Here is a 144,179-nt window from a genome sequence, read left to right as displayed (position 1 = left end):
GCTCTAGCAAAGTTTCATTGAAAAATGAACTTTGAATTAGTTTAGGAAAAGTAGCTAATAAATACAAGAAAAGAATGCCTGTAAAATAATAAATTTTCAAAAGACCATTTTCAAAGTGAAACAAGAAGAGATTCACATGTAACAAGAAAACAAACCTAGAACATAAGGAAAGTGCTAGATCATATAACAACTGGAAGTGAGACACCATTGGAGGACAATTAATAGCTGCCCTACGTATTGCAGCTTCTTTTGCAAACCTCAACCATTCAGGAGTAGCAATATTAGCAGCCTCTCCACAATTAAATCCTAAAACAATAGATCATATAAACAAAATAGCACTTTATTTGTCAGATATTGATAATAAATAACTTGTGTAGATAGATCAATGTAAATATTGAAAGGAATAAGGCATTACAAGTGCCTTACCATGACTGAACCCCGAGTGATAAGCTCTTGGGAAAGTGACAACAAATTCCCCCGCATTTTGCACCAGCCTAAGTCAAGGAAAACATCGATTTAAGAGATTGACTACCATGCAACCAAATATTGAAAAACTAAAGATGCAAAAAACAACAAAATGGAAGAGATTCCTAAACAATATTAGCTACTCATAGCATCTAATTCTATCTATTGATTTTCAATGGATAAAACTATGTCTAGTTGCATGCTTAGTCCTCAAAGGTACATAAAAGATTCTGACTGTACTTATATACACTCTTCTAATGATGACATCTCTTTTGCAAGAAAAAAACCTTGCCGCTACTGCCTAACCCAATACCACCAAATTTTTACATCCAAATATGGACTTGAATTATGCTCCTTCAACCCTTGAAGAGCATAAAAAGATAGAAGTAACAGGAGGACCAACACACCTATCCCTTCAAAGGAGTAGCTAGCAACTACCAATGAACTAATGAATGAGGTTCTCCTTAAGAACCCAGCAATACAGTTCTGTGGGGCACAAATGATAAACAGGATATGATAGCAAATCAATAGTCACCTGCAGCATGGAACACCAGCACTAAGAAGCACTTCCGGGGACATCACTGTGGTCTTCTCACCAAGTGTAGCAAATGTAACTGAAACAAAATTAACTGATGAAGTTCATTGGAAAAGTTTAAATCAGAGGTGGAAGACAAAAAGAATCTGATTTTATTTTCAGCAGTTAGTTGACCATGATATCCAACCTCATACCCCCGGATAAAGCGCAATCATGGGCCAGGAAAGATAGTGGTGAAAAATTTATAATACTTGTCTATATGCAGCATGAAAGACTTCTATAACTCTTATACCCGAGCACAACTAGTACATTTCTTATTTGTTTCCTTTTAATTTTTACCCTTGGGGTGAGAAGGATCCATGCAAAGAAGCATCACTTCTATATACTGAACTTGCACCCTGTTGACATGGCAACCTAAAAGGAGTAATTCATAAAATTAAAGAGAACTATAATAATATAGATTTAAACATTGTTAGATAATTATTTTATCAGTTATATTGATAAAATAATATCAACGCCAGAATCTATCACCTCCCAACCAAAAAATGTAGTGGGATAAAGCAAAACATCTCTAAAGAAAAGGCTTTTACACAGAACAATTTTCAGATGGCCACCAAGAAATTTGAATTTTTTAATAAACCAAAAATAGAAAGAAAGAACTGTTGCAATTTATTTATAGTTGTAGCCTCTCAGACATGAGCATGTTTAATCAAAGATAATCAATTCTCAGATTAACGGGCAAAAATGTTTACATTAAAGACCAGATATAGAGCATAGAACGGCTGCTGATTTTTCATATATAAGAAGGGCAGAGAACAGAGGAGCCCAGCTATAGGAAAGTACTGTTGTTTCAGAAGGAGAATCTAGCTATAGAAAATTACTATTGCTTCAATAATGAAAGAATCCTAAACTTCACCCCGGGAGTTTGCAGATCGCCTGTTAGAGCTCGGGATAATGTTGCTCATTTGAAGTTTGGAGTGTGGCTCCTAAACCTAGAAACATGTATCCTTATTAATCAGTATCAGTTTTCTATTTTGAAGGATGATAATGATCCTTTTGGAGATGATAGAGTGGGATGTCATGTGCTGCATATCATAGAGGACAGAATAGTCTAGAGAAATTGCTCTCATTGTAAGCAACTATGAAATGATAGGTATTGTTAAGGCACACAAAATTGGGATTTCAAAATAATTTATGCTTCTTGCAAAGTGAAGCAAGACTAGAAGAATTTTGAGATATCTGTAGGTTTTGTAACAACTCGTATTAGCTTTTTTCACCCTTATCCTAGAGTTTTAGTTATGGTGCCAATATCCCTCCCAGATCAGTTTTTATTTGTAATAATGGGCAGGGGTCAAGGCCTGAAGCCATTGATAAGAGGGGGTAAGGGGGGACTGAAATCTCAAGCGAACACCTGATTAATTGTTTCAAAGTTTCAGATCCTTCAGCATGTTCAGAAAATATAAATGCACGTCACATTATTTTAGCAAGCAAATACAATATAGGTGTTTTGGTGTAGCTGATCATAAACAAATGTCGAGTAGCATAATCATTCATGATTTATGTTCTCATTTAGCTGCACAAGTCAATAATTACCAAATAAAACAATACTTGAGGAGACGCTCATCACTTTCAATCTTACCAAAATTGACTAAGCTTCATACACGAATATCACGAGTAGTATCTAACATCCGACAGCGACTGACTAGAGAAGCTTACTGATTTGTCCTAATAGTTGCACACCAAAAAACCCAGAGACTTAATTGCCTACACGTGTACATAAGTTCAACATTTTATATATCAACTGGCATATCATATTTTGAGAAGGGAATATTAAAAGCATATGCTGACAGTATGCATACTTTTGTAGGCAATTTCAACATATATCATTATTGTACTCGGAACACCAAAGCATCAATCATCCTCTAAACTGCTCCGTACTTTACGAATTAGAGATATGCACCAAATTACCCTACATTCAGCTCCAACTAACATACCGAATTCTACAGCACAACAGTGTAATTGGCATTTCAATTGTGATAAAAAGCATGCATCACATAAATGAGGCTAATATTTGCATATATCTCAACTTTAATATGGTAATTACTATCTTACCCAGAGGGTTTATCTCCCCACCATATCCATGCTCCCTGATCACTTCTTCAAAGGCAACAGCTGCCTCCCGCGGCACACCATACCATGTCTTCCCCGCACCCATATGCAAATAATTCAAGCTGTGCAAGTCGTGATCCTCAACATGCCAAGCAAACCAACTAAACATCATTGCAACATAAACCATTGGCGAAGTTACTCCTGGGATTTCCTCCTTCATGAACCTCAATAGCGACAAGTTCTCTCTTGACACTCTCCTCATATTCCACTCAGTCTCACCCACAGTAATTGTACTCTCATTCTTCTTCCCACAACCCTTCTGTGCCACAAAAGCCGATCCCGGCATGTCATTTGCATACTCCACCTGAAAGGGCTTATCAACCGTGGCATTCCAGTAAACAGTTTCCATTTCCAGAGCATTCAACCCCTTTTTGGCATACTTCTTGAGATAAATCTTCTCGAAATTCTTGGCCTTGACTTCAAATTCAGTAAGGGTGTACTTCTCCCCACTCTGCCACACGGGTTTCTGCACAGGGCGGTGCTTTCTCGGGCAAAAACCGATCTGCTGCTGCCGCGTGGTGAAAGTCGGACCTGATTCCGGGTCAGTGGACCGGGCCAAAAGGGACTTGTTCAAATTAGCAATAACAGTTTTCTTGGAAGCTGCAGGCACTGGGGGGACTATTTTGCAAATACCATACTTTGAGGCCTCCTTCTCAATCTTGAAAATGTAGGCAATTGGATCTTGAAACTCAGCCAAAGTAGGGTGATACTCTGGTGCCACTGGCATAGATTTCAGCCATGGAGAAACCTCAATATTCCCACCACCACTTACCTCTGCAGCCATTAACAAACCAAATAAACCCAACTAAGAAACCTCAGAAATCATACAAACTTATCCACACACAAACACAAACAAGCATCTACTGAACGTTTGTATATGCATGTATCTACATGTGAGATCTGAGGGGTTCATAAGGGAAGCATTGCAGACAGCAGAGAGAAGCAGAGAAGTCAAAGAATAGTTCTCGGCGAATCTCCCTTTGCTCTATTCTCTCATTTTCTGAAGTGGGTTCCTGTTATATTTTAGTAAGCACTCCTTTTCTCTCTCTCTCCCCCCTGCTTTTCTCGGTTTTCTTTCCTCTGTTTTTGGGTGAGAAGTGAACAGAGGAAAGGGGAAATGAAGGTGGGAGGGTGAAAACTTGTGAGTGTGGGTGGGGGGGGGTGAGGGGGGTTTTATGGGTGGGTTGGGGTGAAATGGTGGGAAGCGGACAGTGGTTTCGGGGGTCAAACGACTGTTTTACCAGTGGGGTTTTACTTTGTTTTGGATTTTTCTTGTTGTTCATTTCAAGGAACCAAAGAGTAAAGAGGGGGGGGTATCTTCTGTATTTTGCAAAAGTGCCCTTGGATTTTCTTTTGTTATCTTTTATGCCCCTAAGTTTGTTTTTATGATAATGGAGGAGTAGAGAAATTACGAATTAATTGAAATTTTCTGCTTTAAGTGCCGGTTTGGCTCTGTGGATGAATAGCTCGAATATGAGTTTTGGATGCAAATGCAATTTTTTGTTTTGTTTGGCCCACTTTTTAATAATCACACTCGGGATTGAATTTTATCAAAATTACATTTTGATAATTTTATTCCCACTGCAATTATTTTTTATCTAATTACTCATTCTGTCCATTAAGTAATTTTTTTAAGGATAAATTACAACAACTTCTTCTGAAATTTGACATAATTACAAATACCCCCTCATTGTTTGAAAAATTATCAATATCCCTCTGATTTTAATTATCGTCTAACAATTGACCCAATCCATTAAGTTTTCATCAATTTTTCATGGTGAATTGACTAAAATGCCCTTATAGATAAAAAAATAAAATTTTATTTATTTATTTTTTTTTTTTTTTCATGGACTAAGTTTTATAATTTTAAAATTTTGTCATCCATCCCATTTTTTATAAGTTTTTAATTTTTTTTTAAAAAAATAGAGAAATACAGTAAGGGCAAAGTTGATAATTTCATACCTCTATCCAAGGACTATATAATTTCATCAAACATCAAGCGGTATTTGTAATTTTTCAAACAACGAGAGGGTATTCGTAATTATGTCAAACCTCAGATGAGGTCGATGTAATTTATTCTTTTTTTAATTCTTTCGTTAACCGTTAGTTTAAGAATTTAACTATTATTTGCATTTGGATAATCAATTATGCAATTATGAATACAAACCTTAGAATATTTCTTTTTTAAGTCTTTTGTTCCAAAATTATTCTTTTGTAATCAATTATCTTAATTATGGAGGTGTTTGCAATAACTAAAAATAACATTTTATTAGCTTATTGTTGAAAGTAAATTAAAAAAAAAAAGGGAAAAATGGATTTTTTTTATTCCACACAATAGAAGGTGTTGTGCATTTGATTCCACAATTTACAGACTTATACATTTGGTCCTATAAGATAAAATTTTGTAGCATTTTTGGTACTATGGGATAAAAATTATGACATATTTAGTCCAATAGAAATCATATATTCTTATTAAAAAATAAAAACATAAAAAAAATATATGAGCAATGAGCTTAGCTCAGGTCTTGAGCTCGAGCTAAAGCCCTTTTCTAGCAAACTTATCAAGCTCAAGCACGAGCTCGAGCTTGAAATTTTGGCCAAGTTCGGGTCGAGCTCGACTCGTTTGCACCTTTATCTCTAACCAAGTGCACTGCTAATTTCCCTCAATGCTGACCGAAGTATGTAAATTATGATGGGCTCTCTGAGATTTGTCATAATAATAAGTATTTTTTTAAAGAATAAAAAATAATTACAAATACTCTGTTGAAATTATAAATATCCTCACGCGACAGCCCATTGCAGAGGTATTTGTTAGAATATTTATAATTTAAAAAAAATAAAAAAATATTTATAATTATAACAAAATTCAAAAAACTCATTATAATTTTTTCAGTAAAAACATAGATCACGTTACCCTCCCCCCTTGTTTTATGTTGCTCTCTTTTATATGAAGAAAAAGAAAAGCAAAATTCTTGTGAAAGTCTATATTTTCATCTTTCGAGTTGTATTTAGGCAAGATTTGACACTTGAAAATAGGGTTAAATACAACTTACCCTCTATATTATATGAAATAAGCAAATGACCCCTGTAAAAAAGGAATTAGCAAATTATTCCACTGCGTTTTAAAAATGAGGCAAATTAAACCTTATCAATGGTTTAGATAGGAGATATTTTGCTTCTTTTTTCAAAACATAGGGGGCAATTTGCTATTTTATTTTTTACAGGAATTTTTTTGCTCGTTTCCCATATTATAGGGGGGTAAATTGTATTTATCCCCTTGGAAATATATCGGCGTACCAATATATTTATTTATTTATATTTTTAGGTACAAAAATGATAAGACAACTATAGCATCCCGTAAGTATGGATTATACCTGCATCATGTATACGGATGTAAATGAGTTGGACGAGCTCAAATTTTTTAAAATTTAGTTAGATCTTAAACTTAACCTTGTTAAAAAGAATATTTTAGATTAATATATAAAATAATATTAAAATAATAACTATTTTTGAAATATTTATTAATTATATCAGATTGACAAAAGGTAAATAGTTATGGATCTACTAATAAAAATATACTCTTGATATTTTAAAACTAAATAGATGATTTAAAAATAATAATAATAATTAAATTATACAATACATTATAATAGTAATCATATAAATAAACATATGATATTTTCTAAAAATAAAATGAGTATGATTATAGAAATATATTTTTAAATATGATGACGGGATTTATATTTTGATATATCACTTATATAAAAATACTAGACGAAATTTTAACCGAGCACTAATCGATCTCATTATAAACATATATATAATAAAACACAAATGAAAATAAGTATAATTATCCAATCAGAATGCATTTTTTATTATCTTAAAAATTAATTCTTGAAAATTATCAATTTTAATGTAAGTTTATCAACAGTAGAATAGAAATACTGCATATAATGTTAGTACAAATATATACTTATAAACAAATATAAAAAATTTGTTAATTCACAAGTGGACGAGATTATGAATTGATATTAAAATACAACAATTATATGCATTACATTAAACTATTATTTATCTAAAGATTATCAAAATTATTGAATAAGCTTATATTTATATATATGTTAGATGTAATAAATGAAAATATCGTATTATAATATAAAATTAAAATATAAAATATTGATGAATATTATTTATAAAAACTTGATATAATATCAATTATGTAGTAAAATATATAAAAATACTAAAAATATTTTAACAAATAGAAAAAAAAAAAAAAAACTCTCAAACTTCTGGATACAACCATTTACGCTCAAGCTCAGCCTGTCAAGGAGCTCGAGCCGCCTTAAATCGAACTAAAAAATGTTCGAGCTTGAATTGAGCTTCGATCAAACAACTCACTCACATCCCTGGCCATTCGTGTTAGCCGGAGTTCTTATAATCGACTTACCACTACCAATAACCAAAGTTTAACCACATGAACTCAACATGCAAAACATATATTTAACCCCATTAAACAACTTCACAAGAATTCAAACCCACATTATGAGTTATATATTTATCATTTTCATTGTAAGTTTTTCTATTGCATGCACAATTTTTTTCCTAGTGATGATTTGTGTGTTTTTAGGCAATAATAACATTAGGAGATAAATGCATTTTTTGTCCTCGAACAGTTACTAATGCGATTTTAGTTCTCAAATAATTTAAAGTTGTAATTTTAGTTCTTAAACTTTAACTTTTTTTGCACTTTTGGTCATTTCGTTAACTTTTTCGTTAAACTTATCAAAAATTTCATTTAAAGTGAAAAACATGCTATTTTCCTTCATTTTGTGGTGTTTTTCGAGTTGTAATCCAATGGACCAATTTTTTTTTATTTTTTTCAAATTTTAAAAGAGAATAAACCAAAAAAATAAATTTAAACAACAAATTTTCTAAATAATCTTAACAAAAAATTATCAATAATTGGAAAATTGTCAATAAATTTTAGAAAAAATTGTTTATTCTCTTTCAAAGATTGAACAAAAATAGAAAAAATAGATGCGTCGAATTACAACTTGAAAAACACCACAAAATGAGAGAAAAATAGCAATTTTTCCACTTTAAATGAAATTTCCATTAAATTTAATGAAAAAATTAACAGAAGGACCAAAAGTGCCACAAAAATTAAAATTTGAAGATCAAAATTACAACCTTAAATTGTTTGAGGAGGAAAATCACATTAGTATCCATATTTGAGAACTAAAAACTCATTTATCCTAATATTTGTCATAGTTGCAATAGCATTGTTAGTGGGTCAAACATGTGAGACCTAGTACTTGGCTACACTTACAGGCTGACTTAAAAGATCTATAGTATACTCATTTTTAGAGCATATATAAAATATCAATTTTTTTTTTAAGAGTAAATTTTTGAAGTACTTCTATTAAATAAGACGTTGGAGTTTATAAAATACCAATATTAACAGTTTAGTAATTAATTTAAAGAAATCTGTTACAATTTTAAAAATAAGTTGGGCACTTCTTAGTTCTCTAGAAAAAGCTTATAAGCTTAGTAAATTTACCGACACTCTATCATATCTCATGAGCTCTCAAACATCTTATAACATGTACCTAAACGCCTTCTTACTTGTAAATAGAGTTTTCTGCATCCACAAAAATGTTGTACCCCTCGTAACGACACAAGCGTTCTCAAACATGGTTGACGGACGTCGAAACAAACAAGAATGGAACTCATTTCTCTTCACTACTAATAAAGCCTGTGGTTAGATGCAGTCAATAGAGGGTACAACCTGATTCAGTCACCTAAGATTCCAGTTAATCCATTCACATAAAGGAAGTCATGCTATCGGAGAGTGTTAATCAATCAGGAATAAAGGATAGTGTTTCTTTTGAGTGCATCATTAACAAAACTAGCTTCCACTGGAAATAGGATTCGCATAAGAGAGCTCAAGGGATACTGGGCAATGGTCGCTCCCGTAGAAACCTGCAACCAGTTCAAATCAAACGCTTGTACGAACTCAGATGCAGTATGGAAGTAAAATGATTGGATCAGCCCAGAGTTATTGGCAAGTTTTAATATTCAGTTCAGGTTATGAATTCAGATTCTTGTCGGGGATGGTATTCTCATTACCATCCAACAAGGAAGCACTGGCTGCTCAAGCCGACAATCGATTATGGATTTTAAAGGACGGGAATGCAAACTTGCTGTCCATTGCAGTAACAATGAATATCCAGCTAGAATGAACTTACTCGTCCTTGAGAGGTCATGCAATTTTCTTAGCTTAAGAGAGGCATCATTGTTTAGGAAGCTAGAAAATCCAGGACATGTTACCTTCTAACTCAATGCCCCTTCCATGCATTTCACAAGCAACAATTCTTTCCTTCAGTTTCTCTGAAACAATGAAATAATCGATTCTCATCCTTTTCCTACGATACCTGCAACAATCGTTAGTTGGCCCCTATGAGCTCCAATACAAACTGAAATTCTGATGAAGGAGATTCACCTTTTTCAAAATAATCAGGCTATCTGGCCAAGAAGATCCATCTTTCCATGTCAGTTAGAAAATACCACGTGCATTGCATGTGGATAAGCATGTGCTTAGAGAATGATGTTGCACTTGTGATCATAATTACGTTTATACGTTACATATTTCTATTATTTAGTCTAGTATTATGTATTCAGTTTAGCAGATTTAGGAATCTAATGATTTCCTTCTCAAACAGAAGTTTGTCCTTATTTAAGTAATCTTTATTTGCTATTAAGTGCGAACACTTCAATAAAAGTACCGATGTCTTTCAACAATAGAACAAACACTTGTAAAAGTCTAATTTTATGTTTGGTACATACTTTTTTAAAAGGATGTATAGTACATATTGGCAACAGTATTAACATTAAACGGGCAGGAACTTCTTACTTCCCAACAGGGTGTCCTGACCAGGAGAAACCACGCTCCATATCTTTATCCTTGTGGAGATACCTATACGCATCCACTAGCTTGCCCCTGAGTTAGACAGAAGTTGGAGCTTTGAGTTTCATATTTGAGAAAGTACGGATACTGAGCAAACAAATAGCACCTAATTATGCATCTGTGCAAGCTTCACTCTTTAAAGTACCAACACATGCAATACAAGTATGGTAAGCTTGCAAAACTCTTCAAGAGTAATTTATGATGGAACCAAATTCATTCCCCTGGATTTCTTTGAAGTTATAGCTTCCACGTTTGGATCAGATAATTGAGTGCAATCCATACTTCAATAATATGAATATGCATAACAAGATCAAATTTCCCAGAAATAATATCATGAAGAACTACATGTTCTGGCACTTCCTCATAAAAACATTTTTGAAGCATACAACAACCAATTTCCATTTGTTATCACGTTCAGAAAGAATCCTCCTATTTGAAAAGAAAAAAGAAAAATCATTGTTCAAGAACTATGTTCTTCATATTGGGCTCTGCATCCACCGTTGATCGCAAACTAAATGAACTTCGAGTCCAGAAAGACTATAACCACTTCAATGACAAAATTATACGGGTTATGATGGAAACCAAAAATTAGATAACTATCTTTATTTCCTGCAGAAAGCAACAAAGAATCTGTAATAGTACAGGTCAATGAATACGATTAATTTCCTATGTCACAAATGAATGCATTTCTAAAGAGTAACCATATAGTTCATGTGCAACACATTAATTTGTTTCCATGTAATGACTTCACCTAATTGATTACAGCAGATTAAAACAAGCATTTATGCCATCTCATTCAATTTTAGACCATAAATCATCTAAAAGTACTCCAAATTCTGATCTAATTGTTTGAATGGAAAAGAAATTGATTCTGCCAAAAGCACATGGTCCCAGAAGCCCACACAAGATTATACTTGCCATTCACTCTATATAATTATTAACAGCAAAATGTAGCATCATGTCATGATTACACCAAGGATCAAGCATTTAAGGCCAAGAGCCAGATGTTGGTATTTAGCACCCAGACTGTTTGTCTTTTCCCAGTTTGGCTAAGCCAAACATGTTAAACTTCTTCTCATTCTTATTTGTTTGACAGTATGAGAACTGGTAGCAAAGCAGATTTACTAGCAGTAAAGAGCAGTAGCAGCAATATTGCTGTCATTAATGGAAACAGAAATGATAAAAGAGGAAACAATACGAAAGTGACTTTATTGCTATAAGTATCTGACACTACAACATGTTCCCAGAAAAATAAATTAGGGATTAGCGTGACTGAAAGCGATGGAAACAAGTCTTTGGTGCAAAATATTCCAAGTTCAGATCCTACCAGAATTAGCGATAATGGGAAGAACTGTCAATTGGATGCTCAATACGTACTCTTTTAGAATGGAATCAAAACGCTTCCTCTCAGACACTGTAAATCCAGGTTGCCCACAATCCTGCGTCATTTCAGTTGGTTGACATCAGCAGCAGTTGGCATTAAAGAATGGATAACATATACAAAGATCTCTTTGGCAGGTCTTATTAAATTACATTTCATTTAGTGCTTTATATCTGTTTTTCTGCAATCCTTTTCTCATTTATAAGCATAAACAAGAACACACATACAAGTTGGTTGCGGAACAAGAACAAACAACAGGTAATCCTTGTATTACCCAACAAACAAAAATCAACTGCACATTACACTTCATCAGATGATAGACATTAAGCGCATGAAAAGGCTGATTCATATGTAAATACATGTAACAATACCCAATATGTAATAAGTGCTACTATGTATACAGCCACTGACACATAATCTTAAGCTCAATAAGATAGAAAAACAATTTAAGAATCTGACATTAAACTGTCCTCACAAATGCTCGTAGTCAATTACTCAATTATAGTTGGTGATTATGATTTTCCATCATAATAGCTGTTTATTTCATTTAAAATATCAGATTTCATCTTAAACATGGAAGTTCATACAGATTCAAGCAAGCTCTTCATACAATCACCTCTTTGTTGGGTGGAACATAACCATTGAGCTTTGCTGCGCTGAAAAATTCTGGATGACTTACATCAATGTCTTGATGGCTGCATAACAGAATGAAAATTAACAAGAGATACCAGTAAGATATGAAATCTACAAATGTATGACGTGAACATATAAGTGAAGCACTGCACATGCTTTGAGAACGGAGCATGTTTTGATAACAGCACACTCTCATGCCAGATAAATTGTTTTCCACATTTTTATGCAGAAATGTCACATTATGGTTCATGTGTAGAATATGCAGATTCGAACAGCTGGGATCATAAACAGTGTGCACTGACCTTGCAGGTCCTACATGCTTTTAAGAAGGAAAATCCATTTACTTATACAATCATGTCAGGTGAAAAAATTTCAGATATGCAAGATATACTAGTCCTTGAACAAAGGACATTACAAAAAAGTTACCTATTTGACTTAAACGGACCTTTGCTGGTAGCAATGTGCCTAGAGATATGTTTTATTAGATTTGTCAATGGGTAGGGTGTTACAATGTATGCCAAAAAGAGACCCATTCTATTAAATAATATCCACACCCTACCCAACCCCCTCAAGACCCAATGGGTCTCCGGCCATTGTTCTGGACCTGATTCATGGGGTCCAGGTAGGACCTAATTGCTTTCTTCCCCCCTTTTCCTTCTTAATGTTATTGGATAATATTTGACATGTTTATTGAAGACAAGGTAATTGAAGAAAGGCTAAATAAATTTTAAATTAAAGCAAAAAGGGTTAAGTATATTAAAAACATATTCAACACAAATTTACTTAGATCAAATAACAAATTGAGACAAGAAATAGATTAATTATTTGTATTTGAATATCGAAATAAATCATTATATAAATAGGAAGTTGTCTTTTGAATTAGCAATAATTTACTATATACATTAGGTTTATCAATATTTTTTTAATTTTTCTTTTTATGTTTCACTTTTACCCATAATCTATCAATAAATTCAGGATTATTGAGACCCAATTCACAAATAACTCTTTTTCCATGGAATTTTTTCAAAGAATATATCATTTATCACATTTTTTAAAAAATAATCTGATGAAAATATTAAATTTACATATTTAATAGCAAGAAAATTTAATACTACAGAACTTTAAGCTTTTATCACTTCAACCAACATTATTGCCTATCAAGATGTTGAAAAATATACCTAGCATAATTAACTAAACTAATTATTAAATTATTTATTAATTAAAAAATGTACATGGTTAAAGAATTAAAAATAATTACAAGATAAATAATTTTACGATGTCTTAAGTCTTTTAAATATGTTCACTTAAATTTAGATAGATGGATGAATAATAATCCAACTGAATTGCGGAAAAAAGTATACATTTTTTTGGAGTTCAAATTGGATACATATGCCCATGAGTATCAATGGGTACAGACTCACCCAAACCAATCTATATCTTTTTAATGGGTCTAGGCTTGGGCCCAGTTTTAATAATATTCACTGGGCCTGGGTAGGGCGCTACCCTACCCATTGATACCCCTACTTTTGATGTCATAGAAGTATACTACGAAGTCCGAAGTCACCATATTATTAATAGAGTTCACCTCAAAGCAATCTTGTTTCACAATAATCCAGCTAAAATAAATATTCAACTAGAAAGATCAATTTCAACTGCATTCTCCAGATTTATAAACTAGAACAATTCCATATTTGTACGACACACTCACACACGAAAATGTCGGAGTTACGACTAAAGGAAAATGATTTAAATCATTAGGCATATAGTTATATTCCTAACTTATATTAAGAAGAAAAGAGTACAGGAAGTAGTTTCCCAACTACAGGCAGAGTTAAGACAGTGAAACAATTTTAATGGAAGGAGTACTATCAGCAGTGGTATCAGCATGATTATTTAGCTGAATTCAGACATATTATATCAATGAAAGAGACACAAGTAAAAATGGTTGTCATTTGGAAAATTTGAGCAAACATTATTTACCCAAAATGAGTAGTCCAGATAACACCTGCCAAAACCTCAAAGCCCCAACAAGAACCAACTTTTATCCAGAAACTACCAGAAGGGAACTTGAAATAACAATAAAACGGAAGACAAAGGGAAGTGGAATATGGAGATGACAGGGGTCAGGCAGATCTGAATCTGCAAAGGAAAAGTACCTTACATTAAGATCTCCACACCAGATAAGGGGCTTGTCAGAAGTTTTGAGCACAAATTCTAAAATCCTCTTATCCCACTTTCTTCTCCTCTGAAATGCGGATTCCTCATCTTTCCATCCATTGTTTGGAACATAAGTATTCAATAGACGGAATGATTCAAATTCAGCAAAAATAACCCGGCCATCTGGTTCATGCTTTGAACCTAAAAGGAAGACAGTTGATGAATTGACTACTCTTCTTGTGTCCGAATCTCGAACCAAGAAACTTTAACAGCCAAATAATTCAAACGCAGAGCTATCAATTTCTATTGGAAATGTCATGCTAAATAACTATTGCAGCTTACTTCCCATGACAGGTTTAAGTCATTGAAAATTTCAAATTCAGCTTGACATCATAAAATCTCATTTCTATTCTCCTAGTCAGAAAGCCAAATATATCAATATAGACTAGCACAACTATTTGGCAACTACATAGGCTAATGCTTCTTCACAAGAAGATAGGCGTGTTCTCCATGTATGGTAATTGGACAAATTACTGCTGGATTTAAACTATTAATATAACCAATTCCTCAAGGACTCAAAGAAAGTTGTAGGTTGCTTTGGCCTCTTTAAGATAGAAAAGCGATAGGCACTTCTTAGCCTTTCAGTCTCCTTATAGTAAGTAATTGAGTCAACTAACATCATATGCTAAATATTTGAAAGCTACAGTCTTTTTCATCCAGCTAATTGTGTGATTCATGGGTTGCATCTAAAGTTACTTTCATCTTCCTTCTTGATTAGAAAATCACTTTACAACTTCTGTAGTCACAACAGAAAATAGATTTTTTCCACTACATATTTCATCTAACCACATTTTTTAATGTCTTTTTCTCTTTCTTGATATTATGCTATACCTCCAAAGTCTTGACGTTAGAGGTAACACGAAAGTTGAATTTTGAAAAGAAGGAATTTTCATCACCAAAGTTTTAATGTCATAAACAACTGATGACAAGACTTATGTCAAGTATTATACTCCAAGCTGTAGGCAACATTTATATGATCACGCAAATCCTGCAATACCTACAACACAGTCTACATAAAACTAGTTGCATTCCGATCTTTTTTGGTAGCATTCGCTGCACATTCATCTCTCACAAAAGATGCAACTTTTATGTACTCATATAAGGTAAACAGAGTGTCACATGAAGGCCCAAGACAGCCAATATTTCTACAGACCAAGACATTAATAGGCACGTCTTGGCAAATAAGTATAAGCCTTATTTTCATTATATAGATAAGTTCGTAAACATAAATTCTATATTAATTCCTTATCTTCATAAATATATTTATATATCTAAGTATATTTTAACATATATTTATATCTATATTTACATAAAAATATATAGTTACATGTATATATATATTACATTTTTTTTTATATAAACTATCTTTATATATTACCTTCTATAAGTTCCTATTTGTATATAGATATATATCATTTGTCTATTTATATATATATATTTAATGTCTATTTATACAAACAAATATATATGTATTTTCTACTACTTATATATATGTATGCATAAATATATATTTATTAATTTCTATCTATTAACAATTATATAAAAGTTTTCCTGTCTATGCATATGCGTGCAGGAACTAATACATATGCATGTTATATGTTCCCTATAATATATGTATGTAAGAAGTTTAATCTTAAGCAATTAGACAAATAATGCATGGTTTTTCTTTATTCAGAAAACATATATGCTTGCATATACATCTGTATATAAGTTTACCATGTATTACTATATAACAATTATATAAAAAATGTTTTAAGTATAATCATCTAGTCATTACAAAATTACATCATCCGCTCATTATGTATATTATCTATCATCCAATAATTACATTTAAAAACTATATATTCTTATATTACATATAAAATATTCAAAGTGCATATGTGATATCCTCCAGTAACTTTTGTCTCCTTTCAGAAATGAAATCAAACATATTTTGATCAATATTATCCATCCCTAGCTAATACCCAAAAATACATATTTCAATCTGTCCATAACAAACCCACTTATGTCCAACATTCACTCTCATTTTTCATGAAGAAAGAAAATCAGACAAAATGAACCAAATAAAGTACCTATCTAGTAGTTTTTGGAGTCAGTATATAGATCTATAGATCTTTCTTTCCCATTTGCAGGAATACAAGTGCAGTCCAAAGTTATACTTCCTCTGTAGTTATGCCTCCTTCACATGTCCACAGGAGGAATGCCTTTTTCTCTTTCCTCTATTAAACATGATAAAGGAAATCAAACTTCTTTCAGGAATCCAATAAATTTATTCTCTCCTAATGGTTTACATCTAGTATAATAGAGGAATCCCTGCAAAATTTTACATAAGAAGGATCTAACTAAATATGAATAACAATGAAAGTGACAAAACCCAAGCCTAGACTGGATAATTGTTATTATGGTGTAGACTGAGATGCTTCTTCTTCAAACTGGACCTGCAAGAATTGGCGACACACAGGAAACCCGAAGTACATAGCCCTAGACAGAAGAACTTAGTCGTTTCTTAAAATTTCCCCAAACTACAAATATCAGTATATTCATTATCTCAAACTACAAACATCAGTATATTCTAAGATCATGAAGTTAACATCCAGTCCTGGAATCAGATTTTTATGCTTGTAATCAATTAATTCATTTTACAAATCAAGAAAAGAAGATCCTTCAGAATACTAATACATACAAATCCAATAGAATTACAACAGCAAAAAAACTCTTGCGTTGGAAGTACAAATGTGCTTTATTGTCTATTATCTAGAATGGTAGATTATAACACAAGTTTGTAGTGTCTCTTTTTTATTGCAAAATAATTCATTAGATATCAAAACATATACCCATACTTCTAAGAGATAAAGTCAAAGATTGTGACTACGGAATATTATAATCTACAAGTATTTCAGAAAGATATTATATCCTAATGTGAGTTTTATCCAGGAAATGCAGACTATACTCGAACAATTCATCGCTTGAAGCTTGCAGGAAACACTAAATACACTACTCGCCAACCTTAATTTACCTGGATAGTTTAGCAGCACAACATGGAGACTACTAGCACATGATTTGAAGGCACTTCTTCTTATCTTGATTAACTTGAAGTCTACACTTTGGTTATTTCAGGTCATGGTATTCGAGGTAGTAGTTTGTCCATTTTCTTCTATTTGATATGCTTAGTTAGCAAGAATATTCACTAGTAATCCTTAGTTCTCTTACTGGCAACAGTATCCAGCTATAAATGCAGCAACCTTAAAGTAAGTTGATTTATAGTAAGATCAACACTTTTGAAAAGTTTCAACACAATACAAAAAACAACTCCTGGAGAAAGAAAATTCTCATAGTACTCAACAACCAACCTGTTTGATCCAGTGAGAAAGAAACCTTTTTGGGCTGGAAACAGTTTTTTATAAGCAATGCAGTTCCAGCATATTTTGAATCTGATAAAGACCACCATACATTGTAATTTTTAAACGGTGCAGTTGATAAAGCACGCATTACAACCTGCATGGTGAAATAAAATAGAATCAATCTAGAAACTTAATAAGCCGAGACTATTAGTGTAGCACTCTAGCATCCATGTATTTACTGAATTCTAGCTGGCTTACATTTTAAATATCAAACAGCTTATCATGGGAAGGAAATTTCTTTGGTCAGAATAATAAAATATATTCAAACTATGCTAGCTGAAAAAACCAAAGATAACAAGTTACCTGCTTCTCCTCACGTGAAGAGCTAGTATCATCTTTTAACTCTCTTGGGTTTTTGGATGCTCCCTTAGAACCGGCAGCTGGCATCCTAACTTCCTACCACCATTTTACAGTCAGATAAACTCTTAACAATGGTTCCAAACAAGAAAATCAAGACACCATGTCCATTTCAAGAGAACCAAAAAACACAACAAGAAGAAATCTCCACGGCTTCAAAGTAAGAAAAATAGGATCAATGGCAGAAGAACAGCTACAAGATCTGAATGTATTTGTTGCAGAAATCTTGCCTAAGCATCTAAAAGTGTAATTAAAAAAGCAGGGCTAATGCTGTTTCAATCTGCTTACTTGCACACCATCCAGACTAAATTTATCTAGCCAATAGCGCAAAAAATAATAGGGAAGACAATGTCAATACCCCACCAGAAAGAATCTTAAACCCCAGAACCCTCACTGCTGAACAGGCATTTTCTTGATTCTTGAAGCGAAAAATCAGTTGCATCAACCTCCAAAATCCCTCAATATAAAAACCAATTTTCCCCTAAAAATCCCAACGACACTACAAAAATGAACAAGCCACCGGACGAAAACCCCCCAAAAACCACACTACAACAAAGCACAGAGTAAACAGTTGCATGGTAGCAATCACCTGTATTGCAATGACATCAGGGTCAAGACTCTCAACAAACTTGGAGAACTCGGTCCAGTTGTTCTTGATTCTTAGCAGAAAACTATTGGCATTCCATGTCAAGAATTTTAAAGGCTCTTTCTTTGCGGTGTCGATGTTCTCTTCATTTCCAGCATCAGAAGCATTTTCTGTGGGCTTTTCAGAGTCTTTCACTGGTGAAGAGGAAGAGGACAGTGTTGGTTTCTTGAAAGAGCCATCTTTTTCTACAGGCTTGAAAAATCTCTTCATTTTTGTTCTCTGCTTGCTCTTCCTGAGTAGAGATTCTACAAATTGTGATTTCAGTTCTCTGCACCTTTCAAATGGAAAATCTTTTACTATTTACACCCTAAACCAAATCTTGCTGAGAATCTCACTCGAAAATTTGTAGAGCCTGAAGGCTTTTCTTGTCTCTTCAACAAAAATATACTGATGGAATTGGTAATTTATGTCCGAAGGTGCACAGTGAAAACATATGGACTATTGGTTTGCTCAAATGAATTTCAGCATTCGGCCTCGTTTGGTGCGATATTTTTGAAAATTGAATTGGTGATTCAAGTGGATGAATTATTGGGTCAAGTCGATTTATCATATCCAATTAAAAAAATAAATAAAATTTATAAAATGGTATAATTTCGAAATAAAAATAATTTATAACAATTTAATAATAAAAAATCAACAAATCTCTTTAAATTTAAAAACGCATACATAGTGTCTGAATTTGTGTTTTGAGTGTATTGCTTTGGTGTTTTGGCGATACAAAAAGAAGAATAAAAATAAATAAGTATGTGTTTGACATAGATAGTATGTTCAGATTTGTGTTTGTATAATATAAAATAGTTTAAAATAAGAAGTGTATATTTGATGTTGGAATTTGGGAGACAAATGTTACTGTTGATTGTTAAATCATGTCTTTTTTATATATATTTGTTAATATAAGTGTGTATGTATATAGTATTTTATTTGTTAGTGAAATATAGTATATATATTTATGTTAAGTAATTTTAATTGATAAGGAATATTTACATTTTAAATAATAATTATAAATTTAATGAATAATTAAATGCATGTAGTATTGTCTCCGAAATAATTTTGTTATACTTTATATTTGGACTGAAAAATATAATATATAAAATTCGAATAATAAATATTTTTAATTAAGTATGTATTATTGGTATTTTGTCCTCAATTTTCAAATTTCTCAAATATTTTATTGAAGTAGAAAAAATTTTGAGTACAAAATATTTAAATAGTGTAAGTTGGAAAAAATTGTAATTAATAGTAAATTGCAGTGTAGTAATATGTTGAAAACACATTCATTAGACTTTATATTTGGATTGACGAATTTTAATAGATAAATTGAAGTAATAAAAATACGAATTTTATATATAGTACTGGTATATTATCCTCAGTATACAAAACTGCTAAAGTATTTTATTAAGGTAGAAATTTTTTAATTATTTTTACTCAGTAGTATTGATGGTAAATAACTTTAATATCAATGGTTTCATAAGTTAAAAATAATTTTTTTATATATAATTATTGATTAGTTTAACATGTAATATATATTATACAGATAATTTAAAAATAAATAAATATATCTCATTTGCTTTGGTGTGGAGTTTATTTATTTATATTAAATAATAATTATAAATTCAATAAATAATTACATACACTACAGTATTGTGTTGAAAATGATTTCGTTGGCCCTTATATTCGCGGCGAAAATATTTAATTGATAAATGGAACAATAAACACTTTGCATTACGCATGCAGTGATGATATATTGTCCAAAATTTTCAAAATGTTCCAAATATTTTGTTCAAGTAGAAAATTATATTGAGTCCAAAATATTTAATACTTAAAGTTGAATCAATTAGTATTAATTAGTTAAAAACATAACAGAGTGAATATTTTTACTCGTACCATATAAAGCTGTCAAATTTTAGGGAATTGTCCAATTCTAATTACACATTTGCACAACATATTAGAAATGAATGCATTTGATATTTACAAAATGCTCGAACAGTTGTTCCCTTTTTACTGATTAAATCAAAATTTACTTGGAATTTTCATATTCTGGCATTGTATGTCTAAGGACCGTCACGCCACCGTGGTAGGAGTCCTTGTGGTTGTCGTGAGCGCGTTGTGTTGTCTCCCTCACTATACGTATGGGCACCCCAATCAGATTGCACACTAAATCAACGAATGTAGTCAGTCCATGATCCAATCCCCCCACTTCCGATCCCATGTCGAGATTGCGTCGTGCCACTAATGAGGTTCTGTGTGCCAACAGTGGGCCACCATCGCCATGCGCTATATGTTCCACTACATCCCAAGTGGTGATGTGCGTATGCGTCTGTAATGATGGGGCAGTAGAATTCGATATGACAATGGGTGCATCCTCGCCTCCTCTCACCGGATTACGCACGGTGTTACTACTCTCGTCGTTTCGTGCATTGCTCTAAGCCTCAACAGGAACATTGGACAACCTGATGGGGCCCCACACCTCTAGCATGCTGGGATAATGTGGCTTTGGGTACTTATAGTATCGTCTAGCCAATAGAAAATGCTGCAACAGGGTCCAATTTATAATTTGATGGTGTTGTAAATTAATATAGTAATTTTAAATGGTAATTGTTAAGTAGATGTTATCACATTGGAAATAACATGACATACCCGTGAGGCACGTGATCATAACTCTAGGTAAAACACAATAACAAATATTTCAATATCATAATGAATCATTGGTATTTGAGTGATGGCGTGGAATTGGCAAAATCGACTTTTAACTCGTAGAATTTATTATGGACCTAGTCTCAAGTGTAAGGATATCTAAAATGTCTTCGTAATCCACGCGCCCAATGACCCATCTGTGTCTCTGCACTTGCATCGTCTCTCATGGGCGCCCGAGTGTTGTCGTCCAGTATCATCCACATGAAGCGCTGCTCAATATTTAAAATCCAATGGTCCTCCTATTTAAAATAATTGACTTTCCTATACATCTATATGGTTTTTTAGAATTGAAAAGATGAGTATTTGCAAGGGTTTTTAAAAAGCATTTTTTAGTTTGTGGCTCCAAAAAATACTTTTCATGTGTTTGGATTGTCAACTTTTGCTTCTAAAACTGCTAAAAGAAGTACTTTAAGCCAAAAGTCAGACTACTTTGATTTTTTCGTAAATAAATTCAATTTCAATTGGCCTACTTTATCCTCATTATAATAATTTTTATATAAATTCTTTTTTGTTTATTTTTAAAATTGAACGTCTAAAGTCGATATTAGAGTTTTCAAATAATTTGAATAATTTGATGCTAAATAAAATATATGCTTTTCATATATTTAATATTTTAAATTTTTTATATATTATATGTTATATCTGAAATATAAATTAAATCCCTTAGATTTATTGATTAAAAATATGTTTTTTTGTTTATCGAATACAAAAGAAATGAAAATATTAGGCAACAATATTATATTTTTAACACGTAGGGACAAAAATAGTTTTTAATAAGTCACTTATTTTAGAAGTATCCTCCCCCTTCCCCCCTCCCAAATACTACATAATTTACATTTTATCTATTTTTAACAAAAATCACTTCTCAAAAAGCAGAAATATTTTCAAATACCACCTTAGTGATATTCTCTGTTAATTTTTCCTATAACAAATTGACACATGTATCCTTATTTCACTTCCCCTATTCTTTCTTCTATTTCTACCATTTTCTTGTTTTTGTTTTTTTTCTACTTTTTCTCTTTTATTTAAGTTAAACTATATATAATACAGTGACACATAATATATAATCAAATATATTCAACATAGATTTTAAAAATAAAAATCAAAAGTTGATGTTTACGATGTCACAATCTGCTACTTGTGAATAATAATTGACTTCTCTTTCCATAACTGTCAAGTAGTCTGCTCAAGATGTACGGTGGACCGGACCGATACGGAACCAGCACAGATCAATCCAAAGAAGTCCAGCCCAAGACCTATCTACTATTGTTTATTGCCAATCCTGGACTCCTAGGGTGTCTTAAATATTTAATTAAGCGCTAATTATATTTATTTGTAAATTCAGGTCCAGCCAATGAAACCAACCCGGTTGAGGCCCAGATTATACTTGGATTAGGCATAGATGTGCTTTTTTTAAAAACAAAAAAAAAATTGAGATTTTCTTTTAAATAATTACTTAAGTTTATAATTGTATTATGAAATAAATAAATAATAAATTCAATCGCAAAAAAACTTAACCAAAAAGAATAATTATTAAGACAATATAATGAGCTTAAATAATAATTTAACTAACAAGCTTACAATAATAACTTTAAATGATAATAAATTTAAAAATAACTTAAAATAAACATTAAAAAAAATAAAAATATTAATGACTAAAAACTTAGAAGTAAAATAATAAAGATAAAAATTTTAAAGTTTCAAAAGTATGAAAAACTATTAGATTAGTGAATTTAGAATAATAAAATAAAAACGATATCGCACGTATCATTATAAGAAAACAATAGCCTAGCAAGCCAACCCATGACTCTGCGGTCCTAGGCCACTGGCCTAAACTGACCCATGTATCAATACTTAGGATCGGCCCGCAAACCCATTTTGGGTTTATAGCAGGGCTAATTTATTCAAATTTTTAAAATTTTATATTAATTGATACTTGAGTTGGACCCATAAAAGAAAAGAAAATTAATTTATCAATTAATGCATCAATACTTGAGTTGGACCCACGTATTAAAAAATTGAATGTACAAAAAAATTGGTGCAACAACGTCATTAATCATCATTTGTGGGTGTGAAAACCTTTATATATATATATATATATTAGTATAAATTATTATATATTATAAATAAAAATAAGATATATGCACCAACAGATCAAGTTTTACAAAAGAAAAATCATCAAAGGAAACAAAAGTAACCTAGGAGTATTATTGACACAAGAAAAAAATTAATATGTGTTACAAATCGCTTTTTGTGAGTGAAAAAGAGCTTTTGTTATTTTTTTATACTAGCTATTATGGGGCCAATTATGATTTTGGTCCTTATACTTAACCACTTATTCAGTTTTAGTTCCAAAACTTTTGAATTTGACAATATTAGTTCTCAAACTTACACTTTTTTAATAGTTTTGGTCCCTATCGTTAGATTTGATGGAGAATGTCATGTGATGTGCACGTGAGAAAAAAATGATAGAGAAAAATATGAAAAATTATGATGTTGGTCCCTAAACTTAACTATTTATTCAGTTTTGGTCCTCAAACTATTGAACTTGACAATATTAGTCCTCCATCTAACCATCTTTTTAACAACTTGTGTTTCATTCTCTCATTTTTTTCCAACTCCAATCCTTTTCCAAAGGAACCCTAACTCGATTTTCACTCAATTTTATCGAATTCACTAATAATTTTCCGTTATTCACTACATTAAACCAATTTTCCTTGTTTTTCTTCAAATCCATTTGAAAATTTTGAGTTATTAGACCCAAATCCCAAAAGTGTAGAACTCTCAACTCTTAATCATGATTTGGGCAAGCATGATTTTTTCCACCCCGATTGCAAGGAATCCATGATATTAAGCTCAAAAGTTTGAGAACCAAAACTGCATAAGTGGTTACGTAATTCTCCTAGCTATTATGACACGTCTTTTCTATGTGTATATAATTAATAAATTTTTACATGTTAAAATATATTATAAATAAGATTAAAATATACAAAACGATATTACATTAAAAAGAATAAAAGAAAGAAAAGAAAACTAATTTTTTAATTAATATAAAATTTGAAAAATTGAATAAATTAATTATTTTATTAAAGGTCATTTTTGGATTTATAAATAATTAATGCAATGGTATCGTTAACCACCGTTTGTGAGTGTCAATTCTTTTTTTTATTAGTATAAATTAGTTTAAATATAAATTTATCATTTTGTATATATTTTACTAAATAATTGAAATTGTATTGATATTTTTTTTAAAACAACATTAAGAATCTAAGATGTTCCATAAATTACTGATTTTTATAATTGAAAATTTACATCTCTAAAAATTACAATTGTTTCTTAAATTTCGAATTAATTGCGCACACCACACACTCTAGCAATTGGATTAAAACCCATGTAACATTTTCTTAAAAATAAAACCAAACATGGAATAACACTGACGCAAAACCACATCAAATTCGCGTGCTGTTTTGGATTCTTCTCTGTGAATAAACCGTTTTCTGAACCACAATTCAGCCGGAAAAGGTACAGATAAAGAATCAGACATATCGATTATAAGCCATGCATCGGACTCTTACCATCCGAACAGAATGTAACAGTACAGACAAAAATCAGTAAGCCACAGAGAAAACGAACCCAGACAAAGGGGGGGAAAAGGAGATACACTGAAGTCGCAAAATCCACCATGCTTCCTCTTGATTTGAAAGAATTCCAAGAAAAGGTTTCTACGCACTTGAGACCCTGGCAACGATCATTCCAGTTCTGGGTTCGCGCTGTTGATATCTATACCGGTTACAAGGTATTTTGTCGTGTGTTTTGTGGGAATTTGGTGTTTAATTGCAGAAAGATGTAATATGTGATTATGTTTTAGGTTTTTCAAGTCCGAGTGAATTTTGAGAAAGATGCGCAGAAGAGGGAGGCAATGTGGGAGAAGCAGCACGAGGTTGCTGCTGATAAGATATACAACATGTGTTCTGACCTCGGGGGCTTTTTTCTCAAGGTGTAGCATTTTATTCTTCTGTTTCACTTGTTTTGTATTCTGGGTTTTGTATATTTCAACTGCTCAGCATCATTTCATGTGCTTTTAAGCTTCATTCCCTGATGGCTTCATGGTTTTAACCTTTTCTTTTGGTTGGTTTCCTGACGAGCTTCTTGTATCCCTTGTATTTTATGTTTTTGTTATGTTGATATGCATAGGTTTGTGTATTTTCAGAATTTCAATGTTTGCTTTGGTGGGATTTCATTAATTATGCAGTTTAAAATTTTGTCTGTTGATTTTTGTATTGGTATAGGTCGCTCAAATTATTGGGAAGCCGGACTTGGCGCCAGCTGCGTGGGTGAGAAGGCTAGTCACGCTGTGCGATCAGGCCCCTGCTACCCCATACAATGCAATCAAGGTTGTGCTTGAGAAGGAGTTGGGTCAAAGTGTGGATGAGCTATTTGATAGATTTGATACTAATCCTCTTGGTTCGGCTTCAATTGCTCAGGTACTTCTGTGTGTAGCTCTAGGGTAAAGCACAAATTCTTACTGTGTTGCTTTGGTTTGGACAATATGGAGCTTGGAATATTAATTCTGACAGAAAGATCTCATTGTTTTTGCCTCCTAATTCCATACAAAAGAAAAAAGCTTTGAGCTATGTCTGATTTCTCCTTTGATTGTGTGAAGGCTAATCTAGTTATAGATTGATAACGTCATGAAGATGAAAAGATAGCTTTTTCAGTAAAAAGGTTATAAGAAGTTATTTCCAATGCTCCCTTCTTCAAACTCTGCTTTTCAGGCTTAGGCATGATTAACTTTAGTTTTATGCCTGTAATTAATGCTGATGCTACTTTTATAATAGCTCATATGCGAAAAGCGGTGTCTTAGCACTTAGGATTTAGATTCAGCTTCATTCTGTTTCAAAAGCACCAATTGATTTCATTCCCTTTGGAGAATCTTTCTTCTTTAGCTATTTAGATCTCACCTAAGTTCATTGATTCTGTTTGTGCTCACAATTATGTTGTGTTGCTTGTGTATCATCAGGTTCATCGAGCTCGACTCAAAGGTGATAAAATCGATGTTGTTGTGAAGGTAAGAGAACTCAGTGTGCGCATCCGGTCCTGACTTGTGTTCTAGGCTTAACTGTCTTATCATTGTAGATTCAGCATCCTGGTGTCCAGGATTTGATGATGACTGATATCCGCAATTTGCAAGCTTTTGCGTTATACATGCAAAAGACAGATATAAAGTTCGATCTATATTCTGTGACCAAGGAAATGGAGAAACAGGTAATTTTGGTGCTTGACTCATTCTTCTACTAACAATCCAATTCTGTGATTGTAGCTATATGAAATTTCAAATGATATGCTATTTTCGAAAATCTTTTTGACTTTTCATTTGTGTAAATCAAACATTGTTTTCATTTTTTCCCCACTCCATTCTAGTGTTTTGGTTGGACTCCTTTTGATATAATATACTGGAAATGGAACAAGAGAAGGGAAGGAGATGAATATCAATCTGTTTTTTCTTTTTTCCTTTCTATTATTCTTCCCTTTCACATTTCTCATGGGTGCTTAATGTATATGGCGTATACCAATAGTTTTTAACACTTGATTGCCTGTGCAATCATGAAATTAAGTTGAATAGTCTAGAAGTTGTTGCTCATTGAACTTTATGGTCATCTACTTGGTATGAAGTAAACTACAAAAGATCTCAAAACCATTATTGTCTATAATCTATCTTATGTCCTTTCTAAAATTGTTGGATTAGTTGATTGTTTTCCTGTTAAGTACTTGCTTGGTCTTTTTTACAACTTATTCTGAGTGTTTGATATTTTAACAAAGATGTTTGTGCAACGTTTTGATATACTAGACATTTGAATGATTGAGCCTTAATTTACTTAGCGCTAAATGTCGGAGCAACATCATTCATTTGATTATCGCATAATTGAAGCTTGTATACTTAGCAAATTCAGACAATGCACATGTGTTGCATGTCAAGGTTTCTCTAGATGTTCTTCTTCTCACTCTGTAAGGATTGCATGTCAAGGCTTCTTCTCACGTCATTTGAAATTTAATGTCCTTTTCCTTATATAAGGATTTTTTCTTCCTTGGGACGAGTTTTTCTGTTTCCCTTCACCACGCTCCTGAACAACAAGTACAATTAGAAATGTTATTGCGAATCTCAGTCAAAAAGTAGTTCTGCTCATTGCTTATCTAGATTTCTTTATTTGCTCCCCAGTTATGGCTTTATGGTCACTATCATATTGGAAAGTGAGATCTCCTTTTTTAACATGTGTAGCAATTTACTGTTAGGTCTTTTTTTCATATGAGATGAAAGAATTATCTCTACTTTTCTTTCTATTTTATTTTATAATTCTGGAAGTTTTTTATTGGATTGCTAAGTGACATTTGGTTTATTTATTTTGTATCCTAAGATTGGATATGAATTCAATTTTTCGAGGGAAGCTGATGCTATGGAGAATATTCGACGTTTCTTGTATGAAAATAACAAAAAGACCCCAGTTTTAGTGCCACGCGTCATCCGGAATATGTACACAAGGTATCATACCAGCTCATCTTCTTTGGCTAATGTTGCAGATTTAGATATCAATCATATCATTCAAGACTCTTAGATCGTTTGAAACTTTTTGAAATTTTAAATTCTAGAAATTATGCATGTCCATGAATGATGGATTCTGGACCATTCAAAGTTCATTTATAGAGGATAATTCTCATGTTGGAGATTATCCAATCCTATTGATAGGAGGGTTCTAGTGATGGAATATATTGATGGCATCCCGATTCTGAAGCTTGGAGATGAGATGGCAAAAAGAGGCATAAATCCAGGTGGTAAGGTAGCAGCGGCAGCAAAGCAGTAAGCCCCTAGATCATTCCAGAGAGTATGGAATCTTCTTATTTGATTTTGTTCTTATTCTACAGTATACAATCTGCTTGCATCTCTTTGCCTTTTGAACTGTCAAGGGATTCTTGCCCTCTTTGTGGCTGTCAGTCTGTTTTATTAGTGACATGTCCTTAATTATTCTTAGACAATTTTCATTCTTCGGCCCTTGGGTTTGTTGTTGTGATTGTCAAAATACTTTCTTAGATATATCACATTCAATATTCGGTCGAAGTATGATTCTGCTGGAACAAGCATTGCCAAGGAAGGCTGTAGTAATTTGCAATCCTGCTATATCTAAACTAATTATGTGGGCTGCCAAATGGGTTAAGTGCTGAAAGGTCTCGAATTTCTAACGATAGAGTATATCGAAAGGATGGGTTTCCTGGTCGATCAGTTACACAATATAATAATTAGAGAATTAAGATAAAATCCATTTTGGAACACAAGGGACTGTTAACATGGTCAACTTCTATGTTTCAGTAACATTTGCACCCCCCAACTCCAAGTTTCACTTTCTGATTCAACTATTTGGAATTTCTTTTGATATGCTGTAACATGGAAATTCCTGAAGTCCTTGAATTTCTTTATGTTTCTTTCTTTTTCTTTGTCTTGGTGACAGTTTTTGCATTCCATATCAGAAGTTTTATGATCTCATCCATGTTTTAAAAATATAGGAACATCCTTAAAAGTTTGACACTAGCTTATGGACAAATGATACTGAGGAGTGGTTTCTTTCACGCGGATCCTCATCCTGGAAATATTTTGATTTGCAGAGGTTCAGAAGTAAGCCCACATGCCATATCTTCTACCTTAATGTGCCTCATTTTCTTGATCACACCTGTCAGAAATAGGTTCCCCATTTATTGCTGTTAAGCTCTCAATAAGATATAGTTCTTTTTCACTAATTAGGTTGCATTGCTCGATTACGGACAAGTGAAGGATCTCCCGGAGCAACTAAGGATGGGATATGCTAGTCTTGTCCTTGCTATTGCAGATAATGATCCTATAAAGGCATCAGAGAGCTACAGGTTTTACAGCTTGTCTGCTATCTCATTTCGCGTTTAGAAGACATTGTTGTCTACTTAACTAATTAATATATTACTGATCAGATTCAAGTAAACTGATGCTGACTTATGCATTTATGTGATGCCATAAATCATGCACCACTGACTGCTAATTAGATGATTTAATGAGATATGAAAACCAAACAAATTGTGGTAATTCCTATTCAATTGATAAAGATGACCTCCCATGGTTCGGAAGTTGGCAACTTTGAAGTCCCCAATACCATATGTTGAGTTTTCCGTTGAGGTGTATAACAATGATATTCCTTGACTGTCATTAATAGTAAAGTAGTAAAACTTAGAGAAAGACATGGTTGAAGTTGAGAAAAATTTTCAACTGTGTACAAGAAAGGTCTATTATGGATGTAACAGTCAAGTTATGCAGTGATTAGAGGAAAGTGTGGTGAAGATTTACAAGAATTTATATGAGATTTGAGTTCTGTATCTGCTCCTGTTATATCGCCTGCCTTTGAATAATATATTAATTTCTTTATTAACCTTAAAATGAGGTTAGTTTTAGAATTTAGCTACAATTTGTATTTGCATAATCAATTATGAAATTGTGAATCCAAACATGTTAATCACTTTTCATAAAACCAATTATTCCAAAATCAATTCATGTCGTAATCAAATATCTAATAATCAATTATGGTCAAACCGGACCTTATTATAAGTATTCCGTTCCTTCCCCACTAAATATAAGAGTCTCATTGTAGCATTATGCTTTTGCATTAATTGTTTGGGTAAATTATAACAACCTCCCATGAGGTTTGGCATAATTACGAATACTCCCTCGTTGTTTGGAAAATTACAAGTACCCCCTTGATGTTTGATGAAATTATGTAATCCTTGGATGGAGGTATGAAATTGTCAACTTTGCCCTTACTGTCTTTTTTTTTTTTTTGTTTTTTTTAAATTAAAAAATTATAAAAAATTGAACGAGATGGATGGAAAAATTATAAAAAAGTTATCCACTTAGTCCATAAAAAATAAAAAATATAAAAAAATAAATAAAATTATAATTCTTAATCCTTAAGGGTATTTTGGTTAGTTCACCATTAAAAATGGATGTAAACCTAACAAATTGGGTTAATTGTTAAACGACCGTTAAAATCAGGTGGGTATTGGTAGTTTTTCAAACAACGAGGAGGTATTTGTAATTATGTCAAATCTCATGGGAGGTCGTTGTAATTTGCCCTTAATTTTTAGATAAGAAAACAAACAATTGTTACCTCGTTCTCGAGGAAATTTAACATCCCATAAGATCTTAGAACATTATGTGAAGTTAAGAAATATGATTAGGTAGGGAAAGGAATCCCACCAATGCTACTATGTATCATGTAAACGCATATCCTAAAGTATAGTTGCTCTACAAATGCTCATGTAATATGTTCAATTGACACAAGACTTCACAATGTTCATGATGCATTTGCAGATGAGAGAGAGGGAATCAATGCACTAATTGAAGAAAATATAACAAAAATAACCGGATCGAGAAAGTCGATTACCAAATTGATTGCTTGACTATCAATCAATGTTTCATACTTTTATTTGGGTATTTAACATGCCTTTCCCGAAAAATTAGGGAACTAGGTATAGACACCTTAAGCAAATGCGAGGACGAGCAGAAGGAGATGCTTAGATTGGCACAGACGATGTTTGATACAAAGCTACCACCTGGTGTAACAATGCTGCAACCCTTTTCAGAAGAATCTTCAATCAAAAAAATTGCTGTGCAGGTATATTCATCGCTTAACTAGTTTTCACGCCCAATGTCCTCTCGCCTTCTGCCATTCTGGTTGTAAGTGGAAAGATTTGGAGGACTGATTTCTTATGATTCTTGCATCACTTAAATGGAATGGAATCTTTTGCAAATTTTTATATATGCATACTCTTAGTCTACTACATGTACCTTTTGTGTCCCTTATTTAATTCTATATATATAAACTACCTACAGTGTATGCTCAATCATGAGGATCTGTAACTGGTAAAGAGAATATCAAGATGTTGTGATAAGTGTTTGGCAGCTGTCAATCAATAGTTGAATTGTTGTGAGAAATCAGTGCTTGAGTATTGACTGAATTTTGTGTTACTTTACTACGCTGTCCTGATGTTAGGCTTTCCCAGAAGAACTGTTCTCTGTTCTCCGCACCGTGCATTTACTGAGAGGACTTAGTGTCGGGCTAGGAATCAACTATTCATGTGCTGAGCAGTGGAGACCCATTGCTGAAGAAGCTCTTTATCTTGCAGGGAGGCTAAAAGGTGACATTATAATATACTTATATGGTGTTTGCAGTATTTAGATTAAGCACTTATAAGAGCATGTTTATTCACAATTTATATTTTTGAACCGCTTAATTTAAGCTCATTTAGGCCAAAAGTTATAAGCTTGTCCCCTACCAACATTTGCAGCATATTGGTAAAATTGTAGTAGTAAGCTTTCGTTTTTATCTGCTTTTCACTTTTTTTTTTCAAACGCTCCCAACTCATACTACAACTAAAACTGCAATGTTCTCATACTACAACTAAAACTGCAATGTTATCTACAATTTTGCGCAAAAAAAGCAGAAGTTCCCTACTCAACAATTAGTTACCTTCATGCACCCATGTCCTAATTTGCGTCATCTTTCTGGCATGTATTCTTGTTGATTTAAACCAATCGTACAAAAACACTTTTAGTTATCAACTTAAATTATGGTTTTGAGCCGATTATTGTTTCTCATATTTTGTGTCAGATAAGGATCTCAAACGAGCACGTCGACGTGGTATTTTCCAACGACTATTTGGGAGGTAGCCAGTGATGTGTGGCCCTCGGATCCATCCTTTTAACATACTTTCTCCGAGTTTAAGTTTATTTATTGCTCACCAATCATTTTTTAGTGGCCATGCAAATACTCTCTAAAAGCGCATGGACATTGCATGTTAATTTGAGTTGGTGTAGGTGATTGAGACTGCTAAAGGTCACCAGAAACTGAGATACAATTCTCTGATATTTCTCTTTATCTACAGAAATTCCCAATTTTTTTGCACTTTGTCAAGAATCAGGGTAGATTGTCTATGGTTTTGGTCTCACTATTTACGGGAATCTTAAAATTAGTCGCATGTTTAAAAAAAGTTGCGACTTTACGTCCTTTTTCCAACTCCCTTTAGGAATTTAATGGTAAAACACACGCGCAAAGCACGTGGACATTAAGTCCAATTAGCTAATCTTTCTCGAACTCTGTGTACATGGTATTCGTGTAATCTTACTAGCTTCGAGTTGGGCTACCTTGACTAGAAAAAAAATCTACATCGACTTCATTTATTCGGTAACAAAGCATATCCAAACATTATGTTTTGTTAATGATAATTAACACTAATAAACCAAGTTATCAATTTGTCCTGTAAGTTGTATAAAAAATCACCAAGTCCTCAAAACAATCATGATCAAGTCTTAATTGATTACCTGTTGGCCATCTTGATCTCTTGATTGAATTGAATGTCAAAGTAATAGATGGGTCCGTGTTTGCTTTATTTTTGAAATGCCTAACCATATATATATATAGCATCGCCAGGTTCAATCAATGAGGTTTCAACCTGTTTATGAAATTATAGCAATTATTTTTTGAGAACCCGACATTTTGAACACCATTAATTCTTACAACACATAGTTAAAGTAATCAATTGAATGTAATCCAACCTTTTTCATTGGCTCAATAATAATCTTGCAGACCTTAAAAAATGCTTACTACTGCTTGACGGAACAAATTCATGGTTGTGTTCCTTCACAAATTTTGCAACTCTCCATAGCCCATCCTTATAAACATTAAACACCATCATTACTTTGCATCCAACACTAAAACCAATCAAATTATCATACTCTAAATACAATTCATGCGCCTCATTCTGAATCTGCACAACTTGTATTGATAGTCTTTTTTCAGCTTCTGTAATATAAGCATCCATTGATGACTTATTCCCATGAGATTCTTCAACAAGTGAAGGCAACCATTATCTTCACCATCACTATCTTGACATACTATTGTAAAAATTGTTGGCCCGTGACCCATTTTTGGTAGGCCCAAGTCCAATAAAAGGCTCGAACCCATTTCCCTACTGGATGGCTCTCAACCCAGCCCACCTGCTGGCCCATTACTTGACCCACCACTCGGCCTAAGTTCTAACCTATATCTAATAACCCTAACTCTAATTCACTCTATTCTCCTGCCTGTGCTCTCTCTTCTCTCTTATCTCTGTCGCCTAATTTTCTCTCTCGTTTCTTTTTCCGATGGCCTTGAAACCATCCATCTACCTCTTCTTCTTCTTTGCTTCTTTAATGTTGAGGCCCTATATATGGCGGTCTTGGCCTTTGGCCACAAATAACGGTTGACGGTCTTCTTCTCCCTTCTTCTTCCTTCTTCTTCTATATTATTACTGTAAAGTTCTTATAGTGAACTCGTGATAGTGGTGGGTCTTAGTGATTGAATCTTGTGGTGGTTGGCTGTCTTTATGAAGCAACCGTGGGATTTTTGGGTGCGGTGCTGTGTGATTGTTTATCTCTTTATTGGATCTGGCTCTCTGAGCCTTGTGCAAAATTTTCTATTTTGTGATTATATTATTTATAATCTGTAATTATTTTGCATATCTAGATCTGTAATTACAAGGGTTGTGTACCCTCAGTTGTCGTAGTAGTTGTTAAGGTTTTTCCTGGAGAAACCCCTTGAGGTATTTCCACCTTACAGTGGTACCAGAGCCTTGGGCTCTGCCTCGAAGAACCTACGGTAACATCTCTCCCATTCTGCTTCATGTATTATTCTGCTATGTGCTATTATTACTGCTCTTTGCTGCTATTCTGCTTCGCACAAACTTTCTACCTCAAGCTATTTTTCTTGACAAATATTGCCTCTATAACTGTTGAGTTAATTTTGCTAGCATTGCTGATATTATTCTGTTAAAATTGTTATTCCACTGTTAATATTTTTTTTAAAAAACCGCGGCGTTTTCTCCCCCATAATCCCTCACCTGGCCGGACCCTTGAGGTCGTCGGATATCTGTTTGAGATTTAGGCTGGGAAGCCTCGATTTCATTACTGTGAGATTGTGATATTCTTAACTGTTGTTATTTTTGAACATTCTGTTATTACAACTTTGATAACTGTTGTTTTTCTCTGAATGTCATTGATTTTCTGCTGCATACATCTGTATTATAATGACTGGGTATAATCTTCAACCTTTTGATGGAAAAATCTGATTTTAATATTTGGCAACAAAAAATGAAAGACATTCTTATTCAACAAAAAGTCTTTAAGGCTATAGACGGCAAATATACAGAAAATATTTTTGATCAAAAGAAACTGAAAAATGATGAGTATGCATATTCTTCTATTATTTTGAACTTGTGTGATACTGTTTTAAGAAAAGTGGGTAAACAAAATTATGCAAAAGAACTTTGGGAAAAACTAGAAGAATTGTACACTAAAATATCCTTGCCCAATTTATTAGAAAATTTTTTCAGATATAAACTTGATTTATCTAAGAATATTGATGAAAATCTAGATGATTTCACTAAATTAATTTAAGATATGAAACTCAATGGTGATAAAAACATTGATGAATACGCTTCTATTATTTTGTTAAATGCTATACCTGAAGCCCACTGTGATGTTAAAGCTGTAATAAAATATGGTAGGGATAATGTTAATTTAGAACATGTAGTAAGTGCTCTTAAAAGTAAAGAAATAGTATCCGTCTTTGAAAGCGTGCTATCTTGTAGTCAAAATGAATATTGGCGGAGCTCTATTCAAATATGACAATCAAAATTACAAGTAATTTATTCAGAGTTAAAATTATGACAAATGTAATTAATAATGGATTCGGTAATCATTTGTAATATAGAGAATGATCAACTTTTTTAATGAATTTTGAATTTGGAAAACTTTGTTCACTGTACTTACATTTTCAAAGTAGTTAAGAGGTAAAAACTTACCAAAAATGGGTTGAAAAGAAACTTAAACTATGATTTCTATACCAAAATTTTGAACAAGCAAATGGACATGTAACTGCAGAACACAAACCCTAAGTAGGAACAAGCTCTAATGCTCTCAAAAGAGTTCTCTTAAACCTACCTAAATCAATATTTATATCTTGATGATCCAGATACACAGAACGAAATTCTTCAAATCCTTTCTTGGCTGTTTTGTCAAGTGAATAGTTTCCAAACAAAGAGCTTTCATTTAGGGTTACCTTGTAGTCTAAATACCTCAAGTTCATGCTCTCTGCAGACATTTGGAAGCAAGTTCTTGCAATGTAATCCAACCCCAGTGGTACGATTTGGACAACAACTGCATTCTCAGGAAGGAAAACCATATTGGTAAGACCGGCACCGTGCACTCCGACCATCACGTCGAAAGAGTTCACGAGCTGTGCAACTAACGACACATTCCACACCATTTGTTTCAATACAACGTCAAATCCCAATGTTCTTGCCAAGCTAACAATCGCGTGTTTGTTCAACAAACGACGAGACTTTCTTCTGCAAATGATGAGCATTCGAGGCCGTCCAATTTTGCACGTCCGACAACGATTCGCGGACTGTCTCCCCAATGAATACACACTTCTCAGGTACTCTGTGAAATTCCTGATTGAATGATGTCCTAAATCCCACGGATCAGCGATAACGTTCTTGTGGGCTTTGAGGCCTACAATCACTCTTGAAAAGCACAGCACTTTGCTTTCCTTGTCGATGTCATAAACATCGTATTTGGACAGTTTATCGAGTATACGTTTATACTTTGAAGTCCAGTCGGAAGACTTGTCCGTTATAACAAAGACAACTGTTTGGTTGAATCGTTGAGACGTCGAGAAAAGCCTACTGAGCACGTCGGTGAACGCATGGTAGTGGTTTCCGACATATCCTCCGATGGAGAAAACGATCGCCGGAATTGTGAAATTTTGGTCACAAGGAGGGATTGTGTCAATTGCTTGATATTTGATCTTTAACTCCTTGATCCTTTCCATAGCCAGTGAATCCCCTTTTCTTGCATAAGGCTTTGCAGTCCAAGAACTGGAGTTCCCTTCTTGGCTTGAAGCAATGAAAATGGTGGACGAGATACCATGGATTCTTACATCGCCATTTATTTCATATACATCTGACCATGAACTGCTGAGGTTGTAAATAATTGGCTTCACAGTGTCTGAATGGGAGTCCGAAAACAGAAGAAAGTTTTATTTATATACAGGTTGGAAGCGAACCCATCTCATGATGATATAACAACTAGAGACATTATTAATTTCATCAATCTGTGGTTTGAGACATGTTAAATTTAAGTCATCTTTTTTAAATATGTGAAATCATACATTATCCCTTTACACTTTCGAGAATTATTGACATTAACATAAATTTTTAAATTTATCACTTATTTAGAATTATGTAAAATAATTTATTGACATAGATACTTTTATAATATTTTTGTCTTTGTAAAGGATTAAATATAATTGCAATAAAATATTTGTTTGAATTATTGTTATTTACTAAAAGTAGCCGCTGATAAGTGAAAAAAATAAGTCAGATTATCAATAACTTATATTGTGTGTGTGTGTGTGTGTTTTTAAAGGCCATTATTTTCTTTTCTAAACCCTATAACGGAAGAGGTGGAATTGTAAATAAAAAATTATAAAAAATGATGTACGTGTAATTTTATTTTTTTAAAAAAAATATAATTTTATATTTTTAGAAGAAATTTAAAATTAATATTAAAAACTATAATTAAATTATAAAATGACTGCGTAAAATGAATATATAATATCAACGTGTGACTTGAGATCTTACATGGCTGTCGTGATTCACTCATTTCTTTGGTGCTCATCAGCATTTTTATACCCCAAGCCATGGACGGCTGCCAGTGTACTGTAAAATAGGGAATTACATGGAAGGCCCGTGAAGTAAATTAGGTTAAATTACACAAATATTTTTTATTTTTTGAAAAATTATAATTACATCTATGAGATTATATAGTTATAATTATAATTACACCCTCTATTTATAAGCAAAGTTTACACAAATACCCTATAAAAAATATTACACTAAATTCTTTAGAAGATGTAACTGTAATTTTACAGAAAACAGGGAGTATTTATGTAATTTGACTTAATTATAAAGAATGTCAATATAATTTATCCTATAAAAATAAGTACAAAAGTTATTTTTGTTCCACTCCAAAAAAAAAAAAAAAGATATATTAACATTAAAAAATTATGCCTATAAAGACAATATTAACTCATCCACTAATAGCCCATGAAAATTATGCATAATGAAGCAGTAGACTTTTCAAGTTATATAGAAAATGTTATAAGATACATATATTTATGACTAGTCATTGTGTTACCTGTCCAATGTGCACATAATAAATTATTTTTTATAAATATATTATAAATTAAAATATATATTAATACAACAATTTTTTTTTAAAAAAGAAAAAAAAATCAACTTAAAGATATTATCCATTGAAAACAATGAACAATATAATGTTTTGAAATCACATGAATCATAATTTGATAAACCAAAATTTTAGTTTCATTGTAGAGTCATAAGCCTAAAACAATCAAGTTTAAATTCCAAATTAATTTAAACTTTATGTAAAAAGATAAATACTAAAACATTCATCCTAACAGCCGCTACTGCGGACGGGTAGACGACGGCTACATGCATATAGGGTTTCCACTATTTCACTCTAATCTTCAATAATACTTCAAACACCAACTAAACGGGCTTACTATGCATTAAGAGGTTATTTTTTCATAAAACTTTTAATACGAGACATGTCAAGAGTTTACACGTAACTCTTACCACCCCATTTCATTATATTCTTACGAAGCTCATCTCAATCCCTTCATTTTTCAGTGTAGGATACCATCATACGTTTCTTCCTTTACAATCTAATTATGGACGAACTTTTTAATTAGCGTCCGACTTATTAGATTAAATTGTTGTTCCAAATCAATATATATCAAATGTCAATTACACCATTATCACACAATAAAAAAATTGATATAGTAGTGTCAGAAACCACCATATATGCATGAAAAATATATATGTTTCCTTTTTTATATTATTACAAATTAACGTGATACTAAAAAATGCTTTATATTTTATAAAATTACAATTACACCCTTAAAAGAGTGTCAGTAATTTACCTCAAATGTTTGTACTTGTAAGTCTTCGCCTCCAAGGGATGCTAATGTAAATGACATTTCAACTTCAGGACTATATTTATAGTTTTACAAAGAACGAAAGTATATTTATATATTTAAATTTAATTTTAATAAATATCTATATAATTTATTCTAAAAAAAAATGAGCAGGAAAGTCATAAAGGCTGAAGTAAGCTTACAAAGTGGTAGTGGAGCAAGATATGGGTTGAAAATAGTGGCAAGGGTAACAGCCATGATGAAGCAAGCAGCAAATGCTCCACATGCCAACTTTTTTAACTCCTGCTGACTTAGACTTCTAACACTCATTGCTCTGCCTACTACACACATACATACATTAAAAATTCAATCAGCTTTCAATTTGAATATATTAAATAATATAATAAATTACATATTATTGAAATAAAATTGTTATAGTACTTATTAATTGATATTATTTTTACAAGCATCTTTTTAGATTTATTCATTTTCAAATTAAGGGCTTAGATATAATTTTGATCTTGTAATTTTGGCATTTTAGGGTTGCAAAAAAATTCTATAAATTTTCAGTACTCAACTTTGAAAAAGTTGTCAGAATAAATTATGTGTCTCTCGCGATTTTGATATTTTTATCCTTTATCTTTATAGGGGTTGTAAAAGAGTCTTGTGACTTTTTGATATTTTGCAATATTGGTTCTTCGCATGCTGGATTTTCCAAAAATTGTCTGGATAAATCATTTGCCACTTATTTTTCTATTTTCCGTCCACGTTGGTAAAAGTGAATAAATCAGAACAAAAGCCCCCATTTAAACATACAACGTGAGACACACATGATTTATTAAAGCAAATTTTGCAGAATCCCGCATCAGAAGATCTAAAATTGCAAAATGTTAAAAAGTTGCAGGATTCTTTTGTAATTCTAAAAAAATAAAGGATAAAAATGCTAATGTGCCAAAATTACAGGGTCAAAATATATTTAAGCTTTTTTAAAGTGTCCCACAATCGTATACATACATTAAAGTGTCTATGTAATTTACCGTAAACTAAAATATACAGATATTATTAAGAAAAAAATAAAATAAAAAAGGGCTCTAAGCAAGGATTTACCTCAACATAATACAAGAATTTCTTTAGAAAAATATCAAAAAACTTGAATTATGTTGATTGCAAACTAATCCACAAACCAACTTATCATCCCACATTTACCTGTATATATGCTCACTTTTCACTTGTCTCATCAATGATCATAAGCGTGTTTCAAAAATATTGATTGACAACTATAAATATATATAACATCACCAACCATAAGAAAGTGGCACTTTTTGGAACGTGCATTCATATCAGGAGGTAAGATTGGAAGCTTGAAAGTTTAGCAAAAGTGCAAATTCAATAATTTGGTATAACTTCAAAATATTTTGCTTGCCTATGGAGTAAGATTGTTAGCAAATATGCATGATACTTTGTCTTTAAAGGAAGTCGCTAACACCTTTTTGGCGTAAGCGTGTTTCACGTGTCTCAACTTTGCTTGATTGCTATCAAACTTGTAGAAACTAAAATAATTATGAAGTTAGGAGGAAAATGGCTGGAATGGTAATCAATCCATTTAAGCATAAAAGGTTAACAATATTGGAAAAAATTGCAATGAGGGCGACAATTTGGATTTTTTTTTAAATTAATTTTCGTAATTTTATCTTATAACTAATTAGTGATAATATTAAAACTGTGACGTATTTATTTTTTTTAATTTTGTCGATGATCTTTTCTTCTTTAATTTAGTGTTGAAGTGCTTGTGGTAAATTATTTTTACAAATTTATTTTATAGTCAATTATACTTAAATCCTTTTTTAAAAAGCGAAATTACAATTCCTCTAAAGAAGTTTTGGACGAAAAATACTACTGTCACAAAAGAAAAATTTTATAAATTTTTAATTTTGCTCTTCATTTAATATTTTTTTTGTACCTGTAAGGAATAAATGTAATATATAGATATATATTGGTGTGATATTAACATAATTATTTTTTTTTCTCTTATAAGTACAAAATAACTACAGGAGAATATTAAATAAGGGGTAAAATTATAAATTCATATAATTTTTTTTTGTTAACGTCAATATTTTTCATCCAAATCCTAACGAAGGACGGTTAGGTGTAAACGATGAATTTTTGGAGGAGGTGTAAGTATAATTGTGAATCTTTTTTAGATAAAAGTGTAATTTCGTATTTTTAAAGGGGAACTAAGTGTAATTACCTCTTTATTTTATCATCATTAACTTGATCTTGGTCCATTTTACATAATTAGAAACTAACTGAATCCTATTATATATATATATATATATAAATAAATAACATACTAGAGAAGTTAATTTTCGATTATGAGTATTGTGATCTTAACAACAATTTAAAAGTATTTATGTACTTTCCATGTGAATATTGTGAAAATCAGAAGGTATTAAAACAGAATGGCTTCTCATTCCAAAAATGTCATGTAACGCTCAGACCTCTATATGATCATGGCTTATTACCTGAAATATTCAATGATGCACATTAATTAGGATTTATGAAAACAAAATGATCAAGAAATATGATCCATTAGTTTTGTAAATTTCATGATTTGATGAAACACTTTGTCAAAAATTTAAAATTTGGCTGAAAAACGATAGCCGTCACATGTCTTACACATGCTAATTTTTGGCAAATTTCAAAATTTTCCAACAAAATGTGTTCTCAAATTGTGAAATTTACCGGCCAATAAAGTTTAAGTCAGTTGGCGAAGTTGAGGCCCCATGACTTTAGAGTTTATGGGCTTAAACTCCACTGTATGTGTGGGATAGTGGATGTTATTTATATTCCATTTATCTGATAATTGAGTTATTGCAACTAATAATAGTTCATCGCTTCAAATAAAAAAGAATTACAAAATTTACAAAACTAATGGACCAAATCGCAACTTACTTTTTCTTAAAGGCCCAAAAGGCAAAACACTGCACATAAATAACCAATTCATAAGTGAAAGTTCATAGTGTATAGGATTCATGTTTTCCTAAAATAGAATTGGCAGACTGCACCTATTTCAGTTCTCTCCTGTGATTTTCACATTCGTTTTGATTAGGAAGCAGAGAGGTAAATTATGGTATATGAGTCAATATTCTCCAGAAGCTTTCGGAAGAAGGAGTTGAGGAAGGTGGGATGTGGTGCATTTGTTATTTTCTGTCTCATGGGATTCAGCTTTCGCACGATTTCCGACCAACCCTTCTGTAAGTTCATCCTTCTTATACGGATTTTTTTTCTTTTTCCTTCATTTTTAACGTCGTTTCTTGAAAATTTTGTGATGTAATTGGTATATCACAAATGGTTGTTTAGTTTAATCCTTAAATTAAATATGGGTTTTTTAGTATGAGTTGCATCGACAACATTTCCTGGCCTATGCAGACCATTAGTACTTACTGTCTAATCAAGGACATGTTCATGACCAGTTTTTTCACATGTTATAACACATAATTTGTCTCGATTAAGTCAAGCAACACAGAATTCAAATGAATTATATAATTATTTCAGCGAGGCTTACATATATTTTTAATCATGTAATTTGGACATTTTAATGTTTTTATGTTTTATATCTCTAAAGTTGCAAAAAGATTCTATAATTTTGGACATTTTACGATTTTGATCCTTCTAATGTCAAATTTTGCAATAAAATTAACCCTTTAACCCCATAAGCATAATGACCATAACTCTTTTGGGCAGATTCGAATATTGAAATTGCAAAGTCAATTTATAATTTAAGCAATTCAAAATCAGACGTGTTTGAGATTACCGGCCACATAAGAATCCACGGAAACTCATCCACAATTTTCATCGCATCACGGCCGGAAGGCGAACTGAATTCCTGGACTACAAAACCCTATGCCCGGAAAGGAGATAACTACGGCATGGAGTATGTGAGGACATGGAAAATCAACAACGTGGCTCAGAATTTACCTGATTGCAGTCGGCATTCCAGCGTCCCAGCCATCGTATTCTCGACAGGAGGATACTGTGGGAATCACTTCCACGACTTCACTGATATGCTGATTCCACTCTTCTTGACTGCCCGACAGTTCCAGGGAACAGTGCTCTTTCTAGTAGCCGACAAGCGTTCTTCATGGATCGCCAAGTACAGACCGGTGCTGGAGAAACTCTCCAAGTACGATATCATAGACATTGAGAAGGACAATCAAGTGTTGTGCTTTGTAAGAGTGATTGTTGGCCTCAAAGCCCACAAAGAGTTGGGCATTGATCCTTCAGAGTCCCCACACTATTCCATGGCGGAGTTCAGACAGTTCCTAAGAAGCACGTATTCGTTGGGGAGAGATTCGGTCATCCACTGTCGGCCAAGGTGCAGGACTAGGCCTCGGATGCTCATCATTTCAAGAAAACAAAACCGGTTCATAACGAACGAAAACCAAGTGGCCAACCTGGCTCGAAACATGGGGTTCGACGTTGTGGTGGAAGAAACGGGGCCGAACGTGTCGGTAGTTGGGAAACTAGTGAACTCGTTCGATGTGCTGATGGGAGTGCATGGAGCAGGGCTTACCAACATGGTTTTTCTACCAGAAAATGCAGTTGTGATACAAATCATACCCTTTGGTGCAGAATTGTGGGCTAAACCCTATTTTCGGTGGCCTGCGAAAGATATGAATTTGAGGTACTTAGAATACAAGGTGAGTTTGAATGAGAGCTCTTTGTTAGGGAAATATCCAGTTGATAGTGAAGTCTATAGAGACCCTCATGCAATCTACAAGAAGGGGTTTATTGGTTTCCATGCTGTGTATTTGAGTAACCAAAATGTGACTCTCAATTTTTCTAGGTTTAGGAAGACGGTGTTAGAAGCTATGGAGATTATTCAACATTAATTAAGGTTTGTGTTGTAATATCATTAGTATGTTAAGAAAATATTCAAGTTCATTTTTCAAATACACTTATATATATCTTTGGATTTAATAGAATTTACCTCCCTATGATATTGTAAATGAGCAAATTATCCTCACATGAAAAAATAACAGCAATTTCCCCGGCCCTCTGTATTTTTTAAATAAACCAATTTACCTCTCAGTCTAAGGAGGTAAATTGCTTCATTTTGAATACATCCTTTATTGTTTCCGCATCTATACTACCACTTGACATAGCTACCAGAATCAAAAGGGAATTAGGAGTAGGGAAACCTTACATAGGAAGAATGGAAGCGGAGATGCTTTCGCTGACAAACACTAAAACCTCGAAAACAAAGGAGAGACAAAATTCTCAAGAAAAACTTTAGTGTGCTTGAAAATTTTTTCTCAAGGAAAGTTGCCATAAATACCCGATAGTTGAATAGTCCTAGCCATGCTAGACTTGGTGCTATTGCAAGGCTAGTAAAGTCCTTCGATCCTTGTGGTGCTGTTGAAATTCGATGCATATTATTTCCTAAAATAAGAATTAATTTAGCCAGAATCGTTCTTTTGTTAAAATTATATATAAAAAAAATCTACGAGAGAACCACATTTGGCGAAATAGTGAACATAGCGCAAGCGATCCGAGTACTTGCAGCAAAAATTATAGAGGTGAATTTGTGGGAATTTTGTTTAAATTATTGAATGAATTATTTATATCATATTAAAATATATGTAATTTTTTGTTGTCAAAATATTTGTACTATTTAATTTTTAGACATTTTTCAATTTTTAAAATAATTTGTCATTTTTTTTGGCTATTCTTAAGTGCTTTTTCCTATATAATAGGGTGAAACAAAAATAGCATAAAAAATTCAAAATTCACATTAAAAATATTGTACATTTGTTTCTTTAATTATTAGTGGAAATAATATTTATTCTTTGGTTCAAATTTTTAGTTTACGATAGAAATAATTTGGCGTTCGACTTGTCGTTTTTGACTTGAGAATAAAGTGCAATTTGTATCATTATAAAATATTTTTTAAAAAAAATTATAAAGAAAGTTTATAATTTTTACTATTTATAACTTTTATTATGTAAAATAATTCTAAATAATTGGAACAAAATGCAATTCTTTATCATTATAACATAATTTCAATAAAAACAATTTATCAGTATATAAAATAATTTTTTAAGACATTATTAATAATTTTAAAAGTGCAATTTGTACGTTTCGACTTTACGTGTCATGTATTTGAACAGAGCGCGCTTTATCCGTGCGAGATATTGACAACGAATAAATGGCAAAGCCACGAGATAATGGAACTAGCCGTTGCACGTTCATCGTTCAAAATCCAAATCTTTTATCAGTAAACAGTGGCCACCCCCACGAGAAATTGAAACTAGCCGTTGCACCTCCATATTTCAAAGTCCAAATCCTGTAATGCTCTCACGCAAACAACTCAGAAACCCTCTTATAATTGCTCTTTACTCTTTCTCTCTCTCTCTGTGATTTCTATTTGCTTCTGCTTGAAATTAACCTCCGAATTTCATGTAAAAATTGCTTGAACATCTAAATTTCCTTTTTGTGGAGTTGAGCATTTTTTTGTTGATATTCACTGCCATTTTGGTATGAATAGTTAGTGTAAACGTGCTCTCCCTGAATCTTCCCCCCTATCTGATTTGATCTCGATTTGTTTGACGTATATTCACTCTCGATTTTGAGGTAAATTGCATAAATTAGTCATAATTTCCTTTTTTAACCGTTTATGTTCCATGAGCGAAGTGCAGCAGCTCGTGCACAATCTATGTCGACTTGGATATCTGGGCATCTTGTGAATTTCCTTATTTAGAGGAGAATCGAAAGCCAGATATCTCTGTACTTGTCTCAGGTCTCTGGAGCATAAATAGTGTCCTAAATTACATTCAGGGCGGTTAGTTGTTTGTTAATATTGCGGCAAGTTAGGCTTCTCAATGGAAGCAAGTGTTAATGGTCTGTGAAGATATGTTGAATAGTGTGATTCATTGTTTGATGTGTTTCTTTGGTTCACTGTTCATTGTTTTGCAAGATAGCTGTCGCTTGAATTCTGAATCTTTAGAGTATAAGGATAATAGTTCTTAGTTCAGCCATCTTACTTGTTCTTCAGAGTATATTTTCTTAGAATTTTGTTGTTGGAGTTGCTATCATGAGTCCCTTAATATAATTCAGTTGTCCCATTTGTGTAGTAGCATCATAACTTTCAGATTGTTTTCTACAGATTTTCTGGATCAAGGGCTGTCAGAAATCAGAATTGAAGATTAGTTGAAATCTTGAGCACAACAAACTTCATCTGATTAAGAGGCCTTAGGCTGTGCTTCGGCTGGTGTTCCATCACAGTAGCCTCAACTTTTATTTGAACAAGATGACGGTTAGAACGCCGAGCACGCCAGCCTCGAAAATGGACAGGACACCAGTAGCCACTCCAGGTGGGCACAGAGCAAAGGAGGAGAAAATTGTTGTAACAGTACGGTTAAGGCCTCTGAACAAGAGAGAGCACTTATCTAAAGATCAGATAGCCTGGGAATGCACCGATGATAATACCATCGTGTACAAGCCTAATCCCCAAGAACGTGCAGCTCTACCAGCATCATTCACCTTTGGTAATTTGATTCTAGTAACTATTCTTTTTATACTAAAATTTAGATGCTGTGTTAGTTGGGAGAAACTCAGCAGCAAAGGAACCTTATTTTTCAGATAAAGTATTTGGCCCTGATTGTTCAACTGAAATTGTATATGAGGACGGAGTAAAGACTGTGGCGTTATCTGCTCTGATGGGAATCAATGGTAATTCTTATCCATATCAGCTATTACAAAATGGAATTAATTTTCACCTTTACCTAGGATTCTAAGAATAGCTTTGCCTTGACATTTTGTTGCAGCAACCATATTTGCCTATGGACAAACTAGCAGTGGGAAGACTTACACAATGAGGGGAATTACTGAGAAAGCCGTTAATGATATATACATGCATATAATGAATGTAAGCTTCAGCAAAATTTGCTTTGGTTGCTATTGCGTTACTGGTCAGATTTTATTTACTTGCAAATTGAACTAGACAATAGTAATTGGTTTGGGAGTAAAAAGTATGTCCATAGGTAGCATATGGCAACATGATTTGAGATTAATATATATTTCACCAAAGAACAACCTTTTTTTCCCCTTATTGGGGTAAGATAATTTTGAAGTTTGTGGGCATACAAGAGCATATGGGAGAATCTGTAATAGAACATATATCTTTTACTATAGTTTCTAATGTATTTTCATGTTTGTGTTTTCTTGGAATTCTGTATGCTTGTGGGGTTGGAAGTTCTTGTATTTCATATCTTATATTGATTGAATAGTTTAATAAGTAGCAAAACTGCAAACAAGGGTATAGATATGCATTCAGTGGAGAGTTGTTACTTCTGATTCTTGTTCCTTTTTGTCCATGGGCTAATTGTTCTAATTGGAATCTGTCTTCTTGTAATTCTGACTACCTCACAGACTCCGGAACGAGACTTCAAAATAAAGATATCTGGCCTAGAAATATATAATGAGAATGTCCGAGATCTACTGAATTCAGAATCCGGACGCAATCTTAAACTTCTCGATGATCCAGAGGTGAGAAACTCTTGGCTACTCCTACCTACTTGAGTTAGAACTAGAAAGGCGCTTCATTGTTGTCTTTGATGTCAACCGTTTTGCAGAAAGGCACTGTGGTTGAGAAACTGGTGGAAGAGACAGCAAATGATGACCAACACTTGAGACATTTAATCCAGATATGTGATGGTAAGCATTCAATGCTTCAGCATGATGTGGTTATTGTATATATAATTCTACATGGATTTGATGAATTCTCAATTCCTTGCAGCTCAAAGACAAGTAGGTGAAACTGCACTTAATGATACTAGCTCCAGATCGCATCAAATAATAAGGCTGGTACGTTTACTTTTAACAAATGCTGTTTGATTAGTCAAGACCAAATATTTTTAAATTCACTATTTTATTGACCAGAATTCTTTTTTGTTTACCCAGACAATCGAAAGTACTCTCCGTGAAAACTCGGATTGTGTGAGATCATATGTTGCCAGCTTGGTAAAATAAAACATCTGCTCTCTTTAGCTTTTAATTCTAGCATTAAGTAGAAGTGTTTAATTTACTTTGTCTCATATTTATTCTATGCAGAACTTCGTAGATTTAGCTGGAAGTGAAAGAGCCTCACAGACAAATGCAGAAGGTGCTAGGCTTCGAGAAGGATGTCATATTAACCTAAGCTTGATGACTCTTACAACAGTAATTAGAAAGCTGAGGTCAGTATTACCATCCATTTAGACATGAAACAGTAGCATGAATATGCTTGTGAAGAGATGATGATTTTCTTGAAGAACTTTTTTACGCGACATTCTCCTAGTGTTATGCTTGTTGATGTCTTACCCATAACAATGTAACAGTTCCCTCTCTGTCTCTCAACCATCTTGTTTCAACATTCCTGCTTTTATCTTATTTGACAAAGTGTAAGTATATTGCATCTCCTTTTTTCCTTTTTCCAAAAGAGTTTCTGTAGTTCTTGCTGCTGAAGTATGTGAGAGTGGAGGTCACCTGGTTGTGAATTAAAGCTCATAGAACTGCATGTTTCTATAAACTATCGAACCTTACATCAATGTTGACATCTGGAAGAATGTCCCAACAACCCACTTTAAATGTACTGCAAGGATGTCTGTCTCAAGCCATATTGTTATAAATAGTTCCTGAAGTGTTCTTGATTGTTTGCTTCTAGTGTTGGAAAAAGAAGTGGTCACGTACCCTATCGAGATTCAAAGCTCACACGCATACTGCAGCATTCACTGGGAGGAAATGCGCGTACTGCCATCATATGTACATTGAGTCCGGCATCAAGCCATGTTGAGCAATCTCGTAACACTCTTTTCTTTGCTACCAGAGCAAAGGAAGTGACAAATACCGCTCGAGTTAACATGGTATGTACAACTAATTACATGCTAGTTATACTCGTGACATAGTTGGGTTGGTGACATTTCAGAAACCTGATTAAGTTTTCTCTTATTTGAATGCTTCCATCAGGTAGTTTCAGATAAACAGCTTGTGAAGCATTTGCAAAAGGAAGTAGCACGACTTGAAGCAGAACTACGCACACCAGACCCCTCCAATGAGAAAGACATCAAAATCCTGCAGGTTAGCTAACATTATTTGCAGCATCGTTCTTCTTTATAGTAATGGATTGAATCTCTAGGAGGAATTTACATACTCAAGAAAATTCTCTACACTTAGATGGAAAGGGAAATGGAAGAATTGAGGCGTCAAAGAGATCTAGCACAGTCTCAGGTGGATGAGTTGCGTAGAAAACTTGAAGAGGGACAGGTATCATTTTTTTCTCCATCTTTTCTTCTCACAATATCTGTCAATGAAAAGAGTGGAATGTGTTAAGCCATCTGATCACTGGTAAAAAACAGTGTCTAAAGCTATTTTATCTGCGTATTTTAGGGATTAAAACCATGTGATTCACCCAGTCCTCTTGTCAAGAAGTGTCTCTCCTTTTCTGGAACTTTATTACCAAAATTAGATGGAAGGGAGCTAGGTCGTTGCGACAGAACAAGAAATACTCTGGGAAGGCAGACAATGAGGCAATCATCAACTGCTCCTTTTACATTGATGCATGAAATTCGGAAACTTGAACATCTTCAGGAGCAGTTAGGTGAAGAGGCCAGCCGAGCCCTTGATGTATTACAGAAGGAGGTTGCTTGTCATAAACAAGGAAATCAAGATGCAGCCGAGACTGTAGCTAAGCTTCAAGCTGAGATAAGGGAAATGCGTACAATGCAGCCTGCTCCTAAAGTAGTTGAAGTTGGAAGTGTAGTCTCAGTCAACAAGAGTGTTAGTGCAAACTTGAAAGACGAGATAACCAGACTTCATTCGCAAGGAAGCACCATTGCTGATCTTGAAGAGAAACTAGAAAATGTTCAGAAGTCAATAGACAAGTTAGTGATGTCTCTACCAACTAACAGAGATCAACCATCTTGTGATACAACTCCAAAGACCAAGAATCCAGAAAAGAAGAAGAAATTGCTTCCATTAGCTTCAAATAATACTCTCAATATGCCAAACTTTATAAAGTCTCCGTGTTCGCCTATATCTGCTTCTCGGCAAGTATTAAACTCTGAGATCGAAAATAGAGCTCCAGTTTTTGATGATGCTGTGTTCAGTGAAACTCAGTCAGTTTCTGAAAAGGATACTCCCACAAAGAGTGAAGGTGGAGATGTTTCATCAAAAGAAAATACTCCTTATCGACGTTCAAGTTCTGTCAATATGAGGAAGATGCAGAGAATGTTCCAAAACGCAGCAGAAGAGAATGTCAGAAGCATAAAAGCATATGTCACCGAACTTAAAGAACGTGTTGCCAAGCTGCAGTACCAGAAACAGCTTCTAGTCTGCCAGGTAAGATACCATTTTCCTTTTCTATTTTCAATACCAACCCTGAACAGCATTTTTGCTGTCCTTCAATTTTCTTCTGACAACATGTTGGAAACTTGATTTTTCAGGTGCTTGAACTTGAAGCAAATGAAGAAGCTGGATATGATTTGGAGGACGCTGAGAATGCTGCTGGAGCACAAGAGGAGTCACCAGCTTCATGGCATGTGACTTTTAGGGACCAAAGACAACAACTCATCGAGTTATGGGATATTTGCCATGTTTCCATCATTCACAGGACACAATTCTATCTGCTATTCAAGGGGGACCCTGCTGATCAGATATATGTCGAAGTTGAGCTCAGACGCTTGACATGGCTGCAGCAGCACCTAACGGAGATGGGAAACGCAAGCCCAGCTCCCGGGGGAAATGAGCCGGCAATCTCTTTATCGTCAAGGTAACTACAACAAGTTTATCTCAACAAAATTTAACTTTAACCAAGTTTCTTTTTCAGACAGCTGACTTCTACTTGTAATAATCTGTGGTTCAGTGTCAGAGCATTGAAGCGGGAACGAGAGTTTCTTGCAAAACGACTGTCCTCACGTCTGACACCAGAGGAAAGAGATGCATTGTACATAAAATGGGAAGTACCGTTGGATGGAAAACAAAGGAGGATCCAGTTTGTGAACAAGCTCTGGACCAATCCCCATGATGAGAAGCATATACAAGAGAGCGCTGAGATAGTGGCGAAGCTTGTAGGTTTCTGTGAAGGAGGAAATATGTCAAAAGAGATGTTTGAGCTTAATTTTGTACTTCCATCTGATAGAAGGCACTGGTTTGTGGGCTGGAACCAGATATCAGACCTTCTTCATTTGTGAGAATTCATATTCTTTATGTAAGTACTATCTAATTATGATTCCTTTGCATACGAGTCCTGGAGGCTCTGATCAATATTACATTTTAGGCCAACCTTAGTTGTGTTGGAAAGGTGTGTGGTGTATGGCTGATTGTTGTGCTCATTATTTGCAGTTACTGAAACTGCATGCAGAGTTTAACTCTATGTTCAGAAGCTATGAATAGTTTTATTTTTAAAAAAAAAAAGAAAAAGAAAGCATTTCTTTCAAGATCTAAATCTCAAGTAGCTTCCAATTTATTATCAGCTGTTTATTCTGTATAAATTTGTAATTGCATTGTAAAAATCATGAACCTCTGAAGATATTTGCTGGGCTTTCTTTACAATCTTCAAATCAGAAATAACAACGTGATGAAGCCTCTAAAAGTGTAAAACTATATTTTCCACTGAAGAAGTTTTAAAATTACACTTGCATCTCTTTTGAAACTCACCATTTATACAACCTTTTTCATTAGAGTTTAGATGAAAAAAGCCGACATTAGCATAAAACGATATATAAACTTTCAATTTTATCTTTTATGAATCAAGATGGCCAGATCGAGGATACAACTCCAAAAGAGTCTCCAGGCATAAATAATATGTCAGTTCGAGAAGAAATTGAGGTACCTAAAATTCATGAAAATGAAGAGATCTCTATAAATTATGTCCTTAATGGAATATGTTGGGACCGAAATGAAATTATCAATGACAATATTTTTGCATATATGTAGCGAACATGTAATACATGATAATAAGGATCATGAACTAAAGTCTATTTAGGAATGTAGATAAAGAAATGATGGCCAAAATGGAAAGATGCGATTGAGGCAGAATTAAACTCGCTTACACAACAAAAGGTTTTTAGACGTGTAGCCCATACACCTGAAGATGTAAAACCAGTAGGATACAAATGGGTATTTGTGCGAAAACGAAATGAGCAGGGTGAAATTGTTAGATCTAAGGCAAGACGTGTTGCTCAAGGATTTTCACACAAGACCCGATATTGACTATGAAGAGACTTACTCTCCCGTAGTGGATGCAACTACTTTTCCAGTACTTAATTAGTCTGGGAGTAAAAGAAGAATTAGATTTGCGTCTACTAGATGTCATTATAGCCTATCTGTATGGCTCACTTGATAATTATATCTATATGAAACTCCTTGAAGCATTTCATTTGCTCGAAGCATACAAATCTGGTTCTCGAGAACATTATTCTATTATAATCAATAAATCTATGTATGGGTTGAAGCAATCAGGACAAATGTGGTATAATCATCTTAGTGATTATCTGCTGAAATAAGGATATAAAAATACTCATTTGTCCATGCATCTTCATGAGAAGATTAGGAAATGAATTCATTATAATTGCAGTTTTTGAATTAAACATTATTGGAACTCCAGAAGAGCTTCCAATGGTTATAAACTGCTCAAAGAAAGAATTTGATATGAAAGATTTAGGAAGAACAAAATATTGCCTTGGATTGCAAGTTGAACATTTCAAAAAATGAAATCCTTGTGCACCAAGAAGCTTATATCGCAAAGGTGTTAAAGCGATCCAATATGGACAAATCACATCCATTGAGCATCTCAATGGTCGTACGATCATTAGATATGCAAAAGGACCCTTTTAACTACTTGGTCCAGAAGTACCATACCTTAGTGTAATTGAAGCACTAATGTATCTTGCTAACCATACAAGACCTAATATAACATTTATTGTTAATTTATTAGCAAGATATAGTTCATCACCCACGATAAGGCATTGAAATGGAATTAAGCATATACTTCACTATCTTAGAGGTATAATGGATATGGGGTTATTCTATTTAAAAGTATCCAATTCTGATCTAATTGGTTATGTCAATGCTGGCTATTTGTCTGATCCTCACAGTTGTAGATTGCAAACTGGCTATTTATTTCTTTGTGGTACTACAGCAATTTCATTACAACCACATCATCAAATCATGTAGAAATTATAGCACTACATGAGGCAAGTCGAGAATGTGTTTCGTTGAGGTCCATGATTCACCACATTCGAGGGACTTGTGGTGCATGGAAAGATTATCCCAACGATTCTATATGAAGATAATGCAGCATGCATTGCTCAACTGAAAGAAGGGTGATAGAACGAAGCACATTTCACCAAAATTCTTTTTCACTCATGATCTTCAACGAATGGTGACATTTGATGTTCAACAAGTCCATTTAATGAAAATCTAGTAGATTTGTTCACAAGGCACTTCCTACTGCAATATTCAAGAAGTTAGTCCATAATATTGGTGTTCGTCGCCTCAAAGATCTCGACTGATGTTTTAATGAGGGGCAGTGAAAATGCACTGCACTCTTTTTTCCTTGACCATAGTTTTTACCATTAGGTTTTCCTGGTAAGATTTTTAATGAGGTAGTATATATTCACGTATTGAAGAATAATAATGAGGCATATTCTTGATTAATAAACATGCAAGGGGGAGTGTTAAGAAATTTAAGATATTCAAAAGTTGTGAGTGTTCATCTTCATGTCCATAAATTGTCAATTCTTTGATTCATCTCCCTTCATAAAAAATGAGACTTTTGGTTGTAATTTTGGATCCTATAAATAGGCCATTTTGTTTTGTATGATGATATAGTGAAATGATATAAGGATACTCTCTTCTAATTCTCGTATTGTTACAATATTATATAAGTTTTATTATATATATATATATATATGTGTGTGTGTAGCTATATACTTATCAGCAAAGACAAAAAAATGTAAAGATAAACAAAGAAAAGGGAAAAGGAAGAGAAAACTTATCCATTGTTGAGTCAAGAAAACCCATAAACATTATTTTGACACCCCCCACCTTTTGATAATTATAAAACACATTTGAGGGCATTTCTGTTATTGAAAATTAAGTTAAAGTTTGTCCAACGAAACAAGGGTATTTTGGGGTTTTAAATGCTGTCAATAATGGATTTCATAACTTTTAAAAAACAGGAGTGGTTTGTGTAAAAATACAATAGATAAAGGGATGTAAATATAATTATCTCAAAATATTACATGAGAATATTAAATAGGGAATAAAATTGAAAACATATGTAATTTTTTAGCTAACATCAACATTTTTTGTCCAAATTCCAACAGAATTGGGTCAGATGTAAACGAAGAGTTTTGAAGGAGAGTGTAGTAGTAATTTTAAAAAAACTTAGAAAAAAATATAATTTCGCATTTTTAAATAGGATCTAAGTGTAATTAGCCCTAAAATAAATAATTTATTTTTCCAACAATCTTATGCTTATAACAAATTACAGGGCTGTAGCCACACATTCCAACACAATCTTCTCACAATCAAAAGAAACGCCATGACTGATATAGACTCTTGTGAGGCTCAGGCACCAATTCGAATTTTGAAGTCACAAACAACTTTCATCATCATCCCATTACATGATTTTGTCAATCATTTCAGAAACTCAATGAACTAACACATTGGAATCATGCCAGACGGAGAAGAACTCAGTGCAGTAGAAGAATCTGAACAACAGTTACTTGCCAAAGTACAATTGCTAATAAGATTAATCAGTCACATCAAACACAAGTATTGCAGATACCATGTAACATGATCCATAAAAACCTGTCCATCCCATTACCAATCTGTTCAGGGGCCATTACATCTTCAAATGCTATTAAAATAAAAACATACTTTTTCAAAACCTTGCAACAAAATTCATTCATCCAAGTTAAAACTAGGCAGGTAGGGCTGTAGCCCTTTAGCAGAAAAGAGTGAGCATCTCCAACTTAGTTATCTGAAAAAAACCAACACAAACAACACAGAGACCGTTACTTATACAAGCACAAGAATTTTGCAAGTTTTAGGTGAAAGACCAAATGCATCTGGAAATGTCGTCCCAAGTCAACATAGAACAGGCATTTTCTTGTTAAGCATGCCCGACAAATGTATTTATACATAAAAGTTGTCAGGAAATATGCACAGCTATAATAGAAGTCGCCATTGTTATATATATAGGCAGGTGCTAAGAACAAAGCAAGTCACTTGCATAAGAACTGGATTAAGCTAGATAACTTTGTTCAACAACGAGATTTATGTCCAAGATTTCCAGTCTTGGATAACTTAATGCCCAGTGTCATTACAAATACTATGGCTTCCAAAAGAACTGGTTCATAAAAGTTGTATACAACTTATGCAAGAACCCGACCGTGACGGACATCTCCACATGGTGTTTTTCTATCAATTCCTTGCTTATGTCCTTCATGTTCCTTACTCAGCCACTCTGCAGTCTCTTCATAAACCTAGGTACAATATGCAAGACTCTGAATGAAGGAAATAAAAAAAGTAATCAATTCATTGTCACATGAATCAGTAATACACTATCTTCAATTTCTATCCAAGAACAAAATGGACTTCAGAGAAAGAAATTCAATGCTGATATTCAGTAGATAACAAGAACATGTCTAGAGCAAGCGATAGAGGAACAGAATTAAAGGAGTGGAGAGAAGTTAGATGAAGAACTACCAGTATACCTGAATTTCCTGGGTGCAAATTGGAAAGTTAAAGGGGTCGAATTTGATACAACAGAACAATTAAGCAAGCTATGAAAGTAAGTTAAAACTTTCAACAGAGCATTTAGCGACATGAAAGCAATTGACAACTGGTTGCCAGATTCAGAAATGTGTTTTTCCAGAAAAAGAATTAAATATGTTTATTTTAAAGAGGATTCGAGCAGGGTTTCACAGATATAGAAAAGCTGAGGTATAACATATGTAACAGATCTGCGAACCAAATGCAGGATAAACTAGCAGCAAACTGATAAAATATTGCTTTCAATTATTAAATATATGAAATAGATCTAATCTGAACAGTAAATTGATACAAACAGATGACCACAATTCATCATATACATAAATTATCACCATACTGCTCGCTCAAAAGTCTACGCGAGAACTAGTGAGAATGTGACAATTAGTGAATTAGAAAGTGCGAGATCAAGCATGTTATAGCAAATCAGACGTCTCCCAAGCAACAGCAAATGACAGGATACAAGGGTCCGAGACTGCTTCTCTTACAGAGTTAAAAATGATGAAATTTGCTCTCTTTCTCTGAAGAAGTCCTCCTCGCATATTCAGTGAGTGCTTTTAGGGAAACTAAATATAATCTGTCTCATTATAGTAAAAGATACATAGAGAATCAAGGATAACTGTATATCACGGTCAATGAGATATTATTATAACGCAGGATTGATATCTCTATGGTGATCTAGTTAGTGCTTCATTTGTCAACCATGCATGTTTACCTAGTGAATTTTATCTGCTTTCAAGCCCCCATCAAACAGCAGCAGGTTGAACTACATAAGCGACTTTTTGGTCCAGAGAATACAAGCTAGAACCTTCATCATGATACAGTCTCTTGATACTCTCAAAAACAAAGCAACGCTCAGTTCTAGGGTCTTTCCCTCCTCTCTGAGTCACGGCAATCTCATCCAAGTGAAAATTTGGATTTGCAAGAAGAGACCACCAAAGGTAACCACCAAGTGAAGGTTCTGCAAAAGAACAGTTCTATTTGGGATCACTGGAAAGGAAAGTAAATTAGGTTGCTCTGTGTGTGTGAGTAGAGTGTAAAATACACTCCTCCAGCTGCTGCTGCTGCTTTCTTTCTTCTTGTTGGCAAATTATAACATATTAAACATCAAACAAATTGACGTAGCAGCAAAATACCAACTTTGTGGATCTTGTACGACTTGATATAGGGATGGACTGATCTTTGATATGCCTCGTTCCACGAACAGATCTAATCTCTCTCCTTTCAGTTCCAATAATACTTCCTTCCTCAAGAGAAGGCAGCCAATATCTTGTCCATTATCCACACTTTAAATCTCCGAAATGTTTTGGTGGTTCTCCTCAAGGTAGCTTTTGAGATGTATGATATTTTGTGTTCGCGATTTGACCGAGAGAACATATGAAAATAATGTGTTTGTTGAGTTGGTAGATTCCATATTTATATATGGAGTTATAGAGCCTTGTAACACAGTTCAAACTCTCTTTAGGATATATCCATCTTATCAAGTAATGGCAAGATACTTCAGTCACTATCCATATCCATGTTATCAACTGATGACAAGATGGACTCAACCACATTCTTATCTAAAAATGTGGATAAATAATCAACACTTCTATTTAATATTGTTCACTCTTCATTTGTCAGGTAAATACAATCTCACCCACCGTCTCTTCTTTTCTTCAGTCAATATGATGGAATTGCATATGGTTCAACATGAACAAATTAACCACCAGAATCACCTGTCTCACAAGGATATGCATTTGTCTCGATACACGTGCAAAACATATTATATCATATACTTAGATCTTGACCTACTTAAGATAAAAATTCTTGCACTATAATGGTCCCTACAACCATATTAATCACACTTCTATCATGTTCCCTACAGTTCTTACACTATGAAATCAAAATACATTAGTTTTAAAAGCATCACACAGTTTATAAGGCAAGAGTAGTAACCATTAAAAGAAAATTGGAATATGTGGGCTATGGCATAAAATCCAATCACAAGGAGAGCCTCACAGCTGCAACTCCATTGGATGATAATGTATTGTTGATTTGGAGAAGTATTCTAATCAAATCTATTTGATACTCTCCCCACTCAGAAGTTCCACTTTCGAGCTGGATCAAAGTTTTAGGCGGGAGTTGACAACACCTTTACATTATTGTTAATAGTGATTGAGAGATAGTGATGTCACAACCTTATTTTAACTAAAAGAGTAGGTTTAAGAAGAAGTATTTGATTTTAGGAGCTTAGTCTGTATGTCCCCAGGAGAGAAAGCGAAGTTTTACCTGGGACAGAATAAGTATATATTAAAATTAACGACAATTGTAAATAGCTTTTGTGACTATAAATACATATATATATATAGATGCTTTATTTTTCAAAATTATATACAGAAACATCTTTAAATTGCAGAAAGAATAGGATACTTTGACCAAATTCCTTTCTAGTTCTTGTTAACTACTCTTTTTCATGCTGAAACTGTGAAACAAAAGAATACTGCCACAAAATAGCTCCCGTTCCACATTGACACTGTCTGTTGATGAATCATAAAAAATGTTCTTAAAATATGTGAGCTGAACAACTAACAATTATTTATCTTTTAATGTAGATCTTCAAAGCCCCAAAGACTCACTCGATACATTGGACATTGCATGGGCTTAATTATCACCTTTGTAGATAACGGATAAGAACACCAACCAACTCCCTTACCATGTAAGAGTATCCCAAGCATACAAAGTATATATTAGGTATAATGAACCTATAGTATTTATTTCCTAGAAGTATGAATCATGAATATCTTCGAGCAAGAAGCATAAAAGTTAATCAGAGTAAAATTATGCAAATGAATGTAAGGTTTGTCAACTGAAGTTTGCTGAAAGATAGAGGCCTATGTCATAATATAGCAAAAAAATGAGCTCCTCTTAATTTAGGATGATACTCTGCGCTGAGGGAATATCAAAGACAATAGGGATTAAAGTTCAGCCAGGTGTTAGTGTAATGAAGAGCTGGATAATGCAGTCACCTGTTCAAGATAATTGCAGAAAAACTAATTATGATAAACAAAGGTCACCATGAAAGTAATGAAAATAGAATTATTGTCAAAACTAGAGGATGATACCAAGCCAAAATCAAGGGTGGTAACTGAAGAGAATCTAAACCTTCAGGGGATGTTTATTCAGGTGGATGGGATAAATGAGTGATAAAATGGTTGATGGATTAGATTATCCCATCCAATATTTTGTTTGCATGTGTTGATTAAACTTTCCAAAAAAATATAATATCATGTTTGCTTGGATAAAAAGTATGACAAATTTTCATTTTCCAGCCCTGCCTTACACCAAACCATCACAAAATTAACATGTGCAGTCCTCAAAACAAGAAAAAATGGTGTTACCATCCTAAAGCCATCATCGGCCACAAGAATCCAACAGTCGATTTCACATGTTGGACAACACAAACAACCGCTGCTAAGTTTTGTTGAGTTCAAATTAAATTCATTCTAGTATGACGCTGGCTTTCACCATAGTTGGGAAGAATGGAAACAGCTGGCAATTGCTGCAGTAGATCAAATGGAATTTCCTTTGAGGTAATAAATTCCTCTTTTTCCTTTCTTTCTTTTTTTTTTTTTTTTTTTTTTGAGGTAGATCAAATGGAATTAGTCCAGCATAATAGAAAAAACCTAGCATAGCGCTAGATGAGGAACCTGAAGCATCAACTAACCTACATGGGCAAATCAGTACCTCAACTTCGAGTTTGTTAGGATGATGCTAAGTTAGCAAGAGAACACCAGACCCTAAAAGTTGCTCTAATAGTTGCTGGCTTGATCAAAATATTTATGACATTCACAACGTAGTATGTCAATTAAGCCTCAATGCAACTGTTAGAGAATAAAAGTACAGAATAAAGGCAAAATGATTAATAACTAAAATAGGAGCTCCAAGTAACCATTGGAGAACTACTAAAGATCTCAGTTATGTTATTTGTCTGCATGCCTTACATCCCTAAACATCAAACAAATGATGCATGTATTAAAGCATGATGAATAAAAGTTGAGCATCGAATTAGTACTTACCATGCGATATCGTCCCAATGTAGAAAACCACCATGACCTCTAGCGTTTGAAAACTTGTAAAGTGGACCAGAAACTAAGCACAGAGAATCATTTGAGTTATTAAGCAGCTAAATATAATATGTTTGCACTAACTGGTGATGCAGAGTTCCAAAAAATAAGGTGGAAACTCTGAAAGAGATCAAAATGTACCTTCATAACCTTCAAGAACTGGATCCTCAGCCAGTAAAATGGGAGTATCTAGATCAATGAATCTGCAGATGAATCATCTGTCAGCTATTATACGAAAGCTGATTACCAATTAACAATGCAAGCATATCGATAAGAATATCCACTGTAATAAGCAACTGAATCATGCCACTTATAAAGAAAATCACATCACACACAACATTCCCAAACTCTGGACCAACTGCTGATAGGTTGAGAATCCAATCATAATAAGTCGGTAGGTGTTGTCCATGGAAACAAATCCGTAAATGAAAAAATGGAACTGAAGTAAAGCGACCACTGGAGACATGGGATTGCAGATAATGCTGCACATAATATCACTACAATCTTTATGCCACATTTATTTTTATCCTCTTTTAATCTTATTGCAGTTATGGATGCTCACAGATATAGTTAAAGATTAGTTATACAGATAACAGGCCTTGATCGTAGTCATCCACCATGATTTAAGGAAATTTAGTTTCTTGGTAAAATAAATTGAGAATTCTAGTTAAAATTGGTTAAATTTGGGTTTTCTGAAATGGAATTCAATGAAACAGGTCAATATTATGAATGTGAAGGTACTGCATAAAATTTTGCTTAAATGAATAAATTATGCTCACTTGAAACACCCGATGCCAGCTGCCAAATTACCAGCAAAGCCCATAGCAAGTCTGGTTTCAACCATACCACCAATCATTAAATCTAATCCTGATGCCTTTGCTAAATCAATAATTTCAAGGGCCCCAAGCACTCCAACTTTGGCAAGCTTAATGTTGATTACATGTGCAAGATTTTCCTTCACTATTTTCTTTACATCTGCTAAACCCCGACAGCTTTCATCAGCAGCAACAGATACCCCATATTTGTTTCTTGCGACATCACTAACATAACCAAGACCTTTCCAATCATTTCTGTGAACTGGTTGTTCGAAAAGAATAGGCGTTACCTCCATTTCTGCAAAAGGATACAAACTGAAAACGTTATAATTGCAAACATACAACTTATGTACAATAAGCACAACTTGCATTTATTTTCGCAAGCAACCACAGACACAGAGCTTTATTTTTAGTTCTCACACAAGTTTCTTCAGGTCATAAATCCAACGCATGATGAACGCTCAAAATGACTTACCATGTAGTTTTTCCAGAACATGAATGGCTTCTTCGGAGCTATAACCTTCATTAGCATCTAAAATAAACGAGCAATCAGGATGGACTGTGCGTATGGCTTGAAGCACTTGGATATCAGCATTCAGATTCTTCCCTACTTTGAGCTTCAAAGTCTTGAAACCTTGAACACAATACTTTGAAGCCAACTCAGCTGCTTCAGTTGGGGAAACTATTGGAATCTGACATACAACTGTTGTAATTAGTCAACGAGGGCAAAGAATACTTCTCAGACCTTCTTAAGTTCGTTTCTCTTTCTTCCTTTTTTTGGTTTCTTTCTTTCTCTTTTCCTTTTTACTTGTCTTCTTACTGATAGAGAGATTCAAGATTACCATCACATGAATATGGGCTACTTCTAAGTTGTGAATGGTTTATTCAAATAACGTTACCACATCTCAAATAAAAAGAGTTTAATAGGAAAGGTAACTGACTGTTATATCAGTTGTTATTGCATTTGAAAATCCACCAAACAGTCTCCACAGAGGTACTCCAATGCTGTGTGCAACTGCATCAATCAGTGCCATCTCAATTCCTGCTCTGACCTTCATCAGCAGATACACTTCAATGAGCCTCAGAAATTTCACTATTTTCTTAATTGATTTGCCTCAAGTATAATCTTAAAATTGCAATTTTTAAAGCGCACTGAGAAACTCAAGAGTTCCAGACTGCAATTATGAGTTCATTCAAAGTAAATCAGACAAAGCTGCAACTATTTCTGGTACTCTGAGTAATGAGCTGCTAATAATTTGATATTGGTTATGATCCTACCATGTATCTCATGGTAAGAGTTGTTAAATTCCTCCTAAAACCAGTCTACTTAGTGTATGGAACTTTGGATTTACACTAAACCTCTGACAGAGTTTGTTTACGCAACCTTACAAGTACGAGTGTCATTGGATGCAACTTGAAAGAGAAGAGAGGATAAAAGAACAAAGAAAACAAATTAACCTTGCAGAAGTCACTAGGAAGAGCTCCAGCAAAACCTGCATACATGGTAACAACAATTTCTGTCCACTCAACCCTGTCTACATAAGCCCACCACTCTGTGGCCACTTCTACCACACCGTCTGGAACCAACCCAAACAACTTTTTTTACCCACAACAATTCTCTGTCCGTAGGGACATGCCCTAGAAAAGACTAAATTAAACACTTATTAACCTTGAAAAGGATGTGAAACAATGAAAGGGCCCAGCATATGGATCCTAATGGCTGTGCTTCCTTTCCCACTTCCAAATGAAGATTCTGGTTGCCACTTACAGACAGCTTCAGAGTCCGAATGATAATAGAGACACAATAATTAAAGTGGGGAAAGACATCTAGAGAAGTTGATCTCCAAAAACAGCGACTTCATTGATATGAAGTCCAGACTGGTATTTATCTATAGTCTGGTTGGCATTTAGTAAAATTATATGTCCATTTACATCCTACATTTGCCATCTTCGTTTTATTTCAGATAGGTGGCATATTCTGCTTGTCTCCATAAAATTGGCACAAGAATATCAACAACCCTCTATAATTTGATTTATTTAGAACCTACAACAGTATTCAAAAGTGACAATATAATAGCCATCACAATTATGTTTCTCATGTGGCTCAGAAAGACCATTTGACAGATACAGAACAAAGTTGCAGTTTGCAGTGGCAAAAGGACTACATAGATTCACAAAATCAACTAGTGAAAACTTGCTAGTCACAGGAATAGAAGAGTGACATGCATATATGCACCCAAAGTTGAACCAACCTGAACATGCATGCACAGACAAGATATGCAACCACATACATGGCCATTCTGAATTCTCAAAGCTGAATGCTAGTGCACAACGGACAAGATCCTCAAAATTCCAACTGACTTATTACTGGAGTCTTTGATTTGTTAGTCATTCAGAGGAGACCAAGTAACTATATGTGGCTATGTAACATTTTTAACCAGTTCAGCTACATTAGCGGAGGAATATATTTCAAAGGTGATACAATACTATTTATCCTATATAATCGAGGATGCAACAGAAGAAAAAAATAAGTATATCAATCTTTGAGTAAATGAGATTATGTAATGAAGGTTACAACTTGGAATGTTAATGCACCCACTCACTGTAACGCAAAGTGGAGTTTCAATGAGAACTAGAGTCTTTATTCATGTCTATAAGTAGCAGTATTAATCTTAGTCCTAAATTTGTGTTTACACTCTTAACAATTTCATTTAGTTGATCACAATCATGATACAGGACAAAAGACTATTTGAATCCACAAATGCAGAAAAGCCAAGAAATAGGGTTGGTGATTAAACAAGGACCAGGGCCATAGACAAAATCGAACCATGATCTACATTGAGAAACACCAATGAGGGATTGTTCATGAGAGCTTAACTTACGCACTTTTCAACTTTTTGCTTCAAAAAAGTACTTTTTGAGCATTTAGGAGCAACGCTTTCTCCTTCTAAACTCAAAAAAGAAGGCACTCCTAAGCAGAAGCTCATGGCTTCTATCTCCTTTCATGTTTTATAGATCAACTTCAATTTGGACACTGTACCCTCATTATAATAATTTTAATCCAAATTTACTCTTTTTAATTATTCTTCAAATTTGAACATCTACAATTAATATTGGGTTTTTTAAATAATTTGGATGAGTTAACACCATTGGAATTTACAGTTTCACAATTTTATTATTTTATAATTTTTATACATTATTTGCTACATTATTTTATATATTCCCATAATAAGATGCTATGATTAATTAATGGGAAAAGAACATTTCTTGTAGTCATGCAAATTTACTTATTGTGCATCAATTAACAATGACTTAACCATTAACCTTTTTATTAGTATTCAGTATTTTAATGATATAAATTATAACTTGTAAAAAGTTGAATAGGAAATATACCAATAGAAAATTTTATTATTTTTCAGAAAAATAATTATATTGGCAAATGATACCTGCAAATATTGAATGAAAATAGTCTCCTCTTTTTGACACATGAGGCCAAAATATTTTTAATCAACTAAGCTTTTTTTAGAAGTGTTCTTTCAATCCTAATTTAACATCTAGCTACTTCTACTTATTTTTTCAAATACTCCCAACTTTCAGTTTTGCTACAAATTTCAATATTCCCTCAAATTGGCACTTCTCTAATGGCAGAAGCTCTAACAAACTCTCCCTAGATCCAATTCAATCAAAACACAGGTCTTGGGAAGTCTAATTTGTGATCGACATTGATTTGAAAAAGTTAAATGTTCAACCTACTACGAACAAAACTCAGATACACGAAAACAGACGCACAGAACCCAAAAATTCGGAGAAACAAAGGTTACTCAGCCAAACACAACAGAGTCAACAAGGTAGTCAGGCACCGAATAGAACTAGCTTCAAACCAAAAGCTGAAAAAAGGGATCCAAACTGAAACTCACTGAAGCAAACGAATGGCCAGGAAGGATCCGATTAATATCATTCAGAACGAGGCCCAAAGTCTTGCCTGAACTCTGCTTCAGAAACAGACAGGTTTCCGCAGCTTTAGCCAAAGCAGTGGGTTGATCCTCCGCGGTCACATGTGGAAGAATAGGAGACTCTCCCCATCCCACACACCCATTAGTTAGTTCAACTCGAATAGCCACATTCTCCACTCTGTCCAGCCTCGACGACGCAATGGTGAAGGGCGCGATCAGAGGCACGTTCAATGGCCTACCTTCTGCTCTCTGGACATCAACCCTAAACGTTTCCATCAAATTCTTGAACCCAAGACATGTAGACGGTGGGGCGGCCGGTGGGGCGTCAGCCATGCAGGCGACGACGAGTTTCTTACACTTTGGTGGGAGGTTTACAGTGGTTGGGGCAATAGAGAATTTAGAGACACCCGAGGAGAAACAGAGCGGCGTTGATTGCAAGGAAACCAAAGAAGAAGGACCCATTTCAATAGAGCGAAGTGGGAATCTGTCAAACACTTTCAACTTTCAAGGGGACTTGATTGGAAGAAGGGAGAGAGTGATGTGAATCCTTTGCTTCCATTTGTAGCTACTGATGAGTCAGTCAGAAAACAACAAAAGAAAAACCTTCTTTCCTTTATTTAATTAAATAATTGTAAAGGACTGTTTGTGAAGTTGATTATATTACTGTGTTGCGTGTGTGTTGGCCCTTTGCCCAGAGCAAGAGCCCTCTTCCATTAAATTACTGCTTTTACCACCCAAACAATACTTATGAATGCTAACCAATGATGTTTTAAGTTAAGGTTTCATAAATAAATTTAAAACTATAGATTTCAGTCCCATTAAATGAATTATTATTACTTTAAAAAAATATGTTAATCTGTACTAATTAGTAATCTTTTTAGGGTTCGTTCGATTCAAGTTAGAGGAAAAAAGAAGTGAAGGGGGGAGGGGTGGGGAAAGAACAATAGTTTTCTTCAGTTTATTTAGTTTGATTAAAAATGGAGTAAATCTCAAGTACTTTTCCTTATTTGATACGAGAAAATAGATTGACAAGAAAATACTAATTTTTTAATTTTACTAATAACTAATTTAAGTAAAATAAAAATTACTATCAATGCTTTCAAATAAAGAAATTAAAATCAAACACCAGCACTTTTGTCGGTTTTATTAGCACGAACGATAACAAAATTAGAGAAAAATATGTATACAGGTAATAGAGTAAATAAAAATAAAAAATATATTTTTATTATTTTTTTGGCCTTATACGTTCACTTTTCCACCTAATTTTGAATGGAAATAAATTTGGACTCCAAATGAATTTCATGTACATTGACTTTTACTTACCCTCTATCTCTTCCCCCTAACCATATACCAAACTATCTCTAATACATTCTTTTTTACTTCCATTTTTCTTATACTTTCACTTTTCACCCCAACCAAACATACTTTTAGTCTAATGATAAGGTTGATGTCCCATGAATAAATTTCAAATAATGGGTTTGAATCCCACCAAACGTATGATTTTTTGTCTTACTTTTACGTTAGTTTACTGTAATTTATGTAATTGTTCTTATTTATATTTTATTATTAAGTGAAAGCACCACTTCGATAGAAAATCTTTTCTGCCATTCTTTTGAATTTTTTAATTACTGAGAAAAAGTTTTATTGGTTAGAAAATCTCATTTATTTTAAATTAATAATTAATTCGTATTTATTTGTAAAATCAGCTATATAATATTTTAATTATTAAGAAAAAATCTTATTGGTTAGAATCGTCATCTATTTTGAATATATACAATATTTATCTTGTATTTATTCGTAATCATATTTTCAATATTATATTTTTTAAATTATTTAATTATCTAGAAACAAATTTATTGCTTAGAGACATCATCTATTTTAAATATTAACTATCTATTTTGTATTTATCCAAAATCTTATCTCTGATACTATAACTAATTTCATTGTATTTATCTTAAAAAATTACTTAATAATATTTTAAATATATTAAATATTTACTTTGTATATATTTGAAATTGATCTTATACAAATATAATAACTACTTTAATTATATTTATCCTACCTAATGATCATGGCCTCCACAAACATGATCTATTTTAAATATATTACACATTTATTTTGTATTTATAAAAAATTTCATTTTCAAGATTATAATTGAATTATTTAATTGTAAAACAAAAGCCTTATGATTAGAAACATCATCTATTTTAAATATATTAAATATTTATTATTCATTTATTTGAAATCTTATTTCCAAAACTATGATACTAACTTAATTTGAATTTATCTTAAAAACTATCTAATGATCATGCTCTCGATCAAATATTTAAATAGAACGAAAACTATCTTTTGATAATTACAGAAACACCCTAAGTGCATTTTTGTCCTTAAAAAATTATTTTATAGGTTGACTAGTCAACAGGGGCATTTTTGAGTTCTAAAGGCTGTCAGGGGTGGTTTCTGTAATTTTTCAAAATATAAGGATGGTTAGTATAAAAAGATAATAGATGGGGATGTAAATGTAATTATCCCTAATTTAAATCTTAAATAATTATAATTACAACCTAAATTAATAAATATAATAACTCCATACTTATTTCATTAATAAAAATTATATAGTAATTAAGATACCGTGAAGCATACTTATTTTCATGCAAAATTATTATTTTTTAAATGTTTCTATCAATAGTATTAATAAGGGTAAATTACAACGACATGTTCCGAAAGTTGGCATAATTATAAATACTCTATTATTGTTTGAAAAATTATTAATTCCCTTCTGATGTTTGTAATCATTTGAGGACGGCTTTAAATTGCCAATGTTGCCTTTGTTATATTTCTTATTTTTAAGAAAAATAGAACGAGGTGGATGAAAAATTTTGAAAAATTAAAAAAAAAATTGATCAATTAGTCCATACTTTTTTTAAAAAAAATAAGTGAAATTAAATTTATAATTTATAAGGGCATTTTGGATTAAATTATCGAACCATTTGATGGAGGCTTGAAATTGCTAAGTTTGCCTTTGTTGTATTCTTTTTAAATATACATATATATTAAAAATATAAAAAATCAGACGAGGTGGATGAAATTTTTTTTAAAAATTATAAAAAAAAATTGTTCTTATTAGTCCATAATTTTTTTAAAAAAAATAAGTATAATTAAATTTGTAATCCACGTAGGCATTTTGTCAGTTTATTATAAAAAATGGATGAAGAACTAATGAGACTAATGGATCGGGTTAGTTGTTAGATGACCGTTAAAATTAGTGGGGTATTTTTAATTTTTAAAATAATAAGAAGGCATTCATAATTATATCAAACTTGAAGGAAAGTGTCGTAATTTACCCTTAAAATGATTAAAAAAAAATGTTTATGAGAAGTTCTGATCAGTTCTTTATTTTATTTTTGTTCTTTTTGTATATAACAGATTACAATCATCAATATCAAATATTCATATATAACAACAACGGACAATTATAACAACTACGTACTATCATCAATATGATAACTATGTCTAATCAACACCTACTATTAAAGTATAACAATACCTACTACTAAAAGTAGAAAAACATCAGACACATTAGAAGAGTTCGAATCCACGATCTTAAAGTCAGACAAAATAAAAGCTTTTGAATTCGAATCTTATTACCAGTCCATTAATAAAAAAAAATGTGGGGCATGCTAAGAAATCAAACAATTTTTTTTTTTTTTGAAATAAAATCAATGAACTATTATTTATTGCATAAATCAATTACAATCATTAATATCAAATATTTACATCTAACAATAACTGACACCTACAATCATATAATAATCATCGAATCAGATAATCATATTCAATCAACACATACTATTAAAGTAGAATAACATCACACACATTAATGGAGTTTAAACCTACGAACTTAAAGTTACGGGACCTCAACTTAATTAATTAAACCAGATTTCATCGACCAAAATGATCGTCTAATAATTCAAATTTTTAGACAATGTGATCGATTAATATATAAACTCTGTGTGCAATTGTTAGATAGTTTTACCACAAAAAATAATCAGACTGTATTTTGCATTGGAACAGAAAATGTCGGGTGAGGAACTGAAAGTTGAAACGTAAAACTTTTCATAATGATTTAATTTGTACTTTGAGTGTTTTGTTTTGTATTTTGGAGATAGAGAAAGAAAATAGAGATAAATAAGTGTGTGTTGAAGATAGATGGTATGTTTGGATTTTTGTATTTTGAGGTAATTTAAAATATTTTAAAATAAATGGTGTAGGTTTGATGTTGGGATTTGGAAGACAAAAATCGTTGTTCATTGTCAAATCATATCTTTTCTATATATATGTTTATATATAAATATGTATGTTTAATGTTGTATCTTTTAGAGACAAAAAAAAAAAACTGTTTATTATCAAATTATGTTTCTTTTATATTATATATATAATATAAAAAAAAATACACAGATAAAATATAAAAATATAAAAATAAATATTGAATGTATTTTATTTTGTGTCGAAAAATACAAAAATATGAAACCAAACATAGTATTTGTGTCTGGAAACAGTAAATTGTCTCTTGGATGGATGTTTGGGTTGGGACAAATTCCCTGTGACCCTCTCAGCCTACTAAAGGAATCTCGTTTTCGAATCATTGGCATCCACTTGCTTTTACTTAATTACTCTTACAATTGTCTACTTTCTTTTTTTTAATATTTTAATGTTATGGTGACTTTGATTCCAATTTTCAACATGGAATTAAGTTAATTGGTCATTTTATTTCATTATGACCCCTTAACTTCACTATTCATTATAATTTAATTAATAATTATATTATTTAATTAATTATACTTAAATTAATTCTTAATTTAAGAATACCCGTTGTTCGTTATAGTCATCTAACAATGACCCTTGCCCTATAAGATTCGAAGAACCAATTGTATTAATCTATTTGATCATAATGGATCTGATTCGAAGAATAATTTCATCAAGACAAAAAACGAAATTCATTCACAACATGTTAAGAATAACTAGTACTATAGGCATGCAAAATTTATGCTAAAATGTGCAATATATTTTACCATCAATTTTATATTTTTTATATGAAATGTAAATTGATGGATAAAACGAATATTGTAATGTATGGAATCGAATTATTTAAGGGACAACGGAATTAAATACCAATAATTTGGGAATTCTAGATCATATCTTCTGATTAAGAAAATAAATGCTATATGAATCATGAAGGGCCAATCAAATCGCGCTATCTCATTAAGTGAATATGCGCAAAGTCTTTCACTCGAGTGTTTGCAAAAACTTATGCATTTTAGAGAAGTGATGTTGTAGAAAAAGTTGGAAGTTGTAGCAAAATCAAAAGTGGGTAGTGTTTGTAAGAAAAAGTGAAAAGCAGAAAAAGTCAAAATTGATAGTGTTGTAAGAAAAATTACTTTTAAAATAAACTTAATTGATGAAAGACTGTTTTGTCCTTATATTAAAAATATACAATTTTTTTGCTTATTATTTACTTCTTGTTTGTCACTAATAATTATTTTTCACAAAAGATTATAAATTTTATTTTGATTACCATTTCATATTTATTTTTTAAAATATTAAAAAAATATATTTAATTTAATAATCCTCCCACTAAGTAATATAATTGTTGATTTAATTAATCAAATAATAATATTTGAACAAAATAATATCATTAGATAATATAGCACATAAAATATAAAAAAATCAAAATATTAAATATGTGAAACTGTAAATTTAAATTATTTAAAAATTTCGATATCAACTTTAAATATATAATTTTAAAAATATATAAAAACCGATAAAGTTGAATTAAGATTGCTATAATAAGCTAAAGTAGTCAAAAATAAAGTTGAATTTATTTATAAAGAAACCAAAGCAGCTTAAAGCACTCCCAAGGTGCTTTTAATTTTTTGTCTAAAAGCGCGTTTTTTTAGCTGTTTTATAAGTAGAAGCTGACATTCCAAACACTTCAAAAGTAGTTTTGTAGCGCCAGAAGCTGAAAATCAACACAAGACAAAAGACAAGAAAACACAACTCAAGATCCAAGTAAGATACAAGTCAAGAGACAAGAAGACACAAATCAAGACGCAAGTGAAGGCACAAGCCAAGAGACAAGAAACACAACTCAAGACACAATTGAAGACACAAGAGAGCGTTCAGAAACTCACAAAATCCTCTCTAGCCAAATCAAGGAAGATCCACTACATTCAAAACAAAAATCAAGCCGTTTGTCTCGGAGATTAAGAAATGTTAAAAGACCTACAAATTAACATTATTAAAGCACAAATTTACCTTGACGGAAGATCAAAGCTCCGATTCCACCAGTAAACATCCAAGTTCAACCCAAAATAGTCAAGTTTATAGTGTTTAATTCCGAAATAAGTTAAAAGACCCTTGAATTAAAGTTATTCAAGACCCAAGTCAAACATCAAAGGAAATCAAAGTCAAGTTCCACCTCCTAAGTTATCAAAATCAAAGATTGCGTATTTGAAGTGAGGATCAAAGATTTCAAGTAAGGATTTTCAAACTCGTAGAATAAACAATTAAATTCAAAAATCTATTTGTAATCTTATCTTGTTTTGTTAAAGTTAGAAACACGAAATTTACGTTATAAATACCGTATTGGAGGAATGAATAACTAATCCCTTACCTAAGCGAATAAGAATTCCCAGGAGACGAGTATTCCTTCCTAAATTATACCAATACTATATGTAAAAATGTACTTGAATATGCCAATCCAATCCAATTTCTACTCCATTCCTATATACCAATTACTTTGCAAATGCTAACCATGAACAGAAACATAGTCATTCCACTAACAAAGCTATATATAAACTCTTATTTGAATTCATATGAACAAAAGGCAAGCTCCATCCATATTTTACATATGGTTTAGAAATTGAATAAAGTTCATAGGTTATACATAACTACATCGCATGACCATCCATATGTTTGATTACAATGAAGTATATATGGATATATGACTTTGACCTTCAATATTTCAATAAGTCAAGAATTATTAATATGCCACGTTAATGATTTCGTGAAGTCCGTCGAATATACCTATAACGCATGATCAAGTATATGATAATGATCATAAAATATACGTTTATATTCTTAGTCTTAAACGTTCCAAGTTACAGATTATTGAGGAGGGACATAAGTGGTCCCGTGAAACCTTGCACAAGCAACACATGCTTTAAAGGAGGATTTCTTGTTGCGGACAAGTGAGCTGAGCAACTCCGCAAGAAATTCTCTATTTGAGTGATGACGTGAAACTGAAAATTTCTTGACACGATAGTGCATGATAGCTTACTAATTGTTCACCTCAGATTATCCTACAACAAAGTAAACACCTACTAAATAATCTTGAATTTTTTAATCATTCATTTAATTAAAAATAATCCTATCACGAACTTAAATAAATTACTCGAAGTAAATGGGCCCTTAAGGAAGAATAACTCAAACCATATTACATCAACTGTCATATTTTTTTTCTTACCTAACACATTACGACATTGCATCAACTACTATCATTACATTTTTATTTCACCACCAATCACATACCTAAAGAAAGAAAGAATTCCATCTCAACCAAACTCATTTCAACTCATTTTTTCTCCTTGAGATTAAACAAGATGAGTGAGATGCCAAACAACCATGCCAAAAACTCTTCCTCTAAGCACAATAACAATGAGCACTATTTGCTAGCTCTCCACAACAGTTATGTTTGGGTGTACAACTGACTCCACATCATCAGCAATGGTCTCCGCCTTAATAGAGTGACTGTGCAGATCCCTGGTAAAGCTCGTTGTGGTGTCCAAGAAATAGAGAACTAACGACATCGTGAAGCAACATACGAACATGGGTATTGGCCCAAACACCCAAAGGAAGAGAGGGAAGGACAAGTAAAATGCGCGCAGTCCGAGTGACCAAAAGAAGCTTCCTCTGTTCAAGTTTCTGGCTACATATTCAATTACATCTTTTCTGTCTTGGAATGTCGGCACAGTGACAAGAAAGCTAACATGGGCATAGTACCTAATAGACTGCACATTGCAAAGAAAGGCGACCAGAAAGCAAAGCAAGATAGTAAAGAACTTCACAGAAGCCATGATCGAAGTTCTATTTCCATACACCAAAGCCAATGATGGAGAGCTCGATTTATTGCTGACATATACACTTATCAGTGAGCTTAGAGTGATAGCAGTGGTCGCCAAAAGTGTAGATGCCATTATATTGTTGCGTATCGTTTGCACTGCTAAAACACCGTTTTTCAATGGATCCTGCAAAATGCAACCAGTATTTAACTCTGGTTTCCTGGCTTATCAGTATAAAAAATGATATTATATGTATAATGACCCCCCTGGAATTGCATTTTACCCCTCTTGTGAAAATACTAATAGACCAAAACCCCCTTAAACCAAAAAAGAAAGAAGAAAAAACAACTCCTCCCCCTCCCCGAAAAAGAAGCTCACTGTCTTGCAACAAGGGGTCACGTTAGCCTGTGTCTTTCGACAAGGGGTCACGTTACCCCTTTTTTAAAAGTTCAAGGAGTCCCATAGCCCATCTTTTTCTTTCTCTGATGTATTTTTTACCTATTAGTGTTTTAACAGGGTCAGGCTTTTCACTAATCAAATGGTTTAGCAAAAGGCAAATAGAGATATTTCAGGAACAACTTTTCCATTCCAAACTTAACATTTTCATTCTTTAATAGACCATCAATCTTAAATTTTTACCAAACCATCTTTGGTTACACCGTTAGTACTATTCGACGAGTTCTGTTCCTCCTGTAAATACAATGAAGAATTTCTAGACAGATATGAATAATTTTCTACCGGTGCAGATGGAACAGTGTAAGTTTAAAATTAACCTCGTAAGATCATTTTGTTCCAGTTCTGATTTAAAATTAGTTACTGCATTCGCACAACATGCCAAGTATACCTCTTACTATTACTCCAGAAAATTCACAAAGTCCATAGTTTGTTATTGGAAGTTCCAGGAGTTTCAACAGAGTGTCCATGAACCAGATCTGAGCTCCTTGCTTACCAATCATCACGAACAAGTGAACAGAAAGAAGTTTTAAGATACTTGAACATCAACATCACTACTAGGGAAGATGTACTTGTAACTTAATACAAGCAGAAACGTTTTCGGCATAATAGGGAAACAAGATTCTGTTAGTAACACCTCCTTCCTAGAAAAGTCCAAAGTTGGCTTAGATACTGGATTGCGATTAAACTAGGACCGGTCGTCACAGGAGTTTATGATCAGGGTTGTCAAAGAGGACTCTCTTACAAAGCTCCAAAACAATGTTAAACTTTAGTGGTGTCAGTTATATTTCCACATCATATTACATAGCTTCACATGAACTTACTGTAATCCTAATATAAATCAACTGGCTGGCAAAACTAAATAAATTAACAGGTAGATAACTCCTACCTCTCTAGGATCAGGTGAAAGCATGCTTGCCCAAGCTAAGATCACCCATATAAAATTCCCAGCGAGAGAACATCATGCAGTACCAGTCATGAGAAGACATTTTCAATGGCCAACCAACTAAATAACGTCTAACAGACAACTAATTCTATCTAGAAAACACCAATACAGGAGTCCTTCCTTTTCTAATAGTACACTAGATTTACTATTCATGATATTGTTTTCCATGCTCCACAAGAAGAAAATATGTACATATGAATGTTTAAGAAAAGACAAAAAGCTAGTGAGCTGGCAAAGAAAAATATTTGAGCTGGCGAACGAGTAGGCTCGGCTCAACCTCGAAGACCTCGAGCTCGAGTCGAGTTTCAAAAACAAGCCAACTCGTGAAGCTCGTGAGCCGGCTTGACTCGACTGCCATCCCTATATGTAACATACATAGATCAAATGGACAACACAATGGAAGAAGTCTCATAAGTACAATATCAGATTTTGAGGCCAAGCCGCCCAAGGAGCGGCATATATACGCGTGTATATATATATATATATATGATTGGTGAGTATATATATGCATACACGTATGAATAGTACTTTGGAGCACACAAAAGGGGCTGGATTGTTTTCTAATTACACACACATCAGCGTGTTTTCAACGATTTCAAAATATTCATAACTACAGATATACTGGGATGAAATAAAAGATACCAAACTTAGAGCATTATGTCCATCAAAAAGATTCAAATTGTTATGAGAAACTGAGTAATGATCACTATTTCATATTATCAATCAAAACCTACTCAACGTGCATGCATGATTTAAATGTTATTATATTTATATAATTCAAAACGAAATTGAAATTAGAATGAACCATTTGTCAAAACTGATACACTGAATTACCATTAAACATACATGGCTAAAAAATTATTCACATAAGTAATTTGTTAAAGAGAAGAACATCTTGTGAATAAAATATAGGGACAAGTAAATTCACACCTCTCACCTATTGCCTTTTTACACAAACCACCCCTGCCTTTTGAAAAATTACAGAAACCACTCCTGACGGTCTTTAAAACCCAAAATGCCTCTGTTGACTAGATTAACCTTTAAAATAATTTTTCAAGGACAGAAATGCCCTTAGGGTGTTTTGTAATTATCAAAAGGTAGGGAGAGGTGAAGTAATATTTATGAACATAAGTAATATGTATTTTTTTTATTATTTATACCAATTTTGAACTTAAATTTAAATTATTTTATTAACTATTTTCTATTAAATCTCTATATAAAATTGCACCTTTTAATAACTAAAATATTCAATTAATCAATTATTAAAAAGATATTTCAATAAAATGGGGGCTAGGGTGGCATGGCCGTGTAGGTGGAGAAGAAGGGATAATTTTTTAAAAATAAATAATTTAATAATTTAAAATATCTTTTCAATAAATAAATTATTTAATTAATTCTGATATGATTTATATAAAATACATAAATTATTTTTAATTTTAATTTTAGTAAAGTTTAGTTATAAATAAAAATAGAGGATAAATAATCTTTTAATTTTAATAATTTTTCTAAGGAATAATTTATATATTAATTAAGTAATTTAATATTTTAATTATTAAAAGGTGCAATTTTTATATAGAGATTCAAAAAAAAAAGTTAATATAATAATTTATATTTAAATTAAAAATTAGTATAAATAATAAAAAAATATATATGGTCATATTACTCATCTTAAAAAAATTTACTTTGACACCCTTCTATCTTTTGATGATTACAGTAACACCCCTAAGGACATTTCTGTCCTTGAAATATTATTTTAAAGGTTGGCCTAGTCAACAGGAATATTTTTGGGTTTTAAAGGTTGTCAGGGGTGGTTTTGTAATTTTTTAAAAGTATGGGTGGTTTGTGTAAAAAAACAATAGATGAAGAGGTGTAAATATAATTATCCCTAAAATATACAAAATTAAAGGTACTTTAATCAATAAATAGTATACCAACACAATTTCTTTTAAGGTATCACCCTTATAAATAGCATAAATATATAAGGGTTAGCTACACTTAAACCTCCTCTGAAAATGTTAAATTACACTTTCCCCAAAAGAAAATTTGAAATTACACTTACACCCCCTTTAAAAATTTTCGGTTTACACCTAACCCCTTCCATTATGGTTTGACGAAAAATGCTGACGTAAGTAAAAAAAAATTACATAATTTCTCAATTTTGCCCCTCATTTAATATTGTCATATTTATTTTTGTACTTATAAAAGAATGAATGTAATATATATATATATATATATGGAGTGATGTTAACATCATTATATTTTTTCTTCACAAATACAAAATTGTTACATGAAAATGATAAATGAACGGTAAAATTGAAAATTCATGCAACTTTTTTTTCCAAGCGTCAGCTTTTTTTGCCCAAGTCGTAACAAAAATAGTTCAGGTATAAACAGTGAATTTTTGAATAAGTATAACTGCAATTTCAAAACTTTAGTGGGGAAGAGTATAATTTCATATTTTCCAGAGGGTGTCTAAACGTAATTAACCCAATATATAAAAAATGTAAGAAATTCACGATTTTGGCATCATTTACACGGCTAAGGGTGCTTCTCATAGGGTGAATAACAATTTACCCTAACATGATATTGAAAATGAGTAAATTTTTTCTACAAAAACAATAAATAGCAATTTACCCTATGTATTTTAAAAAATAAAACAATTTACCTAAAGTAGATTGCAATTTACGGGTTTCTTATACCCCTTTAAGTACCATAAACAGGGGTTTAGCTATTTTTTCCCAGGATGATACGATGCTAATTCCCAAAAATCGCAAGTAACCCTATGTCATTTTCAATATGATTCAGAAACTTCATCGTCGATCACATTCAAATCGTAGAAGATCCATAAACTATAAAAGAAAAGCGGAAGTAAAAAATACTTACAGCCATCAAGCAGAACACCCATTTGTGGCGGCTCTCAGCATTCAGACCAATTACAGTTTTCCTGGGGTTGTTTACTATGGTGAAGAGAAGCCAAACATGATAAGCCAGCAACACCCCCATGCCCAGCGGCACCAGCACGAAGTCCAACTGCTTTTCCTCCATTAACAAATCCACTGATTTCTGCAACTATGTGCTTGTGCTGGGGAATTGTAGGAGTCGGTGAAACTCAACTAGTCTAAACCTAATCATTTCAATACTTCAAACCCGGATAGGTCCGCAATTAACAAACCCGCATAAACGCATGAACAGTGAAAGGAATATGTCCAGATTAACTCGAAGGAGAAGACATCGTCGACGTGGGGAGCACTAAATCGACCCCTTTGCTTATTCTTTTGTGGACAGGGAAAAAGCAACGGTATAACGAAAATGAAAGAGATGATGGGACAAGATAATCAGCTCATCAGTATTAGTTTGTGCTTTTCAGAAGTGGGGATAATGCTTTGTTTTTCTCTATCGAAAATTGATTCAAACTGCAAAGTAGGAAAATTTTAATTCGGACCCTCTTCCATCAAATTTGCTTCAATCATACAATAAATATAATGTATTTGTTATGTAATTGATGCATAGTTCAAGAAAAGTGATCAATCACATTATAAGTATAATATACATATTTTATTATTGATTTTTTATTCGATCAAACTCAATTTGAATAAGAATTCTCTCTAAAAAGCATTACGTGAAATGCAAGCACAACAATTTGCAATGGCTTTTGTAGAGATTTTGGGATGGATTATGTCATCATGTGATTCCGGACTAGATGAGATTTTCGGACAACAACATGATAGAGTTGAGGCTGCATGGCATGAAGAGTCATGATTGTCATATATTAGATAAGATGATCCCAATTATCTTTCGTGAGATACCTTTAAGCACGTGTGGAATGTATTGACGTAGGTTAGCCATCTATTCTAGGTCCTATACTCGATCATGTCATCATGTACAACCTTGAGAAAATATTTCTTCCAACTTTTCTCGACTTGATGGAGCACTTATTGTTCACCAGCTAGGGAGCACATACAGTATAAGTGGATGTACCCATTTGAGATGTAACCATTATTAACTCATATAATTTGTGTTTGATTTGTATAGTTCAATATATTACGAGTATAACTATTTGTATATGTTCCTACATTATTTGAAGAAAAATATAAAGAATAATAGCTTTGATTGTTGAAGAGTCCAAGGGCGGAGCATGTCGCTCAAGTACAATAAAACAAAAAACATTTCATTAATGGTTTTTTTTTCTTACTAATTCAATTTTTCTTTTTTCAGTATATCTTTCAAAAATTGTTAGAAGACCAAGCCACCTAGGTATTTGTCTATGGGCAAGATCCAACTTCTTCAATAGTCTCCAAAGCCCAAAGGGAGGAGCAACTGTGGGTCACTGTAGTCGGCAGCCCGAACAGAGGTCACATATTCTATTTGGGCCCAAAAGCCCCCACGTCGATTGTAGGACTATTACAGAGGACTGCATATCTTCTTCAAATTTGGAAGGAGGTCTTACGATAGGGTTCCTTGCGCATTTGATTGGGATGCAATGTTCGGTGAAGATACCGGATGTGCGGGAGGTGTCATTGAAGGCCGCCATCTGACGGTCGCTACGATCATTGCTAGAGCCTATCCAGCAGTATGAGTAGCAACCTCCTAGAGAAGGTGTTGGAAAAAGAACTAATGCGGAGGGATTGACAAGATCAACGAGATTGTGTTCTGTTCGCCCCATGCGAGGTGGATGTGACTGAGGTATCCTATTGATCACTTAGAGGGCATGCTCATCTCCAACTTATTGGTTGATTCTTTCCTGACTTTCAGTCCAACCGTTGGAAACATATATGATGCTCACATCCCGAATTTGTATTTTCCATAGACGACGCCAATCGATTTGAGCAAAAAATGCTTGTTTCGGGCAATCCAACTTTAGGTTTTTGGTGGATGTCGAGACCATCAAAAATAATAATTCCTACAATACTTAGTGGGAGAGGGTCGATAATTCCTACAACACTTACTCGGAGAGGGTGAATAATTCCTACAACATTTAGTGGGAGAGGATCGATTCCACAGGGACTGGTATAAGTTGATTTCTTTAAGAAAAAAAAAAATGATAGTGGGAGATATTTGACGATAGAGAAGAGTAATTACATACTAAAATAAACTAGAAAACAGTTAAAATTTACCTCGTGAGAATGTAAGACAAAGCTTTTTCGGTTAAGATCGGGATCATGTTTGATTCTTATGAGTTGATCATTGATACAAAAATAACACTTGTATAAACAAATAAATTAGTTATTGTTGTTGCTACGACTTAATAACCTTACCTTTCCTTACCTTTTCGTCAGCCAAGGTACGATGGAATAAAGGCACTCTACGTAAAGAGGGTCACTGGCAACTACCAAAAAGGTTGGGGAAGGGAAGACCTATACTATAGGTATTATTATTATCCCCTAACAAAGCCTATTCTTGTATTCTGCCATCTACAATATCAGGTAAGAAAAGAAATGGCGAAAGAAGGACTGATTGAACTGGCTTACACCCCTAGACCCCGTAACACGTAACTGGCTGCAAGGGATAAACAATAGCTGGCAGAGAAAAGGGGTTACGAAAGGGCAAAGCTTACAACTCCCCCTGGAACTGGATCACACCGGATCTCAAATCGCAAAAGAAAAGGAAACTCGATAAAAACAGTAAATATCCTAAAAATAGGTACTGATAGACGAAAGATTATCCTGGGTCTGCAACTGGCACTGCAATTCTAGGTGAAAGGTATTCCTTGGCTGGATCGACAGCAAATGAAAGCGCTTTGACTCTTTGACCGCCGTTCTAAAGTTCGAATTTAGTGCTGCCTAAAGCTCTTCCGAGTCCTTTCTCTCATTGGTGGGTCCCAGTCCTGATGGTTCTATGTTCTGTCTGATCTTTCTTGGTGTTTTCGTTCCTGATCGATGGTGAGACCTATGGATAGAAAGAAAGATGCAGGAAAGGAAAATGAAATATGAAAGAAAAATATGCTTTGGGAGTGTGAGATAGGCAGACGGGGAGTACGCAGCCGAACAACCGCAGGGGCTTCCAGCAGTGATAGCTGAACTAACCAGATGGCCGCCCAAAAAAACCTGGAGCTGACATAACAATTGAAATCTCCAATCAACGTCAGGTCCCGGCTATCCGAAAAAGGCAGACTGAAGCGGAGGATCACAAAATGCAAGACAACAAGGGGCGAACCAAGCGCTTGCGCGAAGAAAAAAGCTAATCAATCAGAATTGAGACAGGGGCAAAAGAGAGATTTTCGAGCCTGCAAGCAACAACGGCTGAAAAGCCGTTGCGCGCTAGCTTGTAGTTTAAGGGTATAGTAGGGGTGCCCCTTTCTAAAACTTTTCTAATAAGGTAAGCTGAACCCTCTTCTCTGGTAACCCACCGCCGCATATGTAGAAAAAGAGGGAGCGGAGAAGGAAGGGAGCTAACTATCTAAAGGCCAGGGCTATTCCCCTTACTTTCCTATTTTATATTTGCTTTCCTGCTAGCATATTTTATTCCAAGGGCAAAGGCGAGCCATCCATTTGGAGTGCCTTTACCTGGAGTTGGATAGTGTGTAATAATTTTCATCGATGTCGTTGGCTAGATCCCTAATTAACAGACCACCCTAGAAATGTCCACAAGATTTAATCTATTAACAACATTAAGAATTAGAAAGGCCTGATTGTAATTAATAAATTTCGACGAGGATAATTCGTTTAAACTAGATCATGCATTCCCCATAACATAACTAACTACTTCGACATAATTAATTATGCTACGTTGCTACTAAGCATTGAACTAAATAAATAATTACATGGATTTGTAAAGTTCAATTAGCTAAGCAAACCTTCTTAATAATGAACAATTGGTCACATTATTCATAAATCAGATGTTCGTAATAAATCCACAGAGAATAGCATAAATATTTATTTAACGAATGTAAAAAGAGCAAATTAGATCTCATAACGAGTTACAAATCAAGCAAAATGAATGTTCAACATAGAAGATAGTGCTGAGAATATTGATGAGGGATCATACATAAGCATTACAGGATGTCTGATATAATTGACTGCAACAAGACCAGATATTATATTTTCTATAAGTTTGTTATCCAGATATATTCATTGTACTAGGGAGTTGCACTACAAAGCTGCAAAGAGGGTTCTCAGATATATCAAGAGGGACTTTACTTACTGGAATTTGAAAAGAAAGAAGTTGTTTCTACATGATTTTGTTGATAGTGATTGGGGCAAGAAAATTCGATTATATGAGAAGTACAATCGGTTACTTGTTTAACCTTCGATCAAGTTGTTTTAGTTGGAGCTCAACAGTTGAAGCTGTATATGTTGTCGCCGCTACAACAATTAATCAAGCTTTATGATTGATAAAGTTGATGACGGATTTACATACAGCTCGAGAGGATGAAACAACAACATATATTGATAATCAAGTTGTCATAGCAACCTCTAAGAATCCAATTTTTCAAGACAGAACTAAACATTTTAGAAGTCAAAATTCAGTTCAAAAGACCAGTAAAGTTAATTGGTTCACTACAATACAATTGTCCAACTAGTAGATATTCTAGCAAAGGGACTGTCAAAGTCAAGATTGAAGCACTGAGAAGGAAAATTGGAGTTGCAGCAAAAATAGCAAGGTGGAATGATAAACATTATGTTATATTTGCTACAAGTTTGTTGGTAGAAGATTAGATTGTTAATTAAAATCTCATCAAGTTTTGCAGAATTCTATGTGTTTTTGTTTGAATTAATCAGTTAGTTTGATGAGATTTTTTTGGATTTGTGATAGTTATCTCCCTGTAACTCATCACTATAAACAGGCCAATAGTAAAATGAATTTCATCATCTTCTTTTCATCAGAAACTTTGAGTGCCATAGCATTCTTCTTTGCCAATAGAATTTCAAACCAATTCTTACAATAGACAACATCACAATCAAAGTCAAGAAAACCAACAAATTGACTTGAATAGTAGTTCCCTTCAAACAAAAAACTAAAACCCAAATCAGTAAACTCAGTTCGTCACAAACGGCACAAAAAATTACCAGCAAAATGAGTGTAAAAAATGTGTTTGGAAGCGGAAGGTGTGATGGATGGAGAAGAACATACAAATAACTATCAATAACGGGCGTTTTAATTTTCTCGCATGAACAATATCAAGAGAAAATGTGCACTGTGTGTAAGCGTGAGACTACGAGGAAGATAACATACACATATTTAGCCAAACAATAGAAACACCCAGCAGATTAACACTCTAAGATAAAATCTCCAGAGGAGCTGCAGCTGACCAGGGAGAAGATGCGATGGGATGAATTTTTTGGTTATTTAAATGAGAAAACATAGCCCCACCACCAAACACATGATCAACCTAATCAGAGGAGCTGAAATGGAATAAACTCCACAAGCAAGCACGCCCTCAATTTTCTTTCGCAGATTTGGTTCGTGGAGTAAACATTTTATTTAAATCTTGTACTTCTTTATCTTTGGGATGTATTGTTTGGTTTCTAATGTTGGAAAATACATTTGTTTCTTTGTTGCCGAATAGACCAATAACTGCACGTCGTCAATTACTCTTCAAAATTTCAATTTTCAGGTAACAGCAAACTTTCAAGTTCGAACAGGATAAGGATTGTATACGAATATTATACCTTTTCGTTTGTATCAAGACCCTGTAACTGCATTAATGCTTTGATACCTCAACAGTAGAACAAAGCTTATCATAAATACACTTGAAATTGTCTGTAAGGCCCTTCCACCAACCCAGAAACAATAACGGTGGCACAAAATTGAAAAGACACTGCTCCTGTATACGCCACCAATTTCTCAAATATAAATAACAAAATGAATTTTCACAGGAAAAGTGCAGCTCATGCCAACACAAGCAGTGTAAACATTGGAACCAAAGGGATCAGACTATATTACACATCTCCCTCAATTCTGCACTGTTTATAAGTATATACAAAAGGAAGAAAGTAACCCCATCAGAATACAGTAGTCGAGCAAGCGATCTCTTGCTTCTGTTAGTTGGGTCAAAGCTAACTCGCTATTGCTAGACTTTTTTGGAGAAAGACTACGTTACTTCATCTGTATAGGTTTCTACTCTCAAACAATAAAGTCCAGAAGGCAAGGCGAGCAATCTACAAGGGCTATACATCATATACAGGTAACCGCTCTTCAATAGACACTCGACAAATCGGGCATTTCTTACATTTATCAGAGCAGGAGCTGTACCACATAAAGGAATATTTTAGCATGTGATAAAGAAAGAAATCAAGGATGAGCTTTCATGGTCAAAGAAGAACCAATATTGTGTTACCTGCATAGAATGCGATGCCTACAAGGAAGAAGTACAATGGTTATCTCCCCCTCAAAGCAGACTCTACAAAGAACTTTTTCCTGGGAAACATGTCGACAAGTAACTCAGGCTGCTGCAAAAATCAACTTCAAAGCCAAGCATATATAATCTATAGGACACCGAGGCATTAATTGTAATCCAAGAGGAAAAGAGAAGCAAAAATCATTGGTCAATAATTGTATTCTCTCCTATCATGTGTAGCATGTAAAATGCGTCTTTCAGATGGCTTTACAGACCCAAACAAATTATATGCTCCCAATTGCAAATGATGTAAATGGCCTTCTACCATCAAATCCTTAGGCCATGCTTACTTCATGGTATTAGGTGGGAAATATTTTTTACCACACCTAATACCATGATTACTTAGCATGAACAGGGGCCTGATAGGAAACTCCAGCCTAGCATGTAATATGACTTTTTGGGAATGTTGCATCCCTCATTTCTGTCGAGGATCAAATAATTAAACTCAGGGGCTGACCCTTACGCTGGGCACAGAAGTCCACTTTTCACTTTTTTCCCAAAAGATGATGAGAGTTTTACTCCGACACCTTCATCCTCTCAAACCAACAACTGGGACTTTTACCAACTATTTTGTCATTCATGGAACTTTTTACTTTCCCTTTTGCTGTTTAGGTGGTAACTGACTTCCACTGGGAGACATATAGAAGCATTATTCTCTCATCATTTCTGTTCCATCTGTGCTCCACAGGAGGATGTCAGCAGGCCAACAAGTGGTGTTGGTTGGATGGTGATGGCTGTTTGGTGGCCGACGCTGGTGAGGTGAGGTGCAAAAGGAAACAAATCGTACGAGAGAAAAATAAAAGAAAGCAAGAAAATGAAAGAGCCGAAAAAAGGAGCAAAGAAAGGGAAAAGATAAAAAGCAAAAGGAGAGTAGAGGGGAACAAAAGAGTAGAACTAGTCACTCCAAATGAAATATGAAAACGAAGAAGAAATAGAATGACAAAAAAGAAAAAGAAGGGAAAAGGAAAACGGGATAAGGAAATGCGTTGTAGAACAAACAAACGAGTAGAATTTGGCATATGAGATAAGAAAAAGATACCAGATAATGAGAAAAGAAATGATAAAAAATATGGCCTAGGATATTTTGGCAAAACTTTTAATCAGATAATATTATTCCCATCAATACGAAAAGATTATCTAATGTCCTTCATTTAATCCATCAAAAAATAATCACTCTATCATTTATCTTAATCAACCATTTCATTTATCACTCATCGACCCATCTGTTAAAGGAAATAGAGCCTGACAGTTATTATTGGAACAATAATAATTAAGGGTAAATTACATTGGCACACCGTGCACTTGGGGGTCCAAATACACAAATACCCCCTACCCTTTGCAAAAAAGCACACAAGTACACTCCTTGTAGTTATAATCACAAGTACACCCTCTATGCAATGGCAATAGTGTACACACAAACACCCTTGGAGGTACATTACACTAACACCACCTCAGGGTACCTGTAGTTTTGTTGAAGATAGGGGTATTTGTACCTGACCTAAAGGAGTGTCAATGTAATTCACCCCGATAACTAAATGACTGCATATCAGACAAATTGAGTTGCCAAAACATACAAACCATACATCCGTACATAATGCTCATCCCAGGAAGTTTTGGCATTAAATATTCAGAAAAGCACCAGAGATACGCACAGACAAAGATACACATATATATACGAAAAGACTAGGAGTGTTACATGTTGAAGTCTCTCATACTCCTGCTGGCTAAATTTCGTAATTTCTGTTTGCTCACCAAGTGCTGCTTGAAGTCTCCAAACCTAAAAACAAGAACGCACAAAGTAAGGGTTGAACTCGTCATTGAGGCAATGTTAGGTATTAATTAAAAATAGAACCAAGAATGTAACTAAAGACGACAATTACCTCCTCAGCAAGATCCTTCTTTGGCATTTTCTTCACTATCTCAGGTGGATAACCAGAGAAGGTATTATAACTGAATCATTAGTTACAGCAATCAGCTTGTCATATCATCTCATAGAACCATTCCTAAACTTCCATATACTAATCTGATTCTAGATGCAACATTACTGTGGTAACTTATATTAGGAATGTTAAACAGATCATAAGTTCATAACTCAGCTCAAATATCTTACAATGAGAGAAGGAAATGAAAATGTGTGTAAATATTCTCAAATAACGTCATCATGAAAACCTCCGCATCAGATGTAGAGAAACCAGAGCCATTGACATATTCCAATTTCTTAAACTGGGTGGCTATGCAAATACCTCTATGTTCATTTACAGCTATTTTATCACAAGCATGTGTAACCATGCATGAAAAATAAGTTACCTATTGCTCTTTTATTTTCCTCCTAATATAAAAGAAGAAATCGATCTTCAGTTGGTTACGAATATCCCGCTTTGTCAGTGATAAATTTTGCAGAGTCACTTTCATTAAAAATTCAGTCCAGTAATCAAAGATGTTTGTATTTTGCTGCCTTTCTGTTTTGCTAATTGTATTTTAAGGATGTCTCCCTCCCACAAATTACTATATCCTGGAAACAAATGACAGAATACCAGACAATTATCAGTTTCTGAAGATGTTAATGCCAGATAGAAACTTATAAAGGATGCTTAAACAATTGATCTTTTGTTAGCCACCATAGCAGATGTGTATTACTCATTTATATTTCAAATGATCATGTAAGGGGAACAAAGAAGTTTTACCCTGAGGCCCCATCATGGAACAGGCGTGCCTGCTCTTCTCTGCTTGTTTCATCAATTGACCACCAGCCAAGCAGCCTAACGAGTATAAGTCACAAAAAAGTATGTATGTTAGTACAAGAAACAAGTCTATGCAACTTGTTTATATTTCGATGCAAAAACCTAATATATAATATAATATCTTTAAACATTACCTGGAACCATGGTGCAGGAAATCAAAGCAGTCACGAATCCTTGAGGAGTACACAAAGTATATTCCCTCGCTAGCTTCACTTCTTAGTAAAAGAACAATTTTCTCAATCAATCTGGATGTAGCAAATAAGACCCCAGCTCCTTGCAATAGAAAAATAGGAGAGAAGAGGACCGGAAGAGGAATGTGTCTAGCACTTATTGGTGTTCCCTAATTCAATACCTAGCCAATTAGTGGATGAAAAACCCGAAACTTGCAAATATGACCAGCATTTCAGTCACCTTTCTACAAGAATAATAATGGATACCTCGAGCCTCATACAGAGGAGGATCTGGAAACCAATAATTGGGATTTTCATGATGTGACCGCCAATATCTTGTAGGCCACACATCCTATCCTGTGAATGATCCTCAGAAGATACCACTAAACCACTGTTCCAGTCCAGATATCTAATAGCAGTAGACGATGAACTTTCTTCTCTTGTTCGAGAATTTCTATGAATTACTGGGTTAGACCATTTTGTGCAAACAAGAAACGCAAAACACTCTGCAATCCTATAGAAACATGAAACGAGCCAATTTCAAACATGTAAAACACCAAGACACAAAGATGAAGGTAAAAGATGGTTTTAAAAGGAAACAATACCCATAATTTATGAACAAGTCCCACCAACCAAGAGCACCAACATCTCCTGGAATGCCAAAATTAAGAACATCGAAAATCATAACCAGAAATAATATTTAGAGAAGACCTTCGCATTTATGCAGTGTGAAAGCAAGTTTAATAGAATTAAATACTAATTCAAATGCAAAACAATATCCACTAGCAAGCCTCATCAGAAACCAGAGACCAAGTTTACTGAAGTCTTATTGAAGAACGCTTGCCCATGTCAGCAGAGTCAAACCAAATCCCTTGAAGCATCAGTTCTATGAAGATTAAGATGTTTTCTTGGGAAAGTAAGTACCATTAAAACACCTATAATATTTGATTCATGTGTGCATGTATATATATTAGCTGCGCTCTTTATTGCTGCTGAGGTGGCCATTAGTTCCATATTACAAGAGTTACCATCCAAGAAAGTGTCCTCCACATTCATTAAAAGTCTAGTCCTTGCAAGAGTTAAAACATTTCCATCTTTTTAAGCATCCAAGACTCACTGTCACCAATTCCATCGGCCTTTACATTTCTAACCAAAAGATTAGCCAATAGTGCCTCAGATTTGAGTTCTTCATCTTTCAATGCTAATCTAAACAACACATTCCAAACCAAATTTCTTGGCTTCAGAACATCACCAACGCAGGACAAACATGATTTTGGGGGGATCAAATCATATACCATAAAAATGACAAAATTTCCTCGCAAACCAAAAATCCAACTGATCCTGTTGTATGTCTCATCCAAACAAAAAATCAGAGCACAATCAGACAATCCAATAACACTCACCCCACACCCCCCCCCCCCAAAAAAAAAAAAAACAAAGAAAAAGGCACCTGCAAGTAAAGCAAAAAAGAACAATACTAATGTCTTTTTCTCCGCCAATCTATCCATCCATACACAACTAATGAAGCCTTGCTGTCTATTTAGCTCATGTTATCATTACAAAGCCAACCCTTGTTTCTCATGATGCATTACATGACTCTCTTCCTGTGATATTAAGTAACTCCGCTATTGCTTCCCCAGACCTTCCAAACTATTACAGCTCGTTTTTATTCATCTCCTCTTTGCAATTTTTGATAGGCAGCTCTCAAAGGCATGCCACTTGTGATTATTGATTACTCCACAACTTAAAACCCAGGAAATTTTCTGTGAGGAGTCCCAACCACAAATTGACTCTGGAATCTCACCCCATACAGCTTCTCAGTATCACTGATTTCTTACTATCCATTCCTACTGATAGGCATGCATCCAGTGGGACGTAGACCAAAGGGTGAGTTAACAGGTCTGATTGTTTGGCCCGAAAGTAAAAGACAAAAATAAAGTATAAGACAAAGACTTTTTTGCTTAGCAAATAGCAGTAGCACAAATAAGGGATCACAAATCTTAGTTTCATACATAAGGGTCTTTCAAACTTACAGAATCGTCAAATAAAAATGGATGCAAAGGAACTCACATAAGACATACAAGAACAGACATACAACTCACAGACTGCTTGTAGAAGAGACTTACCACACAGCTTCAAGAGAGTGAAAACTGTAGCCGCAAGAAAGAAAACCATTGATATCGCTACCCAGAAGTGCTGACCACAATAAGATATCATTAATAAAGAATCTAGTTAAGTAAACTGAAATAGAAATCCAAGCAAGATAAAGACCATGAAAAGATTAGAATATCCAATGGTACCAACTGCATATGAGATCCATCAAAAACCACAAAGCAGTACGTGCCTTGAGGCCCACACAAGCACCATGAATTTGGAATAAGTTAGCAAAAAGGATAAATAATTTGTGCTTAAGGCCTCTAGCAACCTCTTGTAAAAGAGTCAACTTTCATTTCCCACTCTGCAAAGGGATGGGGTATCACAGCTTATCCTCTTTAAACCCTGATACCCTCATCAGTACCAGGCTGATAGACCAAGACAGTGCCATGCATATGGTATTCTACCGGTGCCCGCCACAAGTCCGGGAATGGGAAAACCAGGCCCACAGAGTACGCTTCGCCCAGATCAACACTTAGTTACCACAGTTCAAACCAATTACCACCAGTTGTCCAGCCTCACTCCTGGTGTTCTATGACTTGGTAAGTGCCTCAAGATTCACATGAGCATCACAAATTTCAGTAAGGCAACAGGCCCAAGAATAAAACGAGCTAAAGGTGCTCACTGATCCTTTAGCAACCATTTACAAACAAGTGATGCTCTCCTCTCCCACTGAATTTTCGAGAAGTGACATAAGCTCAACTCCCAATAGACCTTATTGGTGCTCAAACTTCTGCATAGATGCATGTCATTCTTTACCATAAGGGCAGTTCTCCAAATGTTCCTTTGTAAGTGTTAGAATTAGCATGCTTTAGTTGATAACTCATCTTGTTAGTTGACTAAATAAAAGGAAATGTAGCAAGTCATCAAAGTCCTCCACAGAGTGGACACCCATTAAAGCACCGTGGAAAGCAAAGAAGCGGACGTAATTCCAGTTTGGTTATGCATGTGTGGTGCTTTGGTGATCCAAAATAAAGTCTGAGAAATCTAAATTTTGAAAAAAAAACAGTGCATTTATGACATGGAGATCCATCTTTAAGGTTTTTATTTTTACATACACCAAAGAATAATTATGGTATGGATTGACTCACTTGCTGAAATTGTGAGGAAGTAAGAATATCTAGAGGATATAAACTCCTGTTTTCATGCTATGTAGAGTTTCCCAAGTCGATATGGAATTAGGGGTTGCAGACTAAGGGCTCAGGTTTTGAGAAGGCGAGCAAATTATAGAAGCAAAATCCTTCCCTCATCAATAAGATTCAATGGTAGGCACATCTTGTTATTGAGACTCAAATGTCTATTTAAGAAATAATTCTCCCATTTCTTCAGTAGGAAACGCCTCTCCGCGATTCCCAGTCCTAGCTTCAGCAGTGGACAGAGTCATCATTTGCCAAAATAAAACTCTAAATTGAAGGAAACAATAGGATTTCTGTTTAGCAGATACATGTTAAACGGAACATTAGACAATTAATTATTCCATCTTTGTATATTTTCCCAGTTATAGAAGAACCCTAGAATCCAATGGTTTTTCCTTAGCACCTATTTATGCAAGATATTAATTTCCCGATTCTAGGATGTTGCATAGAATTTCCTCGCTTTGTATATCCCAAAAAGTAGCCATCTTACATCCTCTTCAAATTATTTATTGACAACTCAGATCACAGGCTCCACACACTCCAGAAACAAAATTAAATTTGTTCCAATTGCAAAACCATTCACCAATCACACTTATTGATTGCAATGAGAAAAGAGTAGAATATGAATCAGAACCTCTATTTTAACATCTAAAGGAACATAAAGATCCAACTTACTCTTTACTTTATTTTGTTTAAGCAGTATACTTACTGGAAGTGTCTCCCATATTGCATCATCAGTCATGCTTTCATCATCTCCCGGTAATAAAGCCTTGCACATTCTGCATTGTCAACATGAAAGAAGAAACATGAGTTTATTACTCTATGATGCATTGAAAGGTCTGATGACAGCAATTTAACTTACTAAGCAAGAAATAGTTTTTTCATAAAATTTCAAGGCTAACCTTGTTGTATCAGGATCACTCAGTAAGCGCAAAATAAACCTTCTTTCATCTTTGTATATTTTAATGTTCAAAATTCTGAAATATTTACATACTTCTATTCTAGTAAACTTTACTGCCGGATAATTGTCTGCAGTACCAATGTACTTTGCATAACATATTAGAAAACCTATAACACATTATGTACTTGTTACTTACTAGGGATTACATATCCTGAAAGATCATGTCTTGTAGAAAACCGCAACTCAAAGTAAGGGCATTCAAGTATATGTTGTACCTAAAATTGTCAATAAGGATAATAGCTTCAAAGGCCAGCAGAGGTAGGAATACGATTTTCAGGTTCACGGCAGCCAAACCATTACCTGCAACATGGAGAGACATTGATAGAGAAAGGATCACTAGCAACTGTTGAAGCAATGACATTCTTCCTCAAGAACAACCACATGTTTTCACTAACTTGTGGAAAGAAGAACATAAGAGCAGATTATAAGCATGAACACAAAACTCACTTGTGGTACAAATTAATAGAATGGTTTCCCAGATAGAAGTATGAAGTTAATTCCTGTACTGGTACTAAAGATCATTGAAAGGATTTTTCTTCCTTACTGTATATACTCTCCAGATATATGCAAAGAAGCAGCTCGAATGCAACAAGCAACGGCATAGCAACCACAGCATGGCACGGCGCCCACTATTCACAAGAAAATACAAAAGAAAAAAGAGGAAATAAGTTGGGGATCACGCGACCAATATTTCAACACAGATGGAACCTCTACCAGCCTAGAGAATTTTATTATCGAAATGTTCTGGAAAATCACAGCACATAGTGGCATACATGGCGATCATGAGGAACTGATGGGGCTGGTAGAGAAAATCTTCCTCGTGCAACAACTACGTGAAATAGCCACAATGGAAAAAAAATAATCCTGCACACAAAAGCAAGTACATAAGGTGTATGAATAAGAAAGACAAGGTAAGCTCATATATTATCTACCAATATTCTGTGTTTAAGCTTCCTTGGAAACTTTTCGTAGACAACTAGATTTATGCCAGTTTGATCCCAGAAAGCATATTGAAAGATAAGTATGGAGTAGCTGCTTAGTGATGAACACCAGATAAGTCTTTTTAAAATCATGACATGCTCATGTACCTTTTCATTTTCTCTTTCTGTTTAAATGTGAGGGGAAAAAAACTAGTTTAGATCAATAAATCTTTAATTTCCTTATCTTAATTCAGTAAGCAATAATTTATAGTTGCAACAGATCCACCAACCAAAAAGAAGATACTCGGTTTATATGTGGGGAAAAAAACTAGTTTGGATCAATAAATCTTTTATTTCCTTGTCTTAATTCAGTAATCAATAATTTATACTTGCAACAGATGCACCAACCAAAAAGTAGATACTCCATATACGGCCATCTCGCCGCCTCTGATATAGAAACTATATTAAGGGGGAAATTTCAGAGCAGGACTGAAGCAAATTGTTAAAGTATATACATAATTCATGGTCAGCTTATTTTTCAATAATCTACTAGTATTTAGTAGCTTAAATTTGTTTCTTGGGAAACAAGGTATGCTTTCATAATGTTTAAATTTTTCTGTAGTATGATTCTACATGTATTAGTTAAGGATTTCACTAGCTATTTGAATATGAAAATGAAACTCTTTCTTTCATTCTTTCATTCTTCAGACAAATGAAGCAAACTCCAACGTAGAGTCTTGGTCCTTAAACAGTAGTTGGAAAAGTCCTATTTTTATATTCCTATAGTCATCAGTGTAATCTGTAATTTTAGCAATGAAGATCGCTCTAGAAATATGTATTTAGGAGGTTATACAACTTCATTCTTGTTTCTTCCTCCTATTATTCCATTCATCAATATAACAAATGAAACAAACTCCAACGTAGAGTCTTGGTCCTTAAACAGTAGTACGAAAAGTCCTATTTTTTTAGAAAGGACAGGTACCCAACATCCTGACGTTTTTACATTTCAAGTCAACCCACATTTCAAATTATTTAGTGCATCCTGCTAAGAATTTATCATGGTACGAAATTCCCTGTCGGTAAATTGCATCAGAAATTCCAGCTTAACATTAAGAGCATTTGCAACATACAGAAAGTTCATGGGATTGAAGCATTCTTTATCCTTGTTCCTTTCAAATTAAAGGAAAATAGAACCCTTCAAGAAGCCTTAGTTGCAATTTCAACAAAATAGTCTGTAGGAAAACCTTGATGGTATGAGTTGCTTAAGAAGCTCCAGCCTCCAAACAAAAACAATATGAGAGAAAAAATCTCAATACGTGATCAATTATCATGAAAGCTAAATGAAAAGGTGAAAGCATTTCTATTTCAAGAACAATTATGCGAGGAAACAAGCATTGTTACTTCAAAATAAAGTGCTCACAAGGCATGAATTCATGGACTATTGCAGTAGAGCAACTGGCACAGAGAATTAAAAAAGTAGTAACAATTGAAGTTGAATAAAGAACTTAATAATTATGAAGAGAATCTAGGAACAGGAAAGAAAACAACTAGACAAGAAAATATTCCAGTATGAGGAAAGTTGAAGAGCAATGTCTGAATCTTCACAAAGGGCATAACCTTTGTCTTCCAAAGTTGTTTAACTACCCTTATCCTGGACAGTACCAATAGCGCTACCCAAATAGAGATGGAACAGAGGAAGAGACCTGAGCTGAAGATAGATCAAGAGCTTAGAGGCTTGAAAGTTACATTAACTGTAAAGAGAGCCCTGGGAAAGAGAGGGAAACAGATAATGGGACGAAAATTCAAGAGACCAAGCATGCACAAGTTTAATTGGTAGTACATTTTAATCTTTGCAGACAAAAACTTTTTGTTCTAAGTTGTACTTGTGCATTTAATAATTTTTATTACTTTTTCAAAAGGTTCTTGAATGCATACAATTGGTGCCTTTCAAATATCCTTGTCAATAACCAATAACGAAAATACTACGAGTAATTAGGTAGTCTTCTTTAATTCATGAAAAGCTCCTAATGGCTATAGAACTAGTCACAGAACAAAGAGGTGCCAGCCCTTAGCACGGATGATGCTATGCATGGGTCCATGGGAGCTGGCTGCCAACAGGGGACAAGCCAACTGCTGTTGGCAGTGGTTCCAACCATGCATCGCTGCCTTGGTGCGGCAAGTAGGATATTTGGAAAGTGAGAGCGAGGCTTCAGTCTTGCTGAAGTAATGGGTTTGGCATATAGTGACAGCGATAGCAGAGTTTCTAGTACTTGCCATGTACTAGGGGTGTTCATTCCGTCAAACTGTAGTGAATCAAACCGAACTGCACTTTTGATAAACCGACGATTCGGTACGGCAAAGTGCTATACCGTTTGGTTTTGATAGCTACCAAACTCTTTTCAGTATCTCAGCAAACCATTTTTTTTGTCAAAAAAAGTTGGAAACTTAATTATGAAAAATAGTAATCACACTTCTCATTTACTTTTTAAATTTTTTTATAAGTAAATTAACAAAAGTAGTATAAAAATAATTGATAAATATAAAAATACATATAAGATTAAATATAAAAAACATACAAAAATAATATTTTGGTCTTCAGTACAACTTGGTAAATCAAAACTGAACCAAATACCAAATTTTCAAAAAAAAAAGTGAATACCAAACTGAAAAGTTTTATTTGGTTTTCTAACTTCAGGAATGGTCGCCCCAGCTCGATATTAACTCATTATCTTCTGTAGGTAGTAGGTACGTACTGAATTTTCAGTTTTGGTTCAATTCGCTCAGTTTAGCATATATTGAATACCCCTACCATGTAATATATGTAGGAGAGTCATCGTTGTGCATATTATGCACTAGTAGAGATGGCCTTCAAGAGTAATATTGCTTTCTTCATAATGTTACTGATGATCCAAGCGCTGCGATACTACGATTTGAAATGGGTAAAACATAATTAAAAGCTAATTACTTCCTGCTACTCTGGCATAAGTGAGGTCCAGTTATTCGCAGAAGGTAGTAGGCAGAATTGGTGTTGGTTTCCTCATGCTAGGCAAACTGTCTTCACAAGGTGGCCACCTCAAATTTTTACACAACGGCTAACAAAGATTACGGCGATGATGAAAACTTGGTAAGCTAATCGACAGTCTTTTGAATCATAAGACAAGAATCATTGGCCTTGTTTCTTTTTCTTTTTAATTTTCTCTTTTACCAACATCATCATCCCAAAACCTTTTCGAAGGGAACCCACAAGAAGAAAAAAAGCAGATGTCTTTTCCCCAACTCAATCCCTTCAACTATATATATATAAAAAAAAGAAAAGGAAAATCCAACAACAAGAATATCAAAGCACGATCATATCAATCCATACAAAAATCACAAACAATTGGTATTAATGAACCCATGTATGCATCCACACACACACACACACACACACATATATATATATTATTCACATAAAAGAAAGTGTCTATATTCGCTAGGGATTACGGAAGTAATTAAAAGAAGGAAACTCGGTCAAACAGAAAATTGGAGAAAAGAAATGATACCACCAAGAGTAGGAAACGATGTGATCGAGCTTGAGAACGAGCAAGAGCGTGAAACAGAAAAGCGAAGTGTGCGCCGCCACCGCCTGCAATGACTTGCCCACTCTTCTCCAGCTCATTTCTCCCCCTCTGCAACTCTCACACACACCAATACGCACTCCGTGCGGGAGATATTTGCATATATATGTATCTGTGTATATATATGTGTGTGTGATATTGTGATGAATATATCAGGGAAACGTATCTATATCTCTATCTGTATGCAGATATTTCAGAAGATCGAATTTGCACGAGGGCACATATGAATGATCACTAAAATTGTGGATTCCGACAAAAATCGAACGGAAAGGGCACACTTTTATTTTATTATTAAATGTTATTTCTGAAAGGGATCAAATTGCCAAGAAGACAAAAAACCTAGGTGGAGTGACGAAGCTTCGTCACAGCAGAAGCATTCAGTGTTATTTTATCATTATTATTACAAATAATAAATAGATAATGAAGAGAAAGGAATAAAGTGTAGAGCGCCGGCAACATTCATTTTATTCCCAACCTTTGATTGCATGTTATGGTACACTCATTTCTCAATAATCAAATAATATATATATATATAATTTTCCTTCAATTTTTTTTAATTTTTACTACTAATAACAGGGACGTTTTCATAGATAGTGTAAAAAATAAGTGTAGGATTTTTTTTTTTTTTAATAAATGGGGATACAAAGGTAAATTGGCCTTATATCCCATCTAAGTAGGCCTTTCTTGTAGTATATACATATATATATATATACCCATGCACGCACTCACTCACTCAGTGAATTTTGAACTCAATATCTTCACAATAAATTATTGAGCCCCAACTATTGGGGTGCCCCCTAAAGAAACTTCCTGGTAGGATAAGTAATCCCTACTCATCGCAACAAACAATGTGCTGACGTGATTTGAAAAGGGCCCACCCATGCTCATGTAAACAAGAGGCATGGGCTAAAATCATGTGGCATCCTTTCATGTCTCGTAAACATAAAATTAGTTTGTATGTTAAAATTTATTCAATTTTTTCAGTCATCCTTGACTTGTTATTTTTTATGTTATACTGACAAATTAACATATACACACGTTTATTTATACATATTAATGTGCATTTACACATAATGACATAGACATAGAAAACGATTAATTAAATATATATACAGATGTAACTATTTTAGAATGGGTAGCCTAACAAAAATTAAGTCACTAATTAATAATGCTTGAATAAAAGCAATCTATAAGAAAAACCAAAATGGCAGCCCAACCATAAGTCTAAGGCCTTGTTTACATACATGCATTAGATGAGATAATAGGCCTTATCACAGTGAGTGGGCCGTTTACTTGTAAAATGGCCAGCTCGAGATGAATAAAAAAAAGGGGAATGTCAATGCATCCGGGAAAAAATAATTAATCTCTATCAATAGACCTACTAAAATCCCGAACCATAACGTACTTAGTACTGGGGCCACGGAGAGATATGTTTTTAGATCTCGCATTGAAAAATCTCCTTTTTTTATTTATTGTAATACATAAAGCATATATGATCAGATACATATGTAGTTAAGGGCTATTTAAAGTTGTACACAAAATCCCTAATTCAAATTGAAATGTACCTTGGGCCCAGTACGGGTCTCTTTTATGACCATGATTCACATATTAACAATGAGGCCGGGACACTTATCCTGAAAATTTTGGCCCCATTTTTCTTCTTTTTTACTACCGAATTTATTGTCAAACATTCATTTTCATTATCGATTATGCCCCTATTTTTCGTAAAATTACACAACAACTTGTCAGTGCAATAATTGCACTTACATTTTTTTTTTTTATTAAAGTCATCAGTTTCTCTCTCCTCTTTGCCGCCCATATCTGAAAATGTCTCATATTTAGAAAGAGCCAAAGAGAGAGGGGTGGCAAAGTTCGATTGTGGAGGGAGCGGCAATAGCGTGCACAATTGGTGGAGGGAGTGGAGGTGGCGCGACGCAGTTGGGCGGTGGCGCTTGGTGGAGAGAGGGGCCGTGGAGCTTGGTGGAGGGAGGTGTCGTGCCTAGCTATGGTGGAGGGAGGGGCGGTGGCCATGGCACGCGAGGTTGGTGGAGGAGGAGATGGTGGAAGTGGCGTGTAACTTCGACATCAGAAGTGGCATGGCTATCCCTATTGGTTGAAAAACACGACTTGGAGGAGTTATTTGATTCTATTTTCTTCTTCTTCTTTTTTCTTTTTTGTTTTTTGGTAAAAACTTATTTGAAAGAAGGATAGAATCCAAAAAAAGCCTATGAAAATTGCTAAGAAAATGGAAAAATTTTACTAGAAATTAATTAAAGAAAATAGAGAGAACGTTGGTATTTGACAAATGATTGTCTTTTATTAGGGAAAACATGTAAAATAACATTTTTATCACTTATTTTATATTTACTAGTAATCACAAAATTAAAATAATCAATCATATTATTCCAAATAATAAGAAAAAAGTAAACTAGTTAGGACGTAATCCTAACCAACCATGTTATCAAGATAATCCCAACTTAATCTAAATGGTCTTTATCCCATTCAAATTAATAAACATGACCGAAAAGTATAAACAACGTAGACGTTTGGGGATAGAACATTGTACCACTCGAAGACAACCAGGTAATGTATTTACTACAAAATGGAGTCTATCCCAACTAACCGCCTTTATTATGGAAATGTGGAAGATGTGGTTTTACCATTTTATCCTTATTGATACTTTGCCATTATTTTTCTTTAATAGATTATTATTATATATGAAAACTCCCCTCTTAACTTAGGGACGAATAATTGCTTAGGAGGTTCTTTTTATTGAACTTGGTACAGGCCCAATATTTTATTCAAAATCAATCGAAATTCAGCATTTTTGTTCACATCATTAGCAGTATTTGAGCAAAAGTTTCACTTAAGTAGTGGGGAATTTGGAGAACAGAAATGTTGGAACTAGACAACAATCTAGAGAAGATGGGGGCTAGCCCATCTACTAGAGCAACCCCCACCTTATCTACCTCTCCAGCAAGATGATGAAATGAGGTAACCCTCGCCCTAACTCCCACTAGTGCAACCAAGAGCTCTTTTATCGGGAGACAATACAAGTATTTGTGGGCCAGCTAGAAAAAATGATAGCGAAATATGTCAAAGGCATAGTTCTAGTAGCATTACCTGCCATTCCAATCTCATAACTTTATCAGAATTATCGTTTCCCTTACAGATGGTACTATACATCATCATCCTATGTATAGTGTTGTAAATTTATCTTTTTGTAAAGCCATCTATATCCATTCATAATTTTTTTTGCCATTATAGTTATTTTAGTCAATTATTTCTTATTCTTTATAAACAAGATCTTGGGGTGTAGGCCTAAGGTATTAAAATTTTATTTGCATTAGCTTTCTAGCAAACTTCTCTAATTTATATAGTTCTTCTGAGAATTTTTTTATTTGTAGTTTTTGGTACTTATGTCATTATTTAGGATACTTAATTTTATATTTTTAAATTTTTTATCAAGTAATTTCTCTAATTCTCCTAATGGTTTTAAATTGAAACCTACAATCTAGAGGTGGTTGAATTGATGGTCTAGCTATAGTTATTTTTTTTATTTGTCCCGTCCAATATGTATGCGATGTTGATAAATACAAAAAACTAGATGCAAATATTGTCAAAGAGAAATTAAGGCGAATCCAAGGGTTCATGGGATTAGACCTCTAAAAAATCATTTACGAGTCTTGCAAAAAGAAAAAAAAATTCATGAAATTGCAATAAATCAAGCTCGGGTCATTTCAATTTACTTGTGGTGGTGTGATTGATAAAGAATCACCTCTTATTAATTGGAGGTTTGATCAAGATAAAGTTAGAGATGCTTCATGTGTTATGTTGCTTCTTGACGAGCTTCCATTTTAAAAAGTTGAAAATTTGGGTTACAAGTACTTTTTGTCAATTGCATCTCCTATGTTATTGATTTCATCATGAAAGACCATAACTAGACATTTACAATATGTACTTGAATTAAAGGATAAAATTGAAGTCTTGAAAAATACTTCCAAAGAGTTTGCATCACGACAGACATATGGACATCTCTGCAAAAAGTTAATTATATGTGTCTAGTAGCTCATTTTATTGACGATGATTGAAAATTGCAGGATATTGAATTTTTATCCTGTTTCTGGATATAAGAGTGAAGAAGTCGGTTTGGTGTTGAAAAGTATTTGCTTGATTAGGGAATTGATAAGGATTTTACTGTCACAGTCAGTAATGCTTCTTCAAATGATGGTACAATTTTGCACTTGCAAAAAAAAGTTTGATAATTGGGATACAAATATTTTGAGTGGGAAGTATGTATATATGAGACGCATCGCACATATTGTTAATCTCATTGTACAAGATGGCTTGAGAAACAAAGAAGAGCATATGGCTATTTCTCGTATTAGAGGAGCTATAATGTATGTTAAAAATTCTCCAATTAGGTACAAAAAAATTAAAGAGTGTGTGAAGATTGAAAAATTGGAGACAAATAAATTGTTAAGTCTTGATGTACCTATTAGGTGGAATTCTACCTATTTGATGTTGGAGGCCGCTATATGCCTTAAAAGAGCATTTTCTAGATATGAAGATTTAGATTTTGGTTATACGAATGATCTTTCAAAACCTCCACATGATGGAGTTCTGATAGACTATGATTGGCATAGAGCTTCATTATTGTTGAAATTTTAGAGCATTTCTACGAGTTGACTTTAAGCATTCTAGTTCTTTTTATATGTGACTTTCAATAACATATATCATCAAATATGTGCTTTTGACTTGCTTTTCAAACAGTGATTCGAGAGTGATGATTTTAGATTGTGTGAAATATCTAAAAGGATGAAGTAAAAATTTGACAAATATTGTGGGTCAATTGAAAAAATGAACATGGTAATATATTATGTTGTTATTCTTGATCCACGTTACAAGCTTGAGTATATTGAATTTTCATTTGATACACTATATGAGGATGTCACACAGTGTTTGCTTATGAAAGAAAAAGTGAAGAATGGTATAGTTGAGTTGTTTAATACCTATAAAGCAATGTATGAATCTTCAGGAAGCTCAATTTCGTCTTCAAGTTTGTCAAATCCTATTTCCTCCTCCTTCTACTACTTATTTGGACGTGGCATCTAGAACTTGTATGCAAGAATGATTTCAAAAGTTTAAAATCAGAGGTAAAAGTGATGTTGTAAAGTCGGAGTTAGATAAATACTTGGGTGAAGATCTTGAGGTATTCCAAAAAGAGTTTGATATACTAAATTGGTGGAAAGTAAATTCCTACAGATTTTCGATTCTTTCCAAGATAGCTCTTAATATATTAGCAGTCCCGGTCTCTACCGTTGCTTCAGAATTTGCATTTAACACCGGTGGTCGTATTCTTAGTGCATTAAGGAGTTCATTGTCTCCTAAAATAATACAAGCCCTCATTTGTGCTTAAGATTGGCTTCGTGTGGATTCTAAGCCAATAAATGTTGAAGAAGATTTATATGAAATTGAAACAATTGAAAGAGGTATTTCTATTCGCTCTTTTGACTTTTACATTTATTTTTTATTTTGATACTTATTAATAATGATCACTTTTCTGGTAGAAATACTCAACTTGGGGATTGATTCAACTATTATCGATTTTTGATGGTCTACGACTCCATTGGCAATTTGACATGCTTCAAGATTTCAACGATGACTCTTTTTTATTTTGGATGATTGTAAAACTTGGATTGTTGTTTTATTCTTATTGTGATTTGTGGATTGATTAATTGTGAATTTGTCAACATGAATGTTGTCACTTTTATTTATTATTAGTTGCACAAAGAAAAAAATCAAAACCAATGAAGCTTATGTTTTTTTTTAAAAAAAAAAAGTGGGAGGGGGGGATGGGGGGGTGAATTTTGGGTACCCGACTGTTAGGTATCAGATTAAATCGGGTCGGGTTGAACTTTCAAAACCCGACTGTTAGGTGCCAGATTAAATCGGATCAGGTTGAATTTTCAAAACCCGACCCAACGCCTACCCCTATGTATGATGTATCAAACTCCTAAAATATAGCTTGTCCCCTCTTCATTGGTTGCCTCTAATGATATTATTGACATGTGAACTCCTATGAGTTGTCTTGAGTAATGTTCCTAACTCTATTTCTTACCAGCATTGGGACCGTGAGACACGGGCCATAAGGTGTCCCTACTCGTGGATTGACGAAACCCTCGGTGAACTGTCTCACAATACTTTGCTATATGGCCCAGACATCTGTAAAAATAGCAAAAGATGGGGAGTCACTCATGTGAATGTTACCAAGTGCTCGTCACCAATCGTTGCTTTGATTTTCAGCACCCGTTACAATGGGATATTAATGTCAAATGTAACTCGATCCTTGATGATTCACCCCAAGAGCACCCCGATGAATCCATCTCCATATCACGAAATTTTCGCTACTTATTTTCTATAAATATAGTAATACCCAAATTCATCCTACTTAATGGCAGTTCATTTATGTGCATATAGAAGTTGCACCAACTGAGGTCTATGTGCATGGGATTTTCCTCATTGCATATGCCATTCAACATCGAAATATTTTCCTCGAAGGTCCATGAGTATCCTTCTAACGCTCTATTCCTGTCAACTACATGGTTGAATCGCATCAAGAGACGACCTTCAAAGTTATATGCTTGTTTTGAGAGTAATTGTCCCACCAAATAAAGTTGATGGCCATCCGAATTAGAGTTTCATAATCCATCAGACACTATTACCCTAACCTCTTCATCATCCGTCAATTTTAGGCTTGTTATAGATTTTCGAAATCGATTCCACGGCCCCCATCTTTATGTGATATTGAGATGTGGATACCTTGAGGCCCTTGTAACACAAAACCACGACTTTGGATCTTGATCGCCCTATCCCTGGTAGGTACAACATTGATTTGGATAGAGGCATGTGCAGGTTCAAATAAACGAGTATTGAATGAGAAACCATAGATGGCCTAAGACTGAATTAGACCTACGATATAACTATTCTACGCTGCTAACCTATAACAACTGAAGCAAAGAAACCTAAAGTTGAAACGAAAAAAGAAACTATTGATTCCTAAAGACACGAAAGCGAAAGGAAAGTGGAAGTGAAAGAAGATGAACTAGGACGCCGCTTGCTTTGTTCAGAGCCTGGTGTTTGTATAGCTTCGTACGTTGTGGATTGGATGGAGCAAACCTCATCGATGGCGAATCAAGTTGTCGTCAACATCACTCAAGAACGAGGAGTTTTTGTTTAGAACCCTCACAAGGAGAGAAACGCACGACTTCGAGAGAACTTACTCGGCTTTAAATTCTTATGATTTGAGTTTCTAACTAAATTTTATCCTAACAACTCAAAAAAAGCGCCAATATAGAATTGTCACAATCCTGTCTAATGCATAAAGCTTAACCATCATCTAAATCTTTAATTATCAATGGCTTAAATTCATAAAATCCCTCTATATTTTAAAAAATTCTCTTCTATTTTAAAAATAGATTAAAAAAAAAAAAAAACCCTATCTATTTTCTTAAACGTAGCTCAATTGTCCCTCTCTGTTAAATCTAATTTTGTTATAAAATAACCATTATCGCTTACTTAATATATATTAATTCTTATTTTAATAGCTGTTGGATCTTCTTAGATTAAATACGTCAGATCTAATCAATTAATCTCAACGATCATATTTTTAAAATAATGAAAGGTTTGAATTCAATAAATTATTTAACTTATATTATATAAAAATAATTTAAAATTATTATTATTATATATAAAAAAATAACATTGTTAAGAAAATGAAAGGTCTGAAAAACGATGTCTTGGTTGCTACCATTATTTAGTTGATTCACTTCTTAACTCTCTTGATTCATATATAATTTAAATAAACGAAAATGTCGATTAAACATCAATGCTATTTCATGAATGCTCTATCTCAATCTCCGTCACTCAAACATGCAGAATTTTAATTGCATTCAATCTGTACCCGTTGCAATTGTAAATTCTCGGAAAATATCGCAGATAATCTTGTGACCAATTGTAGACTCAATAAAATACCTCCATCACCACTATAAAATGCCCCATAAAAACATTCAGTCCACATTATTTGAAACATCTTATCAATCTGAGCTTATCCTTATCCTGTCGAATGTTGAGTATTGGAAGTAGTCTAGCAAATTTAAGATTGATCCAGGCAGAAATTTTATTCCAACCGTGGATGTCATGTACAAAGATAAAGCACATATGTATGATAAACATTTTAACCAGTGGCATTCCAGCCCTATGTACAGGAGCCAGAGCATGCAAAGCAGCAATACTTTTGTCAAGTAACATAAATGGTTCGATAAACTACGACAAGTGGAGGATAGTTAGACTATTGACACAGGTTTAACTACTGTTCAAAATCCTACCGAAACTACTGTTCGTCCACCAAAGAGAAGCAAGTACCACACGATCTGCTTTTACAGGTAGAACCTGTTTAGAAACCTGTGCATAGACAGAAGGCAGAAGACTGGAGGGAGCTGGGTGCTTCACCTCGTCTCAGAGCGAAGTAAATAAGGCTTGGTTTAATCTGCTTAATAGAATACCAAAATTGTGGAGGGTGCTTCTATTCTAACTATTTACTAGAGGAATTGCTGGAGCCAGGAACAGCTAACTGCATCCTTCTCCAAGTCAGCTTTCAATTTGCTGATGTGTTGTAGCGCTTGCTTCAGATCCATCTTGTCCAGTGGCAACTCAGAGAAGTCCTTCAAGAACTGGCGAGCTCGTTCAGTGCCCCTATGTACATCATCAGGGTCCCAATTTCGCTTCCTTTTAGAACCCATCTGACATCACATACAACCAGAATTAATACAATCCATGAAAACAAATATCCAACCACAGAAAATTTTGGTTCAGACACTATCTATTTCTCGGGGAACCCTCACTACAAGAGACAATGCTAATAATGAATTGAGGAAGATGCAGCAGAAGTCTTTTGAATCCTCACCTCAAAGAAACCGGATATAACAATTCTCAATTGGTTTGTTTTTCGGCCTGTCCCATATACAAAGCAATTATTTCCCGAAGCAGGCACAAACTGAATTTTTAACCTAAAATGGTTTGATTTCCCTAAGTCAGGAAACTGCATTTGAACTAGGCATAAGGAGATATCTACTACTGCTGAAACCTCAATCAGAATAATTGAGTTAGAATCACAAGAACTAGAAATCTGATGGTGGGTCGGAGGAAATTATTGTATGGAACCAAAGTAGATTGCCAAAATAAATAGTTAGAACCCAGTGATCTGCATGTGGAAGTCATCTTTGGAACACAAGGGTCAACGAGAAAAACATGTGGAGATATATGATCCTATCCCTAAGAACTGATTTTTGACTGTGCAATGAGGACAACTAATCTGATTGGCAAATGACTGATATCACTTCTATGTAATTGTGAATAGCAACGAATGACAACTACTATTCATAGGACAAAGAGAGACCAAATATGATGTCCATTTTGGGTGAGTCATTGGAAAACCACAAAGCTGCATTAAATAGACTTTTGATGAAATCAAGACAAATGATATAGAAAAGTTTACTAGTATGAATATGGAAAACTAAGTGCGATGCAGAGAAGGTGCTAGATTTGTAGGAACCACCCCTTAAAACCGTACCTGTAAAACAATCTAGGCACACATTGCTGAAAGGAAAGCCCAAATTTCATCTCATGTGAATTACAAACTGACAGAAACATGAACTTTGTAAACATGGGACAAAAAGCCATTTGCAACTATCCTTTTTAAGTAGTTTAGCGTCATTGCACAAGTTACATTCAGTAAGCTTATAGGTGATCCTCTGATTATAGAGGATCTTAGTCCATCCTTATAAGTTGGTCATTCTTTCATTCACAATCGATGTGCAATGTAATACAATAACCCTTCTTCACAGTGCAATATCCATCCACCACATATTAGGATCCGAGGGGTGACTAGTACAAGTACAAGAGGCCGCTCCATATGTATCATTTTGACGGGGGGGTCTAGATATAGCTCCAACAGGAACTGCAATTGTTGCAGCCACCAGTTGAGGATATCACTTACCAAGCATCAGGTTGATTGATTAGGAGACAGGATATAACTTGAGTCAATTGGTGTATGATCTTCGCCATAATGTTGTATGAGCTCATCACTTCTTTAGTATTGAAGCTTACTGAAGATATCACTGATGTCTCAATCAACTATCTCGCTTTGTTGTCATCTTGAACAAATATTCAACATATTGGGTACTATTTTTCACAATATTTGCTCCTGTTCTCTAAATTATTTTCCCCCCATGCCAGAACTTCTACCCAAAATCATTCCAACTTATCATAAAAAATACTTGATAAAGCCGGCATATATAACAAAAAGTCCAAAATTTTTTGTTTTGAATTTTGATACACTAGTTATAGACTTGTAGGTAGAGTAATCTTCTTATAGCCACTATGTCAGCTACCTACTAGATTCCGATCAGCAAAGCACAGTAAAAACCAAGAATGCACTTTGCACCATGTGCTTTCAACTCAAACGTAACAGACATTGCCAAGGTTTTTTCCATACTATGAAAGTGATTAACAGAGAGGGGTGGTTGATGTCACATTTATTCTCTTCATCAGGCTTCCCTCTAAAATTTTTCATTGTCCCAGTAATGATAAACATTCGTCCTCTGTGAAGCACTGGAAATGATATAAATGCTGATAATACTTTTTTACTGAAATCAGAACTTTCTAGAGCCAAAGGATTATTTTATCGTCTACGCATGCACTTGGAATGATATAAATGCTAACAGTACCTTTTAACTGGAATCAGAACTTCCTAGAGCAAACAATTACTTGCTGCAAATATTAATGGTTAGCAAAAGACAGTACCTCTTTGGCATCAGGGGCCACAATTGTGATGGGTGAAAAATCTTCCAACTCAGAAGCCTTTGCTCGGGCAAGGGCAACAACATTTTCTGGAAAGTTAGCAAATTCAGCAACATGTATACCAAAACTTTGATCGCAGGCTCCGGGTTCAACCTGAAATAGAGTATGCACACACCAAATTAGCTTGCTGTTAATCGAACCAAAAATACTTATAGAAAAGGCTTGTTGAAACTCTAAATTCTGAGGAAAACAAATGGATCCATCCAAATAGTCAGCCTACAGTAAGATTGTGCTCAGTTTGGTGACATAAAAATAGTCTCCGCTAGGTGGAGAATTAGTAACAGTATAACATATAGATAATCTCACAGACTTCAGTTTTTCTTGGTTAATCATAGACCATTAGAGCAACATGACTACATGATTTCACTTTAAGTGGTATGCACATCACCCAGCTATTTGACTAGGTAATTAGACCTCAAAAACTGAGATGTATATCACCCTCAACACTCGGGATAAATCTTAGCTTCTTTTTAACAAGTGATAATAATCAGCACAACCAGCTTGGACATAACGCAGAAGGTGATATATATATACACAAAAATGAGAGAGAGCGAGAGAAAGAGAGAGACCTTGTAAAGCATGGTAAGCTTGCGAGTTGACGAGTCAACATGTGCACTCACATGATAATTCGCTACACCTATAAATTTCTTTGAAGATTGCTCATGAGCATTTTCATGAGCTAATGCAGTCAGCTCATGAAAGTGAGTAGCGAACAGTGTAGGTGCTTCTATCACTTCAACTATGTGCTCACAAATGGCCCATGCTAAGCCTGAATTGCAAGAAAGCAAAATTCTTAAACTAGACAAACATGTGAACAACAAAGAAACACCAAAGAAGCTCATCAAACACTTCAAGGTTGAGACAAACATACAAAAATAAAAGATAGAAGTAAGCTGTGTAGATCAACCAATTTGTACAAAAAGCTTCAAGGGGTCATGTATATTTCACATTCCAACTTCTATGGACAAGGGGATTATAGACTACTATGTTTGCTTTACATTGTAAGGCTACCTGCCAGATTTTCTAATATCCACAGAAACAAATGCTCAAATTGAGGCCAATCCACTAAAATGCTCTAAAGTTCCAGATCCTCCCATGGCCCAGAAGGAGGCAAAGCAAATGCAGTTGCTATTAATTTGCTTCTTAACTTTTATTAATATGTCGTAACAGTTTAGTTAATGCTTTCACATGCATGCAAATGAAATTAATGTACCTTCTATTAACAATTACAATTACTGGTCCTGCCATCTCACTTTGAGTATTGACTCTACCTAAGGGACTTACAACTTCACTTAATCATTTATTTCATGAAAAATTAAAGAAATCTGAAAAGGACATTGAAGGATCATCATAAGGGTATATTGAATTTACCTGCACCATATTCACCAATTCATTTTCTCAACATGTAAAACAAATTTGTGAAGGAACTTTACACGGAAAAAAGAAGTCTAAAGTCCACAAAAGTTTGAGCTTTGCTTTACGAAAACAAATACAAAACATACTAACTTGTGCTGTAGTATATATCTATCTTATGCTCAAATGTTGGAATGGGCAGGGCTGCTGTGTAATAAATCAAAACAATGTAGAAAAATTCGAGACTGACCAAATCCATCATACGTTGACGTGCCACGACCTAGCTCATCTATTATTATTAGCGACCTCTTAGTTGCTCCTTTCAAGATTGATGCAGTCTCAAGCATCTCTTGCATGAAAGTAGAAACTCCTCGTAGCTATATAAGAGAAACAAGGAGAAAAGCAACAAATTAGATGGGCATAAAGAGAAATCGCCACATTGTGCATCCTTCCCCCACAAAATATAGTATTGCTTCTACAAGAGAAAAGCGACATGCAGAAGGAAAAAATAAGTTGGGTCGCACAAGTGAGAGGAATGCCACTGCCATTTTCTTTCAGAACATGACAAAATAAAGATGTGGTAGCTTGAATTTTCCAATCATAAAGAAATACAGAAGTCAATTTTGCTCTCACTCAAGTTGCTCCTCTAAACTTGAGTACAAAGAGAAGAAACTATCCAGACATAAAACCAAATTTGGGCTGAGTGGAATTTCCCCATAGTAATTGTTCGACATTGGATCGGTATTTGAACTCATGATTTAATTGGAATCCATATTTGAGGCAGATTCCATTCTAATTTAGATGAAATATGATTCCTAATTGTATCATATTCTTCCTTGTGTTGGAAGAGACGCCTATGTATTACTAAAGTTTATCCTAATTGCATAAGGCAATAAATGAGTACTTTGTTTCTTCCCACACTGTCCTAAAATATCTCTCTACTCGTTTTCTCCGTACTTCCTTTCTCGAAATATCATCCAAAAACTTCATAGATTTGAATTGTATAAACAAGTGGGTTGCTCAATTAGTAATCCACTGAGCCAGACAAGGTTTATTCAAGATTGGTTTCAAAAATGGAGTAAGAAATGTCCATGATTCAACCAAAACAACGATTCTATGCGATCTTGATCCGAGCCGATCAACAAATTTCTGTTGCATATGGATATATTAAATTCACTCCAAACGTGCTTTTATGTGCCTACGTAACAAGTCCATGCATGTTTTCCTACAGTAATGAGTAAAGCTAGTTGCAAACAATGAACTCATAAAGAAATCTTTCACATATATGATTCCATATTATATATTAGGAAAATTATGTAGCAAACTTTCATAAGTATATAGATACGTAGATGTGACTAGCCTTTCTAGGTAATCCGTATATGTATGTAAAAATATGTATACATGGACACACATATATCATCACAACTTCATGACTCAATACCCGAATATGAAACTTGAAACTGTCAATTTCATCACTAATTTCTTTCCTCTATTATGAGTTCATGCTCCACCTTCACAGCTTAAAAGTCATTCAACTTCACCATGAATAGTTTCTATTGATGTATCCACTGTTATATGGAAGCCAACAAGTAAAGAAAAAAATTAAAAATAAAAAATGCTCCACATTCTTTAGTTTCCATAAAAGAATCACTCCAAAGAAATTAAAGCATATCTACATTGTTCTGAAAAGACTAAGTGTGCTTTGTCCCCACTTCCTCCCCCGGGAAACCCAAAACAATTGGTGAGCTTACTTCTGGGTTATGGGTGAATCAGGAAGAATAGCATGTATTATCATTTGAAAGTAGGCTTAATAACTTTTAAGAAATTGACCAACAGCAACAAGTTTAATTTCAAAAAGCCTGATTTCAACTAGATTTCAACTATTAAATGCTTACCTGGCAGTCACCAGCACCCACACGAGCAAAAATGCAATCACGAACAGAAATACTAGCATTATCGCACGGTATGAAGGAACCAACTTGTGCCATCAGAATGTTCACACCAACCTGCACAGAAACAAATGGATCTCTGTGAATTGTACAAAAAACTTCAGCTAAAAATAAGTTGTTTCTCATTGAACTATTCATTAAGAACCCTTGTAATACTTTCCATTGTTAACTTATACAAAGTTAGAACTGAGAGAGAATTGAACCATCTTTGTTATGAGCCTGAGAAAGCAAAATTTGATATTGGAGCGGAAGATGCCCCATGTACATACAAGCTACAAAATGGTATTTTCTTCACATATGTGAACTTGAAGCTATAAACCAAGTATAAGAATAAACCCTAAAAGTTAATCTGTAAACTAATTGTGGTTAATTGTATTATGTTTACAATTCAGTCAAGAAAAAGAAAATTCCAACTATATGATGTGCCTACCTGTCGTATGAACGTTGATTTTCCCCCCATGTTTGGTCCTGTAATAATCTGGAACCAACTTTTCCCCCTAACCTGTAAAGACCAACAAATGTAGAAATGACTCACTTCAATATTGGCTGCACAAGATAGATCATCCCACATTACAAGAGAACTTACCAGTTTACAATCATTCGGGATAAAGTTCACCCAATCTTGAGCTTCAACGCAAGGATGCCGACTCCCTTCCAAAATAATATCTCCCTCATCCTGAAATGCGCATTATCATGAAAAAGCACGTTCCTTTTTCTTGCAATGGGAATTAACAATTGATTAATCCGTACCAATGGAGTGATGAGTGGCCGTGTGTAAGGAGTTGGAGAGCTAGCAGCCACATCAGCAAAACTAAGTAAAACATCCAATTCTGAGAGCGACCAAGCTACTCCTTCAAACACCTGAATAAAGAAATAAAATATAACAACAACGATCATATTAATAATAACAATAAAGGTGAAAATAATCATCATTCTAATAATGAATGCACACTGGGAAAAAAGTTCAGATAGGTGTCCTGCAACATAGATACCTCGGAGAAAGTTGCAGCAGTTTGGACCACTCTAGCAACCAATTCTTTCTGGCAGTTCTTATATTCTTCAACTACCTTCTGGTAGTGCTCACTTAGTTTCTTAAGCTTTATGTTTGTGAATTTTACCCCATCCTTGCGAGTTTCAATAAGAATAAATTGGGTATTCAGCTTCTTCCGTACTTTTGGCTCCTCCTTTTTCGTAATCCTAAAGGCATATCCATGTTGTGTCCCTTTTTCTAATTTGAGAGCTTTATCAAGAGCCAGATCAAGATCATTAGCTGCTTTTCTGTGCAAATCATGAATCTGATGTTCCAGAGACTCTTGTTCATTTTTGAGAGCCAATAACTGTGAATCATATCCTGATGAAATCATGTACTCTCCATTTTCAAGTTGTTCAAGGTCTACAGAAGCTTCCACAAGACCAATGAACTTATTCAGATGGTTATCATCAGTCCAGTTTTCTAAAGGATCCAAATATCTTTCCTTGATCAATGAAGCAAATTGGCCATTGTACTGCTCCAGTGCGCTTTTGATAAAGGAAAGTCTGATGCTTGACTGCATTTCACAAAAAGAACCAGGAATTATATATGCTGAAATAATAAAGAAAACTATTATCTATATTTTAGGAGTTCAGAAAGTGTAATCGTGAACCACCAAGGTGCACTTTCCCCATTATAGCTCATAAATGATTCAGATAATTTTTTTACTCCATTTTAAGGTGTATATCAAGATCTAGAGGATACCTGATAAAGCTTAACAACATGCACAAGACTTGCTCTTTTCTTCTCGAGTGACCGCGTCAGTCGCTCCATATCTGAAATCCTTTTCAATTGCTGCCTTAGATCTTGGCGTAGTGCCCCATCCTCCACAAAAGCTTGTACCAAATCCAGTCTACAGTTTATTTCATTTACATCCAATAAAGGTTGTTTCAGCCACATGTGCAGTAAACGCTTGCCCATTCCTGCAGTACAGGTTCTATTCAAAAGACCAAATAAGCTGAAGTTTTTGTTAGCATCAGCTTTGCTCTCCATGACATTCAGTGCCCTCATGGCAGCAGAATCCAGTCTCATGTACCTAGCAAGATCGTATCTCTGGATTTTGTAGTTACCATAATTGCTCTCATCTGCAAGTAGGTCTGCATAACTCATTATACACCCCAAAGCCGCAGGTGCAAGTTCAAATGCAGCAAGGAGATCTCTTACTGGATCCATAGACCCTTTCACGAGCCTACCAAGATCTTGTACCAAATCCCTTCCTTTAAACTCAGCTTTCTTTCTTTCAGTTACCATTGCACCACACCTGGACAATGCATCATTTAGTGATCTATATTCACTAGATTTGGCAACCTCTACAGGCAAAAGGATTTCTTTGCAACCAAGTGCAACAAGAGCTGACTCCAAATTTGTGAAGTGGCTATCATCAGGAAATTCTGCCAATCCAAGCACCCTCTTAGTAAGGTCAACATAACTCAAGCCAACAGCACATCCATTTTCACGGAAATTTGCAATAAGAGCCACAATCACTGGAGAGTCTTGCATTTCGTTATTAGCAAACAGAATTTCTTCAAAACTGCCTAAATTTCCAGGGGTTGCACTCTTCACAAGTCTCCAATTTGCTCCAGTGCCCTCATACAATTCTAGAGTGTGATCAGCCCTCTCCAAAAGAACGTCTCGGGCCACTGTCTCAAACATGTTCTTACTCACACTAAGACTAGAAATGGCATCAGATCCACTTCCTATTTGGCATACAGCAGTTGTAGTGTGGTAATAGGTCTTTGCAATGAAAGTTGCATTCTCGCCATGCGTGGTATAATAGTCCTGGCAAAAAATTTCTAGAGCCACTTTAGTAATGAAACAAAAATGTGGCAAAAACAACATAACAGCATCTACTAAAAGCACCTGGTTTAACAGAAGCCACTAAAAGCACTGATTACGTAACAGAAGCTACTGAAGACACTGATCACGAAGAATGTTGAGTGTTCATGAACTTCCAGTTTTGCTGCTCGCCTAACGTCCTTATAATCTATTAACAAAAATTCCATTTGTAATATTTTAAATCTTGTAGATGTTTTAATATAATGTATATCTAGTTAAAATGTAACAAATATAAAAACAATGTTCTAAAAATTAGTCATTGGGTTGAAAAATAACCATCAGAGATGGCCTCCAACGATGAGCTATTAGCTCAATGGCGCCTGTGCATTGTTGTGCCTGGTCTGTGAGGGCTCTCATCAGCCACACAGATGGTTCAATAAGCTCATCAACGCCTCACCCTAAGATATGGATCACGCAAGAGACATCCGCATGACATATTCCTTCTGTTTGAACCATGGTTTGAAACCAATCTCTTCTCAAGAGGATAGATGGGCGATTTGGGTGAGATCCAATGTAGATCAAAAATTTTCAATTCACTCCTCGCGGCTTCTCTCTTCTTCATTATCCATACATCCCTTATCAGTGTAAGAACAACTATATTTCAAGCACATGTTTATGTTCAGAAAAAAAAAATTTCTTCTGAATTTTTCTGTTTTCAAGTTACAACTATCTATATCTATCATATTATTTAGTTCAAACTCTACTTCTAGTATTCTAGAATCTGAAATACAGAAAAGAGATATGTTTGCATAAGAAGTGCGGGGGAAACAAAGACTATGATGATTTCTAAGAAGGCAACAAACCCGCAACGGTTGTCCTACTGCTTCCCGAGCAAGGTCTCTCCTATTGTTATTCCTTAAAATGATGAACAAGAGGCAGATGTCCATATACCCAGATGACAAAACCAAAATACAAGAACAAAGGGTGCAAGTAATAATCCTCATGCAATTGGACTAGCGTACAAGTTATTGGCACTAAACCTACTGATACTAGTGCAATTCAGGCTATACCAATTTCTAAACTTGCTCCAAACGTAATGTACTTAATATAGTGATCACAGTATAAACTAATTCATTGATTTTATAATTAATATATATATGAGAAGAAAGTATATGTTATTGTTATTTTTTATCGGAACAAATTGTTTCAAGATTATAAGCATACATATACATCCATCACCATTCCAAACATCACAAGCACAAGTTATTAGTAAGAACTTCATAGACACCCCATTAGCACTATAGAAACCTCACAAACTACAAAAACACCTCTTAGCATTACGAAGATAAATCACATCATAATAGACTCAACATCTACTAAGAAAAACATACAAATTAACTTGTGTTGTGCACACTTGATATCATGAAATAAAGAAAGGAAAAAAAAAGCCTAGAAGGAGCATATTTTGCCAATCCAACTTAGAGTATAGGGATTCTAATGAAATCCTCCAAGTATTATCTCAAAATAGTGAATAAGGAACCTAACTATGTTTATTTGCAATTTCAACAATGAAGCCACTCCTTCAACTATATAAATATAAAAGTTTCACCCAGTCCAGTATTTAAACATTATTAATGTACCTAGGGACAAAATGTTCATTCAACAATTGATTATTTGATTTTCTCTTTTATTTTTGCAATCAAAGGTAAATTTGGTAATTTTGTATGGCTTCCATTTGGGTTTGCAAATAAAACATATTTGAAGGTGTCAAGCTATAATTTCCAAAATTCAATGGGCTAGAGCACAATTTGGCTATTTTGAAGGAAATATAGAAGTAATTAACCCTAAATTTAAACAGATAAATAAATAACTAAGAGAGGGTTATGGTTGGAACTTTCACATGCGCAGAACGTATACATCCATCTATAATCAAAAAGAATATTAGATATTGAGCACATAGGCGGGATGAAATGGAAGTAGTTAATGGGAGAAATAGATTATCACATTTGTCTCTTGTTACATTGTATATAGCATTGTTTCTTTTTGGATCCCATCAGGAAGGTTACTTGAAAGCATATGCATTATTGATTAATAGGTTATGCAACAGCCTATAACTAATTTCTGCATCTGCAAAATGAGTACAAGATAAATGAAACAAATATATTTATTAACTTGATGGAATTTGAGTGCAATATTTTATTGACTCCTCTCATACTTCTACTTTGCCAATTTGGGGACTTGAAAGTGTGTTTTGACCGTGGAAAAGATTCGAAACAACTTCAAGTTTAATGGATATATATTTAGGAATTTGAGTGGATTATGAGAAAGCACGGGTTTTAATCAACCCTCCACAGGTAATTTTGTGTGTCTATAGAATTTGATGTCTTGGAATTGCTCACCACTCAAAGTTGAACTTGAATTTGCAAGACTTGTGTAGTCTGCTCTTAGAGGCTTGGAATTCTGTCCTAAAGTTGTGGAACTTGAAGACTTACGAAGACCACCAAGCTCTTTAGTTGTTGAAGGATTTCTCTATCTTCAATTTGTGGAATCGGCAAGACCTAGGAAATGATCCTTGAGACTTGGCCGCCTTCTTCTCTTCAAGTTGTATTGACTCCACCGAGATACGGATGAGAGTTTTTTGTCATACTTAATTGCTAATGTGGTGCAATTTTTTATTAGCATGCAATATCTTAGAGCTCAATGCATAATTTAATCGCCTTTAAATACTTTAACCTCATGCACATAATATTTTATTTGATCTTGGAGTTCATTTGACAGATCCCAAAATGCAAATAATCATAAAATCAATCCAAAGAGCTGGTAGTTCAATGGAATTGCACAATTCCAATTCAAGTTGACGAGGGACAGGGGCGATGAAAGAACTAAATTAGCTCCAAAGGCCTTCCATTGCTTTTGCAAGAGAGGACTATAAAAGTGATTAACACTTTCTTTTTTGTCTACTTCTGGAAAAGAGCTGATTCAATAGATGCAACAAAGAATGACTACACACCCAAAGTTATTACTGAGATATTGAGGGGAAAAAGAAGTAAGAGTGACAGGCAAGTTGAAAAGGTATGCTTGTAATTGTAGTAATGATGATGCCACAATTATTCCAAGTAAATTTCAAATAAAAACTTCAAAAAGTTCATCTTTGAAGATCAAGAATCATTACAACTTCTAAGTCTTTATCTAAATTACTTAAGATAATTAATATTTCAGTGCCTGTAGTCCGTCAGACTAATTTCACTAGCCTGTAAAAATGGATTTCCGATTTCATATTCTTAGCTTGCCATGAAAAACTATGCCATGCTCAAAGAAATGCAGCGCACGATTCAGAAATGCAGGACAGAAGGGGCACTAACCCGACGGTCGAAGAATCGAATGGCTCTAGGGTCCTGCAAACAGATATGAAAGGTGTTGCCCACCACTTTTAACAATATCACCAAATGACAAACAAACACCAGATTACACTTTCAAAAACCTTAAATATTGCTTACATTGGGTAGGCTTTTGAAAAATGAGAGAAACCCTTGAGCTTGTCTGGCATCTACCGCATATTAATTGCAAATCAATACTGATATCAAAACAAAACAAGAAAACTGACAGTCTGTAAAAACGAAATTGAAAAGTAGGGTTTGCTTGTACCCAGTTTTAGTTCAGGAAGCTTGTTCTGCTCTTCAAAATTGTCGCCCATTGTTTTTGCAAAAGGGCAAAATGTGGAACTTCCAAGAGCAGTGCGGTGGGCGTTATGACTTGCTGTTTCTCTCCTCCTCCCCACTTAGCAGCCAAAGGTCTCCTGTAAATCGCTGTGCGGAATGCTAAGACGGGGTTATAAGGATGAAGATTGGCGGGAAGCAAGTGGCGGTTTCTTGAAGTTGGCGGGCCCAGAGTTCCCAACCTTATTCTTCATTGTTTATTGGGAAAAATCCAAAGATCCCTCGATAATAGAAATGTTCAAAAAGCCCTCTATGAAAATTAAAATATAAAAACCCCCTCTGTGATATAAAATAAAGTTTAAAAAAACCCCTCCGTACAAAATTTGTGTCACACGCTCTTTGACTGCAATTTTTTTATGAAAATACCTTTTTTTTTATATTTTTGTCATTCTCTAACAGTTAGTATATAATATTATATATATTTATTAATAATAAAATATCATCTTTATAATGATTATTTAAAATATTATTTTTATAATAATTATTTAATTAAATATTATATATTTTGTTAATAATAAAATATTATTTATATATTATATAATAATTATTTAATTATTTATATAATAAAATATTATTTAAATTAAATTATAAAAAAAATTGCAACGACGGCGGCGGTTCTGAAGAGGAGGGCCGCGCCCGGCCCTCCTCACCTGGGCGACGGCCGTCGCCCTACGCAGCGAGGGTGACGGCCGTCGCCCATAACTTCGAAGGCGACAGGAGGGCGACCGCGTCGCCTCCGTTTCTGGGCGACGTCGGTCACCCAGATGTGGGCGACCGGTGTCGCTCAGAAAGGCGTGCAGGGAGGGGGGAGGGGGTTGCAGGCGAGAGGGGTGGGGGTAGGGGAGGGGGTTTGCAGGCGAGCGGGGGGAAGAAGACGGGCGTAGGGGGGTTGGGGGGAGGCCGGGGGGTGGAGTGGGTGGGGTGGGTGGGGTTTATAATTATTTTTTTATTTTTTTAAATTATAATTATATGTATTATAAATATGTTTTAATAGTATTAAATTCTACTTATTATAAATTAAAATAATTATATATTAATAAGCTTAGTTTGACTAGTTGATTAGAAGGGGTATTTTAGTCTTGTGTTTAAAAAAATAGGCTCAAATTGACCAGGGGGCGGTGTGACTATTTATTCGTAACATGAGGGTGATTTTTTATATTAAAAATTTCATAAGGGGATTGTTGATATTTTTATATATCACAAGGGGTCAAAATGGATTTAACCCATTGTTTATTTGCTAGCCTTTATTTCACTCGTGTTTTCGACCCAAGCCCGATAAAATCACTGTTCAAACTCCATAAGTTATTCCTCACTTTTTTTCAAGATGATTTATAAACCATTTAGTAATCATGGGAACAGACCGAAATCCTCCTCATTTTGAAGATAAATTTACGGAACTAACCTCCTTTCATTCATTACTTTTCTACATGAGAATTGTATGTAGCTGGTCATATTTACATCTCCCAAACATTGAAGAAGAGGAACTAAGATGAGTGTTTCGTTCAAAGTCCTCATTTCGTTTTATGGTGTTTTTTCCTCATTAGTCGTTATAGTATTCATACATCCCAATTTATTTTAGCTTTTAATAGAAACAAAAACCCCGATCTGCTTCTTTCTTCAAATTTTGGTGCTGATTTTGTTTGGATTTTGTTGTTTTGCACAGATCGTGATGGAGGTGACCACGTAGGCAACATAGTTGGCTGAAATGTTGCTTTACTCATTTTTAGTTGATGGGCTAGTTTATTCTTTTTTAAAATTGTAGTCGTTGTTATGAACATTTTTGTTTTAATTTTTGTTATTTATACAATATACATTATTATGTTTTTTAGCATAATATAATGTTTTGTGTTAGGATGGGATTATTGTTATATATTTATATTTATTGTTCAATACTATTTATATTTATTTTTCGTCGCATCTTGAACATTATTATTTTGTTTATTATTTTATTTGTTGGAATCATAATATATTCGTGTATGGTTTTTTTTTTTTCTAAAATTTTACATTCACAACTGTCGAGATACTTATTTTTTAAAATACTATGTTTTGTGTTAGGATGCAATTCGAAGAGAAATTAGAGATTTATGTTGTCATTCAAGACTTTTTGGTTGATGCATTTCGGATGTTAATGTTATTTTATCAATTATATCGTTTTGGAAGGTCACAATGAAAATGTTGACGTGCAAGGAGAACATTAACATATAGCCTTCAAAACAAAACATCCACACAATTCATCTTATACGGAGGCTTGTTGAATTTAGTGATAGGGCATGCACTGGAAACTTAAGAATGAGTAGGAATGCATTTGGGAGGTTGTGTTTTATATTGCAAAACCAAGAAGGATTGCAAGATTCCAAACACGTACCATTAAGTTCACAAGTAGCCATGTTTTTTTAGTGTTTTAGCACATCATAAGAAAAATCGTATCGTAAAATACGACTTCACACTCTCTAGACGAACTATTAGTAAGCATTTTCATCGTGTGCTTAACATTGTTTGAGACTCCACTCCTTATTGCTCCCCAATCCTACACCAATGCCACCAGAAAACACCAGTGCAAGATGAAGGTGGTTTAAGGTAAGTTTATTACTCTAGTTTTGAGTTTTTGTTTAACTGCACCTTGGAGATATGTTATAATTGTAGTTTCCTTATGAAAAATGTTGCAGGGTTGTTTAGGAGCTTTGGATGACACGTACATTGATGTTCATGTTCATGCAGAAGAGACAGCTAGATATAGAACGCGTAAAGGATCAATTTCTGTTAATGTTCTTGGCGTGTGTGATAGAGATATGAATTTCATATACGTTCTAGCAGGATGGGAAGGTAGTGCTGCTGATGGTAGAGTTTTGCTAGATGTAATTACCGGTCCAACTAACTTTAAAATACCTGAGGTATGAAACTCGTACCACTTGTAATATTTTCTGTAACATAATTCAATGTTGAGTAATGTTGACTTCATTATTGAATGCGTTTGTAGGCAATTATTATTTGGTTGACAGTGGATACAACAATGGTGAAGGATTTTTGTCACCATACTGAGGGGTTCATTATCATCTCAAAGAATGGGAATAAGGAAACAACACGCAATAAAATCATGAAGAGTTTCTCAATATGAAGCATACATTTGCTCGTAATGTGATCGAACGTACATTTGGTCTACTGAAAGCTCGGTGGGCAATATTAAGATCCCCATCATTCCACTCCATCGAAACCAAAATTGCATAATCATAGTTTGTTGTCTTCTACACAATTTCATACGTCAAGAGATGTTTTTTGATCCAATAGAAACAATGGTCAATGAGTCTATGACTCTTAGATGACGCTGACAAAACCGAATACATTGACACTGTAGAGACAAACTAAGTGTGGAATTCGTGGAGGGACGAAATTGCCAAGTCAATGTACAATGAATGGCGTGGACACTCCTGATATGTTATTTGTTGCTTTTACGTTGCACGACTTAGACTTGAACATGAATTGTCATTTATGTGCTTACTTTGTGAAAACAATGTGTGATGGAGTACTTGTTTTATAATGATGTCTTAATAAATGTGTTGTTTCTTGATTTACGAATAATGATCTAACTTTTTTGTGTATGAACCTTAGACTATGTAACCGTATATAGTTTAATGAGTTTATGTGTTCTCCTACTTTCTTAGTTACTCATGGAGGATGATGGAAGCAAAGGAGTTCATCCACGAGGGGTTAAACGGGAGAAAACTTTCACGCCGTATGTGGTCCACATCGGAGGAAAAAGCATTGCTCGAATATTTAAGGGAGATTGAACGTACAAGATGGAAGTTTGACAATGGCTTTCGGATAGGTTACTTCGGTGTCTTGGAACAATTGTTAAATAGGACTTGTCTGAATAGTGGATTAAAAGCTGATCCACATATAAGTTCGAAGATTCACATGAGGAAGAAGACATAATGTTGTATCAATGATATGATGGGCCGTAGTGATTTTAGTTGGAATGAGACCACCAACAATATTGACACAAAGGATGACGTTTTTGACAACTTCCTAAGGTAATTACATGTTGTCTTAAAGTTATATTGTCTATTAAATATGCACAATTCTATTTTTTTAACACACAGAATCATATTACGGATTGATCCCTTCGCTAAGATGTTGCAGTACAAATTATTCCAATATTATGCACATTGGTGTGAGGTGTTTGGAAAAGATAGGGAAACAAGTGAACATGGTTTAGATCCTATTGTTGCACGACGAAATCCTAGCAACACCGGCACCAAATGAGCGGTGTGAAATCAGAAGTAAACATAGCCTAAAAGGAATAATTTCACCATCCTCAATTATATGGGAAAACTATTGTTTAAATGTTAAAAAAATTACGAAAAAGGCGTAGGCAGAGCCTTAATTTTACATGATTTTTTAAAATATATATATATAAATATCTTCTCAGTATCGGGATTCCAAATCCTGGTTTTGATACAAATTAATTTTTTAATATAAAGCATGCATGTCTCTAAACAATGTGACACATGCATGATTTCTCTATCAGAATCAGGATTTAAAATCTCAATTCTGACATAAAAATTTAAATGACAAAAAAGGTTAAAATGCATACCCTCCCCCCTGTGTTTTAGAAAAAGGCGAAAAAGCCCTCTTTATTTTGTTAAACATAACTCAACCGCCCATCTCCGTTAAATCTAACTAACAACATTGGTTTTTTTATAAGATGATCATTATACCCTTACTTAATATATATTATTTCTTATTTTAATGATCGTTGAATCTTCTTTAATTAAATAATAATCCTTATATCTAACCAATTAATTTCAACCGTTAAATTTAAAAAAATAGAAGGTATGGATACAATAAATTATTTAACTTATACTATATATAACTTAAAATTATAAAAGAATATTATTATTATTATTATCTACAAAAAAACCAAAAGAAAAACCCTAACTAACCCCCCACCCCCACCACCCGCTGCTTACCGCCTCCCCAATCACCACCACCCCAACCCTCCTCCCTCCTCCCTCCTCCCTCCTCCCTCCGTGCTACCACTACCCCCGCCGTCCCCCTCAAATTGGGGGGTGGCGATGCCGGCCCACAAATGGCATCGTTCCCAAATCTGGACGATGTCGCCCAGATAAAGAAACAGGTGAAGGCGACACCATCACCCATGGTCTGGGCTACGTCGACATTACCTTGCTGTGTGGGGGCGGCGACCGTCACCGTCGCCCCCAATTTTTTTTTAATTTTTTAAAATTAATTTAATTATATTAATTAAATATATTTTAGTTAATTAAGAATAATTTGAAATAATCATAATAATTAAATATACATTTTTAGTAAATTAAAAATATTTTTAAATAATTATAATAATTATTATATTTAAATTAATTTACATATATAATTAATTAAGGATAATTTTAGATAATTAAAATAATTATTCTACTTGAACTAATTTAAATATATATTTTAGTTAATTAAAAATAATTTTAAACATATAATTAATTAAGGATAGTTTTAGATAAAAACTTTTAGTTTCTAAATTTTGAATTTTGAAACTAAAAGATTACATTAATTAAATTAAAAATAATTGATTGAAATATTTTTAAATATAATTAAAGGAAGGTTTTAGATTTCAATTTTAATAATTATATAAATTATTTAAATCTAACATAATTTATTTAAATATTTTTAACTAAATAATAATTAAATTATTATTATTATATAATTTTACAATTATTAATATTTATATTAGTTAATATATTTTAAATTTGAAAAATAAATTTACTATATTAATTTTTATACTGGTATTTTAATTTAATATTTCAATTTAAAATATAAAACTTCAAAAGTTTATATAATTATTTTCATATGTTTAAGTAAATATATTTTAGTAATATTTTATTTTTTAGATAGATGAAAATGAATAAAAGAAAATCACTCAAACGAGTAAAAAAATGTATATGTGAAAATATATAAAATTCATGAGGGTATTTTTGTCAAAATACCAAAATATAAGGTAAAAAAACAGTTAAAAACGCCCCCTAACGGCACAATGTATATGTCAAAATATATAAAATCCATGAGGGTATTTTTGTCAAAAATACCATAAAATAAGGTAAAAAAACAGTTAAAAACACCTCGTAACGGCACAAGGAGTGCGTGCAATACACCTTCCATTAAGTACAAATGGAATCGGTGTTTTTTGCTAAGTTTTACAAAACACAGAGGCGGTTTTAGCCTATTTCGAAAATAAAGAGGGGTTCTTAGCTATTTCAACAAAACACATGGGAGTAAACTTGACATGCACGTTTTCAGTTGCAAAAGTTGTATGCATACAGTAAATCTGGTATTTGAAACACCAACATTCCTTCTATAAATTGCTCATGGATAGTAGAAGGACCAAAAACACTGCTAGAAAAAAATTGGTGTAAAAATTGTTGTGTTGAAACAAAGTTCTTAGGAAAAAAATTTAATAAGCAGTTGAAACGAAACATTGTTATTCAGAGTAGAATTATGGCTAATTTTAATCCACCTGGTACTAGTGTATTATACGGGCAGTCAACTCATCGATCTGAAAATATGCTTGTAGGTCAAAACACAAGCTTAAATGTACGGCTTGCTGATATTTCTTTTTTTTTTTTTTTTGTTCTTCAACTTATTCCATGTCACATTCGTGTTTTACAAGTGTTGTAGAATATGGATTTCTTAGGGGTTATCCAGTGTGTTCATATTGAATTGACCAACATCTTATTACTGCTTTAGTGGAAAAATGGAGACCCGAAATCCATACTTTTCATTTTTCGATTGGTGAGGCGATGGTGACACTTCAGGACATAACCATCATTTGGGCTCTTCCGATTGAAGGCAATCTTATTACTGGAGTAGATACAAAGTGGAGTACTCAACAGTGACAAGATTATTGCCATCAATTTTTGGGATTCCAACAGGATGAGAGGGCTTTTAAACATTCGCGAATAAGGCTCCTTGTCTTGCATGACTGGTTGCTAAGGAATCCATGTGACAAACAACCCTTTCGAGGAGGTGTTGCAGGAGGCACGAATATGTACTTTGTGAATTCTTGGTGGCTTGACGACTCATTACTATTACTTCCAAGCACATCCAATATAACTGGAATGATGACTTCATCATTATCTTTAGCATTATTATCATTTTGACCATTTTGATCATTTTTAACCTCGTCTGGTTTTGAGTCAATTGGATCATTATTTAATAAACTATCTGCTTCTAGCTCAAAACACTCATCGTCTTATTGGTGGAATGTAGGTGGACTAGCATAATCTTCGTTAATCCCAACCTTGCCCATTGCTTGAGTTACTGCTAGCAAACTGCGTGAATCTTCTATTAAGATAGACATATATGTTCTTCAATCACCAACAAATGGGTCATCTGCTACAATATTTTCATAAACTTTCTCCATTTCAACCAAAATTTGAACAGACCCATGTCCACTCACCGGAGAGAAAAAAATTGGACATCTTCATCTGTATTAATAGGTAACACCATCTCCAGTCTTCTATCACCATTTATTTAAAGGCAAAATTGCAAAATTAGTCCTGTATATTAGGGGGGGTGGCAAAATTGGTCCCCTAGCTATGAGACTGGCAATTTTAGTCCTTTATGTTTAAAATTTATAGCAATTTTGGTCCTTCTGGCCAAAAGTGATCGGAAATTGACAAATAAAATTGGGGATTAGGGTTTCGGCGACAAATGGACATTACTACACAGGTAGCATCCTACGTGGATGCTGACGTGATAAAAAAAAGGTTAACCATCACCCACCACCACCAAGCCGGTCGCTGGAATTTTTTTTCCGGCGCGTCTCCGGCCACGCGTACCACCACTAAACTCGCCATCCTACGCTGATTCCAACCCTATAGCATGTGTTTCAATCAGAGTTCAAACATGTCCCCAATTGTTGATTATAGTCTTATCCTAAAATCTAGATTTATTTTCTTTCTATTCTCGATTCACCGTCGTCCGACCTACCCACTGTTCAAGACCACCACCAATCAACTCCCCATCCTCCGGCGAGTTGATTGCACCCAAGCCCATCCATTTTCATCAACTATTCGGTCGGTTCTCTTCATTTTTATTTTTGTCACTTTTTCATCGCGCCCACCATTGATTTTTCCGTCATATCTCCGTCACTAGCGATTATCTGGTTGGCGGACCAACACCTTTGTGTTCGCTCCCCATGGTGCACACATCCCTCCGATCAGTTTCCGTCAACGTTACATCCACGACTTCTCCTTAATGTTTTATTTTAGTGGCAATTTTAGTCCTATATGTTTTAATTTAGTAGCAATTTTGGTCCTTCCGACCAAAATTACCAGTCAGCAGCCATGTAAGATGTCACGTGTTTAAGTAGAGACCAGTTGGCAACCGAAACCCTAAGCCCTAATTTTTCCGGCTAATTTTTGGGTAATTTTGGCCGGAAGGACCAAAATTGCCACTAAATGAAAACATATAAGACTAAAATTGCCAGTTCAGTAGTTGCAGGATTAATTTTGCCACCCCCCTATACTTACAGGACTAATTTTGCAATTTTGCCTTTATTTAAAATATATTACGAAGGTTAAGTTTTTCACACAAAATTGACCCCAATTCTACAAATATCGTACTACGACATATTCTCAAAAAATCAACTTAAGGGCGATCAGAACTTACACAATCATGTAAACCAATTCGTTGACCTCCAAATATATAAAATAAACAATATTGTTTTATTGCTCCATATCTGTACAATAAAATAAAATATACATAAAAATTTAAGCTAATGACAATATTTTTACGAAAACAATGAAATGCAATAGATAAGAAAACTGTAATCAGTAAAAGCTACTTATTATACTAGTTTTGACACAAAATATTATACGTCGGACGGAAAAGGTTTTCACACTGCAACAACTGCGAAGTTTTTTTAAGAATGCAAAATGTCAAGTTTCCAAAGGAAGAATGAAACTTTTTATTAATGGATTATTTGTTAAGCAGGAACAAACTTCAAAGGTATTGGATGAAATTTTCCAAATCAGAGGAGGCTACGCATAATTACACAAAACCTTAGGAGATGACGGTGTAATTATAAACTAAACTACCCTTATAACGGTGAAAATATAACTCCTCATATGCATTAACGCGTGTAGATGTATGTAATTTGGTTATAGAAAATATTTATTTGACCTGCAATAAATCAATAATAAGTCAATCGGAGGTAAACATAGATTTTTTTTTTTTAAATTTTTTGTTAATATCAGCAATTCGGTGAATTTTGATTAACGGAAGGTTAGACTGAAGCAAAACTCAGGAGTACTAAATATAATTTTTTAAACTGTAAAGAGTTTATTTATAATTACATTAAACTTTAAAAAAGGGAAGCGTAATTATCCCAAAAAATATGTGGACTCTAGTACGTTTTGCATATTGGCTTAGCAACTTCTTGCAAACGCTCGGGTTTGTTGCTGGCTAGCATGCCTCGAACGTGGGGCATGACAATGCTAAAATTGAGTCTTTTATTTTGCATTTTCATAAAAATATAAATAATTTTATTTTTAAATATATTTATTTAAAACTAAAAATATATATATATTTTTAATTTTATAATTTAAATTAAATTAAATCACATATAAAGATTAATACACTAAATTTATTTTTCAAAGTTTAATATATGTACAACTGAATATTAATTAATTATAAAAATCATACATTATTAACTAGATTAAAAATTATTTGGGTTAAAAATATTTAAATAAATTATATTTACTTACTATAAATAATATCATTATAAGTATTTAAAAATTTAATAATTCCCCTTAATTATTTTTAAATTTATTTTTTTAAAAAATGAATTACTTTAAATTTAATTAATTTAATATTTAAAATTAAAATTAAGAACAAAAAAAATAAAAATATGGGACTTGGGTAAGGGTGGGGTTTAATTTAATTTAATATTTTTAAACAATAATTTCATTTTTGTAATGTATATTCATTATCAATTAAATCTAAGTCCTTGAAGTTTTTTTTTTTTTTATATATAAATTTAAGATTTGACGGTTGAAATTAATTGATAAGATCGGCTCTTATCTATATCCATACTATATAAAAAGAAAATATATTTTTCTCTCGCAAATGGGGTTATGATACCAGAACACTAATTTTATTGTTATGTCAATAATACTCATAAGTTGATTTTCTTTTTCTTTTTTCTTTCTTGCTTTCTTTCTTTTTTTTCTTCCTTTTTTAGAAATATGAACAGTTGGTTTATATATATATATATATTTTATTCATAATATATTTTAAAATATAAAATATTATTTATTATATGAATGCAAGGATGGCGTGCCATGACGGCTAGTATAATAAAGAAAGGATAAATACAATTATCTCTCATGAGGTTTGGTAATTAAAAAGGGTAAACATCAAGGGACATAGATAATTTTTCAAACAACGAGAGAGTATTCGTAATTATGCCAAATCTTAGAATGAATTGGTATAATTTTATCCTATAAAAAATATAACGATCTAGTCGAATAAAAAATAATATATAATAGATAAAGTTACGACGGTGATTTGATAAAAAGATTAATATCGTTGGTTAAGTTAAGAGCGATGATAAGTAAATTATATTTAAGAAAATAGTGAGGAACTTTTTGCTGATTTTTGAAATCATAACAAAGTTTTATAGTATTTGGGCCTTTTAGTTAATAGTTCACCCACTAGTTAGAGGAACTGCTTTCCCTCCGTCGGCTGCAGCAGCAGCACTCACCGATTGTGGGGCGGGACAGCGAGGAAGAGGGATGGCAGAAGAATCTGAAAAGCGGTTTGAAGCAATAATGAGGAAGCTCCTTCATACTCCGCCTAAATCCAAGACGAACGCTAACAACAGCAGGTATTTCTTTGATTTTCCCCTTTTCCTGACAAATCGGAAGCATTATAGCGAGTTTCATTTTAGTGTAATTTAATTTATGTGGGTTGGAATTCGTTCCTTTCTCTTCATTTGATTTCCAGTCAAATCGATTTCACATTGTATATAGGCACGATTCAGCGGTCAAATTCTTAAATAATCACTTTTCTCATGAAATTTTTGTCCAGGTAGTAGGATATTTGGAATTGTCTTGCCCCGCTCGCTACTTTCGTTGCTATTTCTAATTGCAGTGGAAGTATTGTTATCTTTATTGGCAGTTCTAATTTTTTTTGGCTCTCTCAACTGATTTTTGCAGTATGCATGGTGTTCACACATTAAGTGGTCGAAAGCGCCCGCATTCATCTTCAGCGCGGACGAAATTAGCAGGCAATGTAGACTCAGGGACCTTATTGTCGGTTTCCGTAACATCAACTCTAGCGCCAGCCTGCAGGCCTTGGGACCGTGATGATTTGTTTCGGAGGTTGTCCACTTTCAAGTCCATGACCTGGTTTGCTAAGCCACAGGTTTGAGACCTTTATTATACCAAGTTCTGTACTGTAATTTTGATGTGTCTGAGGACTTGTTCAAACTTTGTTTATGTTGTACTTAATAAATGTTCCCACCTAATATAATGAATGGGTTGCTAGAAGGCTTTCAATTCTGTAACACTTTTCAAATTTTATTTCCCCTTTTCCACGGTGGTTGTAAAATGTTACCTTAATCCAACTAGTTGTTTCCATTTTTTATATTCTTAATCGTGGTGATCCATTTAGTTTTCTTGGAACTCTTCTTTACAATAGTAAACAGTAAAAGAATACCTTATTCCTGTCTTAGTTTACTTGAAAAGGTACCGGCTTTACAGTTGGCAAAACAGCTATTTTGAACTTTTCCAAAAGCTGTAAATTTGTTAGATTTTTGTATAAATACATAAATAATGACACATATATGTATATATGTCAATTCGTGTACCTGAATATATGTGTCTGTACTATATGTTTTTGGCTGCATCCGGATGAACATTAAATTTGTTAGCTACTAGAATTGTACCTAATGGAAGGTGGTTGGTGATTATTTTTTTCTTGGTTATGTTATTGCATGCATTGTTTGAAAAGTCTTCTGCTCAATGGACCATCATAAGAAGGGAGCACTGTGCAAGAAATCTGGCAGAGAGATATGTTGCTTATTTTTACGAACAAGAAAAGCATGATTGGTGTATAATGGCCCCTTAGTAAAACATGTTATACAATTTAACAAACTGTGAAGAGGTGTGAGGACTTTAAACCCTAACATTCTTCATACACTTGGAAATGAAGTTAAAATTTTTGTAGTGTTCAATGTAAGATGCCCCAAGATCTCGTCAATTGCTTCTGTGCAAAGTGGGGGTGAATACAAGTGAGAGCATAAGAAGCTAACATTGTCATTTCGGGAACCAGGGATGCCTTTGTTTGATGGGTTGGGAAATAGAATACATAAAGGAAAGGGGCAAGATTCTAACCTGTTGAAGAAAGATATGGAAAGGAACAACTGGGTATTCCCCCCCTCTACGCTTACCAACTACCAATGCATTAGTAAAGCATAATATAAGTGAAAATCATATCTGAGTAATTAGTTTCTAGTGCTTCAAGATTGAAGAATCAGTTATATCACTGAAAATCATAGAAAAAGCTTTCCTTATGTAAAAGTTGCCATTGCAAGTTGATTTGGGACCTGGGTATTGTATTTTGTACTGTACAAGTTTGTTTCATGTGGTGGCTAAAAGATTAATCTTCTCAACTGCCTTGTTTTTTCAGAGAGGATAGTGAAATTAACTATTTCAAGTTTTGACACTTTTCCTCCTTAATGTCTCGAAGTCTGGAGCTAACATTGGTATGTGAACTCCATGTGCTTTCATCTTTAGATTTGAAATTTTAATTCCACCGAGAAGGCATTTCTTGGAACTGATATTTAAAGAATGAAGATAGAACGGGATGTTGCTAAGTGCTGAAATCAATGAATATGTTCACTATGAAGATCTACTAAAAGTGCACATTCAAAAAGTCTATATTAAGGATAGAAATTTCTTTTGGCCCAGCTCCTGATCAAATTGTGTGGTCCTTGGTTGGAGGATGTCAAAGATATGCTAAACTTCTATCTCCACATTTGTTATGAAGTAGAAATTGACAATACATTCTTACAAAACCATCAAGCATAAGTCCAACATTCACTCTCAAAATTTTGCCTCACATGGAAATGATATCGATTTTCTTTTCTGATCGCATTTATTTGTAAGCCCATGCATTTTAGAGGTGTAACTGTTAAATACTGCCTGCCCAATCAACAAATTGTATTTTCATTGTGGTGTGTTGGTCTTTCTTTTTCATAGCTTTTTCGAATGTATGTATATATAATATGATATAAGATAATTCAAGTGGGAAATGACATAATCCATACTTTTAGGTGGTGAGTCCTTTGGAATGTGCTAGGAGGGGTTGGCTTAATGTAGACATGGACACAATTGCTTGTGTGTCATGTGATACACGCCTCCTCTTTTCTACTCCATCAGCTTGGACGCAGCAACAAGGCAAGTCATACTTTACCCCAAGTAGCTTTTCCGCACAATATTGTTCTTCTCTAGGTTATTCTATGGTTAACAAGTTTATTGAGGGAAGATATGAAAATATGTTTTTAGCACAACTCCTGACTCCAGATTCTTTATGGTATATGCACAATCAGTTGAGAAAGCAGCTATGGTATTCAGCTTGAAGCTGGATAGTGGGCATAAATCACTATGCCCTTGGATTAATAATGCATGCACGGAAGATATTGCTAAGTTTCCAATTGTATCACGGGCTGATTTGATTGAAGATTACAAGAAACGCCTTTTCTCTCTGTCACAGCTAATAGCTCTTCCAGTTATTTTACCTGTGGCCATTGATAACATTATGAGCTCTCAGCTGGAGCAATTTCTTAGAGAATCTTCAAGTTCAGGATACAAGTCACCTCTTGAAAAGTCTAGGACAGAGCTATCAGGAGATGTACCCAAGTCAGTTTCTTCCATCTCTTATTATCAGGTCTGGGTGCAAATTTTTTATTAGTGCAAAAGATATTAGTCACTCGAAAGGAAACATGTGAATTCATATCCTTGATTCTTCATGCATGTCTTTGCCATTTTTATGTAATACGTTGCTGCTTATCATTATATTGATTTTGTGCAATAGGAATTCTTGACATGTCAAACACAGCTCTAAGTTATTGAGGCTTCATTTATCATATAGCTTAGATTACTTAGTGAGCTAGGATGTGAAACTTTATCGAAAGGTGTGTGCCTTTGGGGTTTGAAGCTTCCAATAGCTTTTGCAGAATGTTGTTACAGATTGTTGTCTGCTTGAGAGATATGGTAAAATAAAAGGAGCAGTTCTTGGTAATTTTCCCATGAAATCATGCATCCTCATGCCCCCCCTCATATTATGTAAATGATTCTTTTCCAATCCCATGAGTTAGTTGTGCATGGTAGTTTCACTACAACATCCATATGCTGATACTGAGCTAGGTCCATAGCTATAGTTCTTTGTTTATCATCATTTTCAATTGTTTTTCTCACTAAGTTGTTTTCTATAAGAAATGCTACAATCACAACAGTAAAAGTAAAGAGTAAATAATGACTTTTGGAAGTGTGCAGGCGCAGAAGCTCATAAGTTTATTTGGCTGGGAACCTCATGTGTTACCTTATAAAGTTGACCTCGAGGACGGAGAAAATCAGTCTGTTAAAGATGCCAATGTAATGGTTACAACCGGACAAAAGCGCAAAGTTAGCATCTATCATTTGTCTACTGGTGAGGACATGAAGGCTTCTGCTGAACTGCAGTTTGATCCTAGTTCTGTTGTTCTAGACTGCAATCTGTGTGGGGCTAGTGTTGGATTATGGGCTTTCTCTACTATCCCACGCCCTCTGGAGTATTTAAGATTTGTTGGACTTACGGAAGTAAATGGTAGAAATATCTCTACAGATTATGAGGTCTGTTCACAAGAAGGTTCTTCAGGCAATCAGATACATACTGGAAATCGGGAAGGTATCACAAATACTGTTACCACTGCTTCAACATCATTAGGTTTCACCATTGCAGGTGGTCCTCCACCGGCAATGCTGAATTACGGTGCAACCATATCCTTACCCATCATTGGCCATAATTTGAGAGCACGATTTTCAATGGAAACTGAAACAAATGATCAGTTGGCTGTCCAGAAGCTGCCACAAGTGGAGGAGGATCAACAAATGTCACTAGAAAGTGAAAATGCCACTGCAGAAGGAACTGTTGCAACACGTGGGATAGACTTCATTGCCAAAAACCCAGTGGAAGTCCCTCAAACTGTTCCAGAAGGTTCTATCTCGAATGTTAACTTGATTGAAAATCTGAGAACAATTAATTCAGCAGTTGCAGATCAACATAGGTTTGATGCTGAGAATAATGTTCTAAGTAGGAAGGATGGAGGGAATGAGTCTAACAGAAAAGAGATGGATGAGCCTAGAAATTGTGAACAGGGCAGCAGGTATCCAAGTAACCATCCAGACAGTCCTGGAATAGGGCCATTTGTGAAGCATACACCTTTGCCCTTTAGCCTAAGTAAGTGGATTCAAATCTCTATTTTTTGTTGTAAATTCATCATTCCTTATTCTGGATCTTGTGGTGCTTGCATAGTTGTGTTTTCACCCATTATCTTTATGGATGTTATCAATTATCTTTGGAGCTTGGTGATCAAAATAAACCTTAACTTAGTAGTTGACAAGCTTATCTTTCCAGTTTAGCATGTAACTGAATTTCCATTCATCTTGCATTCTAAGCTCTACCCACACTGTTTTAGGATTCCTTTGGTTCAAGTGACAGAAAAAGGAAAGTAAAAGTAAAAGGGGAGGGGAAGTGAAAGGGGGAGGGGGAGGGAGAGGGAAATAATAATAGTCTTCGTTCAAGTTGTTTGGTATAATTGGAAGGGGAATAAGTCTCAAATATTTCTCATTATTGAAATTGTGTTAAGAAGAAAAGACTAATTTTTGTAATTTACTTATTAATCCTTTGTCTTTATATTGTATTAGAAAATAAACAAGTTAATATTATACTAAAACAATTTTAGTATATAAAACATTTAAAAATCTTCTTAATAAAAATATTCGTCAAATAAGAATAAGAAATTTTTATTAATAAAAAATATTCATTACAATGAGTATGGTCCATTTATTTTTAACTATTCAATTTAAATAAAACAAAAATTACTACCAATGCTCGCAAATAAAGAAATTAAATTCGAACATCAGCACGTTGGTGATTTGGTTATCTTTTAAAAAGATTATGTACTGGTATTATTCCATTTATTCTCCCTAATCAATCCCAAAATTCTTATACATCCATTTTTACTTCCAGTTCTCTTGTACATCCACAGGTCATCCAACCAAACAAACCCTTAATGTAAACCAACTTTTGATAAAATGCTCACACAAATAAAGCTGTCAAGAAACTACTTTTATTAAGATGATAAAAAATTTGTGCTACTGGGATCTTAACATGTGATAACTGGCACATTTATTGTAATTCTTTCTTTCTTTACTTGTTATTTGCATCGAGCCATTGATACGATCTGCCATCATGATGATGGATAGTTGTTTATCTCATTATTGCAGGAGAGGATAAAAAACTACCTTCTTTAACCAAATCAAAGGAATTTGATCCCATCAAGCAGCACAGATTCTTTTGCCCCTGGATTATGTCGACGGGCAAATTTGTTTCTGGATGGAAGCAGACACTATCTGCTTTAGAAGGGAACAAGGAGCTCAACAATGTACCTGAATCTGACTTGATTGAGGTAAAAGAATATATATAGTAATTATCAAAACTAGAAAATAGAAGATAATGATTTTGTACATTGTGTCATTCTGATAGAAATAATGGGTGAATCCCCTAAAAGTTACATCTGAAAATTCACCTGAGAAATCAATTGCAGAATCAGCAGTTGCTAACTATGCTGCATTTATTTGATAAAAATAATTTGTTGCCTGGTGAATTCCATCCTGGTACACCGGCCAAGGTAATATCATTCTGCTACTGTAAGACAGGCTATGAGTGTTTATACCTTGAGATTTATGGAAAATCGACCCCTAACACGATCAAGGCTAATTGCATTGATCTTTAGTTACACAATGAAGACTTTCCTACTGGAACTTGAACGGAGATGCTGATAAGAAACCTTTAGAGATTTTGACTCCAAAGTTTACTAGACCAATTAGGATTTTCTATATCTGTAGTACACCAATGCTTTGAACAATTTTCTTGGATCTTGAAAAACTGCATTAAGTACCAGTACTTCACTGAAATAAGACTACAAATAAATCTGCCCGTGTCTGTTAGAGTAAGCTCTAAAACTTTTGTTGAATGTAATACTAATTTGTCCTTTGTACATAATGGGCTGACCTTAAACCAACATTAGTGAGTGAAAAAGTTCCCATTTACTTTATAGACAGGGTGAGAGATCTATCATGTGCTCCATTCACCATTATAAACGTAAACTGCCCTGGAACAGAATTACAATAGTGAAGCTGCTTTGAGGTAGAAAAGCTATACTTATGGTCTCAGAGCATTCTCATGGTTATTTCTTTTCAGTTATTGTGAAATGTTTTAGCAATCTAAGTTGAAGAATTAAACATTTCGAATGAATGCTAATCGCTAGCAATATGCTGTATCTCTGTTACATTGTACCTGCTTTGTGATAAGAGTACTGATTTTGAATTGAAAAAATGATCCCATTAGGTTCACTACTTTGCTAAATCATATTCATTCCAAGTTTGCCAAATTCAAGATTCTTCGTTGCCCGGTTCACTTTAGAACAACTAGAATGGATCAAGATTGTAGCTCATTGCTTATTGCAAATGATTTTATCATCAATGAGTTTATATAAGATAAATGCCTGTGCATGTGCTCAATTGCATACATAAACCACAAATGGAATTTATTGTGCATAATTGTGCTATTTTTATCTGTATGGGCCTGCTTGTATGACTGGGGATGCATCAAATTTAGAAATCCTATTGCCTAGGATCTAAGTCTTGTGTTTGGGATGATTAAAAACTTGGAGGGATGGAGACTGATTCCTCAAAGGTTGGAATCTTACATTTAAATTTAGGCATCAAAATACCAAATTTTGTAGATAGTAGATACTCCGGTTACTGCCTGAAATCTGAGAGTAATATTCTACCAGAGATTCTGATCTTTCAGAAACGTGCAGGCCAAGTAGATCTGCTATCTAATCCAAACAACATATTGGAATAGATAACAGGTTCTCAAAATTTTCATTGTTTTATTCCAATTCCCCTGGTGTTTCCTACTAAACAAATGGTTCCTATGTGTACGCAAAGAATTTACATTGGTCATTGGTAGACACTATTCTTTGACATTATTTAAATTCAAAATCTGTAGCTGGATCAAACTGGCATGATAGATTCTGAGCTTAATGACAGGTTATGATCAATAAGATTGTGAATGAGTCAGGTAGTTTTACTTGTGTTTCAGAGTTTGAATTAATGGTGCCTAGTTGATGATGAGTATTAGCTATTTCAACAGCTTGTTTTTCTGGTGGCAATTGCATGAGAACATATACTAGAGGATTGATGGTCAAGGTTATTATTGCAGGGAGAGGGAGGAAGAGAATGAGCAAGGGTTCTTCCCAATAAAGTGATTTGTGTATTAATTATTCGTTTGTTAGTTTTGTCGGGTGACAAAAACTACTAGCATTGTGACTTGAATTTCACTAATTGATGATTCTGAAATACCGGGAAGGAGGATGTTAGATTGTTGTTATGCATCGAAAATATGTAAGTTACTCCGAAGCCAAGAGCAGCATGTCCCGTTTTAGATCTTGAAGGCTGCCAAGTGTTAAGTTTGCATGAAATGAAAGAGTTATAAATTGGTTGAAGGTAATCAGCATCATCACATTCAGTGTAATTGCATAATATCTAGCTGATTTTATTTCTAAAAATAGAGAATTGTGCACTTGTCAGCAGGTTTTAGCACCGTTGCCACATGTCTTGTATCTTATTTTTGCATTTGGGGCATAGTTAGCTTAAAAGTATGGGTTCCAGACAAATTGCACATATGGTAGTTTTTCATATGAGAATGTAGTTTCAGAGTTATATGCTCTTGGAGGTCCTCTTACATATAGTTCCAGCTTTATGGTCTCACACTGTGACCCTAAAAATGACCAAGGTTGATGAAGTAGTAGAATATATTTGAAGTGCAACCAACTATTAAGTTCTCTGTTATCTTCATCTGGTAAAGGTATGCTAATTGTAGGTACTGTTACTACCGTGCAGGTGGATGATCCAGTTGCCTCTGTGAAAAAACTTTTCACCTCTCCGAATGATAAGAGAACCAAAGTTGCTGGTGGAAACTAGAGTATGAGATGCTACTCTGTCTGTCTTGAAGCATGCCGGACTCACAGTCTGATCTGAGCTAAGGACCAAGTAATGTCAATGTGATTGTGAGTTTCAAAACCCTGCAGCTCCCCAAACTGTTAGTTGGTGTTTTACTGAAGCTTCACAATCTCCTTTCCTATAGATAGGCAGTAGAAGACTTTAGCATAGAGGACAGCGAGAAATCTCTATTTGATAGGGGGAGCAGCGAAAAATCTGATCTGTACATGATATTTTTGCCTCATACAATTTTTTCAATTATATCGAATAGCAAAATTGCCTTCCTCATCATTAATGTGTTTGCTCGTGCACATTGGAATAGTAGTGGCCTTGCGGCCTCTATCTATAAAAACATAAAAGAGAATCATATTACATTGATACATGAATTTGTTTATGATCGTCTCCAGAAATACACAGCCTGGGATAGTGACAGCTTGGAAACATGAGGGACTACCTGGAGTATCCTTGAAAGAATGAATTAGATTTTTAAAGTAGTGGAAGTCATCCTATGAGTCCGCAATTTGTGATCACAACCTTTGAGTACGGCCGGTTGAAGCCTCTTTCTGCTACTACAGCCCTCTTGTCTCCTATCAGCTTTGCTACCCTATGCGCCACAATAAAGATTCCCATTAGTGAAAATGGAGGGAGACATCTTAAGGGACATTGAAGAATAGTGAGAGCTGAGTAACGGTCTGATACTTGGTTGATCAGGTTTACTATTTAAATAGATACTGTGAATTGTTAGATATACATGACAATACTATGTTTAAATGAGTAGGGGTGAACTGTGAACCTCTATGGAGCCACAAAAGCCCAGAAAGGAGTACCTGAAGTATGGCGAAGTGGAGTTCTCTTGCACGGTCTTCACTCGGCTGATTCTGTCGACAACATCCATTCCTTGCAGGACCGTCCCCACAACCAAAGCCGAGCCATCCAACTCCGGTGAGTCTTTAGTAGCGATCACAAACTCGGTGCCATTAGGATCCATGCCGACCTCTTCTTGATCAATTTCCAGCTTCCCTTTCCGGGCAACCAACTTGAGTTTTGGGGGTGGTTTTGATGGGTCTCTCACAATTATGCTCACGCTCCTCGCCACATTCTTGGTTCCTGTACAATTTTCATTTTGTTTCTCCCATTCTTCAACCAGCCTATCCACTGCCACTTCCCTCCCCGTTTTCCTCGCAAGCTCTGCATCCGCACCATATGATCTCAGTCCCGCGTGCTGCACATAGTTTGGCATGATTTTTACAAACTCTTTTCTGCGATAGCTCACGCCGCCCGCTCCACTTACAATATCGCCAAACCTAGCAGCACCAGCAGGGACACTGTCGCTGTATAATCCAATGATAATCCTACCAATAGCCTCTCCGTCTACAGACACATCGATAAATGCCTGCTTCGTGGGAGCAGGATCTGCACAGTTGGGACTGATCGTTTCAGCTCTCAGTGGGTTGGTGTTGGGGGTAATCAAGAGTAAAAGCAAGGATGAGGATGCAAAATCTCGTCGGAGGATGGGATTTGGATTTGGATTAGATCCAGAAGAAGGTGAAATTCTTGCACAAGGCGCCAATGGCTGTTTTATTGGCGTGAGATTGTGGTACAACACCCGAGCTGAGCAATGCATTGCTGAATCTGTTGAGAGAAAAAGTTTGGTCTTGAGAGCAGAGATAGCATCTGTGTGTTTTGGATAAGAAAAGGGCTGCAATCGTTGTGGCATGAAATCCCTTTTTGGATTGATTCTGCCGTGTCCAATATCAACATCCCCTGCTGTTAGTTGCTAACGACAAGGTGCCTGTGAGAAATAGTACAATTATTCTTTTTTTTTTTTCTAAAATACATCGACACATTCTGAGATTATATTTAATAATATAAATAATTTATATATTTTGTAAAATTATAAATACACCCACTACAATGTAATTACACTGACACTAATTTTGTGAAATTTTTTCTACACAAACACTCCCTAATATACATTACATTGACACCCTTTATATCATACTAATATTAAAAAGAAAAAGAATACCATCAACACTCACAAATGACGGCTAATGATACTACTGCATTAATTTTTTTGAAACCAAAAATACCTTTCAACTGATAAGATTACGAATTTATTCAATTTTATAAATTTTATATTAATTGATAAATTAGTTTTCTTTCTTTCTTCAATATAATGTATTAATTTATAAATTTTACTCTTATTTACAATATAGTATAAAAAATTATTAATTACATGTACACAAAAATGGCATGCCGTGACGATTAATTTTAAAAAAGACAAAGAGTGTATGTATACTAAAGTCTAGCATTAAATGGTGTAAATGTAAGCTGTCATTATTATTATTATTATTTTTCTTGGGTGATTACAACCTATCCAAAACTTTTATCTAAAGAAAATACATCAAGATTTTCAAAACTACATTTACCTATACTTCAATAATGGGTATTAGAAATCCCAATATTTTTTTTAATTAAATGGGTCTTTCCGTTCACTAAAAGTTTCTCCATATTACAAGAACATCATCCATTAGAAATTTTTGTCACGTATTATTGTTGAAGTTTTTCTGTTTTATAATTAATCCTATATGATCTTATAATGCTTTAAAAACAATAATAAAATATCCTAAAGGTCTAATTAAAGACCTTTTAACCACAAGAAAGCTAAGATTTCAAATCCAAATTCAATCATAATACTATACTTAGATTTAAAATATTTAGATATTATTTAATATTCTCTCTTAATTATCACCTGTAGTATTGTACTTGCTATACAAATATAAAATTTTAAGTTAACTTCTAAATGTTGGTTTTGAACGAAAATAGTCTACTAAATGTTCTTAAGATTGTAACAGTAACCATACATGTTCATTAATCTTGTAAAAGATAGAAGATAAATGTAAAATATTATCAATATTGATACTTAGAATATCTATGGTAGAAAAGTCCGGTCCATTTGATTCAAAAGTTCAATCGTAATCAAGATAAAATTAACAGTAGAAGTCCAAAAGAGTCAAGGACCCCCGTAGACCAGCTAAAACCTATTGGTGACACCAAGCTGGTGGCCCAACTAACTTAGTTGACACGTCAACAACACTTCACATTTTAGATGAACTGTCAATCCAAAATACAAATCAAGAGGAGATATGCTTGCCCATGGGAACGTTCTGGCTAAAGCCAACATGTAACTACTTCCCCCTAAATAAATTTGATCTAAGTTAGTTAAATAAATTCTTAATATATGAATTGTGGAGACTGAGTGGTAATCACATGAATAAAGCACTCAATGAGAAATAATCTGAATTAGGTTGTTATATAAGTGTTGGTACACCCTCAACCATAATTCAAACTTGGGAGGAAAGTTTTTAAGAGAAATTTGGAGGACCAAATTATGCATATTCGACCTAAAGAATCATCGATTGATCATGAGAAAAACAGAGTGAGGAAATAAGCGGCCGTACGAGTGGTGAAGAGTTAGGGGTGGCGTAATCACCACTGCTTGTATGGATGAAGTCCGTCCAATACAAGAAAGAAAGTGAAGACAGGTAAGAGATGGTGGTATGTTTGGCTTATTTTAGGATGAACACATCAATTCATTATATTATCATACATATAAACCAAGAAAATTAAACATTATATATACATATCAATCTTCACGCTTACGTTCTCTCTATACAAACAAAATACAATTTTTACTTTAACTGACAAAGAGGAGAAAATTGATACTGGCCCGACCCCTGCCTGAGTATAGCGTGTAGATCTAGTTTTCGACAGGCAGACACCTCAAAGTCTATTCCTGAAAGAAAATATCAGCAAAGGAGTGAGCCTACCACTCAATAAGTAAATAGCTAGCCCTATCTATATATGTATATCAAACACAGCCCAAATAAGATAAGTAGGCAACATGCATGGAATACAATCAATTTAATTCCAACATAATCAACTTCATCGCACCACATAGCTAACTCGCAATAAAACAACCAATTAAACTCCATTTCTTTTAGTTTGCTTACCAGAAGGTGATATCGTGTTTTTCCCTTCAATTCAATTTCACCGTTAAATAAGTTCAAGTGAATCCCCTTGACAACCGGCTCATTAATCCCATTTCGCATCATAGCTCTTTTCATCTTTTCAACAACATCAAGGGGTATTCACACCACAAGTATATTCAATTTCCACTACTCCCTCATTTCCACATATCACCATTCTTGTAAGCAACTAGTAACGTAAAATTATATATCAATATATTCTCATTCTCAGACACTCACAACGCATCACACAAACATTATATTTCAACGTATTTTCTCATTCCACGTACACAATATAGTTAATCAAATTAAATCATTCACCACTCCTATATTTTCAGATAAATCAACGTCAGCATGAACCACAAATTTATATAATAGTAATACGATAAATAAAGAAATTATATATAGATTGTTTACTTACGTCGACCTTACAACGCTTCTATCTACTCAATCGATAATTGTTACTCTTTCACCTTATCCCTATATCCTATAATAAGTTATACCACATACAATTAATATATCGAGAATATAATAATTTCTTTTAAATATAATATTAAATATTATTCGTACAGTTTCTGATAATTCTCTAATATTTCAATTCTATCAAAATATAAATTTTCGTTTTAGTTCTTCTTAATAACTAGACACTTTAGGCTTCATAGAAATATTTATAATTTATCAAGTAATTCATAGGAATTCATTTAACCAAACCCCTTATATATTTATAACTATCATTTTTAATAACATTTCTAAATTAGATTATCATTAAAAACTTCATTTTTCCTCTTTACTAACATAATATTTATTAAATATAATTTTTGAAATATTTTCATGAATTTTCTATCAATTTCTCGCTATTATATAATTTTATTAAACAATAATACATAGAATTACGTATTTGGTTAATAATTCTGATGGAATTGTATAAATTAGCTATAGTAATATTCAAATCTAATAAATTTAATAATCTAATTAACCAACAATATCATTTTTATATCCACTTTGATATTTAATTCGACACTATTTTAAATAATCAAATATTCATCGCTTAATATAAACAACATTAAATAAATAGATTAATTAAATAATATAATTATATAAATTTATAAAAATTAAAATTACAAATTTCCGTACCTCTGTTTCGAAACCCGGCGCGAGAAAGGATTGCAATTTTAATATGTGTACACATTGTGTTGTGTATGTGGGTGTGTGTGGTTGTAATTGAGACGGGAAAGAGAGTGAGGCAGTGGGGGTGGTGGCCCACCAGCCCACTCTCAACTCTCTCCCTCTCTCTCTAATTATATATATATATAATATTATTATTATTTATTTATTTAATTAATTTTTTCTCAAAATACCCATTACATCCTTCTTGCATTTTCTTAATTAATATAATTTGCTCTCAAATATTATAACAGACTTCAATTTAATTCATTCAAATTTTATTATATTCCAAATTATGACCTATATAATTTATTTACTAATCACTAAGTTTCATAAAGATTTTATCAATTAATCCTACAATTATGTGTTATAATCTTTGGGGCGTCACAGGTTTACTTCCCTTTAGTTCCTAATCAAACAACATCCGATAGCGGCTTCATTAAATCAAGACGACACAAGCAACGCTCGACCGTAATCCGTCCGTTGTAGCCTCGTCTAACTCAATCCAAAAAGGGTTTTTTTATGAAAGAGATGCATTGGGAGTTCCGAAAACCGAATCCAAATAAGCATTATGGGTGACTGGATTGAAGTCCGGCATCCATTTAAAAATCGTCATAGGAAAACCATCAAGAAACATAATTTGCTTCAGCCGAAATCATCCTCATTGCTTAACATAATGGTATGCTTTACATTGATATCTCCAATTGAATGTGAACGAGGGGATAGGGATTCGGCAGCCGCATAGGGTTGGTGTTCGGAAGAATGGTGGAGGTCATGGGCTCTCTCTCTCTCTCTATTTGACACTTCCTGACTAATATATCTAATAGGAAACTTCAATACTATTTTTCAAATGAAAGTTATGTGCAAGCGCATAATAACACAAGAAGCGTTCAAATATGGTGTAAATACCAAAATTGAGCGGAAAGTGCACACATAGCAATACACACACATAATTGATATTTAAGTTACAAACATGCCAAATTTTCACCAAAAGTTTAAATAAATGTTACAAAATTGATAGATTAATTGGAAACTTCCACCACTAGAGCCCTGTCTCTCTTAGGAAGAAACCAATGGATGGAACACTTTCGACACCACAAAGCGTGCTAAGTTTACTAGCCTTTTTTAAAAGACCCGTGAATTGTTCAGAAAAATTGATCTCATCGTTTATTTTTTCTGGATTTAACTGTAGTGACCCTTTCCTTTATTGATAAATTATTTTGGTTTGTTAGGCATTGCGATGGGTTGTTGACAAAAAATAAGTTTGTTAATAAAAAAAACAATAAAACAAAGTATTCAAGAAAAGTCAGAAAACTCAGCAATAAAATTCATCCAAGATAATGTACGGATCAAGAAAAAGTTGTGTTAATTTGAGTTATTGGTAGATAAAACATCACATCCTATATATGATTGTATAAGACGATTCAATAATTACTCTGTAAAACGAATAATATTTCAATCTTATGTACCATTAATACAAAATTAAATAATTCGAACTCGACACTTGTGCAATATCAGTGCAAGTTCATGTCAACGTGATATTTTTTTTTTTTTTTTTTGACACTTTTTGAAGTTGATGCTTATTTTCAACAGTACTTTGGAATAATTAATTAGTTAGACCAAAATTACCTATATTAAAGTTGGACATTGTTGTGTGCTTCTTCATACATTGTTTTTCTTTTTTTTTCTTTTTTTCCTTTCATTCATTGTTGAATGCACCAACATAATAAATCTATCAAGCATTATTAATTTTTCAAATAAATTTACTAAGGATATCTCTAATATCTACATTTTTTTAAAAGAAAATAAAAAAAAAAAAAGTTGCAAGCAACTCAAGGTATACACTAAAATTAAAATAGTTACTATTTGATATTTAATTCAAATATTTTGGACGTTGTCTTTACTTTTACCAAATTATAACAAGGACCAATCTCATTGACAGTGTGAAAAATTACTTCCAAATTATAATTTCTGGAGTGTCAATATTATAATTTATCTTTGAGTATATTATATTTTGCATTCGAAACATGTCCGTTTTTACACTTTCCATATAACTTTTTTTTTTGTATCAACTTTCCATTTCAACTTTGTGAAATTTATAAATTACCATATATGATTGTTTTTCGGACAAGTTTTGTATCGAAAAAACATCACATGCTGTGTACATGTGATATCAAAGGACAATGTGATGCTCAGATGAGATGCAGTACACTGCATGTGATGTTTTTCTGAAAAAAACATTCATATGTTTGCAAGTTTTGTAAAATTGATATGATAAGTTGACATAAAAAATAAAAAATAAAAAAAAATAGAAGAAAAAGTGTGAAAATAGGATCAGTTCATATGCCAAAATATAATATATGTTTTGCCTTTTTTACTTATGCCATATTCATTTGCTAGTGACGTGGAACGAAATTGAAGAGTAAATTTTTTTATTAATAATTGAATATTACTTAAATACTAATCATTAAAAATTAATAGAATTTTAATTTACATATCAATCTTAAGCGAAATAACATAACCATTAGGGTAGTTAAATAAGTCTATTACAAAAGCTAAAGACATGTTGACTGTAGCACCTTCGACACCACTATCTTTGAATATTGATCTTGCTCGAAATATGCGACCTTGACTGGTAGATCGGGTGTGGCCACGTATTCTCCCAAAATTGAGTGATTGGGTCCTGCGGATAAAACACAAACATGAGGCTTGTCGGGTATATCCCCGACAACAACCCTCCGACGCTCAAGTTAAAGTTAATCGAGGTAAAAATGTGCAATCTAAGGTTTAGGTCAAAAATAGTAGATAACAGTTAACTCAATAAATGATGCACCAGGGTATTTATAGTTCTAGGTATGTACGGTGAGTTGGGTCACGCGTCATCATCTAGACATTAGCACCTCTGATCAGACAGCTATCATCATGTCGGGTCTTCGGTTCGTGGGGCGGGTTCTTTCCGACCCACTTCAATGGGACGCAGGTCTTGTGTAGGCAGATTATGGAAGTGCCCCTCATTAAGGACATTTTTGATAAATTGGGATTTTCCCCATCAAATACCATAAATTATTATATGTTTTATAAAAAAAATTCATTAAACCAATAAGATAAATCTTTTATTTTCCCGTTAAGTTATTTGAAGTCAAGCAATTAAATACTTCATCGAAGTTTTATATTTAATCTTTAAACCGCAGCACTTATCAACATAAAGAAATGAGAAGCTGAAGCTTCCAATTATAACAAATCTTGAAATACGGTTTCAGTCAAGTCTGATATCACTATAGTTATGTAGTTAGAACTTTCAACTCATGATGATATTGCTGACCCACCTGATAAGATTTGCAGTGTGGCTTATGATTCAATTTAGTTAGTCATTGTGAATTATTTTCTGAAAGAAAAATATGTGGCAAGAAATGAGCTATCTATACACACACATATGCAGTAAGATATATTTTATGCGATGACACCAACCAATGAATATTCGCATGCAATCACAACTGATGTGAAAGGTAACACATATCAACTATCATATTTCAATCCACAACATAACACACAATGTTATTGCTAATTTCTTAAGGCCGCGATACCCAAGTCGGAGTGCATCTCTCGATAATCTTTGCCGGCTATCATCATTTCAACCGCAATATCATCTTCTCCCTCCCTCCCTCCCTCCCTCTCTCTCTCTCTCTCTCTCTCTCTCTCTCTCTCTCGCTTTTAATATTACACAACACACAACTCGTATGATATCTTATCATCAATCATATCACACAGCACACAACTTGTATGATACGTCACATTATCAATATACTACATAGCACACAGCTCGTAGATATGTCACGTCATTTCTATTGATTGATTGACAGGACATAGCTCGTAATCAATCATATCATCATAAGATATTACAGTATGTCCCCACTTAGATAAGTCACCTCTTTATATCATTTATAATATTTTTATCAATGACTTAATCATTTAACTCCAATTCACAATAAAATAGATAGCAATGCAAGTCATTCATTCATCTTCCTTATACAATAACCACATATAAGCATATAATAACAACTTCACCGACCAATCAGTAATCCACAT

At 33.9% G+C, this 144,179-nt stretch overlaps 11 protein-coding genes and 2 pseudogenes across 21 annotated transcripts in view; 5 read left to right on the top strand and 8 right to left on the bottom strand.

The window, feature by feature from the left end:
• Window positions 1-4,325, bottom strand: part of REF6 (relative of early flowering 6) — a 9,621-nt gene extending 5,296 nt beyond the window's left edge. Inside the window, exons 1-5 of one of the 2 annotated variants that reach the window (XM_011074621.3) lie at window positions 4,061-4,325; window positions 3,113-3,943; window positions 1,001-1,079; window positions 427-494; window positions 156-306 (exon numbers count right to left, since the gene is read on the bottom strand). In XM_011074621.3, coding sequence (XP_011072923.2) covers window positions 156-306; window positions 427-494; window positions 1,001-1,079; window positions 3,113-3,896 — 1,082 coding nt within the window. In that variant the 5' untranslated portion in view covers window positions 3,897-3,943; window positions 4,061-4,325. Of the gene's footprint in view, window positions 1-155; window positions 307-426; window positions 495-1,000; window positions 1,080-3,112 lie in introns of both variants that reach the window. The other variant, XM_011074620.3, reaches the window with a different exon arrangement.
• Window positions 4,326-8,892: 4,567 nt separating this feature from the next.
• Window positions 8,893-19,261, bottom strand: LOC105158020 (DNAse I-like superfamily protein). Its single transcript, XM_011074617.3, has 9 exons — window positions 18,715-19,261; window positions 18,072-18,164; window positions 17,718-17,862; window positions 14,307-14,508; window positions 12,134-12,212; window positions 11,514-11,575; window positions 10,083-10,169; window positions 9,500-9,603; window positions 8,893-9,151 (listed from the first exon to the last, which is right to left on the bottom strand). The coding sequence occupies exons 1-9, from the start codon at window positions 18,979-18,981 to the stop codon at window positions 9,078-9,080; spliced, it is 1,113 nt and encodes a 370-aa protein (XP_011072919.2). The 5' UTR covers window positions 18,982-19,261; the 3' UTR covers window positions 8,893-9,077.
• Window positions 19,262-24,889: 5,628 nt separating this feature from the next.
• LOC105158019 (uncharacterized) lies at window positions 24,890-32,438 on the top strand. The gene is made up of 12 exons (XM_011074616.3): window positions 24,890-25,261; window positions 25,334-25,462; window positions 25,755-25,949; window positions 26,486-26,533; window positions 26,602-26,730; window positions 27,879-28,003; window positions 28,208-28,318; window positions 29,020-29,128; window positions 29,255-29,373; window positions 30,995-31,148; window positions 31,527-31,671; window positions 32,145-32,438. The coding sequence occupies exons 1-12, from the start codon at window positions 25,148-25,150 to the stop codon at window positions 32,201-32,203; spliced, it is 1,437 nt and encodes a 478-aa protein (XP_011072918.1). The 5' UTR covers window positions 24,890-25,147; the 3' UTR covers window positions 32,204-32,438.
• A 2,998-nt stretch (window positions 32,439-35,436) lies between these two features.
• LOC105158018 (alpha-1,3-arabinosyltransferase XAT3) lies at window positions 35,437-36,405 on the bottom strand. The gene has a single exon (XM_011074614.3). It carries the CDS (start codon window positions 36,402-36,404, stop codon window positions 35,463-35,465), a length of 942 nt encoding a protein of 313 aa, XP_011072916.2. The 5' UTR covers window position 36,405; the 3' UTR covers window positions 35,437-35,462.
• A 5,293-nt stretch (window positions 36,406-41,698) lies between these two features.
• Window positions 41,699-43,465, top strand: LOC105158114 (alpha-1,3-arabinosyltransferase XAT3 pseudogene; annotated as a pseudogene).
• Window positions 43,466-44,927: 1,462 nt separating this feature from the next.
• On the top strand, window positions 44,928-50,891 carry HIK (ATP binding microtubule motor family protein). Its single transcript, XM_011074612.3, has 15 exons — window positions 44,928-45,206; window positions 45,739-46,120; window positions 46,215-46,304; window positions 46,400-46,500; window positions 47,004-47,120; window positions 47,207-47,288; window positions 47,371-47,438; window positions 47,535-47,594; window positions 47,685-47,809; window positions 48,277-48,475; window positions 48,579-48,689; window positions 48,786-48,875; window positions 48,999-49,949; window positions 50,054-50,379; window positions 50,473-50,891. Exons 2-15 carry the CDS (start codon window positions 45,883-45,885, stop codon window positions 50,798-50,800), a joined length of 2,886 nt encoding a protein of 961 aa, XP_011072914.1. The 5' UTR covers window positions 44,928-45,206; window positions 45,739-45,882; the 3' UTR covers window positions 50,801-50,891.
• A 3,897-nt stretch (window positions 50,892-54,788) lies between these two features.
• On the bottom strand, window positions 54,789-64,840 carry CYP77A5P (cytochrome P450, family 77, subfamily A, polypeptide 5). Of its 5 annotated transcripts, none has more exons than XM_011074610.3 (7): window positions 64,227-64,840; window positions 61,251-61,361; window positions 60,785-61,001; window positions 60,274-60,607; window positions 59,636-59,697; window positions 59,447-59,519; window positions 54,789-55,102 (listed from the first exon to the last, which is right to left on the bottom strand). In XM_011074610.3, exons 1-7 carry the CDS (start codon window positions 64,722-64,724, stop codon window positions 55,075-55,077), a joined length of 1,323 nt encoding a protein of 440 aa, XP_011072912.1. In that variant the 5' UTR covers window positions 64,725-64,840; the 3' UTR covers window positions 54,789-55,074. The 5 variants fall into 5 exon arrangements, with proteins under 5 accessions (XP_011072912.1, XP_011072913.1, XP_020548358.1 ...); XM_011074611.3 differs by having other exon boundaries at window positions 54,789-55,123; window positions 64,227-64,839; XM_020692699.2 differs by lacking the exon at window positions 54,789-55,102 and adding an exon at window positions 55,168-56,349.
• A 6,885-nt stretch (window positions 64,841-71,725) lies between these two features.
• On the bottom strand, window positions 71,726-77,188 carry LOC105158014 (transmembrane protein, putative (Protein of unknown function, DUF599)). The gene is made up of 2 exons (XM_011074609.3): window positions 76,665-77,188; window positions 71,726-72,568 (listed from the first exon to the last, which is right to left on the bottom strand). The coding sequence occupies exons 1-2, from the start codon at window positions 76,824-76,826 to the stop codon at window positions 71,993-71,995; spliced, it is 738 nt and encodes a 245-aa protein (XP_011072911.1). The 5' UTR covers window positions 76,827-77,188; the 3' UTR covers window positions 71,726-71,992.
• A 5,447-nt stretch (window positions 77,189-82,635) lies between these two features.
• LOC105158013 (uncharacterized) lies at window positions 82,636-95,188 on the bottom strand. The gene is made up of 14 exons (XM_011074608.3): window positions 94,743-95,188; window positions 91,054-91,144; window positions 90,825-90,909; window positions 90,496-90,580; window positions 90,029-90,098; window positions 88,156-88,225; window positions 86,635-86,680; window positions 86,297-86,543; window positions 85,994-86,199; window positions 85,803-85,877; window positions 84,999-85,068; window positions 84,815-84,895; window positions 83,059-83,138; window positions 82,636-82,967 (listed from the first exon to the last, which is right to left on the bottom strand). The coding sequence occupies exons 1-14, from the start codon at window positions 94,856-94,858 to the stop codon at window positions 82,889-82,891; spliced, it is 1,401 nt and encodes a 466-aa protein (XP_011072910.2). The 5' UTR covers window positions 94,859-95,188; the 3' UTR covers window positions 82,636-82,888.
• Window positions 95,189-102,971: 7,783 nt separating this feature from the next.
• On the bottom strand, window positions 102,972-115,734 carry MSH2 (MUTS homolog 2). Of its 4 annotated transcripts, XM_088878746.1 has the most exons (15): window positions 115,491-115,734; window positions 115,343-115,419; window positions 115,208-115,240; window positions 112,182-112,461; window positions 111,930-112,053; window positions 110,775-111,848; window positions 110,032-110,586; window positions 109,790-109,900; window positions 109,626-109,715; window positions 109,470-109,541; window positions 108,986-109,096; window positions 107,341-107,467; window positions 106,307-106,506; window positions 105,681-105,830; window positions 102,972-103,618 (listed from the first exon to the last, which is right to left on the bottom strand). In XM_088878746.1, the coding sequence occupies exons 6-15, from the start codon at window positions 111,720-111,722 to the stop codon at window positions 103,418-103,420; spliced, it is 2,565 nt and encodes an 854-aa protein (XP_088734872.1). In that variant the 5' UTR covers window positions 111,723-111,848; window positions 111,930-112,053; window positions 112,182-112,461; window positions 115,208-115,240; window positions 115,343-115,419; window positions 115,491-115,734; the 3' UTR covers window positions 102,972-103,417. The 4 variants fall into 4 exon arrangements, with proteins under 4 accessions (XP_088734872.1, XP_088734871.1, XP_011102332.1 ...); XM_088878745.1 differs by lacking the exon at window positions 112,182-112,461; XM_011104030.3 differs by lacking the exon at window positions 112,182-112,461 and having other exon boundaries at window positions 115,343-115,392; window positions 115,491-115,548.
• Window positions 115,735-117,230: 1,496 nt separating this feature from the next.
• On the top strand, window positions 117,231-118,633 carry LOC148788766 (uncharacterized; annotated as a pseudogene).
• Window positions 118,634-126,237: 7,604 nt separating this feature from the next.
• LOC105158011 (C3HC zinc finger-like protein) lies at window positions 126,238-135,192 on the top strand. 2 transcript variants are annotated; one of them, XM_088878690.1, is made up of 7 exons: window positions 126,238-126,455; window positions 126,787-126,994; window positions 128,907-129,030; window positions 129,183-129,520; window positions 130,129-131,071; window positions 132,100-132,302; window positions 134,803-135,192. In XM_088878690.1, exons 1-7 carry the CDS (start codon window positions 126,364-126,366, stop codon window positions 134,881-134,883), a joined length of 1,989 nt encoding a protein of 662 aa, XP_088734816.1. In that variant the 5' UTR covers window positions 126,238-126,363; the 3' UTR covers window positions 134,884-135,192. The 2 variants fall into 2 exon arrangements, with proteins under 2 accessions (XP_088734816.1, XP_011072908.1); XM_011074606.3 differs by having other exon boundaries at window positions 126,240-126,455; window positions 132,121-132,302.
• On the bottom strand, window positions 134,566-136,616 carry LOC105158012 (Cyclophilin-like peptidyl-prolyl cis-trans isomerase family protein). Of its 2 annotated transcripts, XM_011074607.3 has the most exons (3): window positions 135,729-136,616; window positions 135,356-135,505; window positions 134,566-135,040 (listed from the first exon to the last, which is right to left on the bottom strand). In XM_011074607.3, the coding sequence occupies exons 1-2, from the start codon at window positions 136,523-136,525 to the stop codon at window positions 135,403-135,405; spliced, it is 900 nt and encodes a 299-aa protein (XP_011072909.2). In that variant the 5' UTR covers window positions 136,526-136,616; the 3' UTR covers window positions 134,566-135,040; window positions 135,356-135,402. The 2 variants fall into 2 exon arrangements, with proteins under 2 accessions (XP_011072909.2, XP_020548293.2); XM_020692634.2 differs by lacking the exon at window positions 134,566-135,040 and having other exon boundaries at window positions 135,246-135,505.
• Window positions 136,617-144,179: the final 7,563 nt, after the last annotated feature.

This window comes from Sesamum indicum, linkage group LG3 (genome assembly GCF_026168435.1).
Source record: "Sesamum indicum cultivar Baizhima isolate 11 linkage group LG3, ASM2616843v1, whole genome shotgun sequence".
Taxonomy (NCBI): Eukaryota; Viridiplantae; Streptophyta; class Magnoliopsida; order Lamiales; family Pedaliaceae; genus Sesamum; species Sesamum indicum.
Note: the sequence above shows the minus strand (reverse complement) of the source record. Positions and strands in the feature narration are given on the sequence as shown.

Excerpts from the sequence above, each read along its gene's own strand:
- LOC105158020 (XM_011074617.3), bottom strand. The coding sequence starts at position 18,981 with ATGAAGAGATTTTTCAAGCCTGTAGAAAAAGATGGCTCTTTCAAGAAA. Across the intron at positions 11,576-12,133 it reads ATGTTCCACCCAACAAAGAG|GATTGTGGGCAACCTGGATT; the intron begins GTGATTGTATGA and ends GAAATGACGCAG. Across the intron at positions 9,604-10,082 it reads TCAGGACACCCTGTTGGGAA|GTATCGTAGGAAAAGGATGA; the intron begins GTAAGAAGTTCC and ends CGATTGTTGCAG.
- LOC105158019 (XM_011074616.3), top strand. The coding sequence starts at position 25,148 with ATGCTTCCTCTTGATTTGAAAGAATTCCAAGAAAAGGTTTCTACGCAC. Across the intron at positions 25,950-26,485 it reads GTTCGGCTTCAATTGCTCAG|GTTCATCGAGCTCGACTCAA; the intron begins GTACTTCTGTGT and ends GTGTATCATCAG. Across the intron at positions 26,731-27,878 it reads CCAAGGAAATGGAGAAACAG|ATTGGATATGAATTCAATTT; the intron begins GTAATTTTGGTG and ends TTGTATCCTAAG.
- LOC105158018 (XM_011074614.3), bottom strand. The coding sequence starts at position 36,404 with ATGGAAAGGATCAAGGAGTTAAAGATCAAATATCAAGCAATTGACACA.
- HIK (XM_011074612.3), top strand. The coding sequence starts at position 45,883 with ATGACGGTTAGAACGCCGAGCACGCCAGCCTCGAAAATGGACAGGACA. Across the intron at positions 48,476-48,578 it reads ATACCGCTCGAGTTAACATG|GTAGTTTCAGATAAACAGCT; the intron begins GTATGTACAACT and ends TGCTTCCATCAG. Across the intron at positions 49,950-50,053 it reads AACAGCTTCTAGTCTGCCAG|GTGCTTGAACTTGAAGCAAA; the intron begins GTAAGATACCAT and ends TTGATTTTTCAG.
- CYP77A5P (XM_011074610.3), bottom strand. The coding sequence starts at position 64,724 with ATGGGTCCTTCTTCTTTGGTTTCCTTGCAATCAACGCCGCTCTGTTTC. Across the intron at positions 61,362-64,226 it reads CTGGCCATTCGTTTGCTTCA|GTCAGAGCAGGAATTGAGAT; the intron begins GTGAGTTTCAGT and ends CTGCTGATGAAG. Across the intron at positions 55,103-59,446 it reads CATTGGGACGATATCGCATG|GTTTATGAAGAGACTGCAGA; the intron begins GTAAGTACTAAT and ends TATTGTACCTAG.
- LOC105158014 (XM_011074609.3), bottom strand. The coding sequence starts at position 76,826 with ATGGAGGAAAAGCAGTTGGACTTCGTGCTGGTGCCGCTGGGCATGGGG. Across the intron at positions 72,569-76,664 it reads GGGTGTTCTGCTTGATGGCT|GATCCATTGAAAAACGGTGT; the intron begins GTAAGTATTTTT and ends TGCATTTTGCAG.
- LOC105158013 (XM_011074608.3), bottom strand. The coding sequence starts at position 94,858 with ATGAGCTGGAGAAGAGTGGGCAAGTCATTGCAGGCGGTGGCGGCGCAC. Across the intron at positions 91,145-94,742 it reads ATCGTTTCCTACTCTTGGTG|GATTATTTTTTTTCCATTGT; the intron begins GTATCATTTCTT and ends TTTTGTGTGCAG. Across the intron at positions 90,581-90,824 it reads ATATCTGGAGAGTATATACA|GTAATGGTTTGGCTGCCGTG; the intron begins GTAAGGAAGAAA and ends TCCATGTTGCAG.
- MSH2 (XM_011104028.3), bottom strand. The coding sequence starts at position 115,539 with ATGGGCGACAATTTTGAAGAGCAGAACAAGCTTCCTGAACTAAAACTG. Across the intron at positions 115,393-115,490 it reads GCTTCCTGAACTAAAACTGG|ATGCCAGACAAGCTCAAGGG; the intron begins GTACAAGCAAAC and ends AATATGCGGTAG. Across the intron at positions 109,542-109,625 it reads TCCCGAATGATTGTAAACTG|GTTAGGGGGAAAAGTTGGTT; the intron begins GTAAGTTCTCTT and ends TGGTCTTTACAG.
- LOC105158011 (XM_088878690.1), top strand. The coding sequence starts at position 126,364 with ATGGCAGAAGAATCTGAAAAGCGGTTTGAAGCAATAATGAGGAAGCTC. Across the intron at positions 126,456-126,786 it reads ACGAACGCTAACAACAGCAG|TATGCATGGTGTTCACACAT; the intron begins GTATTTCTTTGA and ends TGATTTTTGCAG. Across the intron at positions 129,521-130,128 it reads CTTCCATCTCTTATTATCAG|GCGCAGAAGCTCATAAGTTT; the intron begins GTCTGGGTGCAA and ends GGAAGTGTGCAG.
- LOC105158012 (XM_011074607.3), bottom strand. The coding sequence starts at position 136,525 with ATGCATTGCTCAGCTCGGGTGTTGTACCACAATCTCACGCCAATAAAA. Across the intron at positions 135,506-135,728 it reads TCCACTTCGCCATACTTCAG|GGTAGCAAAGCTGATAGGAG; the intron begins GTACTCCTTTCT and ends TGTGGCGCATAG.